Source organism: Neodiprion virginianus, chromosome 7 (genome assembly GCF_021901495.1).
Source record: "Neodiprion virginianus isolate iyNeoVirg1 chromosome 7, iyNeoVirg1.1, whole genome shotgun sequence".
NCBI lineage: Eukaryota > Metazoa > Arthropoda > Insecta > Hymenoptera > Diprionidae > Neodiprion > Neodiprion virginianus.
This window is the reverse complement of record NC_060883.1, coordinates 24915735-25023497: the sequence shown is the minus strand read 5'-3', so window position 1 is coordinate 25023497 and position 107763 is coordinate 24915735. Positions and strand designations below refer to the sequence as shown.

Below are 107763 nucleotides of genomic sequence, written 5' to 3'. Positions count from 1 at the left end.
TCGTTTCAAAAATTCCAACAGCAACGGGAAGCCGGGTACTCCGAATTGCTGATTAGACCATGGACCGTTAATTCATTCTTTCTAGTGAAAGCTATATGCTGCTCTCCGGCCAGGTATATTGTGGTTATTCTATACACTGCAAGGGGTTACGAGAGAATTGATGAAAAATGAAATCCAGCGAAATAATCGAATTCCAAGATCACGCGGATATTCACTAGCGTAATTTTCTTTGTAACAACGCACGTGCAGGCATAACGACGCAGTTGATGCGGGTTTGGTTCGAAATTCCTGGCATTGGTTATTTGATTTCGCACATATGCCGCGTCTGTGCCTATCGACTCACGCTCGTACTACGCGTACCTATGTAAAATATTGGCATTTCATACCTTTCCAGCGACACCTCTGGTCGCGCGATCCATGAGGTATTTAGGTACCAGGTATGTTAACCACCGGCATATGTATTCCTGATGTACTAGACGTGCACACAGAGGTGAATGCACGTATGTGTAGCGTATACGTTACGTCCGTGTGTATAATACCCACACGTAGGTACACCTACCTACATTTAAGCGGATTTAACTAGTCGCACCGGTGGTGGAACGGTCGGTCTTCACCAAAGACACGAGGATGTTTGCATAGCCGCGCCTACAGCGGGCAGCATCAGCTACAGGTGTGCACGTACACCGTTTTTTCCTCCTTGTATACAGGCGGCGATCGTTTGTGTGGTATCGACGGAACGGGGAGAAAAGCGACGCTCGTCTTCTTGTTTCTTAGCACCTCGATTGACAATTCTCATGCTCGCTCTCCGTGAACGTCTTCAAACCCGACCGGCGAGGATACACCTAGCCTTATTCGTTCTTCTATCAGCATTCGATAAACACGCCGACCCGAGTGTACCGTCTGTATGAAATTGCCAATGTTTTCGGCCGCTTGCGATTAGCGGAGTGAGAGAATGGGGGAGGGGAGTAATGGCGTTCATTAATAATACCCTGCATGGAGCGAAACGCTCCCTAATAAGAGCGACAACTAATATTACGTTGTTACGTTATGTGAAAAGAAATTGGCAATTGCAAGATTCAAAAACCATAGAAAGCATGAGGATTTAATGTAAAGTATGATTGAAGATTAACGTTTACAAAATAGCCAGGCAAACAATGGGGAGTGGAAACTAATTGAAATACTGCTGTAACAGTGATTGCAAGCAACTGAACATTGTGAGTAGACCGAAAGGTGAGTAGTATCGTTACGGTTCAGTGTGCACGAAAAGTTTCATAGGTATAGAAGTTGTAATTTGAATGAAAAATGAGACAGCTGTTTATAGGTGGCAATTCGGTGGATGACAGTGGGTATGAAAGAAACCATGCATGGGTTCGCATCTTACAGTGTCTGTAACTAATGTAGGTTCATGCGCGAACATAGGCGCATGGTTCGAGGATGTATATAGCGTACCCGTTGAAATGCGGCAGTGATCAAATGTTTAAGACGATAGAAGAGAAATTCAAACAGAGAAATTCGGTTGACAACATTTTACATACGGGCAATATCGGGGCTGAGTTCAGCGTTGGGTACAAGCAAGTGTAACTTGAGTAATGCGTGTCTCAATTATCGTGGCAACGGGTTACACGCATTAACAGTACGGGGTTCGGGTATGACGAGTAATGCGATTATCTGAGCGTGTTCAATACGCAATGCACCGAGAGCGTTATCCAGCCATACCCAATTCTACACAGCTGACCCCTTTGTGGCTGTCGTTGGATCGCCTGTGAACGGGGTTGGAGTATATTTCCAGATAAATTCCAAAGAAGCATCATAATTCCATGCTGCGGTTACTACGTCGTGCCTAAATGCTGTAGCAGGCTTTTCTATAACATCAACGGCCAGCCCACGTGGGGTTCGGAGAGGGTCGTGCCGCGAAGGTTTTCGAACCAGAGAACGGGTCGTAAAATATTGGAAGCACATAAAAAATTAGTGAGAAAAAAAGCATAGAGAAATTAAGAACCGAGGCTATACGGTGTGGGTGCACGTGTATCGGGTTGTTGTTACATACCTCCAATGTTCGGTGTGTGTGTGTATCGCATAAAGGAAACGAATGCAGGACAGACGGATACACGCGCATACATGTGTGTTAAGTTAATGTATAGGTTCCAACCGGGGATCTCAAAATGTTCATTTCAGGCTTAAGAAACTGCCGGCAGTCCCGTAATCTGAGATTTGAAAATCCCAAACCTATGGTAACTATCATGGAATCGTAATGCTGTAAATCAAAGCTCTAGCTTCCAAGGAACACAAATCTGCTATTTGTTCAATAAGTTCCTCATTCTCGTATTATAGTCGGATACCTGTGTATCGCAAGCCGCGTAGAAATTCACCAGTACGGGCACGCGAAAAAAATTTCCACAATAAGAGAGAATGTGTACCTACTCGGCTTGTCTGCGCATGAAACTTCGAGTCAGGCAGAGCCTTCGAACGGGCAGCGGCGTGAGGGACGGTTTTAGTTAACCTTCTGGGAAATGTCACTTTCAGTTTCACCTATACTCGCAACATAGAACTAAAATCTGACGAAGGCCAATCAAGACCCTCGTCGCAATTATACACGGTTTTCAAAGATAGTCATTGGACCTCGTAAATTATTTGAAGTGCATATATACCGTGACTATACTCAACATGGTAGGTAAATTTTAATGCATAAAAGTGCATACCCAGAGTAATGCGCATACCTTGACGCCCTGCGGTGAACGTTCGTATAAATTTTATGTATATAAGTGTCGTATAGAAAACAGCTAATTGATAAACTGGTCGTAAAAGACAGGTAAGTATTTTCTATTCGCGAATCGATTGGTAGGTATCTCGGTGTGTTGTAAGATTTTTAATTGCGGTCCACAACGCTTTGCCACACATATTTACATCCACGTCGTTCTATAATGCAGCAGGCAAGCAACGATATATCCACGTAGGTACGGACTTTTGCCATGACCAAATAGTACTTTTTTTCCAACGCATGACATAAAATGGTCATTTATTTTCTATTACCGCGAACAGATGTTACCTACTTGTTGTCGAAGGAGTTACCGCGGTGTAACATATTTTATATCGGCAGACGGGTGAGCTGGGTCAAACGAGCGTCAAGTAAGTGGAAAACGGCTTGAAAGGCTCATATTGAAAAGAGAGAAAAAGACTGAGTGCGGCTTAGGAAAGGAAGTATCGGAAAGTTGATTAATCCATGATAATCTAGGAACATTTGGAGCATCACGCTTTTGCAGACACAAGTACGGAGGCTGTGAAGCATATTATAGGTGTATGCACTGGAGCACTAAGGGGGCTCTCCGGGACTCCGCAGGCAACGGTTTTCGACTAATTTGGCAACAACTTTGCTATTTAAGCGGTCGCACGGAGACGAAGTGACAAAATCACATTGTCGAGGCGATCCATTATTGTGTAAATTGAGATGAGCAGATTGGCTGGTACGGTCGAACGGCTCAACAATGAACTCTCGGTTCAAACTACCCTCCCGATCCCGCAACCCTCGCGGCGAAACAACACTCGCGCCTGCAGTCTTCCCTTTTTGCGGTGTGTCGCTCGTTAGCGGGCCGAATCAACCGGAAATACCAGCTTGACACTTCCGTATTCGAGGTGCGGAAGATGCTGTGGCTTGCGCGGCTCGGTAAGAAACAATCGGAGGTGCTCCTTCCGTCTCATCCCTCCAGATCCGACAATGAGAGATATTCTCCAGAGCGTCGCTTCCACGGTAGTGATTTTCATTTTAACACAGTGCCGTAACGGGTTCGGCGAGGGTCAAGGAGCTAATCGTGTACCTACTCGGCGCGTTTTCTCATCACATTCGGTACAGCTGCAATCAACAACACCCCCCATGTATGTGAAATGACGTCGTTTATTCACCGGTATAGAGAGCAAGGGGTGCATACGCCGTAGTCTTTCGAACCAATTGCTTATGTTTTCAAACGCACCGACAATGGCTCAGTGCGGCGACGATTATTGCAAAGTGAATCGAAGTACTTTCCGACGACCCGGATGAATAGCGGCTACCGCAAGTAATTTTCTTTACGATCACCAGCCTTGGGATTGCGAACAGAACGGTAAGCCGCGACGTTTTCTATCAGCATCCGTTTAGTTTCCATCCGCGTAGGTACGCGATACGCGATAGACCACAACGTAATTGCAGACAATGTTTTCGAAGAACTTGCGAGCTTCGGCTCAATCTTTTCCAACCATCAGTTGACCGGGCCTACAAGTCTACTCTACGAATCATTTTACTCGAACATACTACAACCCATGTGGCAGCCTGACGTGTTAACGCTGGACGATCGAATCTGACTTTGGGCGGGTACCTCGCCTTGTTTTAAATATCGTAACAGCTCTTTCGTTACCATTGTCAAATAATTTTCTCTAAAGCTGTAGGGCACATCGTGCAAAGTGGAGAACCGTTATTAAATTGGACACGGTGAAGTATATCGACGCCGATTCATTAATTACACCGATGAATAGGGAGGTGTCGTCGATCGGCATCAAGAATCGTAATTGTACAGTGCAAGATTAATGGTTATCCAGACTCCGGACACCAGACGTATCCTGTACAAGGCTGTGTATAGCTGCCGCGCAGATGTATATATGTGCAGTACCAAGCGTACAATCACATATTTTTGGTCGTATCAGATGAACGAACAAACATTATCTCGCTTATTCTACCTATTTGATAAGTAGCGCCAGAAATTATCTTGTGAAAGATTTAGGCCGATCAGGTCTCGTTAAAGTGATGTGCAGTAATTGCTTGGAGAGAATAATCCGCCGATTTATTATTAAGGCGGTTACGCACGAGTTTTCAGATTTGGTGAATGAAAAAATAATCTCTGACTACAGTCTCGAGAGCCAATCAAGGAGTTTGCAGAGAGAGAGATTCGAGAATAGGCAGTGTCTAAGGTATTCGATACAGATCGCTCGAGATAATAAGTGTACGTATCACGCCGTTGATGCGAATAACGTAAATGTCGCGTACAAGGTATAATAATGAAGATGTCTGGAAGACTTTTATTGCGACGAGCTGGCATAGGTAGATAAATGTATACATCGGTACTAAATAAACAGGGGCAGTGGTGGGTTCGGCAAAGGGGCAAAGCAATAGGCGAGTTCCCCGCACGATCCCATCCATCAATTATCGAAACAGGGTGAAATTCTATTCGCTCCGTAGCGAAATTAAACGAATTCCAGCTCGGTGTGTCAGGGATGAAAAAATCAACCTGCACGCCCGCTTTCCGCAGGCGGGCGTGAGTGGCAGGTTCGCTAATACATCCCTACCACCGAACCCTCTACGCTCCTACAGCCTCCGCGATATGGAAGCTGCTGGACACCTGCGCGCATGCTCGCGAAGCTTTCACACTGCACAAGGAGAAAACAAGTCGACTACATGTATATACGACGCCTGGAACGGTCAGAAACGAGGGCCAAGGGATTCCTCGGAAATAATTCCAACTTTGTCCGAGAAGGGATGATAGTTTTCCATCTTTCAATTCACTTGTAGTACGCTCGAGAATTGGTTCTCGCTCCCGGATGGGTATATGCTATTAATTTCTACGGCACACCGAAGGTAGGATTACGTTGATGCTCTCGTCGATATTTGTCAGTATTTTTCGTTGCGGCTATCTATATTAGTGAAAGACTGGTGACATGTCCATTTTATGAAAACAGGACGGCTCCCTCAACGAAATCTTTGATCCAATTTCTGTTTGATCGAGCCAGATGCGTCTACGGGCGCCGCCGTGTACGTCGGTTGTACAAACCTATTGACATCGGTCGGGATTTTTCTTGGCCATTACCGTCCAACGGTTGGTCGCAATCCCTGCGCTATCGACCGTAGCTGCAGGAAAAACCAGGCAGCGTAATACAGTTTTGTTTCAGAAATTCCTCCGCCATGTCTGAGCACTTGTTGCACGATGTTAACGATAAACTTGAATGCGCCATGTTTATGCCTGGCCACAGATACACGTGGTGGACCGACTTGGTTAGAATCGGGATTCAGTTGATTATTGTCGCACGCCATGCCCAATCGCCGGGGTTTTGAACTCTGCACATCTGTCGACGGTGCTATCGCTTCCGCGCATGCGCCCTGGTATAATTTTGCACGTAGGAGAGAGTATCGACCAGTTGAAAGCGTGAGATAAAGATGGAAAACGTATCGTACAGTCGAGTCTGCCGTTATTCGAGGCAACCACGATCGTTCATTTTCTGAAGCTATCCAAGTGCAGTTTCGTCACAAGGGTTTCCGAAAAATATCAACATTTTCAATTACAAGCTCATTCCAGGACTTTCCCTATGGAAGTTAGCCACACTCGAATAGACGAGCAAAGGTTAGCTGAAGCGATTTCCCTCGAAGTAACGTCGAAAACAGGGATATTCCTCACACGCGCGTCGTCAGCGTCGTTGTGTAGTTGTTGTCGTCGTAAATGATTCGCTGTGACCACACGAGTTCGCAATCTCACGAGTGGGTCAAGTGTACAGTACTGACAGTGATTATGGAAGTGGCCGACTCCCAAAAGAACTTGGCCTATTCTGTGAGTCGGTGAACTACATTCCTCTGCCACATAATTGTTCACCTGCATCGCAAGCGCCTATTCATTTCCCGCTCGTCGTTCTCGCAGTAGTATTGAGACGACGGTTTATAATATGGCTTGCATCAGCGAGCTGTCGCAATCCCAGGAATACCTGAGCTTTCGCAGTTCGATCCCTCTGAGAAAAATTGTTGTCGATTCGGACGGTACGAAGGTAAGTACCTGCGTGCGCATACGTTATACACGTACACACGTAAATGGGTGTGTTTATCCATGAATGAAACGGCCATACTTGCAGGATGTATTTTCGAACGTGCATTGAAATCATGACTCTTTTGAAACTATTTAATCATTAATGGCGGGTGTGTATCAAATCTTTTGCTTCAGCTTGACAAACAAGTGTTCCGACAATTAAGATATTTTGCTTTTTTCATATTTCAGGGATGGAAGGTCTACGATTCGGGGCCAAAAACTGTGAGATGTCCACTAATCTGTCTTCCCCCGGTCAGCGGAACTGCGGATATTTTCTTCAAGCAAATCATGGGATTGGCCGCCAAAGGATATCGCGTTATCGCTGTAAGTTTACAAACAATGAACAGAAAACCGATGACACGACGGACATAATATAATGTTTACGGTGTAACGAACATATTCATTCAATTCATTTCTGATGACAAATATTGCAGATAGATATTTAAAGGCAACTCGAAGATAACAGGTCGTCATCCTGTTTTGCGTTTTGTTGGCAATTTTGGAAGTTTTTTTTTTTTCGCTGTGAATATTCATTTGTCACGGATGCAGCAACATTGATATAATTCAAGGCTGAATATCTATTACAATAAATCTAATGAAAAAGCTCATCGTATTTTATTGTTACAAAAATATGACTGCCAGGCATATGATATAGGTATTCCATACAGAAATTGATAGTTTAGGAACGTTTCCCTCACCAGCGCAGAAAGGTCTTCACTGATATTCGAAACGTCACCTCAATCGCCTGAATGTAAGGACGCACACATCCATGCGTGTAAAATTATCGCGAAAACCAATCCAACGGCGATACGTACACATATGTTATTTATAATCCAACTCGCAATGTCAATCATTGCATATTACCACAATATTTCCAACGACTTCATCAGCCTATGGGAAAGAATCGGTATAACATTATTTATTTCTCTCATAGGCGGAACCACCGGTGTATTGGAACGTGAAAGAATGGTGCGAAGGTTTCAGAAAACTCCTCGATTACATGGAACTCGACAGAGTACATTTGTACGGAGCGTCTCTCGGTAAGCAGAATCGCGATTTTAAGTTCGATGGAATAGAGTCTGACCTCTTTGTATTTTTGTTCACGATAACGTCTTGGCGCCCAGCCCCAATTTCTTGTTATCTACTCGCTGTATTTTTTATCCAACCAGAGACTGCATGCATTCCTTTCATGTTACTTCCACCCATCTGTATACCAGCATATTATTATTGCCAGACAACTCGACTAATAAATACGAACCGGATCATAAACATATGACTACGAAATAATCATGCTGCCACAATACAGATTTTTGTTTTCATATCTAGGTGGTTTCCTCGCGCAAAAATTTGCAGAAGTCAATTCTCATTGCCCACGGGTCCAGTCCATGGTCCTGTGTAACACCTTCACGGACACATCTGTATTCAGCTATAACGATTCTGCTGCCGTGTAAGTTAGATATTGAATCGAAGTGCAGGTTCTACCTACAACGTGAAAGCAGATAATTACCAAGGTCATGTACGATTGTGCCTTTTCTGATACATTAAGCAATGACACGTCCCCCTGCCCGCCCGCGCCTTCAGGCATTGATGAAAATCTATATCAAAATAGCGCAATCCTTCAATCCGCCAATTGTATCTAACGCGTTTGGTTTTCCTTGCATTACAGATTTTGGATACTGCCTTCTCTAGTACTGAAGAAAATGGTGATGGGAAACTTCGCTGCTCAAAAGGCCGACCCAGAGATCGTTGACGCCATTGATTTCATGGTCGAACGGGTCCGTATGCTTTTATAGGCATCATTTTTAAAGAGTTGCATAGTTAATAGAAAAATATGTGCTTTTCAATCAAGTCGAGTACTTGAGAATAATTTCATGACAAGTGTTTTAATTGAGTGGCGGATGAGCGGTACAAGTGGTTCGGTAATAGTACTCTCTGTGTTTGAATCAGTGTTATAAAACCACTGACCCCCAGTTATAAGCAAACCACTGGAAAACAAAAACAGTGTCTGTACACTGAAAATCAGTGAAATATCAGTGAAAAGTCACTGAATCATCAGTGTAGGTATGTGCATTGAATTTTTCCCGCGATATACTTGTAACTGGGAATTGGCGGATTTTCACTGATTCAAATTTAGGGTGCACCGATTACTTATCCTTGAATTGATTCTTGCAGTTGGAAAGCTTGACCCAGCCGGAGTTGGCCTCTCGCCTAACAATGAACTGCGTCAGCTGCTACGTCCAGCCACAAAAAATATCACATCTCCCGATAACAATAATCGACGTATTCGACGAGTACGCGTTGTCGAACGTAGTCAGGGAAGAGACTTACAAATGTTATCCAAACGCTAAACTTGCCCACCTTAAGAGCGGAGGGAACTTTCCATACCTTAGCCGATCGCCAGAAGTCAATCTACACCTCCAAGTAAAGAAAAATAGCATTAGCGCTAATTTGAGATTTGATTCTTTACGTCTGTTTGACGATGGTACGATATTTGTCCACAGATCCATTTAAGACAATTCAACAATACCGAATACGATGCTGCGGAGAGATACGGGAAGGTCTAGATATTCGGAAATTGGGAAAACGATCAAAATATCACGGGAAGATGTCAAGACGACAGTGGAGAAGAATGATGCGCAGCCAAGTACCTACCGTTTTTCCGTACGACGACACTTGGAAGAAACATAACGTGATAATATGTCTTGATAAAGTTGACACATCAGATTATTGCTGTTTTTGATAATACGTTGCATAACGATGGCGAGATATGAGTTGGCCATTAATTGTAAGACTACGGCTGCCATGGTAAATCGTCACACGCAAGTTCACGAATATTATACCGCCGTATGCAGGCGTATGTACGTAAAGGTGGCGTGGCGTCGATAATTGGGAAAGTCAGAGGGAAACGTTTTGTTCTCGATAGAAGCTTAAACATTATTTATCACGCAAGATACATGTCGCGAGAGCAGAACTTGAAAGTTATTTGTTACGTGCAATATGTTTGAAATTATTTGTATTCACCGTATTATGCCAGTAAACGCATTTGGTATATCAGCTCTACTGTGAAAAAAAAAAATATATATATATATATATATATATATATATATATATATATTATATATTTCTTTATATATAAATGTATAATATACACATATAGTTTATCACTATAAAAATTATATTCTTAATACAATTGTTTTGATCGCGGATAAGACGAACAAATTTTATTCAATTGTCTTGCCATTAAAATTAATCGTCATTTGCGTCACATACCTGTCGATATGAGTTAGATGGAAACATCGATCGGTATGCATATTTGCTACGGTATAGTGATTCTGGACTTAAAACAAATTATTCACAAATTATTCGTGATACAAAAAAAAAAAAAAATTGGAAACTCGCGAGGGCGAACAGGCAGTAGGAAGAATTAGGTAAAGTTGACAAAAGTGTCGTATTACAAATGATAAATTGTTGCGAACGAAAATGTATACGAGAATATCGTATGTAAGCCGGCCTTATGTCAGATTGCAGCGTTGAATAACTCAATCTTTCAAAACTGGATTCCTGATGACGACATCGCTTCCTTCATTTTCAATCGATTCGTAAGCCCATTTTCTGTTTGACCTGGAAATGAGGTGACGAGCGTTTTTATGTCATAACAAAGAATTAAAATATCGCCGTGTCAGCCAATGTAATTTGCATTCAAGTGTATAGAGCCTTGCCTGCACTCGTGTCCACACTTGGTAGATTTGCATTTAGGACACGGGAAGTGACATCCAAGGCAACTGCGTTCCAAACAATCGCACAGATCTTCCCCAGTTTGGAAGAAAATCCCTTTTTCATCGTACAAAACGTGTTTCTTAGCTCCGGGATAGAGTCGACGGTTAAGCTTGCGTTTTTCCCGTTCGCTTCTCTCGGGGTCGAAGTATTTTAAAAAAGATTGGACACCGTTCTCCAGGGACAGCGCAGCCTTTTTAGCCGATCGAGTTCTCTGAAAAATGATAACAACAATAGTGTAAACAACAACTCGGCTCGGCCTTTTTTTACCGAAATACCACTAGTCGTTCAAGATCTGATCTATTTTTTCAATTGAAAAGTTTTTCGGAACACTGACTGGCACCATCGACGAACGGTGTTACGCAAGGATTTCATGCAGGTATGTATTGCGCGGTGTATTGTCAAGCTCACGTAATATTGATTAGGTACTCGATGTGCGCAGTAGAAGTGGACGGTGAAAAACATTTGCGAGGAAAAAATCGTCTGGACATTCGAAACGATTTATAATCGTATTATAAATAATAATATTGGAATAACCTCGTCCCAATCATCGAACAAACTAAGATTCTCCGTAGAACTTTCCGGATAATCGATGCATCGCTTGAATGCATGGTTGCATTTGGAGGATGTCTCGGTCATCTTCGTGTTTTTTTTTTTTTTTTTTTTTTATACCTCTACCGCGATAGAATACCGCCAACAGGCTAGTGCAACACAACGGGCCTGTCCGCCTTTCGGCCCGACATTCGACTCTGTTTTACAAGTACCAATAATCAATCCTATAATTTGTTAGAGCAGGCGATATACCACACCGTGCGAATGATCAACTGTCGCTCGGCGTAACCGCATTTTGTCAGCATCGACAATATACGTGAATCACGTGTTACGCTCGACGTAACCAACAGATAAGAGGCAAGCTCAGGCATGCTCACGGTGTCTCGTGGACGAGTACGCCTCGCATTCGATTGGCACAAGCGGACCGCCATATTTTTTCCAAGCCAAGATTACGCGCGCTTAGGATAGCGGATGTTCGATCAAGATTTTATGGTATATCCAATAATCTTTTGTCGGTACAGTTATATGTCTATCCGTTGGCCGTATTTATTCTCACTTCTGAAATGACAATTACGAGCCGAACAAATGGCAACTTATTACATCTCTATGTATTCGAAGCAGCAATTACTTCGTGGCTTTGGTCTAACTAATACGTAGATATAGTTCCGAGATGAATGTGAGATGACATTTCATTTCGTTCGACAGATAGGTATTCTTTTTCGGAAAAATAGGAATCTTAAATCCTCGTGTGATAAATTTCCCTACAACGTTGCACATTGCAAAAATTCACTATATTTATTCGGTTTGAAAACTGTTGGTAAAACAGTTGACGGATAAGTGCTAAACCAAATTGACGAGAATTTTCATACTTCTAACTCCAACGGTGTTACTATCAAAATATCCAATTATACTAGCATGCGAAATTCCAGAATAAAATAAGATGCTTGTGATCGAAAATGTGATCTTGGATATCAAATTACCTATAATTGTACGTAGACGGCAACGCAACTTTGATATCAAGATCAATATATGAAAACACGGGGTGAGTCCAAAGAAAATTTATTTATATTTTTAATAAGGCTGAAAACAAATCACGGCCCATTACATCCAGAAAATAGTTCTATTTGAATATAAACCTATGAGAAAGTTTTTTTGCTCAAGGCCATAAACTTATTGGTTTGAAGTAAATTTCGATTGAATTAAATAATCCTACTCGAAAGTTTCATATTGAAATAAAATCTTTTTGTTTGAAACAAGTAGAGAAGAACTTTTTCCGATTGCATGCACAGCAAATAAAATTAATTACATCCTACTGCCAAATTAGCTTGACATTAGATCTGTGAAGAAAAAAAAGGAAAAAAAAAGGAACATCAAAACTGGAATACAATAAACATCGATTGAAACTAAGGCGAAAGAACTTACTCTCTCCATGTATGCTGACATGGGCCGCTCATCAGTCATCTTTGTTCAAGACACCGTTTGCCGTGGTGATGTAAATAAGCTCAAGTGAAACGAACTATCTAGCTGATAAAAACGACAGGGGACACAATTTTCGAGATTTTTCCAAGCTGACGATCACGTCTGTCAAGCCGTACAGCGACAGTGGCGACTTCTGTGCTCCGTACACCACGGCAATCGCTGCGTGCAGCTTCTGGCGACACGGAATTTCTAGGTTATGGATTGTCGATACGCGGTTTAGAGAGAAAACCTTTCAAAATAAAGGTGACACTACGACAGATTCAAAATTGCCGACTCCCTTGATACAATCTTTCCCTATCTACCCAAAACTCAAACCGATTTTTTTTTCAACATAACTCTCACGGAGAAGCTCATAAAAGGAGAGAGAACAAAGACTTGAACATTTGTGGTAAACTTCTTTCAAAATCTACAATTTACAAACATTCATGATACTTTCTACGTCGCGTTGAGATGATAGGTCATAAATTGTTCGAAACGGATCAATTCAAATTTTGTTTACATGCGAGGAACTTTACGCAGTGTTACTTTACGCCTAAGATGTTACTCCTTGCCTTTGAAATCCCAATGATCGTTGAGGTACAGCGTATCGTGCGAATCTCCCATCGAGTCCCACAGCGGTGAATATACAGATACCCAAAGGTATATACCAATCTATAGAAGCTGTGCGATGTAACGACGAACCATATCTCAGGCTATTCAGATACTGCTCTTCAAGTTGTAACGCTGAATTGGTCTACTCTTTTTGAAAGCATAGCCGAAGGACAGTACCTGAAGTTTCTCGATCCAAGCGTACCTACAAATATTCAGCACGAGCGACATCTCTCGCCCAATCCACCAACTGGCGCATTCGTCACGTGACGAGTTGAGACGGATTTCAGGTACCTATACAGAGCCTGGGACAAAGTAACGGATCTTGTTTGACAAGAGAAGAGAAAAACTTAACGAGTATCGGTGCATTATGCATTAGTATCATGACATTCGCAATATAAATCTTTATTCCCATATAGCTGCCAGCGAATACGTATCTGTTTGAAGTGAAAGTGATACTCGCATGGAAATCAATTACTTTGCTTACTTCACATATTCTTCTTCAGCAGCCTCTTGGCTTCTGATTTCTTCTCTTTTGACAAAGATGTTGTCTTAAGCTTATCATGTAAAATCATACACGGTCATGGACTTGACACTTGTTTCGTGGATTTATGATTATTCACCGATTTATTCTAATAGGGTAATGACGTCTTGTAGTACTTTGAACGCGTCGAATGAATTGCGACATAACTGTTTCAGCTATTTCAAGATCATAGTCATTATGTAAGCGTAGTAGCTTTAAAAAATATATACCAGACTATACAAAGCACTCTTTCGGTTCTACTTTCGTTCTACCCATAACACGTTGACATATTCAGCTCATCATTTGATTCTACACAGGCAGTCACAAAAATTGAACATTATTAAAATGCATTTTCCTATAAATAGGACTAGGATAACTTAATATTTGTTTACAAGCACAATCATAAAGTAAAATTGAGGATTTTGCAAAAATTTAGCTGCACATCTGCTATGTTACATTAGTCGTAATTTGAGCGTATTTTGATGACAGCGACGTAAAACTGAACACGGAAATCAATGCCACGTGGCTTCGCTATTGAACAACCGTAAACAAATAACTACATGTACGCGCAGGCTTCTACTTCGCGGTAATCACTCTCGAAAAATCATTTTCTCCAATAGACAATATGGGTGCGAACATGTTCCCGAAATAGAAAAAATTATTTAATACTTGATGAAACGACGGCCAGAATGATAATTAATATACGCGGTTACGTATAAGTAAGCAATTCACAAATTTAGCGACTTTTTTTTTAGTTGCTTGGATTTTATATTATTATTTTCCTACTCTCAACTGGCCCATTAGCTCAGTTGGTTAGAGCGTCGTGCTAATAACGCGAAGGTCGCGGGTTCGATCCCCTCATGGGCCAATTATTTTTTCTTTCGTAAATCCTTCGCGCGATCATGGGCGCAGCCAAGACATTTGGAGATCAAATGTTTGAAAAGATAAAAATAAGAATGCAAATACGATTCGGCGACTGCAAAACGATCCACGCACAAATGCTCCTTGCAGGTATAACAGTCTTTGTGCAAGTGAACCTGCTGCTTAACCGAGTAGGTCTAGGCATTTGATTAGAGTCAATTTCAAGTGAATATCTCTCTGCGCGACGACCAGACAAAGGTGGATAAGTCGCTCTAACGAAGTACAGTTCTCACGCAATTTCAAATAACTATTGTGGGCCAGAATTGTTTACTGTGTAGTCAGCTGTCCGTTAGGCACGACAAACATCGGTAAACCACGATATCTCTATACCTATCCTAGTATAGGTATATTATACGTTGTACGTATGCATATCTCGTGAATAAGTGTGCGGTTAGATTGTGCCAAAGTACGACTAGAAAACTATTGAAATGGAAACGGGACTCGTTCGTTGTGTTTACATTCTTATCAATTATTGTACGACTTAGATCTTTGCGTAGCGATATGCTCCAAGTTAACGCGGTGCAGGACCGGTTTTACCGTCTTGCCACTGTAAATTTTACTCCCATCGCGAACAAGAAGCAATGGTCGTACCGTCTCACCTCCATCACCTACACGAGCACGTGCGGAGGTATAACCAACTTCCGTCGAAGGGCAACATTGAAAATACTCATACAAATGGTATGGTTAACTAATGAGCTGAGTTCGCGCCAAAAATATTTTACAGTATCGCGTCTTGTGATAACATCTTTCAGCGGTCCGACGGTATTGGTTCAGAAATCAGACAACTTACAGTAGTAACGACTGAACTCCGGGTCTAGAGGCAACGTCGAGGTATTCCGAAACTTTCCATCGAAATCGGGCCGGCTCGATGGCCCCGCAACGGACGAAGAGAGGTTACCCGAGCCACAGAATGGAAACTGTACGTCTGGCCCTAGGTCAGAAAACGATTATAAAATTGAAAACTTTCCGTTTCGTCAACTTCAGATCGTCCTATGCCCGTATATTATTGTCGTTGAGAGTAACACGGCTGCATATAGTTTGCGGGATTTTGGTCTCAGATTGGTCTCTTGAGATTTGAGCGCTACGCCAAACTTTCCGAACGTCCAAATCAGCGGAACCCTACCCGCTGCGACGGCACGTGAGGCCATTCGTAAAATTTCCACCGCTCTACCGACTCGATACGCAACGGTCAATTGATCGAGACACTTGAACTTGGTTCAATTCAGAAGACGAACGAACGGTATACATTTACTAATTGTATAGGTGATCAAGGCGTCGCCGTTACACTCGAGACGTATTTCGTCTATAATGCAGCTATGTGAATATGTGTATGCAATTTCAAGCATCCCTACAGCTATACCTACGTCTATTTAAACGAGAGATAAGATATTGGTCCCAGGAGCAACTCTGTCGACTGTCGGCTAGACGCATGCGGTTGGCCCTCCGGTTTTAACAGTCCGGAGCTATTTAACGCCATGCACCTACGATAGGATATTAAGGGGGGTCGGATTATTCAAATTTCACATCATCATTCAGAGCTTTTCGACGATGAATTTTGAATTACGAACGATGCGAGGGATCAGGAGAACAAACGCGTCGCGCCACATCTTCACCCTGGCAGAGGGCCATCTTTTATGCATTTGCCAGGTGGTTAATTATAATTCAAAGTGTACAACGTGCTTAATGACTGTCGCTTGATCCCCGTGTTTCGATTATTATCACACCCGGATCAACACATTCAACCGGCCGTCTTAAGCTGTGGTCTAAGCTTCTCGTTATTGGCCGGAAAAGTGGGCGTTTTGAAACACCTGCATCTAGGTGAGCAGGCATCACATACCTATGTGCAGTCGCACGTGAGCATGTATGTACATAGGTATGGACAGGTTTCTCCCGAAATATGACAGCGTGCAGATACCATTGTATGTGTACATAATCGTCCCCCTGCCGCCTGGTGAGCAGGTATCGATCTGCGCGTGGAAACGCGCAGTTTCTCACTATGAAAAGTGAGCACTGCGAGTGCACCGCTCCCCATTGGCTGGAGACAAGTGGCGGAAACGGCTGATTGGCCGCGCCATCGATATAAGCAAGGGTATGCCGTAAGATCGGCTCAGTAGTGTTGTTATTCACCCACTGTCAACTTGGTGAGTAAAAATCGCCGGGGAATATTTTCCTCCGAGTGCTAAACGCGTTTTATCTAGATTAGATTTATCTCGGGTACGAGATGTGGCAAGATACACAGCTTACTCTATACTTATATATGGCATCGCAAATATTTTTCCACCGATCGGAATAGTTTCAACGTTTTTCATTAATTTTTCAGCATCTGCATAAACCAGGTTAATCGTACTTCATTTAAAGTGAATTTCGTGCATATAACCGTTTGTTGGTATTGTCAATCCGCGAATCTATTTAAAAATCGGAGAACTGTCACTGCAACGTGACACTCTAGAATAGTACTGTGGATTTACTAATATATACGAAGTGTGGGACGATCGTTGCAGTCGGCTCTGCTGTGGTAATCTGATTTATGTAATGCGGCAAATAATTTTCGAACGAATTCAGCGAATTTTCATGTGACCAACATCTTCTCCGTTGGTCGGGCAAATATTGAAAAATGTATCTCTGCGTGGCGCGCGAGCATCTCGAGTCTTCTTATTTTCTTTTCCGTATTGCGCGTAGGTGGCTAGGACATAAGGCTAGGGTATGCAGCTGTATATAGGTATGAGCGGTATCGATTTGTTTCGGTTAAATTTCAATGATTCAGGACCGCGGTGCAAACACAATTTTACACAAAGGCAAGCAGAAATTATTCAAACTACTGATATATAGACTTTCATAGAATAGCTTTCTGTAAGGTTGGGTGAACTTTCGAATACCGAGGTCGAAGATTATGTAAAACCGCACCGCTGCGAAGTTCCGTTACGTGTGGTTACCTATATACATCTAACTCGCTAGTCAAACAATGCAAACTAACATGGAAAATGCCTTCCGCGACACCTTGTATACCTGCCTTAGATATCTAACGAAACGTATACACGCGTGCATGTACGATGCCAAAGGCGATAAATGATAGCTATTTAACCTTCGTCGCGCGAATGAAACGTGTGACAAAGAAATATCCAATCGCTTGGAAAGAAGGGGTATGAAATACGTCCCAACCGATGCGGGATAGCGCTACACGATGCTTTTTGTTGAAATGTAAAGTTATTTGCTAATGCGTATTTTACATGGTACAAATTTTTACCTGCGACACTAGTTATTACAATCGAACAAACTCTGTGCACTGCGCTTACTTTCTTTTAAATTGTATAAATTTAAAGAAATATTCTCAAAGTATAATAACAACGATAATAATCATGATCTGTCATTGGTTTTTTTCTCTGTACTGTTCAAGGATCACGCGATGCCGTTACGTAGACGGAAATAAATTTCGGGTCGAATGTGCGTCATAAATGACGAGTGTATCATAAATAATTAATATATTATTTCGATTTCCATCTCGTGTTTTTGCCTGGTTATGAAAGGATTTTACCGGTTTGTCGCGCAAATTCTTCTCTATTTCACGAATTTTCTCACGCTGCACCTAATTGATACACGTGCTACACTCTAATTGCAAGTATACAGCCTCGACTCTCAAATCAATCGAAGGTAGAGAAATGATATATGCCACGGCAACAAAATTTGGGGCCAATCGTGAGTGTACAAGATTTGTGGATCAATCTGGGGGAAAGATTGATACAGACCTGCGCAAATGATAGCTTTATAAAATTAAGTGAATATAGGTACGAAAGTAAGTCGAAGAGAAAACTTAACTTTCAGCGTAGTGCAAGCGTACAGTTTTTATCTGATGCGAGTCGTATTTCCCGTTCGAAATGTCAATATCGCATTACCCTCATTTTCTAGCAAATTTATGCAAACGGCAGTTATAGATATCGGCGTGTCCTAATGAAATACGGGCTTCTCACCGTGCAGAACAAGGGTGACTCGTAAGACTCTACGGTAAGTGCATCCGTAGTTCTGTACACACCTCGCAGAGTTTTCTGAGGTACCCTGTTTTTATTAGGATACCCCGTTATTTGTTACATATTATCAAATAAAACCTTCCTCGTGCGCATTAAACGCTACAACATGTCTATAATATCGATTACAACTTGTCGAACAACGTCAATGAACTGCAAAGACTCACAACGGCCCGCCTGACCCTGCTCCTACATCTACAGGTCTCGACGTTATCGGTTAATTCGAAACACCCCGTATGTACGAACGAAAACGATCGGTGACTCCCGAGGCGTTGTGTAAGATGACGCAGTAACAAATCCGGCGAGATTCAAAGTGCGCGGACTAGTAAACAAAGGCAGGAAATGGACTTGAGCAAATCACAATATGTGCAACGGCTCGACAGTAATTTATGCTTTTCATTATTTCTCTGTGAAGTATCTATACTCACAATCGGAGTAACAAATACCAACGGGCGGCTGTAAATATCCTGAATGTCACTGCATAACTTGCACCGATCTAGATCATTACACACAAGTGAACTTACTACATGTTTTTATAAATGGAAACGAGTACATGTCTCACGTGTCCTATTACCCTCGGCTTATACGATCTACCGCATATTACGCTGCTATTTTGAAGCCCTCTATCATTGTCGTCACGTTGTTTCTATATAAGTGCGTATATAATAGGTATATCTCCGGCCCGATTGTGACGGAGCATGCACAGTTTATTGGCCCATATCCAACTGCACACGAAGTTATTTAAAATCTAACCTCATGCCGTTGCTTGAAAATGTCGTCTGAGCTTTCTCGTCATTATCTATTTCCAGTAATTTGTTGCGGGTTCGCTTGATTATATTAGATCGACAAGCAATATCCTCTACTAACTATAATTCATAAAGGCAACTGTTATCGTTCAAGCCTCGAATCTGTGTGATAATTTACTTCAATCTTCCAAATTGCAGGAGAATAGTATGTACAAAGAACTCGACGACAGGGAAGTGAAGCACGATTGCCCGAGGACAGAGGGGCTGCACGCATATCCGGACCACTTCAGGGAATTTGAGCCGAAGAATTTCTAACTCGAGGAAAGGAAGAAGGAGAGTGCGAAGGAATACACATTAATGGGAATCTGAAGAGTTGGTCCCGCGGGCGGACTTGTAAATAGTGTAAATAAAATTTAACCTAACTTTTAACTAATCGTCGAGGTGGATCAACGTTGAAGTAGTCGACCTTATCACTCCGACTTCTCTGTACGTGGTACAATTCGAAAGGCAAAAGTATCAAGGGCAATACCGATCACAAACGATCCAATCTCAACAGTAACAAACGTCTATAATAAATACGAAGAATATGAAACCAGACGCGCAAAATGACATGTCTCTGGGCATGAAACTACTTACGGCAGGAACCGCAGCCTGCGTGGCGGACTTGGCTACTTTTCCACTGGACACGACGAAAGTCAGGATGCAGGTTACTATCGACAGATTTTTCACAACTTCACGCTAGCTGTTTCATATATATCCATGCTGTGACCAATACCGATTGTTACTTCTAGATCGCAGGAGAAGGACGAGCCTTGTTACTGGCATCGACCGAAGGATCCGTCCTTGCCGTAAGAGCCGCACAGCCAGGATTGTTGCAGACGATGGGTAACATCGTAAGAACCGAAGGAGCAAGGTACGGCTTTACGACAGCTACAAACTTTCAAACCTAATTTTATGTTTCTCCGATAGTCCTGTTGCGACATAGCGTCACCTAGTTTATTTACTACCTCTGTACTTCACGCTATGACGTCAGGACGATACTGGACATTCTCATTTACCTGTCTGACGCGCCAATTATGAGAGAACCTACAGTTTTTTTTTTTTACACAGACGGGTCACACGGACAATCAAATGACAGTTTATCAGTTTGGTAACCTTTCCGTCGGCATTAATTCAACAAATTCAACTTGAATGATTAATTAATTTGTTTACTTGTTTGACGTTTTTTTTAACAAGTATAACTGCGTGTCGAGTTACGGAACGGAAATTAAACGACAGACGGCTCTTAGTGGTAAAGTAGAAATGAAAAAAAAAAAAAAAAATTAAAGTTTTTTTGCAGTGCCATTTCTTGCCACATTCTGCAAACGATTATTCAACTTCAATTTCTTACAATTAAGTAAAAACGGTTTGACGCAACAGAAAATTTGATTGGCAAAGCTGCGCCGGAGTGTCTGCAACTCGTTAAACGCAGAAGATAGTAGAGGCAACGTATCGTCTCCTTTAAGGGGACACTCACAATCAGTTGCCCCTAGTTAGACATTCATTAGTAGGTACTTTAATGTTGTTAAGTTGCCTCGAACAATCAACCGTAGGTATGCACCCATGTTCTGCATAATGAATAAATGAATAAAAAATGAAAGCTAGATCTCGGCGTAACGGTTATGATGATAATCTGAATTAATGATTTATGAATTGCACGCCGGATGGAATCGATAGTAGAGTTGATAAACATTGTGAAGTATTGGCGGCATGTGAAGGGCAACCGCACGAGGTGCGAATTGTTAGAGTTTAGAGCGTCAGTTTGAGCGAGGGTGGTTGCAGGAGCCTGTACGGAGGTCTTTCCGCCGGTCTACAGCGACAGATGTGTTTTGCAAGTGTTCGATTGGGCCTCTACGACACCGTCAAGTCTTTCTACGCTGGAATCATCGACGGTACTTCAAAAAAAAACACACTCACATAATTGATTACGTAACTAACGCATCATATCAGCGCGCATACTAACCTTATGAGTTTATGTTGATAAACGATACAGCTGTATCATACCTACGGCAAAGTGACGAGCGAATAAAATTTCGAGAATAAGTTGTTGTCAAACGTCCGGTACGAAATTGCAGGGGAATGACGGAAGAGTTGTTGATCTGTAAAGTTGCTCTGCTACAGAACCCACTTGCTGACAATGAAATCGTCGTTCAGCGACCGATCGATCGCTCAAAATCATTTCACCACGCTCTTCCGTCGTTCCGAGTTTGAATTGGTCTTGTAGTAACCGCGGCGTATCTGCTCCCTTTGTGCATTCTTACAAGCGTCACCTCACGATCCACAAAGGTGTTCTGAAACTTTTTGCCCTGCGCAATACGATCCGTTTGTCTAGGATATCGGCCGCTCTTGGGCACGATTGCGAAAAGCCAAAAATAACACCAGCATCCGAGGGGAGCACCTCTCTGGAATGTGCGGCGATCGCTGTTGCCTTCTTACCGCCACCGTATTAATATTTCAAGTACGGCAATGTGTAAAACTAGATTCACGATGCAACGTACGGGATTGCAAGAAGGGTAGAGAGAGGCAGATCAGTGAAACGTAGAAGTTCACCAGCTACGTGCTGGTTTTTTCATTTCAAAATCCCGAGTGATGTGCAGAACTCTAAGCCAAACCGAACTGCTGACAGTTGAAAGAAAAAAAAAAAGATAAAAAAATCAACAAGCTCTCGTTGGAACTTGACAAGACTCATTTTTCAAATCCTCAGCTTCGTTTCATTGAAATAGTTCAACAAGTGTAACGTAAAATTTCTTTCACTTTCAACAGGTAAGAAGGCCGGACGGAGCGATTCCCTAAACATAGGGACTCGCGTCGCGGCTGGCATCACCACTGGAGCACTGGCGGTACTTTTTGCGCAGCCAACCGACGTTGTCAAGGTCCGACTTCAAGCCGGAAATCTGGGATCAAATACTGGGCAAGTTCGATACACGTCGACGCTGCAAGCCTACAGGAGCATCGCGCTGAAAGAAGGAACACGAGGCCTGTGGAAAGGTGCGAGGCTATCGGAATTTCGTTTCTCGCCGGCATTCGATTTCTTACAGCGAGAAGCTAACAACGATAATCATTTCACTTATCTTTGGCTCTCTCATTATTAACAGGAACACTTCCGAACATGTCGCGGAACGCCATCGTCAACGTTGCCGAGATCGTATGCTACGACGTTATCAAGGATGTGATCATACACTCTGGGATCCTCAGAGACGGGATACCCTGTCATTTGACAGCGGCTATGGCAGCTGGTCTCTGCACCACCTTGGCAGCGAGCCCCGTGGACGTCGTCAAAACGCGGTACATGAACAGCGCTCCTGGTGAATACAAGGGAGCCCTCGACGCAGCGGTTCGAATGTTCACGCAGGAGGGCCCCATGGCCTTCTACAAGGGCTTCGTACCGAGTTTCGCCCGTCTTGTGTCGTGGAACATTGTTCTTTGGGTCACATACGAGCAGATCAAAATCAAAGTCAATAACATACGGGACAGCGTTTGAAACGAATGCGCACGAAACATTAGCAGTTGTTTTTTTTAATTTTTCTTTCTTCGTCTATTTTGTGTTCAAGGCTGTAGGAAATTATCAAGGCGACTTGTCTTCTTTCGAATATCACGTATACTGTATGACCAGTTTGATAATAACTGGAAAAATGTACCTTTATTATACATACATACATATGGTAAACGGTAGGTAGGGAGCGGTGGTGTAAAAGTGATCGCTCGACAAATACTCAATTATAGTTTAGTTTAATCCACCGATGTTGAGGAAAGATCCTCAAGACTTATTTTTCCTCAGACTTCAACAACGTTGAAACACAGCAGCCCGTGGTTACTATCAGTTATAATTATCGATGTATTATTTGGATTTATCCTGATAAACGAAATCGCATGTATTGAAGTCTGATTTTTCGATAATATATACACTACATCAGTTGATGACAAGTACTTGAGACCGACACGTGCGATTAAAGACTGGCATAAGTTCATTATAAATTGAGTCAAAGTAAAAGTTGCGAGACTATCAATTGTAATTATTAGTTACCGGTAACTCGTATTGCCTTGAAGGTATTCAGAGTCAGTTCACCCCTAGTATGGTTTATAAATAATTCTTTCTTGCATATGTAAAAAAAATACCGGCATGAAATTTTCCTCTTTTTGAAATATTTTTAATTCGATAAAAATTAAGGTTGTCTATAATTATTTATACACATTAGATTTTAGAATACCTAGAAACCAAATTGAAACTCGATTACAGTATCATGTCCAACATTTATGATATATATACCCTATGTGTACAGCCAGTTAAAAATACAATCGTGTTATGGATAAAACACGCACAAGAAACAAAATTGGACTCGTACATAAGTACACACAGTTTTTCCCCTTCGTCTTGTACTATACCGTTCCCATAGATATGCGATATCTACTGGAACATACGAGGATTTGGAAGATTGTTTTCCGGAAGACGGTGGAGCAACCCTCGCTCGTCGACACCATTCACTCCGCACACGTGCAACGTCGATAGCACTTTCTGCATCAATGATTCGTCATTCGGATGACTGCTTTTCACTAGATTCGTTGCTGCTAATTTGTTTTTTTTTTTTTTTTTTTTTTTTTTTACACCATCCAATAAAATTTTGATGTGAGAAATTATAGGAACAACAGAATGACAGCTGGTAAATTCCAGCGAATGATTAGATGCGGGTGCGGGTTGCGAACCTAATCGTCCAACTCGGACTCGTCCGAAGGACAACTTGATGAGATTTCGTCTACCATGCCACTTTCTTCGTCTGCACCACCTACTTCTACGGTAAGCCTGGAAAATACAATGTCATAGTTTGTATTTTGATAACGAGACGAATTTAGAGAAGTCCGTTAAGTTAGCACAGCCACTTTCAAAATATTGATTTTTTTTCGTTCGAAATTTAGTTGCTTGTCATATGCCTTTTTCTTTTGCTCTATTCACGATTTGTTTGCTCAACTACTTCAGTCGAAATTTGTGGTGCTGCTAACTATCGAAAAAGTTGTTTATTAAATATTATTAGTATTATTAATTTTGTATTGTAAGATTAATAATGTGCAAAAAAATCTATAACAGCGAGTTTTTAGTGGGTATTATACTGCTACTATCTGAAAAAATATACATCATTCTACCGGGCAATCTCGACGAATTGCACACCCCCGAAATCTGACTCTTTGTTATTTAGAAGAAGTGCAATTCGTTTTGATTGCCTGGTATGATGATCTGTATTTTTTTTTTCGGACAGCAGCACTGTAATACCCACTAAAACCTCGCAGTTACAGATTTTTGTAAGCATTATTACTCTTACAGTAAAATACATACTGAGAAAAAAGTGTTTGCCATGTTATTTCCATGAGATACATCGATCGCAAAGCGGACTATCTTATTGTTAGAATTGATGTGAAAAGCTCAAATTGACAGGGAATTTCTTTGCATGTATTTGAAAGCGTTTGAGCCCCTGGGAGGATGCAAATTCTAAAACAACCCTATTAAAGACCATCCTAATGCACATATAATTGACACATACTTGCTCACGTATTTAATTTGTAAATTCCGTTATTATGTTAATAATATAGGAAACTAATTTGATGGCTTAAACGGAACTTTCAAACAGGTGCGATTCCTAACATCAATATCACTACTACAGCATTATTAAAACAAAATAAAATGTCTCCGTAATGCCTTCTTCGACTACAGACAAAATAGCCCGTTCTTTCCGGATCTCATGAGATGGGAAGCTTTTTACACACTTCGCAAAGTAAATAATTTTTCAGTATTTCGCGGAGTAGTCCCTTTATTTTACATTCTCCCAAATAACCTCATCCTTCAGCCAGTAGTAGATATCGAATTGTCACTTCAAGAAATCGTGAAAATGTAACTTCCTACTCCTGCAAATCCTACGATTAAAAATTGTAAGGTGACAGTGAAGAAGGTAACGGAAACTCTAACGGAAACAGCGTTCCGGAAGTTACGATCGCGGAATTGAACAAGACATAGCAGCGATTGCCCGTGTAGGAGTCATTGCTGTAGTAGATGCTGATCATTCATCAATCTGTTACGTATTCAGCCTTCAATTTGACCTTCGCATAACGGGATTAAGAACGAAAATTCGAACAGAGTAAGACAATTCCACAAATTACAAAATACGCAAGTGAAATGATAATGTTGCTGCTACATTTTATCTTTGCGTTGGTTAATACGTTGTTAGGAAGCGAGACGCGCATCGTTTTGATGCCAAAGATTCAAGCGTTAGGTAACGAGGCAGCGCAGTGGCGAAAATGAAAAATGAAACAAAGTTCTTGCCTTGAGTTTCGTTCAATTGAAACGACATTTTTTTCGGCCTAAGAAATTCCGAAAATATGGTGCTTAGCTTGTTTATCCTGAATGCATTTCTGCAGCCTCTTTGACTCTTTCAGAATGCACTTAAGAGGACAACAGGACTCCATTCCCAATCTGCGTTCAAGTAAATATTAGAGTCGGCGTGATTATAAATAAGAAAAAATAAATGGGAAATTTCCAGCAAAATATACTGTCAAACAAAATAATGTTTGTCACCGGTTACGATCAGCACTCGTTCCGGTTTGAATTGATCCCCGCACCATTCGTCTCTCAAAATGCACGTTAGCTGATTTTAATATTCTTGTTTCACTTCTAGTTTAAACACAAACACTCATTCGTCAATGAGAGCAGAGAATTTTTTCATTCTTGGGACACTCACTTGTCAACGGTCCATTCGTCACCGCCGTCTTTCATCATCGACAAGGCCTGACAAAAATCTTGTCCGATATCTCGGAGATGTTCGGTATCGAGATGAAAACCAGCCAGGGAACCCTGGTCGCAACCGCAAAAGCTGCTCTCCATGGTGTAGCTTCTACAAATCGTGTATAAGTATAACAAAAATCGTAAGAAGAGAGCTCGAAAAATTATTCGGCGTAAGCGTGTCTTCGCATCGCTATGATACGAGTACATGTACATATATATCCGACCTAGCAACGCCTAATTGACGCCACACCGTAACTCTGGCAGTGGATTCCTTGCTTCTCTCAACTTTGAAGGAGCACAGAGGCAGAGCAAAGGCCGGTGATATCTTCTGCATCAAATGCGGCAGCATCTGCGGAACGATAAACGACATCGGTAAGATAAGGCTTAATTTTCAACGCTGCATCGACCTTACCAAATACTGCACAGGCTGGTCGGGCTTGGCTCTGTCAGCCGCGCTCCACGAGCCGGACCGACTACAGCCGAATAAGAATACGTTTTTCCGACGGGAATGTCCGTGATAATCAACGAATACGTGGGGTGGTTTCTGAAGGACTCTGGTGCAGTATTCCATCAGACCTTTGGTGTGGAATATGACAGGGTGTAGAATTTTGTTTGGATTGCTCCATCGTCTGTTCAAGTCTTCGGTTGTCAAGCCGTAACGATTGCTGAAAAAATGAAAACAAGGATCGACGCTGCGACGTATTTATCGTACCACGGTCGTGTCGAGAAGAAAAATACGTCTGCCGCGCATGCTATGTCTGATCTTTCACCCACGCTACAGGGTTAGAATGCGAACCATGGCGACAAGGAGCCTACGTTGCAGGAATCAGCGAGGCGACTAACGGCATGGGATTTTAATAGTCAGTATGGAATTGCGGGGGTTCATCGGTTGTTACAAATCATCAGAGACGCCGTTTGTCGACGTCTGATCAGTTGCGTCGTTTAAGGATTCATGTGTAGTTGCAAGGATATTTCCGGCGGCCGGAAATCGACCCGCAGGAAGTGACAAGTCCGCGTCGCGCATACCAATACTAGGATAGAATATTGTGCTGACGTTTGCTAGGCATGGCTTAGGTTACGTGGTAGCCTTACGCAAGTTTGAATCTCTTTTTAATCGATTCTACGACCGTTCGGAAACGATACGCGACCCGTGCGGAAAGAAAATAGGATACGGTTCTCAAACAGCCTGGTCTTACGAATTGAACAAATACGTATATGTTAGAGGAGACGAAGAAAGTAATCGAAAATTTTATCTACCAGAGTGCGAAGAAATGTCATAATAACTAAATTCGACGATAAGTTCACGCGGTGTTGAGGCGCCTTTGAGAAACTATACAGCTGCCGAATTTTTCGGGAATGTGTTTTTCACTCTAAGATCGGAGCGTTCTCTTTTTGTTCAGCGGTCAGTTGGTATAATTGATCTAAAAATCGACCGTTAGCGATTGCCACACGAAGTATAGACGTCCGTCCATCCTTCAGAGTTCATTGTCTTTGATCGAATAATGCGCCGCGAGCGACAAAGTCCCGTTATCTTCGGAATGCTCGAAGGTTATTTCCTCTCCTGTCAAACTTGTAAGCAGCCATCAATTAACTCGGTCGAGGCACGAAACGCGCAATCAGGAATAGCCGAGCATTAAATTTGCCGGGATGATCTGGGGCTGTTTTCTTTCATTTCAATATGTTAAATTCAGTCTAAATACGCCTACCGTCGGGCGCATCTGTTTAGCGGTAATTGTAAAGAATCGGCGACCGATCACGCGTACGAATAAGTGACAGCCATACCTATAAGGCGAAACGTTGTCTCGACCATTACGCCGTGAGCGCGGGGACATTCAAAGACATACAATCGCTCCCGATTTCCACTGGTTCACTTTGATTTGCGTATTGCGGTGAAATATTTTTGTCGATAATAACGATTGGCATTTGTAATTCGGCGATTAGCGAATTGGTAGGTAAATTCGTCATGGCGAGGCAGCGGCCCTTTCGCGTCGACGTCGGCTCGTCCGTGCCGCGCGCCCCAATGTCAATGACTCGGTTGGCAGGAGCCTTGACCGGCAAGACGTCTCCTGCCCGTTCCGACCGAGAAATCGTCTAGAGAGGCTCGTAGAGTGCGCGAGGACTCGCTTCGTTCGTTGCTCGCTTAAATATCTCCGTGCATCGGCGGCGTTGCGCCCGGTGCTGGTCGATATATTTTGTGAAAGTCCCGCGTCATCCGTCATCCATGGCTTGGCGGGCCCACCTTTGGTTGTCGAAACCGTCCACCTTCCGGCACCGCCATCCTTCCGGACAAATACCCCCGAGTCGAACGGGGAACCTGCGCGGGAACCCAAACCCCTAATTCTCGTCGAAGGCAGCGGGAAAAGAGACCCGCGGGTGTGTGAGATTCGAAGAGTTACGCTCGTGGAGCTTTTGACGAGCGTAAAGACTGGCGGAGCACACGCCTGGCCAAACACTGCCGAATACCGGCGAACGGTATTGACTGGACAAAAATCAACGAATCGCACCCAAGCGGGACGAAAGAATTCACTCTACTTCCCCCAACGGGCATATAATTATTCAACCATTAGAACTGATTTGACTTTTTGTTTTCTTCCAGATTCTAGACACCGGCGGATGAGAGTTCGAATGACGAATTAGCCGCTTCGAGCGTCAGGATGCCCACAGTGATGAGCTGTTGGATGCAATAACAGCAACCTAACTCGAGTTAATTTGTTTCTACTTTCAACTATACGTAATCAGATTCTACATGCATTTAAAAAGACGTAAATCGAGTCTTATAATGATTCGCAACTTATTTTTGTAAAATATTTTCCGTGCGCATGCGCGCTGAGACTCCTGCACGATGTACGTGCGACGCTGCACGTTGTCGAACCGTCAGGCATTGTTCTCTCGTGAACTTATACTCGTGAAGAATTAATACTAGTCGAAAAATAGACGTAAAGGACATTGAAGAGATACGAATTTGGTTTTGGAAAGGGGTTGGATTTGTTACGTATTATTTTAAGAGAGTTTGAGTAAACGAACCAATTAGTTGTTACAGGGCAGGGTCTAGGAATTTCAAAAAAAGTGAACGTGTTTGTCGAGTGGCCCTGCGTAAATATTCTTTGAATAATGGACTTGACTCTTTATTGCTACTTCTAACGATTTAACTAATTCGTATGGTGAGAACAATGACTTTAAGGCCCTCATTGTAACGGAACAAGATAGAACTCGTTGATCAAAGCCAGAAGTTATCAAATATTTCATTGGAACGCCTATAATTCCCTTATAATTGATACTTCATTCGTGTTTTTTGAATCAGAACTTAACTCGAGGTAGGTGGTTTTTACACCAAAAGGCTCATATTGACTTGATATTCAATTTTTGAGTAAGCGTTACTACATATCCCATTATCCACGCATTTCGAGTCCAGTAAACGAACGATAATGGGGAACGAATGATGTGTACTTTACACAGGAGAGGGAACAAGGAAAACGAAAAGAATAAGGAAATCGACCAATGCTCGAATGCGAAGACATCGTTCATTTTAGGCTTCGTAGTGTAAATTTACACTACTCTCAGATCTCAATGTTCGTTTCCCCTCGCAACGATTTTGGGATAACATTCTCCCCGCCCGCCTATTTTTTACGAGGTCCGTTCAAGCTCAACTGTTGAGACGAGACTCACTCCTTCAGAACTTTTGCACCGTCGACCGACACGTTTTTTTCTTTTTTTTTTTTTTTTTTTTTTTACAAAGCTTACTTGCCTCACGGTGGAAACGAATATTGGACGGAATGAAGCATAGTCAAGATATTATTGCTTGTTTCGAGAAAATTTCAGGCACTCGGGTACAACGGATAGCTAATTTTCACCATGGGTGGATTAAAAGTCGACAGAGTGTAAAATAAGACGGAAAAAGATCGAAGAAATGAAATGCCGGCGTTATTACAAACAGCGCAACTCTTCGAGTTTGTTATTCCAGCAGCATTTTCCGTTAACCACTGACTAATTTCGTCATTGTCACGGTTAGTTGGGATTCCACCCGCAACTTTTACGTACACGTATGCATTATTACAGTACATGCATCCATATAGGTAGGCATTTCTGTTGGACGTTATTCTTTTGTTCTTTGGCCTGATGCTGCCAGCAAGAAAGGGACCGAGAGTGAAGTAAGAGGGAAAATGCGTCGTCAAAAGAGAAAAAAAGAAAAGCAAGAGCAACAAAAAATGAAGGATGAAAGTAAAAACTATTGAGACAGAAGGGTTGCCAAAGGGACCAAAGGTTTCGTGGCAAAGTTTGTCCATTTCAGGTTGGTTATGTAGGGGTCTGGCTATTCCAGGGTCGCAGTTTAGGACTCTGCATGCACACAAACATGTGGCTCGACACACGCACACTACCAAGAACAATGTGCTACACTACCGAGAAGCTATAATCCAGTACGAAGACTCGGGGAGTCGAGCGGAGCTGAGCTGATCTGAGGCCGGCGTAAGTATTCTGTGAAAAAGGTTACGAAGAAGGGGGAAGAGTGGAACACAAAGATCGAGCAGCAAAACATAAAACTATCCTATATATAGAACCGATGCAAACTCGTAGAAACTTTTAACGACTCCTTAATTAACCATGCGAAACAAGTTCATGCAATGTAGAATGCCGAGGGAAGAAACTCTAATTGTAAAAATCCTCAGAACCGTCTCAGCATGACGCTGGACAAAGGCTCACGTAACTCATCCTTGGAGTATAATCGAACGACTCTTGGTTTTTGCGTCTAATTCTCATCTACGTCAGCGGACTATCGACCCTTGCGTTAAGAAATCTACCAACCGGAGCATACAGGTAGTCGAAGGGGTTGAACAATCTTTTCAATGTACGAATATCTCGCGGTTTCACGCACACGCGGATCATTATCTTATGCCACGTTTACAGGCTGTGTAGGTACGTATGACGGCTTGTTGATAAAATGAAACGCGGCGGTCAGTCGAGTTGACACGGCGGCTTTGCCGCGTGTACGTGAGTATAGACACCGAAAGTTTCCCCTTCGCGTGTTATTAACACGTGACAGTGATTTAAAGCGAAAGGGGTACGTCGGGCCCCATTTGCTCAGCGGGATATCACGAACGATCTGGTTTTGATAGTCGTATTAGCCGAGTGTAAGGAGGCAAGTATCTAAATATATCTGTGAAGCGGCATGTGCATAACGCGCCACTCGAGTCCTTAATTGAGGTGGTGTGAGGGGGGATTCTTCTTCGCGTGCCTGCGCAGGAGAGACTCTCACGGAGCTAAGAGGCTCGGAAAGGTGAAGGATACGTTCCCAACTACTTCGAGAGGGGTTCGCATGTTTGAAAATATTGTTCGCACGTCATGTCGATGGATACTCATCGCGGGCGAAGCATGTAAAATTTTGCAACTAATGTTTATACGCAGCTTGTCGACGTTATCTCATTAACCTGACGATGATTGTAGCGAGCGTTCGCCGAATCAAGGTAGAAGATTGGAAATGATCCAAAGAGGAAACTAGAGGCTGAAGCAACAGACGATATGAAAAAACTGGATCAAGTAAGATCTAGGAAAACCGGCTCCGGTATTGGGTGGTAGAAGGTAACCGTTATCGTTATCTTTTACTTTATGTTTTCTCATCGGTTCTGATAATTAACGGTAAACGCCCTGCGACAAATGTAATGGACCTACGCTATAAATTCGCAGAGTGAAGGCTCTGGGACGAGCGGAGAAAATGAATGAAACGTCGTAGAAAAGAGCAGAGCTGGGCGACTTTCAACGTCGTACGTCCAAGGGTCGTGTTCGCACTCCGCGAGTAGGCTGCAGGCTCGATGAGAAACCTTGAAATGAGGATCACTGCGTGTCCTAGGTTGATCTCGGGGCCCAGCGTATACCAAGGAAAGGTCGAGTCGAGGAGTCGCCGTCTTTCCAACCTTCGGCTAAGGCCAAGAGCTCGGGAATACGCCTTACCGAGGCTCCCGTGAGCAGCGCAGGAGTATCAGAAGCAGCAGGAGCGGGCAGCCTGAAATAGACCTGGTCAAGAATCGAACCCCCTCGCGGATTTTTTCTTTCTTTTTGCTCCTCTATTTTGCAAAAACAAAGTACTCACGGCGGCACGGCCCGATGCTCGGGAGCTCGCCGTGTGCTGAGAAGCTGCTTCTCTAGCGGGCGCCCGCTTTTCTCTTCTCTTCTCTTCTCTTCTCATCTCCTCTTCTCTCCTCTCCTCACCTCACCTTACCAAACCTCACTTCTCCTCTCCTCTCCTCTCCTCTCCTCTCCTCTCCTCTCCTCTCCTCTCCTCTCCTCTCCTCTCCTCTCCGCTACTCTCCTCTCCGCTACTCTCCTCTGCTCTCCTCATTCCCGCGGCTCGCCTGCCTCTTCCCCTCGCTATTCGCGTACACACCCGCTGCCCTCTGGACCCCTTCGGCCTACACGTCAACCGCGGAGTCCCCGCTATATCCGAGATCAAGCGAGCGTCTGCACGAGGCTTCTCCCGATATCGTGCAGGGTCTCCGCCGCAGCGTGTTAAGGAATGCGTGGCGTGGTGTACCTTCTTCACCGTCAGCCCGGCGGCGCTCGACGAAACCAGTCGTCGAGTCACGACGACGAGGATGAAATTTTCACCCAGAGTAGATGTAACGAGCTCCTCGGCTCGGTACCAACAACGAGACAAGAGAATCGCTGCGGTCCCGTCGTCCGAGTCTTTTTCGGAACGATGATCGGAGCCCGAAGAGCGGAGGAGATGTTGGAAAACGCGCCCGTCATCCGCGACGAGGTAATTTCACGGTAAAAGCTACCCCGGGAGGCCCGCAGCGCTTACAGCTCTAGGAAAGAAATCGCGACCGCTTCACCGGCATCAATTTATTCAGGCGACTTTGACGCCCCGAGAGGGTGAAACGCCACCGCGATCCGATCCCTCGTGATAATTTACCGCCCCGCTGCTAACGGTGGCGTTCACGTCGTGACACGGTTCCACCGTCGTTTCGATGGCAAAATAACGGCCCTGAAAAACACCGGGGCGAATCCACCCAGCTCTCTTCCTCGGCCGGAGGAATTGACCATCTTCTAGCCGACTCGGCGTTGCTTCGTGAATCATCATCGGCGGCGGGTGACCCCCACCACCCTTCCTCGACGGACGTCGAGCGTGGCGGCCGAGCCGACGGAGGACTCTTAAGAGGACCGTCGACGCAGCGCTACGCCAGTTCGACAACGCGACCCTGACACCAACGTCCCTCGAATTTTACCTCGGGAACTATACCGGAAGTCGTATTAAACATATAACCACGATGAAGATCGCCCTCTTCCTAATCATCGCCGCGGCTGCTTGCACTTCGGGTGAGTACCGATAATCAATTACTCTTCAATTTTTCCCACTTATTTCCAGTAATCACTTATTGTATCGGTCTGAGAGATACGACGGGAAGTCTTGTAATATACGATAATTTACTCTTCTTAAATCAATTTTTTCATAACATTTCTACGATCAAGCCCGTTGAAACTTTGCTGGTACTCATTGAATGCATAACGCGACAAAAAATTATCGCTCACTTCTGGTTCGTGCCGATTGCTTAATTTTGCTACTGTTTCGAACATTTTTATACTCTCAGCTCGTAAAATTAATGAATTTCTTGAATCGATTAAAATAACCAAAAAATTGCATCATCTGTAGATTTGCTACCGTTGCTTCTTATTTTTATTGCCAGAAGAAACTAAAGAAACAGAAATGAACGTAGAAAAAGACGGCGCCTGTACCTAGATGGGTGCATATATTCAAATCCTATTTATGCAGAAAGATTTACGTCAATTCGAAATTAATATCTGGTTCGGAAGCTACGGCGGATGAGTAGAATACGCTAGTTGAACGTACAATTAAGCAGCGATCGTATTGAAACGGTCAGGAAATACGTGCTTACAAGCAATCGGGTTGAATTGGTTATACGATTTCTCAATGTTCCGCGGCTTGCCTACTTGTGCACAACTGGGTGTTGACGACCACGCGGTCCGTCGATTGCAAAGAGCCGAACGCGATTCTAAGCACCCGCCGAGCGATGATGAAAGCTTACCAAATTTTCCAAGTCCAACTGGATTCCAGCTCGACAAAATTTAAAACCAAAATGCGAACCGCAGAGTTCAAAGTTGAAGAGACAAAGTAAGAAAAAAGTACAACGGCGGTTCCCACGTACCCTCGTTCAATTTCTTGCGCGCCTACCACGACGTATACGTTGGCTCAAGGTCATCAGGTCATTTACCACCTGCTCTACCTGTTCCACGATCTACACGCTTGGGAACTTGTTCGCATTTCTAGACCAGAGTAACACTTCCCCCGAGGGCACGAAGTTTCGACTCGCGCTCGGCAAACGCTTCGACTTACCCTCTTTTTGTGTTTGTACATTTACTTTTTGTCCTGCCGCTTTACCTCGGGGTACTTTTTTTCTTCTAGCAACTTACCGGGTATATACGAAATACGGGCACAATAATCCCTGCCCGGTTGCATAAACTAAATTTGTGCCTTGATCCGTGGATAAGAATTTTGTTCAATGCAGACGGACGTATTGTACATGTATAATTTCAGTGTACAGCGGAATCGCCGGGAATGGTGAGGTAGCTACTCGAAGGCAACACCTTTACCCGGGAAATTTCCCTGCCTGCACTTGTTTACACATCAAACTTGGGTCAAGAAACTGTGAATAAACGGTCGGTTGTGAACTATAACGTATCATTCGACGACATTTAATTTCAATTACACAGTTGTTGTTATTTTTTTTTTTCTCTCTCTCTTACATCGACGCGATAAGGAGAATTTCTTATTTCGAAATATCGTCGATGTGAATACAGTAGTCCCCTAATGAACGTATCATTTGTAAGTACCGCTGTGAAAAATGTTCCCCAGCTGCGCTGCTCGACTGGAGATAGAACGAATTGGAGTCAATGAAACATCAACGAGCGCGTTATTGCCAGGCGTATAACCTGCAACTCCGACGACAAGTTCAATGGAACAATTAAGTGTCGTGTCTACGTGTATACCGTATACCGACGAGTAGGAAAGGAAAAGTTTTGCTGGTGTAGAAGCGAGGAGAAGTGTACGCGATGCATTTATAAATCTATCTGAAAATAATGAGTTACACAAGGTAGGCCAGGCACGATTAACGATTACGAAGTTGTACGTAACGGTTATAAAGCTCGATCTGAATTAGGAAGTGTGATGGAAATGATGGCACCCGTAACGCGCGTGGCGTTGACGCGTTCATGTCGACGGTTGATCGATGAACGCAGGTTACTCAGATACAGTTATAAAGAGACTAATATCAATTTTTATAACGGACTGTAAGAATTCAACGCGGACACATTGTACAAGTGTCCGCTCGCTCTGTCTGCAGCAGTTCAATTCAACTCGTTGAATGAAAATCTGGTTGAAATTGAGTGAAGTTTTCTGCCGACTGACCGCAGCCGTAATTCCGGATACCGATAGCATCGAACGAATGCCTACGATTTTCATGTATTGATTGCAACCCTGCGTAGTTGAATACCCCTTCAAATTTCTAATTACGGGTTAGGTAAGGATGAATTTTTCTTCTGGTGATTCCCCGTGTACGCATACCACGCACGTCGAAGATGACGGTTCGAAACGACAGCTTTGGTAGCCAGGCAGCAGCTATAGCCTGGGATCGTTTCAAGCAAACACGTGCGCGTTGTGTGTGCACGGCGCAACCGTCATTCACACCCGTAGCAATGAATGCGGCGTGAATATATTAAGAAAATATGCTGTAGGAAACTAAAAGGGACGAGCGGTATACACGTACAATGGGAACTGGCGACAATTTCAGTTTCACGGAATTACTATTCCCGGAAAGATCTCTTTTCACCTTTCTTTATTAACCAACGTCAAGTCAAACGAGTAGGTACCGATCGACTCGGACAATTGATTCCTCGCTATTGTTCAATTTTGAAAAATTATTATTTCATTTGTTTTTTTTTTTTTTTTTTTGTGTTTTTTATCGTTTCAGCGCAAAGGATCACGACCATTCAACTCGATGGAGTGCAGTATTACGTGTCGAGAATGAACCCGTACAGTCTTGAACTGAACTACTTCTTGGCTTATCAGTACTGCCGGTCGTTGGGGCTTCAGTTGATTTCTTTTGAAACAAAAGAGAAGGCGGACACAATGACGCAGTACTTGCAAAACGCCGGTTACACCAAATTTGATTTCTGGACATCGGGCAACAAGCTCGGAACCGACATGATGCTGTGGATGAGCACCGGCCTGCCCTTCAATTCGACCTTTGATTACATGCGAAAACTTCCGGGACGCAGCGAGACCTACGTGCCTCGAGGAACAGAGCCTCAAAGAATAGCGAGGGAAAGGTAAGATAAAAACGCACGCGAGCAAACGCTTTTTTCCTCTGAAAGAGAAAAGCACTTGTTTTGTGAACGAACAAAGTCCAAGAGATAGTTGTAAAATAATTTGAGGAAAAAAACTTGTCTCAAATGTTTAGCGGTGAGAACGGAAGTGCCGATTTGTGCGTCGTTATGAAGGCGCCGACGTTGGAATGGGTAACCGAGGACTGCACCCTCTTCAAGGATTTCATATGCGAACAAACGAGATGCTACTACTACAACTACGGCAGCATTCCAGTCTCGGCGACACAGGGGTAAGAGGTGAGACATGTATTTAGATACGCAAAAACAACCTCTCACGTAGAGAAACGCGGCCGATCTCTTTAGCGCAACCTGAAAGGGAGTCAACCAGCAAGAATGCCATGTAATCTGCAACTATCTACTTGCCAACTTTCATTAAGTCAACCCCTCAGAATTAGTTGAACATATTCGTAATACGATTTCTTTCTACGGTGATACTGTGGTGATATGTGCACGCAAGGGTAGTTTAACACGCGGGTTGAAGCTCTGATTGTACTAATAAATGAAAGCTTTGAGTGATTAGCGACCGGACGAGAATCGAATCAACGATTTGCACCTGTTTCGTATTGCAGAAATCGCCGGCCGTACACGACGACCACAACTGCCGCGCCAGCAGCCGTGGAAGATAAAATCGAAGACAAAGCAATCACGGAGGAAAACGCTTCAACATCGGACACTGAATCAGAAGAGAAGGTGTCCGAAGATCCTATCGTTAATAGACTGGTAACGGCTGTTCCCGCTTCCGCTTCCACGTCCGACTTCGACCCCAACACCGAGACCTCGGAGACAATTTCGAAAAGCGACATCGTCGAGGATCAGGGGGAGGAGGATGATGAGGATATGGCCAGCGCCGAGAAACACACCGGGCCTGACCACATCCCAGATATCGCCAGCTTGTTCGCTACTAGAAAAGACCCTGCATTCGACGGCCTCGAAACCCGTGAGGTCCGTCCGGCTTCGGCGCAGGCAGAAAACTCCGAGGACTACGAGGTCGCGGAAACCGAGCTGCCGAACAACGCGCTGGAGGACGCGCGCACCATCGGCCCCTACGACAACTCCCAGCAGGACTACGTCAACGATCAGCCGATCCAAGACGAGCCCGGTGCGCCCCTCAAACAGCTGGACGACGACTCGAGCACCATTTTGCCGGAAGCGGAACCAGGGTACAGGTACAATATCAAGGTACGCTCGAATGGCAAGGTACTAGACCCTCCGTCCAATTAATTGTATGCCTAGATTAAGACTTGAAAAAATTTGAATCGTCGACCGTTTTATTACATAGATTTTAAGTGCGAAGGAAGTCAAAGTGAAACGAACTAAAAATGTTCAAGGATTTTACTGGCAGTGTATACATTGTATCCGGGAAAGTGCTTATAATCCGTTTGTCATTTGTCTTTGGGTTTTCACTTATTACTATCGAAATGCTGTTGATTCGTAGGCGGATCCGGTTTGGAACGTAAGGTTCGCGATACTCGCAGATGCGATGACACATTTTATTTTCATTGTTTCCTTATTTCCGTACTTTTCCTAATTCAAGTTTGTTTTTCAACCTATTCTACTACCATCGCACATCCTCGTATGTGTCACACGATCGATAGTCACGGGAGGTGAACGAATGAATGAAAAATGAAAACGAAAGAACAGACAAACCGTATGAAATACATTAAATTCACCTGGGATCTACGGCATTGGAATCAAATCATTCTCAGCTATGGCGTAGTGACGAGTAATTATAATTACACTTACGGTAATTAGTTTTGGTGTTGGTCAACGGGTGCCTGAAACACTTGCGATTGTAACCGCTCTCACGTGTCGTTTATTCATCGATTGAGATACGTTTGCAAGGCGGAACGTTTCCAATCGCTTGAGAGAATATTTTCAAATATAGTTTTATATTATACGAGGAATCTCTGGTGAGAGGGCAGCCTCCGAGCCACACGCGCACAACTTTTACGTTTGCCCTTTCGCCGGAGATTCCCTGTACAAGTTTTCAAGCTTGATCGATGCGACAAAAACGTTTCTGTCATCCGAACGTATCAATTCATTGACACAGACAGTTCGATTAGTCAAAATTACCTTAGCCTCTAAGAAAACTCTTCTTAAATTGTATACGTTTATTCATAATTATACTGTACCTATAATGTTGCGAATGAGAATTTTGTATGACTGTAAATCAATAAAGGTATTACTACATTTTTATGAAACCTCAACAGATGATTGCCTAACCGTTTGTCGTCATGTTTTTCTCAATAAATTCCATTTCGCAGCGATGTTCAAATATATCGACTTATGGCAGTAAAACTTATTGCCGTAAAATTCATCAGATCCGCATCACGATAATGGCATTACGAACAGAAAGTAATTTTCGTTCGTCTTACGAATGTCATCATTCACAACACGGTGATATTTACCGCAAAAAAGAACCGAAGCAAGTGTTCGAAACATCTGCGTCGATTGGCTGAAGTTGGTTGCAGACTTACCAACCGTTGATAACACCCTCGCTATTCAACATCGGAACAACTTTAAACACGTAATCATCCCTCAAGCTGCTAGCGTAAGTTGAGCTGGCCAAAAGCGCTACGAGGGTACCGTGCATCACCCACGAGGCGTTGCTCTCACCCGGATGCACTCTCGACGTGAGGAATATGATTTTCCGGTTCTGAAAATCGATTCTAAATTAACCCTACTAGAAATTATCCCGTATTCGGTGCGTCGGATGGTCAGACTCGCCTGTATGGGATTACTCTTCGACTCCGGCGCGGTGATGGTTAACACGGGATTCTCGTTATCGTTCAGGGTATTACAGAGTGGCTCCGCGCGAAAATAAATACCCGACGGCGAGAGGTTCTTCGACCACTTCCAAATGTTGGCCATCATCTGGCTGTAGGTGTAAGGAAAATGGTAAGCCAGGTAGCAAACGTCGTAGGCGTGGGGGAAGGTGACGGTGAAGGACGTCGTCAAGTAGTTCTTCTCCTTGGTAGGCCTCTGATAGCAATTCCTGTAGTAGCAAATATCGGAACCGGTTCTTACCCACCCGGGCCTCCCAAGTTGCGCTTCTCTCACACTGAACAGTATTGGCTTCATTCCAAAATTGAACTGCGAATTAGCTTTCTCGCAATTTATTATATTGAAGGTGTACGGAGAGTTTCCCTCCATGTTCGAAACCTCGAAATAAAACCACTGATGCCTTGACCCGCTGTTCACATCCGGTGTCAATATGAGGTCGTATTCGCGAGGGCTTATCTGCAGTCATGAAAATAATTATAACTCGTCGGGTGTTTTTGTTACGAGAAACATGAGGGGAGCGGGGATAGGTTGAAGCAAGCCAACTCTGACGGTTGATTGTCGATACCGTCCAACGCCGACATATCTCACAAGCTGTATGAACCACCACCTCGCTCCACTCTGTTTCCAAAGATGGCGTAACTAATATTCACCTGCACAGCTTTTCTCAGATTTCCGCTTTCGAACCGCGACTCGAACTGCAACCGCTTCGAGTCGCTGCTCCGCTTCCCGATTATTTTCTCATCCCAGTTACAGAGGAGACGCTGAGACGATCCCCGGTCCTCTTGCGACGAGAAGTTCGCAGCCAATTGATCGAGATCGTAGGCAGTTTCTTGCATCAATGCCGCCGGATGAAGTCCCCGATCGACGCACGTCAGCAGTTTCGATCTACACACCTTGCGATCCTTGTTGTTAAGCGGGGCCGCTTTGCCAAGACCCTCGCCTCCGACTAAATCTGGATAGGCAACTTTGACAAAGCTTATCACGCTCTTTACCGTGCTGGCTACCACGCAGTAGGCGTGTTGGTCTGTCATATGCGACGACAAGTCTGCAAATGTTCGCAAACCTTTGCCACTGGCGTGACCCTGGACATTGGCACCGGTCTTGCTAACTTTGGCAAAACCGTCGACGCACGTCGTTTTAGATTTATCCAGTTTGTTTCTTGTGGATAATTGATTTTGAAGAGTGCCAAGTTCTCGAAAGAAACAGTTGTACCTACAACGGAACACGAATTTCGGCACCGGGCAAGTCGCATTTTTGTTCTATTATTTATTTACTTATTTATTTCATTGTTGTTCCCATCGTATTTGCCCTATTTTATAGTTCGTAATTTTATCGCTTACGCAAGAAGATCTTCCTCCGATCTTTGGAAATTTACGACCCCGGAGAAGAATTTATTTTCATCGATATCATTGCCGGTACGAAGGGTACTCTGTTTGGTTTGTGGAGAGTTATCACTTTCCTCATCGTCACACGAGTCCACGTCGCTGTATACCCTCCCAAGAGACGCCACGCTGTTAACCTGACTGTCAGCATCGCTTCCGCTTTCCGTACTGTTTGTCAGCCTCGCAGTTATTTCTGGTAAAATGAATCTATTGTCCACGGAAGAAAAAAATGCAAATTTCGATAAGAAAATGCGAGGTGAAGAATTTTTTCAATTCTCATCTACGACGACGAAAAAATGAAGAAGTAGCCGAGGCGTAAGATACGCATCGTTTGGCTCAGGATTACCTGACAGGTGACATTTCAGGCACCGGTAGTTCCTTCTTCTCGAGGCACTGATTTATTATGCCACAAACGCGTGACAATAGGCAATCGTAAGATTTCTCTTCGGGACAATTTGTGCAGAAGCTATAAAGAAGTCGTAGCCCACCGTTTGACTTTATTGCCTTCCTCCCCGACTCTAAATCAACACGAGCGAAAGGTGTAGATCAATCGACAAGTGGATACGAGAGACAAGTAACAGTGGAAAATTGTTCTTACTTATTACGCAGAGATGCTGCAGTGTGTTCAGACAGTAGTTGGAAATTTTCAGCCGAATTGGCCCATCGAACCTCTCCCACCTGTCGAAGAGCCGCATTAAAAGGTGGACCAAACCTATCTTGACGAACTTTGTACAGCAGAGTTCTGAAAAATTTATTGAAGCCTGTGGGTGAAAATCGAACAAGCATCGACACAATTTGATAGTCGAGATCACGATATTTTGCTACATCATTCACGTACTGCTGACCGTAAAATATTTGAAACACTCTAGCAATGTTCTCAGTTTTAAATGAGGAGAGTAGCCGACGCAGACAAACGTTTTCTCCAAAGTAGGGACGATCCCATCTTTCACCAATATCTGAAGGGAAAATGCTGAAAGTAACAGAAAGACGTTTGGTAGATTTGATCGTCTTGCTACGTCACCCGAGAAAAATGTATTATTTTAATCGGGAGCAAATCATCTCAAACTTACAGTTCTTAGCCAGACTTTTGATCATCAGTAATAAAGGGAACAGAGTTCGGCTGTTGTTGTAGTTTACTTTCAACAACGAGTGAAACATTTTCGTCGAATTGAGCATCTTCACTTTTGTCGAGAATTTTTGATCTTTTTGAGCAACCTAAATAACGACAGACGCAATCACAAGTCTTTTCGTGACGACACAAACTCGTGATACGCTGCTTGAAAGCTTTAATACCTGTCCTAGTATCCGCAGAAGCTCCTGTACGAGAACCTCGGTCATTATCGTCTCTCTGTGTTGCAGGGCGTTCAGTAAGCGTATCAGAACTTGGGTACCACCCAAGTTTATCAGCTGGGAAATAGCCAACCTGCTGTTATTCCCTGAAACACAGGTAGGCAGAAACGCGTTAGACTCAACACCTGTCAAAATCCGCTACGTTGATTTATCAGCAGCAGTTGCGTTTCCCTTACTTATTGCACTACGATTCTTCGACCCGCTCGACTTGGCCTTTCCGATTCTCGGGGATATACATTCGTGGAGAATACCAGCGACGCTGCAGTTTGCCACGTTGTCCTTGCAGCTCTGGAAAAATAACGAGAGGAACGGGGGAAGGCTCTTGAAACAAGACTAAAATCATAAATGACTCGCTCTCTTCCTTCGCGCCTTCGCCATAGGCAAGCTAAACGACGCGCACGTTGCACCGTCATCGTGTAACGTTGAAGCGATTTTTAGAATTTTGTCGAAATTAAATGGACGGATATTTGAGATAGGTACTTGGAAGATTGGTAAGTTTGGCATCAATTTTGTATCCCCGGGGATCTCCTCCGACTATCGGATAACGTAAAACTTCTATTATTGGCCGCGGACACGTGTCGCATGTCGTGCATACCGCTGCTGACAAACTGCTGCATGAAACTGTACCCATACCACTGTACCGGTTTTTATCGAACGCACGTTTGTTTGGCGGGCGGCAATGGTCTCCAAGGTTTTCACCAGCCTAGGATGTACAGAATTAACCCTAGAACGGTAACGTTATTTTTTTTTTCTCTTATCCATTCCGGTAAAGGGGGGTGAAAAAACGCCCCAATCTTTTAAATTTCATCTCTAGGGTGCATTATATCGTTAAGGTCCTGTAGGATCTCATTTTCTTTGTTTTTTAATAAAGAATCACAGGGGCCAAAAAATTTTTTTGCGAAAGTTCTTCTAGGGTCAAGTAATATCCATTTCCGCGGAAACAACTTTCCCAGAGACGCACCGCGCCGATATAATCTAATTTTTACTAGGTACATATGTTACCTCATATTATCCGTCACAAGAAACATTCCGACGTCTGTTACTGACGACGCAAACTGTGTGATTTCCTTTTTTTTGGAATGTAAGAGATCGAAATTGGATCAGAATTATTATAAACAATTCCAAAGTGTAAAATTGAATATTTTCAAAATTCTAGCAAGGGTTTTTCTCATATAAAAAAAGAAAAATGAAGCTCCTCACTATTTGTCCCCTTCCCCACATAAAGTGAAACAGTACTTTTTCAACGTTTGGATAGCTGCAAGTGGCGGCAATTGTTTTTTTTTTTTTTTTTTTTTTTTTATGATAGAGAGATTAATCAAATTATAGAATTAAGAATATTTAATAATAGGTGAAATTTTATACCGTCGGAGTATTTTGTAAATATCATTCTATTTGGTTGATTTCTCAATTTTTTCTGGATATTTTTCTTTTATTCTCTCTCTCTCTTATGATCGCTTCGATTCAAAACTGCGAGAAATAATTGGCATCTGCCACGAATTGCAAATTTCATAAATTTCACCTCAAACTGCATGGGGAAAATTGTCTAGAAGTATAAGTACCTTTCTCGTAGTTGAAAGCTCAAATGAAATCAATCTTTGCCAAAAGCATATGCGAGAGCCATTTATTTTTAGACGGAGAGAGTTCAGTGCGCTCTTGTATATATATATCTCTACCCACGCACGAGACTCCAATACCCAAGACAAATTATTCTATGGTGTAGTTTGAGTCTGTTCAGGTAGGGGTTTGGGAAAATTGATATCGAAAGTGATGTTCTCAGTCCAGAGACGAGAATCGATATATTTTCAGAGTGAACTGTTTCTAGTGCACCGATCTAACTCTAGTTCGCTGACCGATGATATTATAACGCGAGAGGCTTGAATCGACGAACGGTTTTTGCGTCTGGCCTCAATATCACAGCGCCGAACGTTGGTAGGTATACGTATCCGAACGTATTTGAAATTATCGTTTTATGGCCCTTAGACGACGCGACGGTATCTAAATTGTATTTTTATGGCGATAGATTGTTGCTGGGAATGTCGCCTACAAACTGTGCAACCTGTTTGGTATTTCCAAGGGTATTGCACCGTTTGAAATTTTATTAAAAAAAAAAAGGAAAACGTCAATTTATAGAAAATGTATGTTACCTCCAAAATCTTCACAAGTATCTCGATTGTGTTGGAATTTTTTCGCCACAGTTTTTCCAAGGTTCGTTCTCTGGTACGGCGCTCTGTGGATGTTTTTTACAAACAATGGATCATCGCAAACTAAGACAGACTTAACATTGTTGCCAAAATTTGGCGAGTATTGAGAAGTTTTTTTACCGGTGATAAAAATACCTAGCTCCCTCAAAAAAGTCGGTCAGTAAAAGACAAATTGGTAATCAACGATTTCAGGTTAGAGTGAAGCAAATCTAGGTCAAAGCATCGACGCACGGAATATAGTATATCATGCGCGGGTAGTACAGGTCACGTGGTGACAGGTAATCGAACTTCTCCGACACTTTGGAAATCAAAATGATCTATTTTCAACACTGGTTAATTCAATTGAAACCAATATTGCACGAATGTCTAACAACGAAACTGCGGCCAAAACCCCATCATCGTCTAATATCTTCCCAGATAATGCAAATAAGGCAGGGATTTTTTTTTTTTTTCTCTCAGCAAGGTTTTCGTACACGTGCGGAAATAGTGAGATTAATTTCTAATTACGACAGCGAGTACGAACGCTTGTTCGCAAATTGTGCAAAATACCGTGTACAAGAGGTATAAATTTAATATGAAATTGCTACTTGGCAACAACCAATTTTAGCAACAACCTGACACACTGCCAGACTCATGGATTTCTGGATTTTTGCCAGGATATAATCCGTCGTGATTACAAAATAGTTGCGTAACAACAAAAACATGGGAGTTTCTCTGACGAGGACTGATTTTTAAAAATAATTTCAGATTTCCCGATAGGAGTGATCATTTGGAGGAAAAAAGTGGCCCATTTCACCGACTTGTCGTTGAGCCAAGGAGAAGATCAGTGACAGACAACGAATCCATTACACATATATCCAATTGGCGTGAATGAAAAAAAAAAAAAAAAAATAATAATAATAAACAAAATGATGAAAAGGAAGAAAACGAGATGAATTGGAATTGGCTGCGGAAGAGGAAATGAAAAACTTTCTAGTGCCGCACTACATCTAATTTCTGGCATCAGTTTGGTGCGCTTTAAGAAGTCGGGTCGGTAGGCAACGAGATAAGGAAGGCATGCTTAAAACTTTTCTTTGGCACGCTATGCGGCAGTAACAACGAATTGAACAAATCTTTGTAGCTTATTACCACCGCAGCGAGTCAAGGTTCATGAGAATTGGTAATTAATTCAGCCCCGCGTCTAACAGATCGTGCAAACGTCTTTATATGCTAGATTCAAAATCACTCGAGACGAATTTTGTATCTCTTTTGAAAAGAGAAATCTCACCCCAGTGAAATAATGTGAATCGTAACCATCGTAAACAACGGTGCAGACGGACGCTAATTTCTTTTTAAAAATGTTAATTTATACCCGAAGATGTGAGTTGTGCGTGTAACTTGGCAGCCACCGATCGAACAGTTTCCGTACTTTCCTGCGGCTTGAACGCACAAATTCTTAATTTTTCTATAAGCGCATCGTTTACAGCTTCGTCCATCGCCTTGTTGCTGGCTGTCATCGTGCTAGAAAAAGAGAAACGTGGTCATTCTCGGTATACTTGTGAATTGACGCTATAAATTGAGACGAGATTTCCACCCAACAAAAAATCTTGACAAACTCTGAGCCAGGCGAACAAGTAATAATAATTTTTCATCCAAGTTTACTAGGCAAAGCGGATCGTACCACTAGAGAAGCATTAATGGCTATACGCAGAATAAACATCAATGAAAGGTCCTTGGCTATTTGCCAAAATTGACCTCATCGTTTTAATATAAAGGTACGTGAATTGACGTGACGTGCATCACCTACGAATCGCGGCAAACTATTCCCCATAAGCGTAATGATTATGAGATATTCTGTGATCATCGTGACTGTTAGAGTAAAATTGTTCATCTGGGTCGATTCTACTCAAACTTTGACCACCAAGACGATGTATAAAAATTTGACTCGAAATAATCATGGGCTTTGTAAAATAAATCGAAATAAAAACCAGCAAGGCTCCTAATGACAAATGCACTCCCGACCTTAAGGTTTATTTCATTATATTAAATTAATTTGATCCTTCAATCGGATATTTACTCATCTTCGGGTTCTTCGGCGTCTTCGAGAAACTCCACGAACTCCATGGGCTGTTGATTTTCTTTAATCTCCGCAGGCCCTTTGCCGCAAGTTTCCTTCATTTCACATCCGAGTCACTCAACTAAACCGCAATATTTTCGAGCAATTTCACGTACTTGTAAAATATCGTTGACCGAGTACAATGAACTTATCTTGACGCGTATCGGCCAATTGTTCAACAGACAGGAATACGTCGAACAGACAATAAAGTGGCTAGTCGGACTGACTTCTTTCACGGAAAGTTCGCATTTCTCAACGATCTAGTTTATACATCGTCTAAGAATACATTCGGGAGAACCACCTTGCGAAAGGCAAACAGTCCGGTGGCATAAAAGAAGACAAGAGACGTACGGTTGGTGATTCTAATGGTACTGCTAACCGATCACAGTAAAAAATCTGGAAGTAGTCGATTGAATTAAAAAGAGTTTGCTTGTTGTGGGTAAATGCGACGTTAAAAGAGTACCGATGATACGGAAGTGCATACGTATCGCAGTGCCATTATTATCGTCATTATTTTGACTTTCTATCTATTCCGTGCTTCGATTACGTCGAGTCCGATAAGCCAATAAAACGGCAACGCGGATGTTTTTATCCGGGAGGTAAGCGAGCAAGGGAATCACACGGCGACCTCGCGCCTCCTCGGTCAGAGGCGGTTTGACGTTTTGTGCTGCCAAAACTATGTTTAAATCCCAACTGCACACGCGACCGGCGGTGTGCCTATTATTAGAACGCGTCTTTCGAAAAATTATCACTTTCCCGAGCAACATGTGCATTCATAAGTACGCAAAGAATGTAGTTCGTCTGTCGTCCGTGAATAACGCAACGCGGATTAACCGTGACGAAGTACAAAGTCATTCGGAATTTCATTGATGATTAAAAAAAAAAAGAAAAGCTGTGAATGCCGTACTGTAAAGAAAATCAGCGATCAAACATCGATGTCTAATAATTCGAATAACGCTATATCTGATATTATTAATAAGTTGGCACTGGCAGGCTTTTGGATTTAGGTAATTTGAGTTTGAGTACGCCGCGGTTGGATTACTCCGTATATCAACTCGAATAAATTCGGACTGTCGTGCATAATTATTTTTCACATCTCAACGACAGGTGGAAGTTTTTACGAAATATTTGGCAGGTGGACTATTTACTGTGGAAACGAAACTAATATGTCTGCATCACCACAACATCACTATTGACGCAACAAACATCAGTGCGTACTTAACGTTGAAGTATGGAAAAAAAACTTGTCGGAAGTATAGTTAACACTTTTGTTAGTACCCAAGTGTCCTCCTTCTGCTTCTCAGATCTCAAATAAATACAAACCGACTGAGAAGAATTACAAGCAAGATCTTAACGTTGCAAACAGTATTCGCAGAATGAATGATTATTCTGGTAATTTATTGTTTTGAATAATTGTTTCGTCTCTGCAGGAACGGTTCAACACGGTCCAAACACCAATTGTAAAGCGCATCAACGATCTTGCAATTTTATCCGCACTGATTCGCATAAACGAAAAATTCGATGATTATCACACACGTGTCGATAAGAATGTATAGGCTTGAAAATTCGTACAACAGTCGAATAAATTGCGAACTCGCAGACAAAGGGTACCTGCCACCTGGCACTTGTTGATGATCAACGCGCAGGGTGGATAAATTGACGCGAAGAAGAAGCGAACTTGGCCGAACATACCCGAAGGCAGTCGAGCGTCGAGTATTGATTGAAATTTAGCGGTTCTTTCAAACGAATAACAATTCTAGGTTCGTATTTTGTCTAAAAGCCGTGTCAATATTTGGAAATAAAACATTAAAAAAAACGTCCGAGTTTTTTTTTGTCCCCGATTTACAGAACTGGGAAATACTTTGACTGAAGATAGATTAATGGTCAGCCGTACCGCGGAGTGTCGAAAATTATTCAAAACGAGCGCATATGCTTAGGTTAATTCAACTCAAGTCGTGTACAAACTACTTTCACTCTACCTTGAGGAAAGCCACAGCTAGAGCCTGCGAACACAGGCAGAGATTCGCCAGCCACCCAATTTCGGCATCTAATTTAGACCATTATCGTTTGCATTACGTTGTTTACTCCTGGATAAGAATGTCAAGTTCTGTCATCAACTTCCAAAGATCGCCGTTGTATCGAGACTACGCTCAAACCACAGTGGCAAAATTTACAACCGAATCAGGTTCTAATAGGGTCGGGCTACAAACTCGACGTCTTGAACCAGTCATTCGAGTCCAGCTTAATTAATCGACGAAGAAAGCGTTTGAGCTCGTCAGCGGAATACGAGGTATGCGATTTCTCGAAGCGACATCATAACCAATAAAGATAGTATAGAATTGTAAATTTCACACCGAATCTAATAATGCAAACGACGCGAAGGTGCTATTATTAATCAATCACCAACCGAATCGATTCTGCCGAAAAGAACAACGATACGACTCATTCAGCACGATCCCTGAAGTACTTCGCTTCGTTCCGACTGTCACATGTCCACGCTGAGTTACCAGAACTGTCATGAATTCGCTTTATCGAAGGTAAATTCGAAGATCTGGAACGGAGCTGGCGAGAAGAACGAAGGAAGTATACTTCGAGTTATCATCACATGTTCGACGCATTACATTGACAACCATGGTCGTTACGAGTGATCGGATTAACTCTGAATGGAGAAATTTAGGTTGGAATAGTTTATCCTTCGACAGCCGAAATGAAACAAAGCTAGGTGACTTGTCACCTGTACGTAATGTTGGAAGTAGATTTCTGCAAGTCGTACCTACCAGCCACCTCCGAGGTATCTGCTAATGTTTATTATTTCTCGTTCGTTATCAATCCTGTATTTGATCTCTTCCGCTTCCAGCATCTCGATTCGTCTACAAAGCTTTTGCTTCATTCGCGTAATAGGAGGCTTTTGGTGATAGGAAGTAGGACGCGCGTCCCTTGACCTCGGCATTTTCACTGACCCGTCTCTGCTGTACTTTACAATCGGTACAAGTGTTGAAAATTATGAAACACGCGAGTTCACAGTCCGTTTCACGTGTTCAAGTACAACAAATGATTAATAAATTATTAGAATTTTATTTTATCATATTGCATTCTATTTTTGATAGAACCGAGTCAGAAAAAAAATACAGTAACGGGTAACATAAATATTGCCAACTACGATCTTCCACTTTAACAATAATATTATACGCGCACAGATATTTCGTTCGGCAACTTCCCGATTTCCGACGAAATTCACCAATCTTGGTAGGTCGATTAACGTCCCGTCAGGGCGGCAGTTCCGATTCCAGTGTTCCAATTCGACCGGAGGTTCGTTAAGCTGCACTTACGCGCGAGTCCCCTTCTGAAATGTTTAATCAGCCTGCGGCATGCAACCCAACACGCGTCCCGGTCTATGTGCCAAAGTAGAATGATGATTATTGCTATTGCCGAACAGCGGAAAGACGTACTGCCGGATATTGCCAAAAGTACGGTTATCGTTGTAGAAAAATCATCAACACTTGAGCAGATGCGACCTTCGTTATTACGTTTATAATTACTTTTCATGTACGTAAATGCAGTTCTATTTGTATCCGTATGAAATGTCGATAGGATAACCATACGATGCGTTCTTCACTGCAATAGCTTAAATAGAGTCAAAAAAAAAAAGTAGTCCGCTCCCACAAAGCCGCTGGTAATGGGCGACTACATAGGGGGAAAAAATGTGCACGATAAATACCGTGTCAATAAATCACAATAAATATTATTATGAAGCAAATGCAAATTCCATTCAAGCACCGGATCACGGCGAACCAGGATGAGTGCCGCACCCAATGCTCAAGATACTCTAATCAAAATATGATCTTTCTCCACTGCAAACCGGTTCGGATGAGTAATGAGCGTATACGCAAAATTTTTTAGTGTAGTATTTTAGAACCATGCTGGGTTCAGGGTAACTTGGAAACAAATTATCGGCGTTGATCATAGAATTGGAAGATGAATAGAAGAGAAAATAACGATCGAACTGTCTGACAAAATGTGTGAGAAAAATGTGTCAAATCAAGGGGTAAGTACATGCATACAGAGTGTCGAAGGTGAACGTGGTCTCTTACCAATCTCCATTGAGGGCGCCTTACGATAGATAGAAAACTCGCACGGTTGTTTACACTTCTTGTCTACTATTTTTGGTGCTACGAAAAAGTTAGTTTGAACAGAGTGTCACCCGGAATACAAAGCAGCCTCCCGTGATGAGCAGAAAAGTGGGGGATGGCGGACCCACCAACAATATATAAGCCCTCCCGCATTCTTAATTTCGAGTTAGTCTGATATAGTTACCGGTCCTTTAGACGAAAGCCGTCGCTATGAAGGTGAGTCAACTTTTCAGCTCTTGCACTCACAATTAGGTAATTTCTTTCTGTTGATAATCGGGGTAGCATAACCGACTAATCGCGCAACTTTGATCAGAATGTGGTTTCAAGTGATCCCTCGAATTGGCGACAGAGTTTTTCCTATTATAATCAGACAGATCTGTAAGACCAATTCTTCAGTATGCGTGTACATGTTATTATGTCCGTTCAATTTTCGTTACCCAATTCTTCAAGCTGTCAATTTTAGTGCTGCGTAGTGCGCTGAATTTATATCAGCTAAGAATTTCTAGGTGCACCTACCCACGTCGTTAACAATGCTACCTGATTACCTATCAAAATTGGCGATACGTTGACGCAGCCTACGAATCGCAAAGCAAAATGCCGTTACATTTTAACGTTAGACTTTTGACGACGGTCTTGGCTGGTGAATTTTCATCTCGCATTGTTTAATTTTTATATTTGTTTTCGAGAAGGTGGGGTCTTCAAACGTGATCATAAATGCGCTGCAGGTATATGTCGTTATACGGTCAGTTGAGTCACGTTATTTTGTCCACCATTACTCACAACGATCAGTGTAGAGAGACAATGAATAATGAATAATGGATTATTATGCGCAGACAACCGAGAGCATCCAGATTAAATTGTCCCGTAGCAGTAGAATATTCAGAGGCTTGCAAATAGAAACAAACGAACATACACTCGTATAACGTCAGATCATTCTCCGAAATAATAGGTGGATGAAATGAATTTTTGAAAATGTATAACATGTTATTTAAGATGAAGGAAAATGTATGGTAATATTTTCGTATCCTCGAGCAGGTGATTATCTTACTGACACTTATCGGATCATCCGCGACAGCCCTGGTTCCCGCAGGCCCTCTGCATTATCCGAATTTGATCTCGGCGCATCGTACAGAGTTTCCTACCCAACGTCTGGATGAGACTACGCTGGACGCCATCCCTTCTCAACAATACTTTCTTTATAACGTCCCTCAGGTAACGAATTCAAAGCACTGAACTGTCGAAATACTTGACACAACTTCGCGATCTCCATCACGTTACTCGATAACGGATTCGTTAATCGCCATTAATCTCCCGTTTGGGGTTGGAACATTTCGAAAGAAATATCACGGAACACAAACAGTTGGAAAGCAATAGGGTGATCCCGGTTGGTGTCGTGCATTTATTCGATCAACCGTCGACATTAACCTATATTAATTTACTGAAAAAACACACGCAAACATCCCCGCGTTGGTTTGTTATTTTCAGATTAACACAGCCGTCAGGACTGTACCAATGGCCGTATTTGCAAATGGTAGACCTACTATAGCACATGTTCCAACAATTTATAATTATTATGGAACGCCAGTCTACGATTTCCGATTTCCCTACTCCCCGGTAAGATTTCACACAGCATCGAACGATTTTTGTTGCATGCCGGTTTTATTCGCTAGTTGAAAGGAATGATAAGAGGGGCGAAAGATTAGTGAATAAATGAAATCAATCGTGATACTAACGTTACTTCACTTTACGTGTTTAGCTGTATCCGGCTGGGTCGAAACCATCAGTCCCGGAATATGTTCCAAAACCAGGAACACCTCGGCCGCCGATTAAACCTGTAGATTACGACGACAACGACGATGACGAAAACAATGACGGCGGTGGTATAGAGAAGTTGGACGAAAAAGTTGAACCGGGATACGATCCTCTCGGCGAAGCAGCCAGCGCGGCGAGTAGCGTGGAGGTCTCTGACGAAAATGACTCCGTTATCATAGAAGCCGAGTGAAAAACTTCACCTCAAATTTTCTTATCATATATTGTGTATGTACATTCATAGTCATACCCAAGCTTTGAATAAAACAATACATATCGGCAGCAAAAACGCCTAACCTGACACTATCTTTTGTTCAGTGGTGTACATTCCAAGCCGACGGTACGGGTTTTTAATGAGACGTGTCTTTGGTAGAATGAGACAAAATCTTTTATTTGAAGAGGTATAATAAAGAAGCTGGGGTCATAAGTGATCCAAAAATGCTCGAGCTGCGTTCGCAGTCGGTTGTAATATTAATTTGACCGTGAAACCTTCTGCCCTTATCGGGAACGCTAAGACAACTCAGAAGAAAAGAACACAGCTCGCGTCAATCAAGTGTCGTAGACCTAACATTGAATATATTATAGTTTCGATGCGGTTCAAAGGTCGGTTGGTAGCACGACAGATAGCGATATCGTCTCAGTTAATTCCATCTATCGGAGTGCCGCATGCCGTATAAAGTTCTCGCATTAGTTTTCAAGAGAGTGTCGTTTTAGAAGCACAGTGTTCGACAGGCGGTGCGGTTTGACACGTTCAAGATCAACGATTATTTCGGAATGTTGTCGGAAGATCCAGAAGGCGTGAAATTCCGCACGCCAGACTATCGCGGACTATACTTTTTCCTAATAATCATTTTCGCTTCAACTCTCTCCGGCGTATCTTCGAGAAGCGTCGTGACGGAGGGCGATAAAAGGGCTGACGATTTTTTCGCAAAATCTGTAAGTACAACCGTGAACGAGCCCAATCGAATTTGCGATAATGCTCTAAAAGAGAGGAAGTATACAAGAAACACCGGGACTGAGGCGGTGGGTTGCGACTTTAGACGTGCTTTCATGCTGACAATGAGACCCGAAGAGACGAGGTCCACGCCGGAGAAGCCAAATCATCTCTTAATCGCGAGATTCCGGAGAGAGGGCAAGGAAATGGTTACCCGGAACGTTTCGACGTCGAAAGATTACATGAGTAGCTACTACGCCCAGAGGAAGGCGATCATGGACAAGTTCAACTTGCAAAAAAATGAGATTACGAAGAGACGCGAGAGGGCGGAAAAGTTGATAGCCGAGGCGAAAAGAGCCAAGGAGGCGAAGGTGCAAGTTCATACGGAAAGAAATGACTTCACTCAAGATCGCGGTCGGGCCGAGGATACGCCCCGTCCCCCGGTTGTAGTCACGTATTCTCCCGACCTTGCTTCGACAGTTTTCCCGGTTCCGAATAGCGGTGCTGACCTGAGAGGTAAGGTGAATTTGGCCAATCGATATCACTCGACTATTCCTGATATAAATTTCAACGACACCCAAACAGCGACTCCGGAGAGCAAGGGATCTTTCACCGATCCAATCGAAGAGGGAACTCTGAAGAATTCAAGTGACTTCAATCTATATTTCGACGAAGATTCGTCACCAACAGTCGCGACACCTCGCCTTTTGGAAAATAATGATATCGATCTTATGGTATCGGAGAGAAATTCTCTGAAGCAAAAACGCGACAATGAAACTCTGATCGTCGACCTCGGAGCTCATCTCACAGCTTCGTCGAGAGGAAACGAGTCGACCTCCGAAGAGCTGGAGAGTATTTTTCAATGGGAAACACCGGCGACAGACAAGGCATTCACTCGACCTAACACCGTTGTTATTTCAGCCAATGGTCAGTCGGACAATTCGAGTCAGGCTTTGGCCTCCCAGGGTTCCATGGTCAAGGTAGAGACTTCCCCGGAGGTGCACGTGACAAAAAGTATAGAAAACGTCAAGACTGACACGATGGTGTACAGAAATTCTACCCACGAAATTGTCGCGATCAACGGTGCCGTGAGTTCCATCAAGAGGATAGACGATGTTCCAGCCACCGTTGACCAGGACATGAAAAATCGTAATATGACGGATTCTACGATGTCTGGAACGGCAGAAATCGGCGTGGGTATCGATTTTATTATCATGTTTTTACCTATGGCCGTTACGCACGCGACCTGAGCTTGAAGTGAAATCGAATCGGTAAGAAAATGAAATGGATGATTTTTCTGATTCTCAGGGCGCCAGGGAGTCGGAATGGTGCGAGGAATGCCCGCACGACTACAGATGGGGAGAATGCGAGGGAATTCTATTTTATCAGCATAACATATTCTTGAGAAACAGAGGACCTTCCGCAGTTGACGCTGTATTCGGAATGGACACAGAAGGCCCCGTGTACATAACCTGTGTCGAAGCCCTGCGTTATAATCAAACGAGGGGAATAGTCAGCCTACATTCCGGCGGTCCGGCTCATAATTTTGCTAAATTACGTGTCAGAGGATTTCATGGCGAAGGGTTTTCGTACATTATGAAAGTCTGGGGCGTAAGCAGTGAGAAATTTCACGAGAGCACCAGTTATCAGTGAAAATAGAAAATGAAAGTAATAATGATGATATCAATGAGGCGAACGAGAAAAGCTTGGTGTTGTATACATTTTGCAGAGGATTCAAAAAAATTAAGACACACTGACCTACGTCTATTCATTTATATAAAGACAGTCACAAGGTTGTAATATATACGTTAGTAATAATCTACGTATTCAGGCTCCTTAGTTCCTAACCTAACGATGTGCACTAAGGGCACACTCGTACCTTTCCATTGAAAAGTAATATGTGTAATGTAAACGTGCACATTGGGGTGGCCCTTATTTGGGGGTCGGGAGAATTTTCTTTAGGACGTCCCACAAATCTGTAAATCATTAAAAAAAATCTGTGTAAACTTTCAAGCCTCTACGTGAACTGGAACACGTACCTCTAAGCTTTGAAAGTTTTAAATGTAAAATACATGTAGTTTTTACAACAAGTTATTTCGTTTCGTATGACTTCGGTATAAATGAAGGACAGAGTTGTTTCTTGTGATGATAGAAACAAACCTTGAAAATTTCAATATTTTATCATAATTTTTTAATGAACTTCTTTTTACATATAAGCTTAATAGCATCACTTTTGTTAGGCTCATACGTAAGGGAACAAAAATTATAAAAATTTGATATTTTCACAGCTTGTTCCAATAATTATAAGCATTTATATACATATTCATTATAAGCAACAGCACTGCCAAGTTTCAAATCAGTGCCTCAATTTATTATGCAAAGTTATACGAGTCGAAATAGCTGGTTATAAAAACTACATGTATTTTACATTAAAAATTTTCGGAGCTTAGAGGCACCTTTTCCAATTGACGTAGAGGCTTGGAACTTTACACAGATTTTTTTATGAATGATTTGCAACAGATTTACGAGGCGTCCCAATGAAAATTTTTCCGACCCCCAAATAAGGACCACCCTAATGTACGTATATCGCCGTTTATTCTTATAATTCACTTATAATACGCCCCCACTTTTCGACATTACGACTTGTTCGAGGATGAGGTTGGCACCGGCGGCGGTGGTACGTCGGGAATCTTTTCCTCGGCTTCATTTTTCCCAAGGGCTTCAGGGCCGGCTACCGGTAACCGGGGCCTGAGCAGCTGCTGCCCCCGGTAGGCTCCCTGAGGGGAAAGTGCGGGGGCCAACGCTGGTGGCTGATAGTCGAAAATGTACGGACTCGGAGCGACGCGGGCGTTGAAACTGTTGTAGGAATAAAAGTACGGGTCGTAGTAGAGCGAATGATAATTCGGATAGAAACTGAGCGGGTGCTCGGCGCCCGCTTTCCTTTTCCGGGTCTCGTCTTCGGCTGATCCCAAGTTCCGCTCCGTCCCGGAACTACCGGTCCTCGTTTCGGCCCCGGCCGCGGCCTTCGACGGTGCACCCTCGTCGGGTCCAGCTCCGTTCGCCGGAAGTAATTCTTGGGGCAGCCGGCCCGCTTCCGGACCCGGATATTGTGGGGCAAACTGAGTGTAGTAGAATGGCGGCACGTAGCCGACGGCGGTCGTGTGAACGACCGGCTGAATCACTGGGAACGCCCTCGACGGCGAGAGATTTTGATTGCTCGTCACCAAGGCGTTGTATACCCTGGGGACACGGAGGAGTCCAGGTTCCGGATCGGCCAGGATTGTCGTTGCGCCCAGTAAGGTGAGTAGTAGTTTCATCTAGAGGACAGAATCGACAGATTCCGGATTTATTCACACGGCGAGTTTTTATCTCCATTGTACAGCAAGGGTTCGTTTAACCGTTCTGACTTCTCCTCGAAAACTAAACGAACAATCGATAAACTATATACCGCTCTAATCTGCTCGGCTGGATCTAGCTTTCACGAGCGCGGAGGACAGGAGTTGTGTATATGCCATGACTTTGAGAGGTTGCAAACACCGCGTGAAAATGATCTACCAATTAGTGGAGAAAAAAATTTACACTTGTAATAGTTTAGCTGGGTCATTAACGAGGTGCACAAGAAACACCTTCAACGCGCGAAAAGGCATAAAAACGGAACAGCAAAGATACGGGAAGCTGATAGGATCTTGTGTAAGAGAGATGAAAAAAGTTTATGAAAAAATGTGAATAAAAAATTGTCATTGCCGGAGCAAGGATATTATACCGCTGTCTAGTTGGACAATGCGATTGATTGGAAAAATTCAAACTGGTTTACACGTATCATTAATGGACCTCAATGTCAGGTGAATGTAGATCTTATCCCGAATGATACAGCTTTTCATAACTACAGCTAGATGCAAAGTTAATGGTTCGTGGCAACACCCACATAAACCCACACGCGTAGAATAAATTTAATTTTGCGAAAGAAATAAGTCCTAGCGTGAATATAAATCATCGTTAAATAATACAAGTATCTCTTAATCGCTGAAGCGAACCGTTAGTTGCAAACGGTTGTAATTTTCGTATCACCTTTGTACGTGCATTGAATTTTAATACAGCCTGCAGCTGTGTAACTATGTGGCAAGTTCTCTCTCTCTCTCTCTCTCTCTCTCTCTCTCTCTCTCTCTCTCTCTCTCTCTCTCTCTCTCTCTCTCTCTCTCTCTCTCTCTCTCTCTCTCTCTCTCTCTCTCTCTCTCTCTCTCTCCTTGTATTCTTGTCGAGAAAAATTCAGTCACGGACTTGGAGGCATTTCGCATGGTAGTCATGCACCGGTATGTTGGTAGAGTTTCAGAGTTACGCGCTCGTGTTTGAGAGAAATCGGGGGCTTTTGATTTTTAATAAAACTACGGAAAATAAACAATTGGTATCTGCAAAGGGCCACTTTGACGGAGAAAATAAAAAATTTTACCGGCTTCACTTTCGTTTCAACCCTGCAGGGGTGGTGAGGGGGGGAGAAAACAACGCGGGAAAATCGATTTAACTTTCAAAGCACCGCACAACAATACGCAGGAACAGCAGTAAAATGGTATTTCCCTTCTTCTGTCATTACAGATTTCCTACTTTCGTCGACACACGTAAAGGAATAGTCGGCAGACGAGCGTCCCAAGCTCGAGTGGCAGATATTTGAATCACAAACTGACTCACCTTCTCACTTTTTTATTCAGGCTGACGATCCGGTAGTGCAAAGTTGGTTAAATTGATCGGATATCACAACGTTCCGGCGGAGATCCAAGAGGCTGAGAACGCGCCGAGTAGCAAGAGAACTGCATGGCTCCCTACCATATATATGCCTCAAGAAACCCGCGATTCAAGTCCCACCGATCTCCCACTACTATACATACGCTCGGCCAACATATATACTTATACCTATGTATTCGTATGCATACGTATGGGCACCTTGTCCGCGAACCCGGCGAAAGTACCTTCGGAATACGTACAAAATATCCATGCGACTTTGTTCGCCTCGCTCTCTGTACTCCGATTCCTCCTCATCTTACATCAGTCTTCGCCTCGTACATCCACAATCTTATATAGATCTCATATCGCGAGCAACGTCGACTCGTAGAGAAAATAGTTACGTAGTGGGAAAATCCAGTTCGTTGTTTCGTCGACGCTCGAACTTATCGACGGAGATCTAAAAATTCGATAATTCGAAGCCTTTCACGCGTCTATTATTGGCGGAGTTTCTCATCAAGAGGCAAGCAGTTTCTTCCCGAAGTGCGAGGAGGCAGATTTGGAACCGTAAAACGGCCGGTACACCTTCGATACATCTCGAGACTTGATCTGCTGTTGGAAGATCGACTCGAGGCTGCGTATCGTTCGAATGGTCATCACCCGGTATGCGGGCATCACGGGTACTCTAGGCGTTGAGAAAACATTCCTGCTGCAGGGGTATGAAGAAGCTGCGGCTCCTGCTCCTTCAATTCGGTACACCGCCGGGGAAAATAGAGGAACGTAATCGTTGCGAATGGAGGATGTAAGATTTGAGAAAATTATGCACGATAAAGGTTGTAACGATATTCCTCCAACATCGTCTAATATACGACCAAATAATCTTTGACAAATATTTATTCAACTATCATCTGAAATTAATTATACTATCGATCATGCAAAAGGAAACGTACACGATCAAGGCACAAGAAAGCTGAAAATCCAGTCTCAGTTTAATTCGACATAAAGAAAATGCAAGTAGACAATTATCCGTAGTTATTGTGAATAAGATAGAATTAAAGCTAGACGAAGTCAGCGACTGCAAATACGGTGTCGGAGATGAGACGGTGTCCGGTTTACGGCGATCGGAATTCACTTTTCAACCAGTAGCATGCATCTGTTTACAACCGAATCTTTAATAGTAGAACACGGAAGAGACAGCGGTCACCTTGAATAATTGAATTTTAATACGGCTGAAGGCTAAAACTACATAGCAGTGGTCCCGTAAATTACCTATTCTCGCCTGTTATCAATCATCATATTATTAATATATTTCCGACGGCTTGCTTCCTGCATACGAAATCGAAACATTCGAAAAATTTCGCAAATACCGATTCGGAGATTCTGAATCTCTAAATGGCTCTTAAAATTCTGCTCTAATAATATCAGGCTAGTTGATATTCCATTCGGTAGCGGACGATGAGGTTAGCTTGGCCATCACGGCCTGTGGTATATGCGAGCGTGGTTCACTGTCCCCGAGTTACGGCCACGCGATGATACGTGAAAAATAATTTTACGACTCTTGGCGATCCGGTTCGGCCGGTTATAACGCGTTGAAAGAATTGACCGTAAATGCGAAGTGACAAAGCGAGAATCGATATTGAAAATCCGCATACAGAAGTATACAATTTATGGGTACAGATCTATTGATACATGTCATGCATCGTGCATACCAGGATATGACGCATACTCGAAAGATCCGAAAAAAATGCATTTACAAACCCGTTTTAAATCACTTCCGAGGTCGTCGTGAATCAATCGTAATCGTTTCCTGAGATATACTCAAAAAAAGATCGACCCCTTCCAAAGATGAAACAGGTAGTATTGTTGCTCGTTTGATCTTCAGTAAATGATTTATTTTACACAAATATATTTTCTTCGTTTTTTTTTTATCTTTAACTGGAGTTAGCAATATCTTACACGAATATTTACATAATCTGTGTACAAACGTTTAATATTAAGTGCAGTAATATCAAACCTATCTTGTATTACATGGATTATCGCGTACGATTCTATCTTGAATGCAGATCGAGTTAACGCCACTTTCTTCAACGTCCAGGGACAGCAGAGAGCAGAGTTTACTGCAGATTTCGTCAATCTATTGAAAAACTCAGTATGCGTATCTAGGAATCTGGTAGATACCTACACTGAAGGCTTGTTTCCATTCGGGATCGCTTATAGCTTCAGTGAAATGGTTATATCGGCTCCACGGGTATGTAACACATTCTTCTCAGCACAAGAATCGGTAAATTTGGCAAAAACAATACTACAAGTAAAACCAAAGGTGATAGTAATAACAAGACGCTAGCGTAAGCTAGTAGCCACCAAATTGGAGATATACCTATCACTGGCTCGAGCATTTTGATTGTCGTAGATATGTACTGTTTCGCTGCTTATTTTGATCCTTATTTATCCTACCACTCTTAATTCCTACCACTAATCTTCACCGTTGACGTTTAAAGGACTCCCTCCCCTCCCCCCTCCCCTGTTGCTCGGTGTCATTAAATGCGATATGATGCTCTGACGTCTCCGTTCAACTGGGCGACGACGTCTAAATTTTCACAGCCGTTTCTATGTATTTTACCGTTTATACAAGTTCCTCCGGTTCATTGTCCACTGAAATATTCTCCTATCCAATTTTAATCAATTCTGAAACAATTTACAACAAATTTTAATCATTTTGAATCTGCAGTAACAACATAATAATTACTTTAAATCGTTGTCGTAATTTTCAAGTGAGCTACCGCATTTTTCTCGTCTACCTACACGAGAATATGAAACTTGACTAAAATGTGAGTGGAAATAATGGGAGGTGCAGCTGGTTCGTCATACCTTACAAATTTCCTAAAATTATGAAGCATCGGAAGAACAACTCACTTGAAATACCACAGACACACACAGGTACCTACAATATTCGGAGTTGTTTTCACTTTTTTACGGCATATGCAATGTACGAGAACGAATAGAAGAGTATAAAAGACGTAATGGAAGTCGCTTCGGTGTTTCAAATAATTTCTGGCAAGAATCACAAGCTAAATGAAAGATATTCCAGCTTCCGCGTTATGCAAATTTCACAACTTGTGTTGAAATTAATAACGTGACGTCAATTTTACCGGGGTAAGACACACACTCGACAATGCAAAGTAGATGTTATTGCACCTGTTACGCTTGACATGAACTGGCTCGAATTGTTTGGGCCTCTCGCAAGTATAGAGTAATGCTGTTATTTTCGACGGGATACCTGTACGACGGAGAGATGAGTAAGCTGACAATCAGGTAGAGCACTGTATTTGATCAACTTTACAACAATCCCAAGTTAAATAATAGACCTATTACGGGTCGATTGCGCAAACGTTGGAAAAATTTCACTTTCTTTGCCGCAATCTCGTTAACTTGGCCGCATGCATTGTCGAGAGACAGTCAAGAGAGTTATGTACGTATATACGAACAAAGCGAATCGGAATTTACGGTTATCGAATAATGACACGAGGCGAGGGACGATTTCAAACTCAATTTCAAACTGCAGCATCAACGCCGAGTCAAACTGACACACTTTGAAATTACATCACGTTGAGAGTACAAGGCCACCAACTTCACTGACTTACTTTCAATAGCGATGAATTACAATCGTGCAGGTTATCCGACACTGCTAAACTTTTTCACGACCGAAGTGACGGCTGTGGTATGAATTTGTGAGATGAGCACAAAGTTGCGAGAGACTTTTGTGTTCAAAAAATGATTACGGATGACCTCCAAACCTGAATCAGTATTAGGTCTAGCGTTTCGTCAACATTTAAACTGATGTAATCGGCCCGAGATACATCCGCGCCATCAACTCGGCAAAAATAACAATACAGTGAAAAACACGCGAGGAAGATAGGAAGCCGCACGACCTTGGGGAATAAAAACCTGTTTGGCACAAGCGATCTACGCAGCGGCGAGTGAAACAAAAGCGAAGATTTGGAAAATTTCCCCGGCTGAATTACCCAGATTGCAGTAAAGCGTTCTAAAACAAACATTAGTTGCATTCAAGGATTACTGAAGAAAAGCTGCGATTATTCAAAACTTCGACACTCGAGAGCGGGTCAAAGCACGCACCTAACCCCAAGAAGCAAATCTGTTTCTATGACTTGATCGAAAATTTTCGTCTAACTACACGTAGAATCATAGTTGACACTAAAATGTTTTTTTTTATAATTATTCGCAATATTTTTAACCACGCATGCGGATATGACATTTGACAATGGGGTGAAGACGTTAGGTCGAAGGTGGAGATGAGTGAAGACTGAGAGGAAGAATAGAATTAGAAATAGGAGAAACGGATAAACCACGTGTACCTACCATAAATCGAATAAGTCAGCCGACTTTCAATCACCCGGGACTAGAACTGCGACCTGCGTCGTAGAACTGCGCAGGTGCCAGTTGCAGGAGCACCGGGCTTCAACTTCGTTCTGAGACTCGATTCACAAACTGCGCTTTCCCTTTCATTTAAACACGACTACCTAACGTTATCCACGAGTCACCACCTTAAATTTGTTCGTCATTGTGCGCAACACGTACAAAGCGCAAGACTGTGCGCGTGTGGTACATATATGTGCATTGAAATGCGTGAGAGCATTGGCAAATCTGCAAACTGGACGGCATTGACAAGAGATTTCTGCCTCGTGTTTAACCTTCTCCAACTTCTCTCCGGACGGTTTGCTTGTTCATTTATTTATTACTACAGAGTTTTAAAGAGTAGTAACAGAGGTTGAAAAATTTGTAGTATTGCAAACTGAGAGCTTTAGAGGTTTGACTTGCCAATTTGTAAATACGCGCATTGTTCCGATCGCGTTTGTTGATCAAGTTTCATTTGATTCGACTACTGGGTAGAAAATGATAACTTGCGAACATATTGCAAGCTCTTTTCGCAATTTCGTTTTACATTTTATTCTTCCTCCCCTTGCGCACGCGCTTGAGCGGAATACACGTATGCCTGTGCATATACGATATACGGGGAACTACGACAATGATGCGGCATAAGTGCAACGTACTTTAACAAAGACGACCTTCGCAATCCGCATGCAGAATTTTTCTCCCGCGTTGTTTTGCTTTCCTCTGCCTACCGACTTCTATCTCCTACCTACTATCTCCTCGACGTCTATTCTTTTCGTTGTGCTTTCATATACCGTGTGGTTCTAAGTGTCCAAGCTTATGGAAATAAATATCAAACCGGTCATTGCCTGTCACTGATGAAATTCTACGTTCGTAAAAGTTCTACGTAGTTTCTAACAATGCCATAGAAATTGCATGACGGATAAAGATTTATTAAAATAATATACCTAGATTTTTTTCGTCAGTTATATTATAACATTTAACAAATTCTTAGCTTCAAGTATAAAAGTTGAGAATAATCTTTGTACATTTGGACATACTATATAAACGCATTCAATCACAACTTTGTAGCGAAAAGTATGTATAAGAATGATTTACAATATTATATGATAAAGTAATCTTCCATTTTGTTAAGATACGCATTTGCAAAAGGAGCTCGAGTTTTCACAACTATTTCTCGAATTACCAGTCATCGTTTCTCACGAGAAAACATGCGATAATCATATCAATGTGTAAATATTATTTGATACGATATGTAATAATATTATAGGAATTACTATAAGAGACAGCGCTTGTCAAAATAGTACTCACACGGAAACTTGGTAGCTTTTTGAAATATACAATACTTAGATAACTTTGTTTAATGACCGAATCCTATGGAAGATATTTTGATTTCCTTTTTTGAAACAACGCCGTTAGTATCTGCGTAATTTACACCTTCTCGGTAAGCTCTGGTACCACTTTGAACAAATCTGCTACCAAGCCGTAATCAGCGACTTGGAAAATAGGAGCTTCCGGATCTTTATTTATCGCTACGATTGTTTTTGAATCTTTCATTCCCGCAAGATGCTGAATCGCTCCGGAGATACCCACGGCGACATAGAGGTCCTGTAAGTAAAACCGTTTTCATAGATTTGACGCCTCCCAAGTCTTATCGATTTCATACTAAATCAAACATTATCTATCGCTCAGCAATCTGGGATGGAGTATAATTTTTTCAAATTGGAATATTATCTCAACAGAACATCTGTGTAAGCTCACCGGCGCTACAATTTTCCCAGTCTGTCCAACTTGCAAGTCATTCGGTACAAATCCAGCATCAACTGCGGCACGAGAAGCACCAACGGCTGCGTTCATTTTATCGGCAAGCGTGTACAGAAGCTGGAAGTTTTCTCCGGATTTTAACCCACGCCCACCAGAGATGACAATTTTGGCAGAAGCGAGCGCTGGTCTGTCGGACTTTGTCAGTTCTTGCTTTACAAACTCGACCGAATTAGACTTATAATCACCCGCTGGTGCTGGCTCTAGCTTGGCGCTCCCTCCTTCTAGAGGCGCTGCCTCGAAAGAAGTCCCTCGAATAGAAACAACTTTGACGCTGTCCTTAGCTTTCACAGTTTGTATAGCATTGCCCGCATATATTGTTCTCACAAATGTGTCTGGCGATTTAACGCCGATTATATCACTCACCGGGGAAACATCTAGTTTGGCGGCTACCTAAAATTTATACAGTCAAACTTCAGTTATCGAACACCCTGACTGGATATTGTTCGTATCTGCAATTATTCATTATTTGTCTACCCACTCTTGGCAGCAAAGCCTTTCCAAATGCCGTAGCACCTGCGAGAATGTGGCTGAAGTTGAACTGTTTTTGGGTAGCTAATATCAGCGGTGTTATGGCTTCAGGGACGAATCCCTTGAAGGCGTCGTTCTCGGCAACCAAAACCTTAGCTACGCCGTTAGCTTTGGATACAGCCTCCGCTACTGGCCCGCACTTTGTGCCAGCAACCAAGACAGTGATATCCCCACCGATTTGCCTGGCTGCGGTTAATGCATTTTGGGTTATCGTCGACAGAGCCTCGTTATTATGCTCAGCAATTACCAAAGTCGATTGATATCTTTGCAAAAAACTGTTCAGCTGAAAGATGATAATTCACATAAAAGTTGGCCAACTCCTAGATTCTCAAACAACCAAACATTATTTCAACATATCAGGTAATTGAGTAAAGAGATACGGTTCGCTTATTACATCAATCTCGTGATGAGCAATCAAATTAACATAATAGAAAATTGTTATATAAGTATTGTAGTAAAGATAGGGGAAGCTAAAAATTTAATACAACCTACTTGAAATTGTGCACTGATCAATTATCAATTTTCATTGAAGTTTGGCTCACCTGAGTTTTGTGTCTGATCGTACGGGAACAGTTGACAAACATTTTGAAATTATTCCAACGGTTGACGAAAATAAGGTTTGCCAAATATGCCTCAGTTTGCAATACTTCTCACTCGACTGTTGTGCGTTGCAAGAAGTGGAGCACGGTGGCAAAGTTGATACGCAAGTCCAAAGTTTGGTTTATGTATGTACATAGACCGATATATGGTACATACGTACGGGATGACGATATTCTTACGGCTTACCGACGGGCTTCGGCCAGAGGTCTCTAGCTCTACTTTTTCCATCATGGCGGCAAAGAGTCGGTGAATAAAACTAGCTGTGAATCGCCAGCTGTATCTACTTAGTTACCCAATTCTAGCATATATTAATGTAATATTCGAACGCTGTTGTAATTACTGTGAAATCAGATTTAGCAAGATCAATCAACTGCAGGATATTGCGACGTCGGGAATGCCAGCGAAATAATAAAAAGTAAATCGTATACGTGTATAAGCATATGTACCTACTGTACATACGCAGATCATTTTTTCAATCAGCCATAGGCCACCTTGAACTTTCCTTACAAATCTTCAGCATCTTTAACGTGTTGTCACGTGCGATAATAAGTAATAATATCGATCTAAAATAAATAGGACATGACGCAAGTGCCGGTTGTGTATTTGACCAGGAAAGAAACAATATCTGCTTGCCATCGCCTTCATAGGTATTCGATAATATAAAAATGAATGATGACGCAATAATTAAGCACGCATGCGACTAATTAATAACGTGGAAATTTTTTAAGCCCACACTTGACCGACGAGCAGAACGCAGCAATTTACGGAAAGTGTAACAATTTTTGGGGGCACGGACACAATTACACCGGTAAAAAACATACGCATCTGCTTGAAGTACTATAATTATTACTATAGTTGTTCAATGCGTAATTAAAAAATTTCGATCCACAACTCATGTTTTTTTTCTTTTTTCAGTGGAGGTCACAGTGCGAGGTCCTGTGGATGAAAAAACTGGAATGGTAATGAATATTTCCGATTTGAAAATTTATATGAAAAATGTGTTGATGGATAAATTAGATCATAAAAATTTGGATAAAGATGTGCCGTATTTCAAGCACGTTGTTTCAACAACAGAGAATGTAGCTATTTTTGTCTTCGATGAATTGAAGAAAGAAATGCCCAAACCTGATTTATTGTATGAGGTAAAAATATATGAAACTGATAAAAATATTGTAATTTATAGAGGCGAATAATTATTGGAGCCAATCGATAAGAGTTCGTTTTATAAAGGGGCGCATATGCCTATGTGCATATGAAATAATATATTTTCGAGAACATTACAGTAATCACAGATCAACAATTTAAGTACGTTATTACTTAATCAATGATATTAAGAAATTTTTCCTATTATCTTGCGCAAAGTTCGATTTTGCATTTGCGTTCGCAAAGTACCACCTTTCCCACACGTTGACAAAAGCGTGCGGGAATGCAACTGAGCGAACGGGGATGTAGCTGAGCGTGCGGGAATGTATAAGAGTATACGAGCGATTCCAAGGTATATACGCGCGCGCCATCTCTGCGGCACTCTCTTAGCATTAACACGTGCGAGCGATACTTTGACGTTCGTTAAAATATACCGTTTCGTTTTGTAAATTGTCACGTTACGATAAATATTAATAATAATTGAAAATAATAAATAAATCAGATTTTTATTAATTTAATAAATTTATAATAGTTCTATAATTTGTTTTTTGTTTTGGGCGGGGGGTTCGCCCCCCCCCCCTCCCCCCCGTCCCAGCACCTCAACGCCGCCGTTCTATACGTTTCAATTATTCAAAATAATTGTACTGGTCGGACTCTGCGCAACTTAATAGGAAAAATAGTATACGTATTATTACATTCCGAATTTAGCATTACATCTATTTCGTATTCCAATTACTTGTTCGCACTTACGATTAGTGTTATACGTCATATAAGTATGCTACATGTAACAATTATACTGTATTATCATATAGCTTTACATATGTTGTATATTTTTGGTATATACTTCTATCACATGCTCGAATGCTCATAAAATGCTGTTTTCGAGTCTATTTACCTATAAATGCGTGTAAAATACAATTGCGCACATAAAATCTTTGTAATCCTCAACAATCAGTCGCAGGTATAAAAAATTTCCGACAGCAATTTCGCTGATTATTACATTTCTAAAAGCTCATTTCAAATTGATAAAGTAACTGCACCTTGCATTACACTCATCTAGAAAAACATGAGTTTATAAATTCATATTAAGTTTATCTTATCATCATCATCATCATTATTATTATTATTATTATTATTATTATTATTATTATTATTATTATTATTATTATTATTATTATTATTATTAGAAAGTAGTATTATTAAAATTGTTGTTATTATTATTATTATTATTATTATTATTATTATTTTAAGTAATCTCAGTCTCTATCTGTTGATGAATCGAAATTTGCTTCATATTAATAACGATCGGTATAAAAATTCACGTTTCAAAATATTGGTTAATTTTCAAGCCAGCACATATTTTATGGTAACTACTATATGCTACTAAATTTTGTCATCATATCATGTAAACGAATTTACATTTAACTTTACCAAATAACTGCTATTCGTGAATAAACATCAGGATTCACTCAATTGATGAATAATTGAAAAGATATTTGATATTCGACAAACTACAATGATGAAACTCGTGAGGATATTTTAGTAACATAACCGTGTCAAACATGTAGCATCTTTGCATACATTAACCAAGTGAAACTTATGGACTGAATTAACATATTTCAAATGACGACGATTAAACAACTCTAGCTGTTACTGAATTTCTTATAAAATAAATTTTAACAAGACAATTGAATACTGATAGTATCGGTCTATTAGAGTAATAGAAAGCAAGTTTTAAATAATATATCGTCGATTGATTGCATTATATATTGGTATTACTGTCTACCTTGATGTAACTTCTTATAGTGACATAAGGTATTCCCAATTCAAAATCATTCCTGGGCCAATATTTTAATATCGGAGATTGATGAGGTTTCTCTTCCGTCACAGAAAAGTAAGCAAACAATACAGCGGCTGTGTAACTTGCAATAAAAATAAACAAATGCCAGAGCGCATGAAGATAAGGAAAATTCAAGTTCAGCCAAGTATCACAGAATAATCGATCGTTGAGCCAACAGGTTACTGCCAAAATCCAAATAGCACCACATCGAACACCGAGACGATAAACTCTAACAGATTTCGTCCTGAAAAAATATACCCTTAGCATACTAAGAAAGATGCATGATAATCCATATTTAGAATAATGCTGGAGATGAGTTTAACCAGGGGAATTTGCCAACGAGAGCCACTCACAATCAATGAACTTTAACACAATTAGGTTGAGTAATTTATACAAAGCCCTCTCGAATAATTAAGACAGCCCTGCTTTACCAAAACCTTACAGTATAAGCCAACGCGAATAAGACATAATAATGGAGAGGTTTTTTACATTCATCACGAACTAAAGAATGTAAATTTGTAAATCTGTCATAGATTTCGCCCACGATTTGCATCTTTGTCGAGTCCTAATTCAACTATCAGAGACGAAATAATGTGAAGCCTCCGGAACAGTTGATTCAATTTCTCGCAACCATGCTTCTGTCTCAACTCAATCTGACTCAGAGGGATGACATAAGACAACTACTGACATAAATCAACTATTGTTATTAAAATATGTTGACGAGCAAAGTTTCCCAATAGTTTCTTAATGATACGCTATTTGAAAATATATTAATGTGATTAGGTTGACGATATGAGAAAGGTGTAATATGATAATAGGATATAAATTGAGAATTCACCTCTTCAATTCAATGACCATAAACCCAAAAGCAGGAATGCAGAGAGTCATTAGTGCGAATGCATTTACAAACGGATGTACAACGGCCAAACCTGTGGCGATTACCGTCGACAATATTGCAAATATTGAGAATTTCTTTCTATTATTTTTGAATACGTTAGGAAAATATCTCCTTGGAAAAAACATGCAGAATCCAGCCATGTATACCCATAATATTGCAAGTTCGTCCAACAGTTGCCCTAAAAGAAATATACGAAGGTGAGAATTTAAGAGACCCTCAACCCCGACGCAGCGTCTCATATAATGCATTTCTTAAAATATTCTGTGTTAACTGTACCTATGAGAGATAATGTTGCGTGAAAATATGCACTACTGGCGCCGACGATCATCAAGAGAAACCAGATGATATGAATTCCAGGATTGACGAATCTCCCGTAATCTCTAAAGAGATGCATCAGAACCGGAGGCAGCAGTAGAAACACCACATTGCTAAACTGCAAAATCATTATTACTAATGAGTAATGAGTTAATCAAGTTCCATCATGCGGAACAAAGGAGTTGGAGTATCTGAGTCAACAAGGCCGATACTATAGGTTGTATCACAATTAGAGAAAAAAGGAGATATTTCATTGTCCATTGTATATTGCCGAGACTTCGTTGCTATTCCCGACTATGGTAAAATAATTTTATAATTAATGGTGCGTGGAATAGAGGGTTTGACGTCAACTACTATTCTTACTCTTAACGAATGAATTAACAATTACTATATCAAAAACTCTTGGAATACTCTCAACTATGCGAACAAAGGAGTGTGGCATTTTAGGATTCCCATGTCGGGCGTGTGTAAGCACATGGTGTACATTTACATACTGTATTCATAAATTCAGCAATACTCGGAGATATGCTGTAGTTCCCTTCACACCAGTCTACCGGTGAGCTTCCAGGCTCAAAGGGTCTCCACATAGTGTTTAGTCTTTCTTCGGAAATAATACGGACAAAAGTTTGACAGTAACAAAATCAATTCGTGCAGGACATCGGTGAGTGACGACGTAGAACTGATACGAGTAAATGTTGCACTGTATGTCGACTAAATCCAGTTGTAAATGACCGCCAAAGAAATGACAGGCAATTGACAGATCGGATTTTAAAGACTTTTACTATAATCAAAATCAGTTACAAAAGCGTTTTTGTGTCGGGGCACTTAAACTTGACTTTGACGTTCCACTGCTACTAACTGCGCACGTTCTTTTGTTTTGATTTTTAACTTCCTCTTCTTTATCGCGGCTTAACGACGCAACTCACTGACCAGAGGGAACTAGCGGAGCGTTACGTTTGTTGTGCTGTACCGACTGCGCTGTGGTTCTTGGCTCATTCGCAAAGCCGACGCACGCCTATCCGTGTCGCAAGCTTCGGCCATGGATCATCCATGGATGCATCCACGGTCTTATATACAGGTCGGGAAACTCCATTGGAGGGGGTATGTCGCTTATTGAAGCAATTTTTGTGTTCACTAGTCGCCACTAGGTTCGTTGCGATCTTATCAACAGCTGCGGCGGGGCCGGGGGGTCCAGGCAAGACCGTGGCATTCGCATATATGTATATGGGTATTCGCTCACTCACGCTCACTCATCGTATTTATTGAGATTATTGTTATCCTGGTAACTAGACCGCAGCGACAACTGGTGGTGCCGCTAGAATCGAAAGTTGCACTCGCTAAGCGACACGAATAATCGTGGCTTCCAGCATAGGAGTTTCCAGACCTGTATACACATAAGACCGTGGATGCATCCATGGAGACTAGTAGAGTAAAGCATAAAGGAGTCCGATCTTCGTACATTTGATCCGGCATCAAAAATCCGTACAACAAGGCTTGCGCTGGCTGACGCTGAACGGCGCTGATATCGCAAAGATCCGACGAGTGGTGGGGAGACTAGACCCAAGGATATTCCCTTTTAGGTGAGGGGCAATTTCATTTCGATCACGATCGATGTTTATATACATATACATATACATATATATATATATATATATATATATATATATATATATATATATATATATATATATATATATATATATATATATATATATATATATATATATATATATATATATATATATATATATATATATATATATGTAGATATATATTATTACCAAGTAAATTTGCTTTTGATGAAATCTAAAACTACTAAACGACAAATTTTTGAGGACGGTTTTTTCTTATGCTCCCCAATAGAGATCGGATTCCCTTGGTTTTTCCGTAAGCATCATTACCGTGCTTGCATGAGTAACACCCGTATTCATAGTCCTTCCTTGAGGAACAAGGATTCCTTGTTCATGAAACGTGAAATGAGAATAAGGGATCCTTGTTCCTCAAGGAAGGACTATGAATACGGGTATAAGTCTCATGGTTGCTTCGCAGGACCACTAAATGCAAATGTAAAACGCGCGCGTGCTCAAAAGAAATACGCACATATGATTGAATTCACGCACGCGCGTACGCGGCCAATAACGTATCCATGTACGCACCGACCACAGATGAAGATATAGGCCGTGTTCGAAAATTGACTGACAGTACTGTCGGCAATCTTTTATCTCTTCTGCACTGCCGAGTTCATGGACAGCTCTGTCTCTGTCCTAGGGAATTTTTAGTACTGGCAGTCAATTTACGAACACGGCCATAGTTTACCGAACATGGACGTATATGATTCCTACGGCCATGTTACGGAACTATCACGCGGTATTCACGATAGATGTACCTTCAAGCAGGCGTTGACCGAAGATTGCCAAAAACCGTCATGAAGGAAAAGTAGAATATGAAGAAAGACAGTTAGCTAAATGGGGCCGTTCGAAGCTGGTACAACCAGACGGAGAACGGTGCACGGGGGCCTCGGTACAGTAATTTTCTACCGTTACCGACAAACCAACAATAATTGCTGTCCCATAAGGTAATCGAAGCGTTACGATAATCAAATTATGCAAATGTATCGTTACTACTTTGCTGATTAAATGTGGCTCTTCTAGTCACTTCCAGCATTTGATTTTATTCAAAACGTTTGAATGGTACGTATACTGTAATACTGCAGGTAGATACGTATGTACGTAAAATAGGAGAATCACGTGATAGAACACTGGGTTATACGTTCGTTCATACGTTCACTATTTTGTTTTGCTCTTGAGTTTAAAACATCATATCGTCATTATTTTCACCTTTCAGAACTTTGGGTATTGTGAAGAATTGATATCTGCAATTTAAGATGAGAACGGGGGAAAGCATCGCGATCGGGTTAGCAGATGACACCTTCGCTTTATTAATGGCTAAATATAATGCGCGCGTATGAAGGATCTCGTGTAATCTGGTGTCAGTAAAATTGGAAGTTCTTTGTTCATTTCCACTGTTTAATTCGACATCGTGGACTTTTATTTAATCAACCTTGCATCTACATCGTAGTACCATCATAGAAAAAAAACTTATTTTTCACATATTATACGGTTAATTTACCAAGCTTCTTACTGGATAACGCGTCAAAGAAATTCAACGTTAGGTTGGAGGTACCTACTGTATGGATTAGAATTTTGAGATGATAAAAATGTGATGTCTGATGCGTAGAAAATATAATCGAAAGAAAGAAGTCTCGGTGCAGAAACAAAAACATGAAATTATAATATTTTGCCAACTCAATATCTTCAGCGACGAATGAGAATTTGAAAAATACAAAAACATACATCATCCACTTATATATGAAAACGAAGTGAATGTGTAATAAACACACAAAGCTGAAAAGAAGACAATGATATACATTAAAAGCACAGTATTGGAGAAAATCAGGAAATATTAATAAATTTTTAGTTGAGTAAAGTAAATGAACTAATGAAAGAGAAAAAAAGAGAGAAAGCGGAAGAATCGGTAGCATGGCGGCCGGCGGTCCTCTTCGACGCGACGTCTTCAAGCTCAGCATCCGCCACCCCTCCGTACCCCACGTAGCACAGAGGCGAGCGAGAAGCATTTCGCTCATTCAAATGGTTCAAAGGTTGGCTCTTGCTGCTTAATTACCACTGTCTCAAGTGGGATGCGATTTTATTTATACGTAAGGAACTTTTAACGGTGCAGGGATTGCAATTTCGTTACAAGTTTGTTTGGCTCTGCCGACTATGATGAAGATATAAAGTTACTATCCAAATCTGTGGTATAAATAGTGCCAACTTTATAACCATTTGACGCTGTGGAATAAAAGTATCGCGTCCCCGCCTGCCTACCCCACGTCTTGATCCCCAGCCAGCGGAGCGAGTGTGATTACATACAACTTATGATAAACATGCACAACACACACTACAGTACACTCGAGCATACGACCCGCTTCTTATATACCTACGCGAAACCCTGCCTACCCCCACCTCTGTTCGGTATTCACCTACGTGGCACCTGATTATTTAGAAGAGCGACCGTCATTCAAATACAGGCAGGCATCGTAGATCACTCACACCGTGGTTCAAACTTACCGATTTCAACCTGTAGGGAAGGAACGGATTATTCACATCCTAATACTTGATTTTACTGTATTTCATACATGGAATAATTCTATTAAAAAAAAAAATATTACTGAATTTTATTTGGGTCAACAGAAGAGCAAAAATTTTTATTAAGGCAGCAAATACGACTGTCGAAATACGATATTATGGCTGATTGAGTGGACCCCAAAATCATATTTAGCAAATTGGTAGGAGTACAATAATGTGCAGAATCACTGTTACCGCCACGCTACCTGCGATAGAGAAAGAAGGGAGAAATGGATACATTACAACGGCTTTTTCTGCCAGCGCTGCTAATTATGCTCGAAGGGAGTTCTGGCAGGTAAACCGAGGAAATTAATAGCATGCGAAGCTCACCGGCCCTCTTCTTCTTTTGCTTGTTGACTTTACAGCACCTCACCAACGTCGTTTACAGCAGGACGGTCAGGAAAACACCGCGACCTTGGTTCAGACGGTTCAGTCGCACTGCTGCGCTTGTTACAGAAACCATGACAATATCCAACGCGCGGTCCCTCGGGAATACGCCAGCAGCAAAGGTGAGTCTACACTCGTCATGATATTACACTCCACATTTTGGTTTGGGTACCGCCATAATTCATAATCATATTTCTAACTCTCATATTCACAAACATTCGCAGGGATTTAATTACTCCATGTAATCACAGAAAGTTCACGAGATACGTATTTATTGAATTTTGTGTAGAAAATCTTACGGGAACTGTGAGCACAAGGTATAAGTAGAAGAGTACGTACAAGAACACGGTGTGGGGACTTGATCCTATCGATATCTCGTACATAGGTCTGTATGATACTACCAGGTATCACCTGTTTGAGAAGAAAATTGGAATGCCACAAATAACGTATTCAATTATTCATAAAATTATGGCAGTACCCTGGATTGTTGGTAAATTTGAATACAAAAAAAAATCACTGCACTGGACTGGAATGTATTGAATGACCACCTGGGTTCTTGACGTCTTTGGAAGAACAAGAAACAAAAAAAGACTTGTCTGCGAAATTTTACAAAGTAAATAATACACCGAAACTTTAAACAACATTCCGGGTTGTCGGTAAATTTATAGAGGAAAATAACACTGCACTAACAAAAAAATATTAGATATCCTCCTGGATAGCCGGCGACTTCCTGAAGCAAAAATTTGGACATGAATATCGAATACTCTCTTGAGTTGTCAGCGAAATTATTAAGAATGATTACGACACTAAAATATCAAATACCCTCCTGGGTCGTGTTTGATTCTTTAAACAAACCTCTACACTAAAATATTAAATACCCTTCCTCCTGGGTCGTGTTGGATTTTTTAAACAAACCTCTACACTAAAATATTAAATACCCTCCTGGGTCGTGTTGGATTTTTTAAGCAAACTTGTACACTAAAATATTAAATACCCTCCTGGGTCGTGTTGGATTTTTTAAGCAAACCTCTACACTAAAATATTAAATACCCTCCTGGGTCGTGTTGGATTCTTTAAACAAACCTCTACACTAAGATATTAAATACCCTCCTGGGTCGTGTTGGATTTTTTAAACAAACCTCTACACTAAGATATTAAATACCCTCCTGGGTCATGTTGGATTTTTTGAACAAACTTGTACACTAAAATATTAAATACCCTCCTGGGTCGTGTTGGATTTTTTAAGCAAACCTCTACACTAAAATATTAAATACCCTCCTGGGTCGTGTTGGATTCTTTAAACAAACCTCTACACTAAAATATTAAATACCCTCCTGGGTCGTGTTGGATTTTTTAAACAAACCTCCACACTAAAATATTAAATACCCTCCTGGGTCGTGTTTGATTCTTTAAACAAACCTCTAAACTAAAATATTAAATACCCTCCTGGGTCGTGTTGGATTTTTCAAGCAAACTTGTACACTAAAATATTAAATACCCTCCTGGGTCGTGTTGGATTTTTTAAACAAACCTCTACACTAAAATATTAAATACCCTCCTGGGTCGTGTTGGATTCTTTAAACAAACCTCTACACTAAAATATTAAATACCCTCCTGGGTCGTGTTGGATTTTTTAAACAAACTTGTACACTAAAATATTAAATACCCTCCTGGGTCGTGTTGGATTTTTTGAACAAACCTCTACACTAAGATATTAAATACCCTCCTGGGTCGTGTTGGATTTTTTAAACAAACCTCTACACTAAAATATTAAATACCCTCCTGGGTCGTGTTGGATTTTTCAAGCAAACTTGTACACTAAAATATTAAATACCCTCCTGGGTCGTGTTGGATTTTTTAAACAAACCTCTACACTAAAATATTAAATACCCTCCTGGGTCGTGTTGGATTTTTTAAACAAACTTGTACACTAAAATATTAAATACCCTCCTGGGTCGTGTTGGATTTTTTGAACAAACCTCTACACTAAGATATTAAATACCCTCCTGGGTCGTGTTGGATTTTTTAAACAAACCTCTACACTAAAATATTAAATACCCTCCTGGGTCGTGTTGGATTTTTTAAACAAACCTCTACACTAAAATATTAAATACCCTCCTGGGTCGTGTTGGATTCTTTAAACAAACCTCTACACTAAAATATTAAATACCCTCCTGGGTCGTGTTGGATTTTTTAAACAAACTTGTACACTAAAATATTAAATACCCTCCTGGGTCGTGTTGGATTTTTTGAACAAACCTCTACACTAAGATATTAAATACCCTCCTGGGTCGTGTTGGATTTTTTAAACAAACCTCTACACTAAAATATTAAATACCCTCCTGGGTCGTGTTGGATTTTTTAAACAAACCTCTACACTAAAATATTAAATACCCTCCTGGGTCGTGTTGGATTCTTTAAACAAACCTCTACACTAAGATATTAAATACCCTCCTGGGTCGTGTTGGATTTTTTAAACAAACCTCTACACTAAAATATTAAATACCCTCCTGGGTCGTGTTGGATTTTTTAAGCAAACCTCTACACTAAAATATTAAATACCCTCCTGGGTCGTGTTGGATTCTTTAAACAAACCTCTACACTAAAATATTAAATACCCTCCTGGGTCGTGTTGGATTTTTTAAACAAACCTCTACACTAAGATATTAAATACCCTCCTGGGTCGTGTTGGATTTTTTGAACAAACTTGTACACTAAAATATTAAATACCCTCCTGGGTCGTGTTGGATTTTTTAAACAAACCTCTACACTAAAATATTAAATACCCTCCTGGGTCGTGTTGGATTTTTTAAACAAACCTCTACACTAAAATATTAAATACCCTCCTGGGTCGTGTTGGATTTTTTAAACAAACCTCCACACTAAAATATTAAATACCCTCCTGGGTCGTGTTGGATTCTTTAAACAAACCTCTACACTAAAATATTAAATACCCTCCTGGGTCGTGTTGGATTTTTTAAACAAACCTCCACACTAAAATATTAAATACCCTCCTGGGTCGTGTTTGATTATTTAAACAAACCTCTACACTAAGATATTAAATACCCTCCTGGGTCATGTTGGATTTTTTGAACAAACTTGTACACTAAAATATTAAATACCCTCCTGGGTCGTGTTGGATTTTTTAAACAAACCTCTACACTAAAATATTAAATACCCTCCTGGGTCGTGTTGGATTTTTTAAACAAACCTCTACACTAAAATATTAAATACCCTCCTGGGTCGTGTTGGATTTTTTAAGCAAACTTGTACACTAAAATATTAAATACCCTCCTGGGTCGTGTTGGATTTTTTAAACAAACCTCTACACTAAGATATTAAATACCCTCCTGGGTCATGTTGGATTTTTTGAACAAACTTGTACACTAAAATATTAAATACCCTCCTGGGTCGTGTTGGATTTTTTAAGCAAACTTGTACACTAAAATATTAAATACCCTCCTGGGTCGTGTTGGATTTTTTAAACAAACCTCCACACTAAAATATTAAATACCCTCCTGGGTCGTGTTGGATTCTTTAAACAAACCTCTACACTAAAATATTAAATACCCTCCTGGGTCGTGTTGGATTTTTTAAACAAACCTCCACACTAAAATATTAAATACCCTCCTGGGTCGTGTTTGATTATTTAAACAAACCTCTACACTAAGATATTAAATACCCTCCTGGGTCATGTTGGATTTTTTGAACAAACTTGTACACTAAAATATTAAATACCCTCCTGGGTCGTGTTGGATTTTTTAAACAAACCTCTACACTAAAATATTAAATACCCTCCTGGGCTATCGGTATAATTTTAATACACAAATCTGCTCAAATTGTTAAATACCATCTTTTCCTAGATTGTGATGCATACGCGCGCGTCAGGTACATACGGTCTCCGGAACACAGATATAATATTGCAGGTTTACGTACCGACGCGATTATAATTTTCGCCGCTCGAATGCATTTCGCGCCGGTGACATTGCATGCAGGCAATGTTCATCATACACCCGGAGTTTCCTCGCGATCGGAATGCCGTCTAGGTACGCAGGACAATACGATGTACAATTACTAGTGCGGAGAACGTTCGCGCCGTGATCAAAGAATCTTATGCAGGCGAAAGAAGGTTAGGATCTGTGGTCCAAGCGTCTACGAAAGAAAACGGCGAGTACCAGCATGCGAGCGAATAAATCTGGCTATTTAAAAATTGTGCATACCTTCGCCTACAGCATTCTCGGCGTAGGTACGTACAATCACGTTTCGGAAAGTTACGATTGACAATAATTCGAACACATGCTCACAGCGATTGTTTCGAGAATCACACAAGTCTTCTCACCTTCTATCGCAGATTATAATCATAACAACAGCTACTCACAACGGCGGGACTCGTATTTAGCTTAAACCCAATGGGATAGAAGCTATTTTCTGCATTACATCCGTACTGCGTGGCAGGAAAACACCAGCAAATACGACTAATACCAAAGTGTTTTCACTCGCCAAGGTGGTGGGAGACTGTAACCGCCGTTGATGCATTTGTCGCAGATTCCCGCTATCGAAAAATCTTTGTCACGTCAAGGGATTCGGATTATAGTGTCGAAAAGTGGCAAGCAGGCAAGAATCGTTGCACACCGCGACGTCAATCCTTCCTCATGAAACGTCCCGGCACGGAAAACTTGCCATAATTACCGGGAGAAAAGTTTCTGTGATCGCCCGGCCCGCGAGAAAACGACCGTTACAAATAACAAAATGGCGGAATCACCCGATCGTCAACCGTCAACGCCGGATTTATACCTCCTCCCTCTGCCGCACTCCCGCGTACGGCGGAGCAATTGGTAATACTGCACAGCTGCACAACCGTTTATCATTGCCGTTGCAACTATCGGATAGATATTTCAACTTCTACTTAGGACACAGAGTGCGAATCTATTTACCTTAGAGAAATAAGAACGGGCATGCCGCGTTGAAACGTGAAGAGATTTTCGAAAAACAAAAGAAACCCCTGCTTCCTCCGTTGCTGTAACCATGCAGGAGCGAAGCGACTAATACAGTCGATGAAATTGAACGTAAGTAGCCACGCAATCCCGGTTTCGTCACGACGCGAAGCGAGGGCACGAGTCATGAAGAATCTGACAAGAGATTTGGAAAATCGAGCGAATATTCGGAAGAGCGCGAACCTGTTGCATTATTGCGGAGGGATATCGGGGCCGCGTTACACATTCACATGCGCCGCGGATGGTAGGGAACTACATGTGTGTGCGCGCCCGAACCTTCCCAAGTTCGCTACAATATTTGACATTGACTCTCGATTCGCGAGTTTTTACAATCATCCGGTGACCCGTGGCCATTATTTGAATAATCATTGAAATATCCTTTTTCACCTGTGAATTTGAACACGGAATTCTCGCTGAACTATGTACGTATATTTGTGTTTGGGGTAATTAGGATCGGTGTAACAGAATTTGAGCAGCCACTAGTAAGATTAGATTTCTTATTTTTTTTTTATACGCTCAAATTACTGATTACAAACTTAATTCAACTTGTGAACATGAAAAAATCGATACAGTTAATCACAGTTGTATTTCACGGTTAGACTAAATTCAAAACTACCTGATTAATAATGCTTCTTTCATGGTGCAACAAAATTGCAAACTTTCTGCTATCGTTTTCACAAAATTAAGGGCTGACACAAAATCAGAATTTTATTAACACGAATACTTTTTCAGTGTACAATTTTATCTGTCACCGCGTAGGTAATAAAATAACGTTGAATCTGAGTAATTAACACCAGGCACAAGCTCTTTCCCGGAATGGAAGGAATTACGCGAATGTTATACACATTTCGCCTATTAATCTGTTCTTGGGATTACGTAAAATTGTATCTCATTTTTCGTAAATTATTGCGAGTTCTAAGTAGGAATCTCGTTCGATAAATATTTAATTCTATCAATGGAGCCACCCAAGGAAAACACTGCCCATGACTTTCGAAATGCAACTGGTGTTTCGCAATGTTCTTCCTTATCGACTCCTATGGCGAATAACCATTGGGTTGATAAGGCAGCTCCCGCGTTATGACAAGCCTTGAACACGGCTGATAAACCCTCTTGCGGATAACATTGCGCGCGTTTGTTTATTACTGATTGTGAATCTTTTTCACAAGCAAGCATTAAATTTCTGTGAATCGTATATACCTAATAGTTCTCGATCAAATCATAGTCGTAATAATAATAATAATGAACGAAAAACAAACTATGAACGAATAAAATCTATCACTGTGCAAATATCAAATATGTGATATTATCCACCGCCGGTGGCTAGCTGTTTGCAACCATGTCAGATTTTCAAATTTCATCATACGACATACTCAACTCTGTAGGTGAGTTAATGTAGTATAGAATTGGTGCTCACGCATAAAATGAACCAATTGGTGAAGGAATCATTAGTCAAATTTGGATCGTATCACAATTTAGGTACACCCGAACTATGGATGGGGTAGAGCGTATCATAATTTACGATATTGGCAACGTATACCATACCGACTCGCAGAAGCTACCTCTCTGTGAATCGATACTCTCTATCCGTCTACAATACAATTTTCAACGTCTTTACTAGAGTATCTAATTTTGTTCATCCGTGTAACCGATGTAACAATAATATAATGGTGCCATAACAACATGAATACGGAATAAGGGAGGTAATAACTTGATCGTCACGTATCAAAATAAGTGCTATTGAATTGACCTCTCGATACAATAATTTTGCAGGTGACACATATTACGACATAACGAGAACGTTCGTGACAACATACCCTGGCGTTTTCAGGCTATAATATCAAATACTTTGATCACTGTGGGCTACCCTGTCCAATTTTTAATTCCTATTAGAAATTCGACCAACAATACTTTCACTGACCCGATCCTTTCTGCGCTTTATTTTCCAGAGATGCAGTGCAGCGCTTGACATTGTGAAAACAGTGATCCGTCTACGATTAGCTTTGGGATTCCTTGGGAGATCAAATCAAAGATCATATAACAAGATATATCGAGATCGACGTATGTGCGGACGCATTCTGGGAAAGATGATCCATACTCAGTGGTTCGATGAACTGTACGGAACACTATCCTGATCCGTTCCTAATTAGGATAACCATCAGGTACACAGCAAAAGTCAGGGGTTGTTGGTACGTAACTCATTTGATTCTTTTTCAAACATAGGATCTCAGGGTAAGAAAATTGGCAATCGTTCACTTTTCGATCGCGTCGCAAGTGAAGTACTCAAGCTGGAAGTGGTAAATGGACTCGTCTACTATAGCTGTCCGAATGAAGTTCATGCTCTACGATATCTACAGACCATTATAATTAGTCGCCTAGTTCGTAATTCTCAACAACCGTGATTTCCAGCAGGATGTATAATGTAAAGGGGTATTTCTAAGTTCCGGATATCTATAATGCGAGTACAAAAATTTCACTCAATTTTTCCCATCGGTGTGCTTTTTATTTTTCCTCCTTCTTTGCTGTCCTCATCTTTTTCCAACTCAAAAGTCGGTCGCGTCTCCGCCCGTAGCAGCTGACACCGAGATTCGCCCCCTGCTTACCTGCAGAGTTGCCCGGGTCTTGGGCAGAGTGTTGGTTGGGATGCAGTCAGCAGCTGGCGAAACGCCGGGTCAGAGGGTAATCCTATTGGCGGAGTGTAGCATCGCGACGCTTCACCGTCATTGGTTGCTCCTATGAAATGGGGCGTGGCACGATGAGACAACCAAGGTTGTGGCGACGCTCAACACCCCCGCAACCAGCGATCCCGTCCTGGCCAGAGCTCGAAGAGCCGGCATGGCGGCAGTCGCAGCCAAGCAGAGATTCTCCGCTTGTTTGTTAAATTTTCTCTCTCTCTCCCTCTCTGTGGCAAACTATCGACCACCAATTAAAATATGCATTTCTTGGTCTCGGGCAAAAACCGAATCAAATTTTTTTCTCCGTGCATACACGTATTGATTATTCTTTCAGGAGGTGATCTGTTTAAGGAACGGTGTGTGAGAGACTTTTATCAATAACATAGTTTTATCGCGCATCAGTTCTGCAGTTTATGGTCTCCTGAAACGAAATCATGGCCTCAAAATTCGGTGCCTTAAGGCGTCGTTTCGCGCAATAGCGTTGAATGGAACATAGTCGTCATAACGTATTACACAGGCCATCAAATCTCACGGCGCTAGAACGTAAACGCGTATGACGGTATTTTGGTTAGCAGCGTAGTTTCAATTGTACAGTGCTAAATATAATCCGTCGACCTCATTGAGAAGGAAGTAACAGATGGTTGCTTCAGCTTGCACGGTTATTACTCCTCTGCGGTATATAGATATAATACACAACACTTACTGCTCTTCCGCAAGTAGGTACCTATGGTCTTCAAGAAGTCGAATTACCTGCAACAACCCATTTGAAGATAGCTGATGAAAAAGCATCAGGTCACATGGTGCTAATCTTCTTAATTATTCTAGGAATAAATCCCAGTGTCTCCGACAAAGGGTATTACAAATACGTAACTACACTATAGGTATGTGATACGCGATGCATTCAATTATTCTAACAATAAGCTCAGATACAGTGTGCAGGAATTGGAAGGTAAGTTGCCATCTCGGTCCAATATGCGTATACGAAGTTTAACTTGGTATCCTCGGTCTTCTCAAGGCTTCAAAGCACCGACGGCATCAGTGAACGCGAAGCCTCATTCCGTGCTCTTCATCTTTCATTCTCCCTCCATCTTGGGCCCGATAACGTCCACCATCCTCCATGCTCCATCCTCCACACTCCACACTCCAAAGCTCTCCATCCACCGTTCCGCGTTCTCTGTTATCCCTTCTCCGTCTTCAATTCTCCGTCCTTTTATTTGCAGGCAACGATCAACAATTATTGCCGCGCTATAGCCGAGGAAGTGGAGGGAGGCTGTCCCTGGACCAAGCCCCAGCTCCCAGTCTAGTCCCCCAGAAGAGGGAACCGGCGAGAAGCGCAGGCGTCGAGACGCCCGCCGCCGCCACATCAAACGTAGCCGCTATAGGTTAAATCCTCGGATCCGTTTTTCTTGTTTTTCCCACAGTGGCACCTGATCCCGCCTTCAAAAGTAGACCCGGACCAATCCGCGGTACACGTCGCGTCGCCCGTTGCTTTCGCATCTCCTCCGTCAGCTACCACGCAGACGGTCAGTCGTCGGTTGTTATCAGATCAGGAAGACCCGGCCACGTCAGTCAATCGTCATCGTCATCGCTGTCAAATTTCAGCGTCAAGTTGAAGATCCGTATATTCTCCAGTGCCGGGAAAACTGTATTTTCGTTGAGTGTACACGCGAGTTCGTCTCCAAATCAGTGACACACACGTGCCGATATCAACAGTAAGTTCAGTTTAACAGTGCTTCGATCCAGATTTGATCTTTCGATGCCTCGATTCGACTGTGTTGACGTGGTCCGCTCTCTGATTTTCAATTTTAGAATACCATATCAGTAGGCACAGCGTCCATACAAGATATTTAATTGCCTTGAAATTATGCCACACTGATCGAGTCGTCGGGAATTCTTCTTAAATAATTCACAAAACAATTCTACATCTTTAGGTAAATTAATTTCTTACAGGAAATTCTTTTGTCTTTCACAATTTTCGTTACACGACCAGAAAACAGCACTGTCTATAGGTTATAGTTATTGGCTGCTCGTTGTTACGCACAATTATTACGTATTTATTTGCAGAAAAGTGCTTAGTCCAGGCGCCACGGCGTAATGAATGGAGCGACGGCCGTCGGTACCGCCGGAGATCATCTTGGCCAGTCGCAACAACTCCACCACGTTAGCAGTCCGGAACATCCACGAAGTCCGGGAAGTCCTTTAAGCCTAAGGCGAGGTTCGTCTATTTACAAAATACCTACCTATAACCTGAGTCTCGAACAATTCGTTTATTTGTACGGTGGGTTGGGTCGCTCCGACGGCAAGAGACGCGGAGTGTAACCTACCTGCGATCCAAATCTACAAGGGATCCATTAAATTGCTCTCAAGGTGGGCGAAACGATGCGTGAAAACTTAAATTTCCCGTAATAGCGTCTGATAATTAAATCGAGTACAGAATCGACGATTGAATTGGTATTAGGTTTCAATGTTATTGGATCGTCGTGGCGTATTATTTTTCAATATTTTTACAAGCTAGTCGCAGCGAAAGCTTACAATGCAAGTGCGGAGTGCAAAGCGAATATTCGTTGAAAATTGATTAAATCAGTAAGTATGGTCAATGATTTACAGTTATAAACAGCGTATGAATACTATGAATAATTTTGTGCCATGGTTCGAAGCTAGTTGGTAACTATTCACTGATTCATATTTGTGTATTACGAACACTGAGTATAATACGTAATATTAAACATATTATGTATATTACAAATATTTTACCAAGTGGTGGTTCCGAATAGCTGCACAACTGCGTACTTGAACGAATACTCGAATTACACATACGCACAGACACCTCGACAAAGATACAAGCGTCGAGCACAGAATTCATCGACAAGCAGCTGTGCAGTATAAGCGAATCCCGCGGCAAGAAACGGTCATGATCAAATTATAACTTATGCGTGTATTAGGTAGCCCAAGAATCGTTCACCTTAAGCCATCGAATGTCATCATTTTGTGTCAACATCAAATTTCGTGTCACATGCACGTATATACGTATATAAAGTACAATACAACGTTATTATACACATCCATATGTAACCCGTCTTTGATATTTGTACAAAAAGCAAAAGAGGGTATGAAAAAACGGCAATTCGTTACGCGGATGAATAGAGTCAAGAGAAATTAACAGGTGCGATTCACGTCGTATGCGGCCTTGGCTTTAATAACGAATCCGGAATGATTCTAAATCAGCGTCGGTCCACTCGCCAAGTCATTTAAATTCCCCTGACCTTATACCGTACTGCGCTGTACGAATCGAGGAGATGAAATCTTGGATCGAATGCAGACGATGCCATTGGAGTAATCGAATTCTCGTGATTCGACGAAAGGTTACGAGTGGCAGTACGCGCGGAGCTTGTCAAATACCAACCGCGTTGTACCGCATTCAATTTGTGCTTATCCTGTCTAGCTTCCGCAGTCTTATTCGGTGATCGTTATCGCAACGTTTATGTGGTGCTGATACGCGTGAATTAGCGCCACGAAACGATCCACTTGGATCCGCCGACCAGCGATCACTACCAGCTACCACTTGATCACTGTAACGGTGTGATTTCTAACCGATGAGTGGTTCGGTTCCATTAAGCACGCGCCTCGCTTTTTAACGAGTATGAAATGCAATTTTTTCCCTGGCGCCAAGCCAGAGACCCGACAATCTAGAACTCACATCTGGTTTAAGAGTAAGCGTTAAATTTCATTAGCATATCAATGGTGGTGGCTGCTGCGCCTCGAAAGTCCTCGGAGTCTGGGGGACGTCGGGACGCCACCTGCGACCCCCCCGAGTCTAAACTCCCGCATGGCTTTTGGCTACAAACAGGCAACTCCGTTCTCAATCGCATCTGACATGAAAATTCTGAAAAATCTTCAGTTTCAATTCGACGGAATTTCGGAGGAAGATCAGTCCCGGTACGCGGATTCCAGACGATTTCATATTTTGATACATGACGTCAAGATAGGTATGCGGAAAAGTAAAAAATGATTGCGAAAAATAGGTTTTACATTATCGCGGTATTTGACATTGATTGGTTCTTTGGGCTCAGTGTTCTGCAGAGTATAATTCCAGCGGAATTATAAACACCGCGGTGGGGAAAATTGGCGTAAAGTAAGTAGTAAAGGAGGTCTTGTGATTTTCTTCGTGCCCCTTAAACAACCGTATACAAAACACAATCCCATCAAATTGCGGAGTTAAATCAGCAGCGAGAATATAATAACTCCGGCAATAGTAGCTGCGAGCTGCACTCTCGGAATGATTGGAATAATTTTATCCTTGGGGTCGTGCCCCGACCGTGACGGTAGGGGAAAAATCTGTATAGTTATATCTACAATCTACATATTCATGGGAAGGAGCGTTACTTCGTACTTCTTGAGGTTTTTCCAAAACCCCATTTCCCGATGTAAATATTGTTTACCGAGAAAGAGAATGAAATTAGGTAGCGAGATATGCGGTTGTCTGAACGCAAAAGCTGCGTAAGCCCTTGGGATCAGAATAGATATGACAAAAAAAAAAAGATTCGCACACTTTTATAACGGCTGCAAATAATGCAGCGTACATCGTATTTTCCTTTGAGGCGATCGAATTTATAATTTTTTTTTTTTTTTTTTTATATCATGCATTTTTCCGTTATACCAGCAGCTTGTAGCCATTCCCATCTGTACACTTGTATAACCTGAAAATAAACAGGCATCCGTTTTTATTCCTCTCTGCAGCGTAGCTGGTACCCTGCATTTCACCACTTATATGTATAGCTACAGCTAGTATATAATATTAGGCAAAGTGCTACGATTGTAGGTGCGGGCGTTATATATTTATGTGTATTAAATAAATGCAATTAATTCTTATGCAATTGGCGAACAGGGGGTGTACAGGCCCCCCTCCCTCCTCCCCTTCTCGCCCCAGCAACATAGAATGGCACAGACTCCTTATAATGCAATCAACCGGGGGTTCACGAGGTCCTATACGCTCCTACTCTTCAATGGGGTTACTAACGTCGAGAACGTCGCTGAACGAGCACGAGAAAGAGATTTAGGGATTACCCGCCAAAGGGGGTGCGGCAGACTGATCGGGTCAGCGGAAATGAATTGCTTCGTAAGAGTGGTCTTAACTGATTAACTTGATTGACGGAGAAAAAAAAAACTACATGTATTATGCATGGGTATGAAAAATATGCCGATACGAGCATACGTATGATGTACGCGGTAATTCTTTGACCGTGAATTTCTGTACGTTGTATTTTAATCTACCCAGTTTTGGTATCCAGTGGATGTTTTAGCGTTCCCGTAACTTCAGTCGTGTGGCTACGTATATTTGAATCATAAAATTATTTACCTACGGCTTCCAATAAACAACAAACATGCTTGACATGCTGCGGTACCGAGGACAGAAGTCAAGCTGACATCCCGCCGGTGTTTCTAACATGACTTTACTATATACTTTGCGATAGTCGAGTTGAGTGTCTCTGCGTCGCGTAGTCTTCTCACAACAGGATCAGTTTATGCAACTGTTACCTCGTTTTTGAACTCGTTTAATAATAATAATAACAACAACAACAACATCAACAATAATAATAACAACAATAACAACAATGGCAGCAGGAATCGAAGGTCTTGAAGGCGGCGGCCTGTTTGTCTAACGCCGCGATGAACACACACTCGCATGTATAGTCGGAGTTATGCGATATGCATACAACCATCCAAACGTACATCTGACGGACCCGCGGCGGGTGAGGACTACATGTACGGGCACGTGTCTTGGGAGCAGACGTTCCGAATCTTGATACAATTACACGCAGTGTCGGGAGATTACGGAAAGCGACCGCTTGAAATTCCACCACGTTCCATGTCCGTAGGCGATAAACATATTGACCAATGTTCAGCGTGTTAACGTTTCAAGGAAGCACCCGGTATTTTCGTTACAGATTCGGGTGACAGTAGCGTTATTTCACCAGGACTTCCGGAGCGGTACAGTCCCCTCGGCGCTACCGGGTCAGCCTCGAGCCTGGACCCTTACGCATCACGGGGTGTCCAGGATTGTCCGCTGCCGCTTTGCCGAGGAATGCCATCGGAGTTTCCTCCCCCGAGATCACCGTACTTGACTGCTCTTGGGAACGGGCATCCTCACTTGATGGGCCAGGTACAGCAGCAGCCTCAGCACGGCGCCAAACCGCCCCGGACACTGGGCCTGATATGCGTCGTCTGCGGCGACACCAGCTCAGGGAAACACTACGGGATTCTCGCTTGCAACGGGTGCAGCGGTTTCTTCAAGAGGAGCGTGCGCCGCAAGTTGATTTACAGGTCAGAGAATTTTTCTACATGCAATTACAAGCGCGACAAACTACCTACAGCCAATAATTGTGAATCGCGTCGTCGAAGGTCGGGAACTCGATACCCTGAAATTTGGCACGACTTTGCAATCGCGTCCAAGATAGAATAACTACCTATAGGTCGAAGAACAATTTGTCCAGCTACCGCTTCAATTGAGTCCGCGTTACACGTACGTATACGTAGACGCGAGGAGCCATGTGGCTCGAGAGTCGAGCGGGATCATCCTAATGCCGGCAACAATGGTGCTCATCTCACGGTATCATATCGAATCCCCGTGCCAGCCGAGCCAACAACCCGTCCCTCGGGAGGCACCATCCGTCTCCATTGAATCCCTTTCAACCGTGAGTTCGATCGACGGGCCACGGTGGCGCACGCACGCATTCGACTGTGTGTCCTTAGCCTGGTAGGTACCTACGTATGCGTTGGCATAGGATTCAAGGTGCCGTGTAAGGCAGGCCAAAAGCAGCGCCAATGCTCTCGATATACGGAGGATCGTCGACCCTTCGCCCGAGTCCGTAGAAAATTAAGTCCGGTTTGAAAAATGAATATTTTCTCCACCGCGTCCTGAACGTGACCGGAAAACGAATACCAGAATGGGATCTCCTCCGGTAAATCTTACCTCACTTTCGTCAGATTTATACGGGATTCGAGTCAAGCTCATTTTCATTCACATTCCAAATCATTTATCAGTCAACCTCCCGGCTTCGACCATTGCCACCCGTTCACCCCTCGGGAACGAAACTCCATCGTCGTAGGTAGGTAGATATCCTCTGGAGACGAAGATGTACGCCATCTCGGACTCTTTTGTGTTGAATAAAAGTGTCAACGACACAATCATAAAGGCCAAAACAGATTCACATACACATTCACTCTCGCGTACAGACAACACACTTACACGGAACATATACACAAGGTATACAATGTTTACCTTCTTCTTGACACTTACGTCTTGTGTATGAAAAGTTAGTCGTTACAGAATAAACATACAAGACAGGCGTACAGAATTTCTCTCACTATATGTATAAACTGTTCTCTAATTTATTTAACCATTTCCTCTCCTAATAAAGTAATTCAGGCAACTGCAGATAATTTGCAACATTTTGCATCTGTGTCGTGCGCGACGGGGATTTTGCAGATTAAGCCGATACGCGTAATTCGCGGTGGATACCTATGACTCCTCTCGTTCATAGTCATATGGCGCATAGATGGTGAAGAGTACAAGTTAAGGCACGGTTCGTTGCCGCAATGGAGATTTAAGGACTGAAGAGCCTTCGCACAGATAACCAATTACCGGGACGGTTGAGGGTGACGGTGCCGGTCGACGCCGTTATATCCGAACGACAGATGCGTCCCGACGCGACGCGACGCGCGACGCTTATACCCCGCAATCGTTGGATTACCTACCAAACTATCTCCCGCCCCGCGCACAACCGAGCTTGGTATAATTGGTGCGCTTTGTTGCCTGTTCGGACCCGGTTTGTTGTCAATTTTCATCAAGATATTACACCTACCCTAAGCTCACACGGAAATTCCCGACTGTAAGACTTCGGCTTCCGGTAATAATCAAACACTTCGCATGGCTCATCCTAAATCTTTTCTTTCTCTAAAATTGATGATAATTCCCACGCGCTCCCGTAAATTTTTGAAAGCCAAACGAGGCATGGCCTCGATTTATAATACCGGCGATAAACGACGCGCGGGGCAATTAAACGGAAAAAAGCAAAGAAAGTCACGTGCAGTGGCAGTGGTTTAGTTTGGGCGGAGTAGCCGGAGCGAGGCTTGATGCAGCAAACAATAAGGCGGCACGCCTCGGCAAGATAGAATACAAGTTGTACATACATGTACGTGTAGCGGAGAATGGGCTGGAACGAAAACGGGACAGAGAGATGGGTAAATAAATGTATGATGTGGTTCTGAAGGGTAGGTGACAGTAGGTGAAGGGCGGGAGTCCCCGTCGGGGTGTGAACGCAAATCAATTTGTGGGCCCCATGCCAGCACGCCACGAGCCTTCCTACATCCCTCCTCATTTCTCCTATGTATCGGGACAAGATACTACCCTCGCGTGAATCACAGAGGTTCGCTACTTCGCGAATGACGTTAACTCAAATCGCCCTAATGAGGACACAAAAATTATCCAATCCATATATACGTTAATCGCCAAGTGATGCCTCGTGTTTGAAAAATCATTGAATAACGAATAAAAAATCTGGACAAGCTTCTTTCAACCTCATAGAATCCGGATCCATATATCCTTGCATGCTGCTGAAATTATATTGCAATGTGTCGAGTTGAACCCGTCGTACAACCTACATGTACTTACTCCGAGATTAAAAGCGGACGAAGGTAAGGACGTGAACGAGTACGTCGCAGCTCCCCCAGGGACAAAACTCGGGTCGCTTCGGCTCTCGCGAACACCCTGGGATAACGAGGTTAGCCCAACAACGAGAGTAATGAAATTTAACGCCAATTCTTCCGCACGAGCCACCGAGCGTCAGGACTACTCACATCCAGAGTGCAACGAATTTTCGAGCCTCGGCGGAACGTGGCACTTGAGATCTGCCAGGCTTCCTATCCGAATCGCTAGGCAGTATTAGCGTACCTACAACTTTTCATAATATACTCACGAACCGAACTGATCCCAGATCAACCTTTCAAAATAATTCGCATTTTCTCTCTCTCTTTCTTGTAGCTAAGTGTTGTAGCGACAGAAAACTAAAAAGTTTAGTTAATTTGCCCAGATTCGTTATGAACAGCATCGAGTTCAGTTTTGGGAAGCCCCTAAAATTTAGTATCTAGGTGAACTCGGATGAAAAATTTATCATACGCTGACAAAAATATCTGCATTCATTTATCCATAAGCATTACTAGTTTCTGGGAGCTATTTTTTTGTTTTAAGCGGAGATTTTAATGAAATTTGAAACATAATGTCGGAAAAAGCAGTGATAAGAGTTTCGTGCGTGTCGCGTCATGTATAACGAAGCCTGATGCAAAATCCAACAAATAGCTTCACAGAACCGCAAATTTATAAAATATAAAAACGTCTCTTATAGATTTCTTTTTATTGTTGCATTACAATATTTAAATTATACAACGAGTAATCTTTCCAATCAAAATAAGAATATACTCAAACAAACATGCATGTTTGTAAGCTAATAAATAACACTTTTAGTCACAAATTCGACGTCTAATTGTGAGAATGGGGAGAAAAGACGAAGGATTTAGGATTTTCTGGTGATGATCATCTTCGTCCCAATTTCCGGATGACAAAATTTAATTAGCGGCTTAGACTGGCTCGGTTGTTTTAATTCAAAATTAGGTCGAATTTGAACAATTGTTGGTGTTGAGTAAGATGCAGGGGACGACGGGGAAATTTATATCGGAATCGAGATTAATTATTACGCAAACATTGTTTTGACACATGGAGCGTGAGAGGCTTATCGTTAGAATTTGATTGATTATTCTGACTGAACTCAACAATGAGTGATATAACTGTAATAGTGAGCAAGCAACGTGCAGAAGCCTTCTTTCGCCTTGCAATGAGGATGAATCATTACGGAACTCGAACACTGTGAAGCCAGCCTAATAAGGAAACATAACGAATTGATGAATTTGTCTATTTCGATGCAGATGTCAAGCGAACACTGGAAGCTGCATTGTCGACAAAGCTCATAGAAATCAGTGCCAAGCCTGCCGTCTTAAGAAATGCATACAAATGGGGATGAACAAAGATGGTAAGTAATATTGCATGGATCTACGTTAGAATAATATTTAAGTAATTCCGAATCGGAAGATTGGACAAAATATCCTCGATTGCCGGTCTTAGCGGATGATCTTCCACAAGTCAGGTGCAGGCATTACTCCGAAATTCCTCTCCTCAAAATCAGATTGTCTCGATACCCGAGCGCGCGTTGTCTCTTTCATTTTTTTTTTCTTTTTTTCTTCCCCATTTCGGCAGCCCCGCATCTCCCCCTCGTCGTTCTTCACCCTTCGTTTCATTCCGCGCCATTCCTCTGCCGAATGGCGGTAACTTTTTTATAGCCGAAGTTGGATATCGGAGAAGAAATTGGATTCGGACCCCTCAAGTCTCGGGTAAGGAGGTGAATCGTTGGGTGAATTGGGAAATCGGGAAATCGGGCAAAGAGTAGAATTGGCCGCATGCCTCGGCTTTCGCTTTCTCACGAACCCTTGAACGACACTCGTTTCAGCAAAAAAGCGTTACAGCATAGATATCGCATCCATCAACCATTTCATATTTGCGTCTAGGTGCGACTTTACCAACGACTAACGAAGGCCGCAGTCTTCGACGTGCCTGCGTAACATCTCCGGTCGTGAAAGGTTTTCGTTCAACGATTTGGCCATTGGTTCTTTGGACTCGTTCGTTAGCCTGTGACGAATGCTGGAGCTATTAGCGAAGCGCAACAATTTAAGCACGACCGCGATTCAACCACCGCGGCAGTCAATACGTAGCGGACCTATGCAGAGCGTACATAGATATATTTCCTCACGCTTCGCCGTAGTCGTCGCCCTTAAGGCTGGCGAAAAATCCACTCGTTAGCGATGGTCGCGTGTCTCGTTGCCCGAAGGGTTAATTGGAGGAAACAAACTTGAGCTAGAAGCGCGACGGGGAGTCCTCGCAGCCGCAGGGTTGCCGCCTGGCCAGCTCATGCAAATCAGGAGCGTTTATCTCTCCTGCGGCGGAAGAGGAGACGCACAAAAAAGGGCGAGAGAAATTTAATGTGTCGAAAAACTGGCACAAAGGGCTGAAAGCAACGATGCTCACCACCGCTTTGCTCGGATGACATCAACTCGGTGGTTATTGCGCCGGTCGTGCAGTTTAGTTCGCGCAAACGACACCCTATATCGCGTACATCGCGTTAGAATGTTCGGAGCATACGTTATTAATTTAGGATTTGAAAAAAAAAACACAAATTACAGGGGTGATAATACTTTGGTAAAAGTTTCGTTCTCTCGGGAGATGTTTATTATAAATCGAGTATTAATCGTTGAACATCGTAACGTGTCATTTTTTCGTAACGGTAATATGGAAAGACACACACACACTGCATATTCGAAGAGCCACCACGTTGGATTATATCCATAAAATGATTATTAATCTCCTCAGCCGATAGGCTTGTGATATTGGCGGAGGGTTGAGGAAAGGCGAGCAGGGAATTACATAATATCGGATGGAAACAATGGATCTGATTCCGGATACACGAAGGCCTGTCATCGACAGAACCTCGATATCCGCGAAGCTGGGGCCGCAGGCTCCGTCAGTCGCCCCCCTCCTCCCAGCCCCCCGTCGGGTCAAGTTTTGTCTGGTTGCGGCTGTTCTCGGCATTTTGTTTCTTGCCGGTTACCCCTGGCGATAAAATTTGACATGGAAATATCCCAGAGACTCCATCCAATATTTATTTCGCGTCGATTGACTGACCCCGTAGAGAAAATCATCGAAATTTTCGCCCAATATTTGTACAGAATATGATAATATCTGTTATATACACGCCGATTATCACCACAGCCGTAATCGCATCTCTGTCATCTCTCTATTGCAGTAATTATTGGCAATAACGTCAGTAATACGCTTGTTGCAGCCGTGCAGAATGAAAGACAGCCACGGAACACAGCCACCATCAGACCTGAAGCTCTCGTCGAAATGGAACAGGATCGAGCGCTTCGAGAAGCTGCTGTGGCCGTTGGAGTGTTTGGGTGAGTCTGTTGCTGTTTCGTATTATACGCCTATCCACAAACCGGGGTCAGAGACTCTTAGCCATCTTAAAGCTACCGTCTAAACAGCGTGTATGAAGCCTAGAGATAGATAACCACGCTCCGATTGGTCAGGCACGCGATATACAAAGTCTAGATATTATAAGGTATGCAGGCTAGAGGTTGAGCCTCAGATCATCTTTGATCCTGATAGTGATATTATGCTCAACGTCGCGTGTGCCGTGGTCGCGGTCGAAGAGCTACTGCGACGGATCATTTTACGTGTTAGTCGTTAAAAATTACCTTTGAACGTCGTCGTGACGCTCGGGGTTAACGCGGCGAGTAACTCAACTGAAAGTAACGAAAACCCGATCTCCTCTAATGTAAAGTAAACTTGAAACGAGCCAGCCTAGCCCGAGTTATGGGCGGCGCTCCGATGTTTCTTTTGTCGTCCCTACAATGCGTCGATTCGTGAAAAACAACAGCATTTATTATTTGCTTAACAAAGAATCGGTAAAATGTTTGTAGAAACTGTTATACCTTAATGGTAACGTTTAGTCATTTTTTTTTTTTTTTTTTTCTTCAAATCCATACCGTATGGACTATCATAGTATATATTATATATTATACCGGTGGTTGTTAAAATTTTAAAGAAAAAAAAACCCTATCCTATATTCAATTTTCCACATACGTTTCACATTTGGCTAATTCTTGTCCTCCGTTGTTGTGATCCCGTTGGACCGCCACTTTGCCACATCAATTTTTCAAACCGTTCCCCTTGTGCCCTCTCACCGTTCGTGCCTCGACTCGAGGGTGTTAACCAACGTGAGAGCCGATCGTCGAAAGTGATCCGTCTCTTACTATCTGGGCAAATATCGCCCGCGCTCGTCGCCCAGGGGAATCGTAGAGTTTCGCATCTGCGAAGCGGCTCGTTTCGCGCAGGGGGGACATGAGATCGGGGCTGTCGCCAATGTTCTTCTCCAGGTGTATCGGAACGGATATCGGAGGAAGGGTGGAGCGAAGGTTAGCCTCTGACCTCGTTGTTTTTCTGTTTATCATCTCGGGACGCAAATTATCCGCTGGTCCGTGTGTCCTAGCTTCAGGGGAAACGTTGCGTGACAAGCTCTCGGACTTGGTCTTGCGGACCAGGTGAGCCAGATGCCGCTTTATCGTTTCCCGGTCGACCGATTCCTCGTCGGTATTCCTCTGCAGTGTGTTCGGATTTTTCGTCACGCTGTCCAGCATCTCGAGGAGGCGATCGAACGTCAAGCAGATCTCGTCCAACGACTGCTGGCTGATCAGAAGATAGCCGCGGGTCTCCTCTTCCTTCGTCTTCAGCGTCGCCTCCAGATCCGCGAGGTTTTCGTTCAGCGCTCTCAGCTTTGCCTCGGCTATTTCTCGTCGCAGCTTTTCCTCCGCTAGCAGCAGGTCGTTCCGCTTCGTTTCCTCGAATAGTTGCTCGTGTCGCGCCTTGGCCTCGATCAGTTGTCGAAATATCTCGTCAACCTGAGGGCTCGCTTCGTTTTTCACCATGTATTCCGTACGTTCCTCGACAAAGTTCTCGCCATCCCGGCCGCTTTCGGGATTTCCACCTCCCGCGTTCGAGGAACGACAGAGATCGGCGCGGAGGTCGAGGTGGAGTGAAGCTCGGGGATGCTCGGGGTTTTCCACAATCTTTAGCCGTTCGGTGTCCCCCGGCTTCGCCGGGCTCGGTGTACGATTATTACTCGGCTTGATTTCTATTCTCTGGCGGGCTACCGAGGACGCGGTCGATGCCCTCTTAGGAGCTGCCTGGCGACACGGACTTTTCGGCTGCCTGCTGACCGTGCGTCTCGACCTGGGGAGTGTCGTCTTTGCGGCGACACCTCGATCCGGATTGAGGTAACGCTGGGCGGTGGTCACCGACGCAGACTTACTATTTTGCGGCAAGCACATCCAGTGATATTCCGAAGAGGCGCCACCATTGTTGGCTTCGAGCTTATTGGAGATCTCCCACAAAATTTGCTCTCGAACAGCGTTTAATCGTAGGTCGACAACGGCCAGGGTCAGGTTGCTGTTCAGAAGGTCCAAGAATTGGCAGGCCGCGCTTTCGGTGATCCCGCAATTCTGCAAGTCGAGGGCCTTCAGCCAAAGACTGTCTCGTATAGCCTCGATTATTTCGCGAATCGCGAGGTCTCCCATCTGCGGATTTCCGTTTAGCGTCAGACGACGCAGCCCCGGCATCGCCTCCAAATTCGGCTCCCGATACCGCAGCGAGTCTTTCCAAGTGTCGTGGTAAAGTATCAGCTTTTGCCTGGAAAGCGCTGCCGCGAGAGTCGGTCCGCTCCGATGCGTCAGGTCGCACTGACCGAGGTTCAGGGACCTTATGCTCTGGACATCGGCGACGGTGCGGCATATCAGCTCGCAACTACCGTCGCCGATGCGGCACCTCTGCAGCGAGAAGTGCTTGAGGGTGTTCGTCGATGCCAGGCCGACGCAGAGAACGGCGAGGCAGTCGGGAGGCAGAGGAATGCCCTCGAGCTCGAGGCTGGTCAGCACTGGCGAATTCCTCACGCACTGACCCACGCTGTGAGACAACCATTCGAGCAAAAACCGCGTTAGAATAGCCGGCGCCTTCCCCGTCGCTCTTGCCTTGTTCTCCGTGTTGACCTCCTCCAGGGGCTTTCGGCACTGGTACCGGCTCCTCACGCTCACCGATTTTAGACTGTGATCGAGCGACAGGGAGTTCAAGAGTGGTCCCCAGTCTTCCATTTTTACACGGTCCGTTGTAAAGTCCAAACTGTGAGGCAGGGTAACGCTTATCACCGGAAGCGGCCGGAGCCGCTGCTGTTTGCAGAGGTCCATGTAGCAGGAAGCAAAGTTTTTGCTAGACGCTACCGTCATTTTGGTAGCAACGGGCCGCTTCCAAGGTGGTGGCTTCTTCCAGTACCCTGCGGTGCAGGTTTGAACTTCGTTAAGTTTCTCATACCCTCGCGAAAAATTCGAGAGAATTGAACCATGGAGGTTATTTCGATTTGACAGCTTACCTGAGTCACCTTTAACCCGAACTCGGTGGCGAGCGTGGACTTGCATCAACGGCAAACGTCGCGGATCTAAACGTAGAGACTTTCGTTTCGGAAATTTGAACGGCTTTTAGTTACATTTGGGAGAAAAAAAACGGTTGTACTATTTTCAGGTAGAATCGCAATGATTTATTGCGACGCGGAATATCAAATCACGTATATACATGCTAAGCAAACAAAATCACTGCTCCAGAAACAAACGAATCTTATACCTGGATTCTCGTACTCGTGAGTTGGTAGGATGTAATGTAGGTATTATGCCGATTGATTGGGGACGGTGGAAAATTGAATTAGGTATCGGTGCAGAATGCGTCATCCCGTCTCACCGTGCATACAGTATCGATCACGCCCCCGTGAGCCGGTATAACAAATTCTACTCCTCCTCCCTGGCATTACAACTTTGTGAGTAAAAAAAAGTTTCACCAATTCTTTCAGACCCCCGGTGTCACTGGCGATGGCCAGGTACACGGCACCCCTACCTCTGCCATCTATTGCGCCAACCCCGAATTCAACGAGTGCTTCGACGCCACCGCGCCAGGAAGCCGAAGACGGTGAGTTGAGCTTATCGCTTTTCGATCAGTTCCGATTCAAGTCTGATGCCTGATTATTCTCGTCTCCTAAAAGGCAACGGCTCGGAGGATAGTATCGACGTGACAAACGAGGAACCCGTCGTTCCACAGCGCAGCGGATGCGCTCAGCTACCGCCGGTGCTTCCCGCCCTCTATTCGCCGACGACGGTCGAGACCGTTTACGAAACGAGTGCCAGATTGCTCTTCATGGCCGTAAAGTGGGCCAAGAATCTTCCTTCTTTTGCCAGTCTACCATTCCGCGATCAAGTAATACTGCTCGAGGAGGCATGGTCGGAATTGTTCCTCTTAAACGCCGTCCAGTGGTGTTTGCCCCTGGAGTCGTCGCCGCTTTTCAGTGCCGCCGAACTTACCGCCCTGACGCTTTCACCGCCGCTCCAATCCCACCAGGGGTTGCATTACCCGGGTGTCGGGAAGTCCACCCAAGTCTCCGCGGACGTCAGACATCTGCATGACACCCTCCACAGATACAAAGCCATGATGGTAGACCCTGCGGAATTCGCCTGCATGAAAGCCATCGTTCTCTTTCGACCTGGTGAGACAATTTTTATCGTCAATCGGCTGATCGATGGTCGGCAGGCACGAGGAGTTTCGATATTAGTCCAGAGTCTTTTTACTTTGTCTTGCAGAAACCCGCGGCCTCAAGGACCCCAGTCAAATAGAGAATCTTCAAGATCAGGCTCAAGTTATGCTCGGGCAGCACGCGAGAGCTCAGCATCCGGGAAACCCGGCGCGCTTCGGAAGGCTCCTTCTTCTGCTGCCCCTTCTGCGAGTCGTTCCAGCGACGAGGGTTGAGCTGGTCTACTTCCACAAAACGATCGGTAACACTCCTATGGAGAAAGTTCTTTGCGACATGTATAAGAATTAGGCCGAACTTGGCTTGTTAAAGTGCAGAGTTTGGAACTTGCATTTTCTCCGTTATCTTTCGTCCACCTACTCCGGCTCTTTAACGATCGTCGATACATGTTCGACCAACAATCCCTGTTGACGAATTGGGGAAAGAGAGCAAACATTATGATCCTGGCCACGCCCGGGGTTTCGCGATTTCTACGAAAAATGACGCGAGTCCCAATTGAGTAATAGTGGTTTTCACGTGGCTGCACGAGTGCGATTCACTTCTGATATAACTAGCGAGTATGTTGTATGTATTATATAGGCTGATAAACATTTTCATCCGTAAATCGTTGTCAAACACGAAATGATGTACCTAATGCAAGAAAAACTTGAAGGTATAACGAAAACTGCAGGCATCTAATCTACAAGGAATTAAAAGTTAGCTATTCAAAATATTTATGTATTCATTTGTAAGTATTTATTCCTCATTATTATATCATTCATTATTTATTCGTGTAATATTATGCATATATTATATATAAAAATATTATATATAATATAGTATATATCACTGTGTATAATACACATATACATACATATATATATGTATAAAAATGATTCGTCGAAGTTTGTCAATATCGTTTTATTAATTACTTAAATGGTTCTGATGTTTCGATCGGCCACGTCCAAGCATCTTCAGGCAATAATTATTGTGAACAACACGTTACGCTCGTAGGATTGTCAATAATTATTGCTTGATGATGCTTGGACGTGGCCGATCGAAACATCAGAACCATTTAAGTAATTAATAAAAGGATATTCTACCATGACCAACTTCGACGAAACATTTTTAATATATATAACCACATTGGTCATGAATTTCAAACTTCTATATATGTATAAACATGTATTATACACACTCGTATATTACATGTATTTACACAGATTGTATCTACGTGCGGGGTGCCTATGCATAGGTATAGGGGTTAAGTATCATGACTTGAAGGCTGCATGTGTCAAGCCAAAGGTTAGGTCATAATTGACGGAATCACGGTGGCCCCGCACACTCCGTGTCGTGGTATTGTTATCGTAAAACTATATGCTATGTAGCTGGGGGTGAATATCGTGTTGCCCGGCGGTGTAATATTCTTTGTAATAAAAATACAGAATAACGGTGTATAATGGCATGTGAATTATACCTCAAATATGCAGTAACGTTGACCAGAATTTAATAAACGATCGTCGTGCAAGAACTGCCTGCTCGTAATTTCATTTTTTTAATTTTCTCACGAAGGAGGCATGATTCGCATGGACGCGCGTGGAAGTGGTATTACACTGGCATTATAAGGTGCGACCCATTAGCGTGTAGACGGGGGCTGCCCGAGGGTATATCCACCTCTAATGTCGCCTCAACTATGCACCGATTGTATATTTATCGCTATGTAATCCCTGGGACGTTTTGCCTCCGCCCTCGCTCTGCACGCCAAGGGGAGACCAGTGAAATTCCGTTCCCCTGGGTATAAGCAACGCGGCGTCGTATAAATTACAGTCTCGGCTGAGCGAGATTTAAAGGCTGCTTAACTTGTCAAAGTAGGAGGTTAAACAGTAGGTACATATTATACGTACACGCACGTATAGCACCAGATGCGTTCGTCTTTACAGGTACCAGTAAACGCACACTTGGTGTGGAAATTACGCTACGGGCACGGGAAACAAAGAGACATGAGTAATTTAAAAACTCGTACATTTTTTTTTTCTTTTTCTTCTTTTAAAAAGCAAGCGCCAAATTACATTTCTATCCCAGGAGCGCCACTTTGCAGATAGTCGATAGAACGATGGCTAAATGCTCTTTCAAAAACCACGCAAATTTCATCGTCATTTCATGATGACGGCTGTTGTCTTGACACGCCGACCGAAAGATTGCGCTCACACAGTAGGTATCGTCGTCAGAGGCACGTTTGGCGTCGGCGTGGCGTCGGGGCGGTTTAGGGGACACCGATGGGGTGGCGTCTGGGATATCGACTGGCGTCCACCAGGGCGGGGTTTCTGCATTTGCCGCCCCTGGCTTGCACCCGTTTCTCCACCGATTCCGCGAACAAAACGCCGCGCCGCCCCTTTCGTGCTGGCAGAATTTCAGAGCTGAAACTCCCGTGGAAGCGTGACCTAGCAATGGCGGCAGGACTTGTTGTATTTCCCATTCCCAATGTATATAATACACGTACGTGTGTACGTGGTATTTGGATATCTAAGGCATGTATACGCGTAACGTCTAACTGTGTGGGTACGTACCGTAGGTTTGCGGGACATGCCTTCCTGCCTTCCTTGCATCCTTCCATCCTTCCATCCTTACTTCCTTCCTTCCTCGCTACCTCTCTCCGTTCCCCCGGCGGCTGAAATTTTATCCCCTCCGTTCCGGATGGAAAATGGGAGTAAAAGCAGCACCGCCACCGACTGCCAGCCCTCAGACCCCCAGCCTCCATTTATTTTATTACATTATCATACCAAAGAGGCGCTCGATAAGGAGGGCTCTGACATGACGGTTCTCAACCTAAACTAGCTGAGCATTAGTTACCCTTGCAGTTTACCCCGGATTTCCGTCTCAGTCTTTTGCCGAGTTATCACTTACCCCGACTGGCCGTCGAAACTAAGTGCCAGGGTGGCTGACCCGCGGGCTGAAAATTCGAAAGAATGCCGCCTTTTGGCAATCATGCTTTTTCACGCTACAGCTGACTATTACAGGAGTTATACGGAATGGAAATAATCTCATTGCGTTTAAAGGATTCAAAAGGTGCGTTAAAGTGCTTTCGGTCCGGGCGACCATGCGAATACTGTTTGCTAACGGTAAAATCTATCCAGTTTTTGGAAACTTCTCTTGATTATCGGATTCTTGGTCGGAGACAAATTACCGAAGGCCCAAAAGTCGACTGGTCGAAAACCCGAAATTTTCGAGATACGAATTTTAAAATAACGAATGATCAGTGTACCGAAATTGGGATTCTCGATAAATCACCCGCTAGAACAAGTGGTTTCCCGAAATTTTATTCAACTGAACGCTCGTTTTATTCGAAAAAACATTTTCAGAACAATCGGCATTTCGGATAAACAATGCACAGAATGTGAAGGTATAGAAAAATGAAAGTTCCGAAATTCAAAATTGAGAGCGGCTGATACTTCAAGCAGCCTAAAAAGAAAAAAATTATTGGCCGAAAATCAAAGTTCAGAAGGAACAAAATCTCGATCCGCAAAATGCAGAAAGACCAGAATCTCGAACGGACGAAATACCGAATATCCTGAGAATTCGGAATTTGTCAAATTCACCAAGTCGATACTAGTTTTATCAAGATTATCTCATTATATCTTTGTCGTAAGAGAAAAAAAGAACGCAAAGGTATAGGCAACAGATCTTTAATAACATTTAAACGGTACATCTTTTTCAACGTGAGTTCAATTTATTAAATACATTATGACATTAAATCGTGTTCCACATTCACGTTCGCGCCCTCGCGTTTCTTTACAAGCGTAACACCATGTATCAGCTGCAATTGGTGATGTTGGAGAGAATGAAACGTATTTCCGACGTCTTCCAACCTTTCGGTATTTTGTCCATTTTGTCTCAGTGGGGTTCGACCCATCGCGTCTTTGGTCAGCAGTTATTGATAAATTCGGATTCGTAAGTTTTCGAAAAAAGCACGAGTCTGACATTTGAAAATTCGACTTTGTGACTGTTCGTTATATTTGCAATTAAATATTTTGGCCTTCGGGATCTTGCCGATTCCTAAAAAAAAGTCAGTATTAATTTATTTATACATTGTAGCGTTCTTGATTTTTATTATTCTACGAGACAAATTTTCGTATTTACGATCTTTCCATATGATTAACTGTCGGTAATTTGATTTTTGAGATTTTTTCACCCTATCCCCAATTCTCAAGTCATTCTGTGCAATTACATAATGTAGAGCAAACCTACGCTTTCCTAAATCGTACTCGTAAGTCGGACACAATGAATCGACCGCACCATCATCATCGGCTTGTGTCTGATTGCCGGAGTGACGTCCAAGATTTTCCGAAGCGTCACTGGAGCTTCCTCTTTATCATTCTGATTCACCACAAGCCGAGTTAACTCCGAGCTAATATCCAAAGAGTCACGTTTGCCTCTCGCAGTTTCACAGCTCCCTCGGCAGTATACGCAGAGCATCGTCAACCCTGCTTTCCTTCGCCGTCTTTCGGCTGGTTATTTCTTTCCTCCCCCTGCCCCCCCCCCCCCCTCACGCGCTCTCTCTCTCTCTCTCTCTCGCTCGCGTTCTTCCCTTCCCAACAGCTTTCTGTTCCGCGGGGGTAACCAACGGCGAGACCATCGCCGCCTATCACACTTCTTCATTTGGAATATCGACAAACAACAGACAGCGTTATACGCCCCTCGCAATCTCATCCCTCCGAGGAATCCTGAACCTCGTACTCGGAGAGAGTTCCGGAGAGTTGGAGGGGAAGATGGACTCGGCGGCGGTCAGGCCATCCACGGGTCACCCACCCTTTGGCTTTGCTACCCCTGGCACACCCCTTCCGAAAATCAATAGACGGAACGGGACGCTGTACAAGTCGCGCATGTACGCTTAGGAACGGGGCTGTAGGTGAACTTTAATTTGACGAACAAAAAAAAAACGAAATGACCATAATCAATGTGAAATTTGAAGAACAGTGATCAGAATATGTTTGTTTTTTCCTTCATTCCCGTTCACCAATATACCGCTCAGAATGTCAAATTTTCGTCACCGCGGTACTGCACCATGCTTGTATGGTAGTTGTATGGTAGCCGTGGATATTCGACGAACGACGGGTATTTATCAACGTAAACGTGTGGCCAGTTCATACATGCTTCAGTTTACCGTTGTGTGTACAAATATAGGTGCGTACCTAGTTCGGCAAACGGGTAGAGGGATAACAAAGAGCGGCGTGCATCCGACGAACGACGAGGGAGGATTTGGCTGGGTTAATCGGGCGAGTGCGGTTAATACGACCCGATAAACAATCAACTTTAATATCTCTTGACAGGGAATCGTTGCTTCGGTAGCGTGAGTTTGACCGTCTGTGAATCCGAACAATGATGGTTCGATTATTTTATAACCGTGTAGACGACTCGCCAATCCCTTCCAACGCGCGTCGTTCGATCTGTCCTGACGCTGAACAAATTATAATACGAACGCCTTGCTTGCGAACAATATCATACAACCTAAACACTGAAACTGATCGCTTTTATTCCTCTATCCTTGATGTATATATGTGTATACATACATACATATTTTGTATATATACATACAATATTGACGGCTGTCTGTATGATGTGCCGAGCTGTAATGTACAGGTATACAAAATATAAATTTTGGGTAGAGAAATCCTCACCAAGTCTAATTCAGTTTCGATGATTCACAGATATTTTATAATATGATTAATGGAAATATAACGATTCTGAATGTGATATTCAACACACCTAGAATTGTGGTCCATGTGCCGGCATAAGTATTCCGGGGTGAGTGTATACGACTAAAATAACCTTGTATAAAATAACGTGTAGTCGTACAAAATATCGATCTTCTTCTATGGTATTCAGATGGCGCATTGCATATATACGAACATTTTTTCAAATAAGAGGAGACATGTCTTATTGTTACTTATTGTTTTCAGGATGAAGGATCCGACTAATTTCATTGGATTTAATAGAGTGAGCAAAAATTGTCGGTGGCAAACGTTGTTGCTTTACAAAGGGAATTTCGTGCCTTTGAACCCGGCTTTATCGCGACTCTATCTGACTTCGAGAGAGGCGTAGCGAGGGGTGGTAAGATGATGAGAAATGGGGTGGACGGTCTTGTATTCAAAGGCTGCTTCTAAAAAGATTTCGCTGTTTCTTTGACGTCCGGATTTTATGCACCGATGATTTCGATAAAGATGGGCTTTGTTTAGTAGGGAGGAGGTGAGGTGAGTTTTACAGGTCTGGCAAAGAACGACGAATGTATTTAAAAGATTTACTCGTTTTTTCTCGGCCTCCTCGAACGATCGTCTCGAAACAGAAATCTGTTAGTGATTTTGTATTTAACCCTCAACTCTATACTGTATTACATGGAATAATTTTTAAAGAGTATGCGTCAAATCGGCACGTTCGGTTCGACGTGCTTGGGTGAAGAATTTCAACCATATCAATCGGTAGTTTGTGAAATAGTGATTAATTAGGTCTGTGATACCACAATCAGACGCATCAGTAAACGTTTTCGCGGAGAAATTGAAAAGAGTCTACGAATGCTTGGAGAATTGTTGGTATTGTAGATTACTCAGGAAGCTCGCAGAGACCCTTGACTGTGCGAAATCTATTTTCCTCGGTGAATTACGGGGATGTACGGTCTTGAGGATTGGTTTTGAGATTTTTCGAAACCGACCTAATGTCAAATAAAGAAATGTAGGGAAATAGACTTGCTTTTCTGTGTTAATTGTACCTTCCCTTCCAGACTAATTAAACTGGAAGAGGACCGAAGCAAGCATCTAGAACATCATAATCGGTCCGAGGAATGATAGAATACAACGGAACTGCAGAGAAATCTTTCGGGTTTTGTTTAGAACTTTGAATATTCTGCTCGCGGCCACATTGAACATGAAATCATTCAATCTCGCAAAATGACGTCGATATAGTGTACGAATGAATTTATTCGAGCATTATTCGAGATCCGTACTAATGGAGTTGAGAAAATAGTAACGATTTAACCTTGCTTGTTTATGGGCTGGAAACTTTTCGCTCCCGGATCGATTTAAATGACTCTCATTAGACTCATGGTGACCCAAGGAATTCATGTAATGCATTAAAAGTATCGTTTGATCAACAGGTAAGATATTACAAGGAAATGTGTTCATTTATCAGTTGTAACTGTTGATCCGCTGCGCGCGGCGACTCTGTACTGCGCACATTCGATTTCTCTCATCAGAATGACGTCAGTATACGACGCTGGAAAATTGATGGCAGCATTTTTCAACATCGAACAAGAGATTTCCGGAAGAATCCGATACAGTTGGCCTGACAAACATAATTATAATTAGTAGAGGATTATTATTATAATTGTTGTTATTACTTACCTAGTGGGAAAGCAGATGTTTATAATACCATTGCCTACACGATGCTCGACTCTACTCTTACTGCTAAAAGTTCTATGTATTGTTAACATAATTATTATCAATAAAGATTTATTATAAATATAATTGGTATGACGAATTCTTTGAAATAAAAAACTTCCGTCTCAGAATCGATTTTCACGGCCCTGTCTTACCAAACCTATTGAACCATGTAGAGTGTAGGACAAACAGGAAAATAAATTATGGAGATGTGACCACCAGCAGAGAAATACCAGGCTGTAACTGATTTGTTGCTCGCAGCGTCTTCGAACTGCGCTGAATCGATTTCTGTCGCACAATGACGTCGACACAGTCCGTCAAAGAATGTTTTCCAGCATATTCGAGAATCGTCAAACTATCGCCAGTAATCCGGATCAGCCTCATTTAATTTATGAGTGAAAAATCTTTTCTTGTGCGAACGATTCGGATAACGAAGTGAACTTCATCGTTATTCGGCTGTAACTTTTGATGCGTTGATCGCAGCGTATTGGGACTGCGCCCAACCGATTTCTCTCGCAAAATTACGTCGGAATAGTGCATGAAAGAATTTATTCCAGCACTTTTCAAAATCGCGGAAATTTTCGCCAGAAATGCAAAGGGGTTAGCCTTACTTTTTCTACATTTTTCGACCAAAAATTTTGGGTCTCCAATTCGATTTATTTGACATTTTCCTGACCAATTGGACCCTCAGAAACTCAGAAAACGCAGCGAAAAGAGCGTAGGACCAACAGGAGTGAAATGGCGAGCGAAAAAGCACCTGCTGAAAGATGTCGAAATCACAGGTTTTCGTTTTTTGGCTGTAACTTTTGATGCATTGATCGCAGCGTATTGGGACTGCGCCCAATCGATTTCTCTTGCACAATTACGTCGAAATAGTGCATGAATGAATTGATTCCAGCACTTTTCAAAATCGCGAAAATTTTCGCCAAAAATGCAAAGGGGTTAGCCTTATTTTTCCTTCATTTTTTGACCGAAAATTTTGAGCCTCCGATTCGATTTATTTGACCTTTTCCTGACCAATTGGACCCTCAGGAACTCAGAAAACGCAGCGAAAAGAGCGTAGGACCAACAGGAGAGAAATGGCGAGCGAAAAAGCACCTGCTGAAAAATGTCGAAATCACAGGTTCTCGTTTTTTGGCTGTAACTTTTGATGCGTTGATCGCAGCGTATTGGGACTGCGCCCATACGATTTCTCCTGCAAAATTACGTCCGAATAGCGCCGCAATTAATTTATTCCAGCACTTTTCGAAATCGTGAAATTTTTCACCAAAAATACAAAGGGGTAAGCCTTGCTGTTTTTTTGAGCGAAAAACTTTTAGTCTCCGATTCGATTTGTATGACCCTCTTCTGACCAATTGGAGCCCCAGGAACTCAGAAAACGCACCGAAAACAGCCTGGGATCAACAGGAAAGAAATTAGGACGGAAAAAGCACCTGCTGAAAAATGTCGAAATCACAGGTTTTCGTTTTTTGGCTGTAACTTTTGATGCGTTGATCGCAGCGTATTGGGACTGCGCCCAATCGATTTCTCCTGCAAGATTACGTCCGAATAGCGCCGCAATTAATTGATTCCAGCACTTTTCAAAATCGCGAAAATTTTCGCCAGAAATACAAAGGGGTAAGCCTTGCTGTTTTTTTGGGCGAAAAACTTTTAGTCTCCGATTCGATTTGTATGACCCTTTTCTGACGAATTGGACCCCCAGGAACTCAGAAAACGCAGCAAAACCAGCGTGGGATCAACAGGATAGAAATCACGAAGGAAAAAGCGCCTGCTGAAAAATGTCGAAATCACAGGTTCTCGTTTTTTGGCTGTAACTTTTGATGCGTTGATCGCAGCGTATTGAGACTGCGCCCAATCGATTTCTCTCGCCAAATTACGTCGAAATAGTGGGTGAAAGAATTTATTTCAGCTTTTTTCAAAATCGTGAAAATTTTCGCCAAAAATACAAAGGGGTAAGCCTTGCTGTTTTTTTGGGCGAAAAACTTTCAGTCTCCGATTCGATTTGTATGACCCTTTTCTGACCAATTGGAGCCCCAGGAACTCAGAAAACGCAGCGAAAACAGCCTGGGATCAACAGGAGAGAAATTAGGACGGAAAAAGCACCTGCTGAAAAATGTTGAAATCACAGGTTCTCGTTTTTTGGCTGTAACTTTTGATGCGTTGATCGCAGCGTATTGGGACTGCGCCCAATCGATTTCTCCTGCAAGATTACGTCCGAATAGCGCCGCAATTAATTTATTCCAGCACTTTTCAAAATCGCGAAAATTTTC

At 42.7% G+C, this 107763-nt stretch overlaps 11 protein-coding genes, 1 long non-coding RNA gene and 1 other non-coding gene across 33 annotated transcripts; 7 read left to right on the top strand and 6 right to left on the bottom strand.

Annotated features, from left to right (window-relative positions):
* The first annotated feature begins 6079 nt into the window (after nt 1–6079).
* LOC124309245 (maspardin-like) lies at nt 6080–10183 on the top strand. Its single transcript, XM_046772690.1, has 7 exons — nt 6080–6774; nt 7002–7136; nt 7747–7852; nt 8139–8259; nt 8479–8587; nt 8985–9233; nt 9314–10183. Exons 1-7 carry the CDS (start codon nt 6676–6678, stop codon nt 9374–9376), a joined length of 882 nt encoding a protein of 293 aa, XP_046628646.1. The 5' UTR covers nt 6080–6675; the 3' UTR covers nt 9377–10183.
* LOC124309247 (uncharacterized) lies at nt 6997–9047 on the bottom strand. The gene is made up of 4 exons (XR_006909207.1): nt 8954–9047; nt 7897–8294; nt 7511–7703; nt 6997–7134 (listed from the first exon to the last, which is right to left on the bottom strand). It is a non-coding gene; the product is annotated as an uncharacterized LOC124309247 (long non-coding RNA).
* Nucleotides 9994–12785, bottom strand: LOC124309246 (ARL14 effector protein-like). Of its 5 annotated transcripts, none has more exons than XM_046772695.1 (3): nt 12561–12785; nt 10532–10800; nt 9994–10433 (listed from the first exon to the last, which is right to left on the bottom strand). In XM_046772695.1, exons 1-3 carry the CDS (start codon nt 12597–12599, stop codon nt 10352–10354), a joined length of 390 nt encoding a protein of 129 aa, XP_046628651.1. In that variant the 5' UTR covers nt 12600–12785; the 3' UTR covers nt 9994–10351. The 5 variants fall into 5 exon arrangements, with proteins under 5 accessions (XP_046628651.1, XP_046628648.1, XP_046628649.1 ...); XM_046772692.1 differs by lacking the exon at nt 12561–12785 and adding an exon at nt 11396–11525; XM_046772693.1 differs by lacking the exon at nt 12561–12785 and adding an exon at nt 11124–11389.
* LOC124309244 (mitochondrial uncoupling protein 2-like) lies at nt 10850–23333 on the top strand. 3 transcript variants are annotated; one of them, XM_046772689.1, is made up of 6 exons: nt 10850–10965; nt 19613–20120; nt 20206–20327; nt 21236–21345; nt 22217–22441; nt 22549–23333. In XM_046772689.1, exons 2-6 carry the CDS (start codon nt 20001–20003, stop codon nt 22932–22934), a joined length of 963 nt encoding a protein of 320 aa, XP_046628645.1. In that variant the 5' UTR covers nt 10850–10965; nt 19613–20000; the 3' UTR covers nt 22935–23333. The 3 variants fall into 3 exon arrangements, with proteins under 3 accessions (XP_046628645.1, XP_046628643.1, XP_046628644.1); XM_046772687.1 differs by lacking the exon at nt 10850–10965 and adding an exon at nt 16643–16790; XM_046772688.1 differs by lacking the exon at nt 10850–10965 and adding an exon at nt 18625–18648.
* Nucleotides 14523–14596, top strand: Trnai-aau (transfer RNA isoleucine (anticodon AAU)). Its single transcript has one exon. It is a non-coding gene; the product is annotated as a tRNA-Ile (tRNA).
* A 21-nt stretch (nt 23334–23354) lies between the features above and the next one.
* LOC124309241 (cytosolic carboxypeptidase 1-like) lies at nt 23355–47230 on the bottom strand. Of its 6 annotated transcripts, none has more exons than XM_046772680.1 (18): nt 46385–47230; nt 45680–45828; nt 44272–44354; nt 42304–42415; nt 42071–42213; nt 41848–41992; nt 41616–41747; nt 41376–41519; nt 41124–41295; nt 40736–40984; nt 40046–40607; nt 39339–39851; nt 39089–39267; nt 26632–26884; nt 26444–26568; nt 26176–26328; nt 25761–25910; nt 23355–24251 (listed from the first exon to the last, which is right to left on the bottom strand). In XM_046772680.1, the coding sequence occupies exons 1-17, from the start codon at nt 46483–46485 to the stop codon at nt 25799–25801; spliced, it is 3327 nt and encodes a 1108-aa protein (XP_046628636.1). In that variant the 5' UTR covers nt 46486–47230; the 3' UTR covers nt 23355–24251; nt 25761–25798. The 6 variants fall into 6 exon arrangements, 5 of the variants coding, with proteins under 5 accessions (XP_046628636.1, XP_046628638.1, XP_046628637.1 ...); XM_046772682.1 differs by having other exon boundaries at nt 45680–45825; nt 46389–47230; XM_046772681.1 differs by lacking the exon at nt 25761–25910.
* Nucleotides 33370–38808, top strand: LOC124309242 (C-type lectin 37Da). Of its 2 annotated transcripts, none has more exons than XM_046772685.1 (4): nt 33370–33527; nt 36197–36554; nt 36686–36841; nt 37181–38808. In XM_046772685.1, the coding sequence occupies exons 1-4, from the start codon at nt 33479–33481 to the stop codon at nt 37830–37832; spliced, it is 1215 nt and encodes a 404-aa protein (XP_046628641.1). In that variant the 5' UTR covers nt 33370–33478; the 3' UTR covers nt 37833–38808. The 2 variants fall into 2 exon arrangements, with proteins under 2 accessions (XP_046628641.1, XP_046628642.1); XM_046772686.1 differs by having other exon boundaries at nt 36686–36848; nt 37181–37244.
* A 3428-nt stretch (nt 47231–50658) lies between the features above and the next one.
* Nucleotides 50659–55053, top strand: LOC124309530 (uncharacterized). Of its 3 annotated transcripts, XM_046773209.1 has the most exons (6): nt 50659–50769; nt 51589–51765; nt 52039–52167; nt 52310–53812; nt 53882–54489; nt 54605–55053. In XM_046773209.1, the coding sequence occupies exons 4-6, from the start codon at nt 53137–53139 to the stop codon at nt 54947–54949; spliced, it is 1629 nt and encodes a 542-aa protein (XP_046629165.1). In that variant the 5' UTR covers nt 50659–50769; nt 51589–51765; nt 52039–52167; nt 52310–53136; the 3' UTR covers nt 54950–55053. The 3 variants fall into 3 exon arrangements, with proteins under 3 accessions (XP_046629165.1, XP_046629164.1, XP_046629166.1); XM_046773208.1 differs by having other exon boundaries at nt 52310–54489; XM_046773210.1 differs by having other exon boundaries at nt 52310–54493; nt 54605–54700.
* A 2-nt stretch (nt 55054–55055) lies between these two features.
* Nucleotides 55056–58225, bottom strand: LOC124309534 (uncharacterized). 2 transcript variants are annotated; one of them, XM_046773216.1, is made up of 2 exons: nt 57980–58225; nt 55056–56613 (listed from the first exon to the last, which is right to left on the bottom strand). In XM_046773216.1, exon 2 carries the CDS (start codon nt 56611–56613, stop codon nt 55933–55935), a length of 681 nt encoding a protein of 226 aa, XP_046629172.1. In that variant the 5' UTR covers nt 57980–58225; the 3' UTR covers nt 55056–55932. The 2 variants fall into 2 exon arrangements, with proteins under 2 accessions (XP_046629172.1, XP_046629173.1); XM_046773217.1 differs by lacking the exon at nt 57980–58225 and adding an exon at nt 57744–57762.
* Nucleotides 58226–59937: 1712 nt separating this feature from the next.
* Nucleotides 59938–65453, bottom strand: LOC124309532 (electron transfer flavoprotein subunit alpha, mitochondrial). Of its 2 annotated transcripts, XM_046773212.1 has the most exons (5): nt 65314–65453; nt 64722–65054; nt 64181–64633; nt 62387–64027; nt 59938–60694 (listed from the first exon to the last, which is right to left on the bottom strand). In XM_046773212.1, exons 1-4 carry the CDS (start codon nt 65353–65355, stop codon nt 63851–63853), a joined length of 1005 nt encoding a protein of 334 aa, XP_046629168.1. In that variant the 5' UTR covers nt 65356–65453; the 3' UTR covers nt 59938–60694; nt 62387–63850. The 2 variants fall into 2 exon arrangements, with proteins under 2 accessions (XP_046629168.1, XP_046629169.1); XM_046773213.1 differs by lacking the exon at nt 62387–64027.
* On the top strand, nt 62660–69166 carry LOC124309535 (6-pyruvoyl tetrahydrobiopterin synthase). 5 transcript variants are annotated; one of them, XM_046773221.1, is made up of 4 exons: nt 62660–62741; nt 65948–66018; nt 66100–66179; nt 66287–67086. In XM_046773221.1, the coding sequence occupies exons 2-4, from the start codon at nt 65951–65953 to the stop codon at nt 66562–66564; spliced, it is 426 nt and encodes a 141-aa protein (XP_046629177.1). In that variant the 5' UTR covers nt 62660–62741; nt 65948–65950; the 3' UTR covers nt 66565–67086. The 5 variants fall into 5 exon arrangements, with proteins under 5 accessions (XP_046629177.1, XP_046629175.1, XP_046629176.1 ...); XM_046773219.1 differs by lacking the exon at nt 62660–62741 and adding an exon at nt 65645–65786; XM_046773220.1 differs by lacking the exon at nt 62660–62741 and adding an exon at nt 65659–65799.
* On the bottom strand, nt 68035–70589 carry LOC124309533 (alkaline ceramidase). Its single transcript, XM_046773215.1, has 4 exons — nt 70062–70589; nt 69529–69685; nt 69193–69430; nt 68035–68598 (listed from the first exon to the last, which is right to left on the bottom strand). Exons 1-4 carry the CDS (start codon nt 70152–70154, stop codon nt 68277–68279), a joined length of 810 nt encoding a protein of 269 aa, XP_046629171.1. The 5' UTR covers nt 70155–70589; the 3' UTR covers nt 68035–68276.
* Nucleotides 70590–73668: 3079 nt separating this feature from the next.
* On the top strand, nt 73669–98843 carry LOC124309531 (photoreceptor-specific nuclear receptor-like). The gene is made up of 11 exons (XM_046773211.1): nt 73669–74046; nt 74117–74260; nt 81079–81318; nt 83025–83516; nt 83869–84019; nt 87750–88125; nt 91783–91886; nt 93750–93864; nt 97359–97474; nt 97548–98045; nt 98140–98843. Exons 5-11 carry the CDS (start codon nt 83899–83901, stop codon nt 98376–98378), a joined length of 1569 nt encoding a protein of 522 aa, XP_046629167.1. The 5' UTR covers nt 73669–74046; nt 74117–74260; nt 81079–81318; nt 83025–83516; nt 83869–83898; the 3' UTR covers nt 98379–98843.
* The last annotated feature ends 8920 nt before the right edge of the window (nt 98844–107763 follow it).

Coding starts and splice junctions, on each gene's coding strand:
- LOC124309245 (XM_046772690.1), top strand. CDS start 6,676: ATGGCTTGCATCAGCGAGCTGTCGCAATCCCAGGAATACCTGAGCTTT. Junction 7,137..7,746: donor AAGGATATCGCGTTATCGCT/GTAAGTTTACAA, acceptor TTTCTCTCATAG/GCGGAACCACCGGTGTATTG. Junction 9,234..9,313: donor AAGTCAATCTACACCTCCAA/GTAAAGAAAAAT, acceptor ATTTGTCCACAG/ATCCATTTAAGACAATTCAA.
- LOC124309246 (XM_046772692.1), bottom strand. CDS start 11,509: ATGCCTGAGCTTGCCTCTTATCTGTTGGTTACGTCGAGCGTAACACGT. Junction 10,801..11,395: donor GACAGTTGATCATTCGCACG/GTGTGGTATATC, acceptor ATCATTTTTCAG/AGAACTCGATCGGCTAAAAA. Junction 10,434..10,531: donor AAGTGTGGACACGAGTGCAG/GCAAGGCTCTAT, acceptor CCTCATTTCCAG/GTCAAACAGAAAATGGGCTT.
- LOC124309244 (XM_046772689.1), top strand. CDS start 20,001: ATGAAACCAGACGCGCAAAATGACATGTCTCTGGGCATGAAACTACTT. Junction 20,328..21,235: donor GTAAGAACCGAAGGAGCAAG/GTACGGCTTTAC, acceptor GGGTGGTTGCAG/GAGCCTGTACGGAGGTCTTT. Junction 21,346..22,216: donor CTACGCTGGAATCATCGACG/GTACTTCAAAAA, acceptor CACTTTCAACAG/GTAAGAAGGCCGGACGGAGC.
- LOC124309242 (XM_046772685.1), top strand. CDS start 33,479: ATGAAGATCGCCCTCTTCCTAATCATCGCCGCGGCTGCTTGCACTTCG. Junction 33,528..36,196: donor CGCGGCTGCTTGCACTTCGG/GTGAGTACCGAT, acceptor TTATCGTTTCAG/CGCAAAGGATCACGACCATT. Junction 36,842..37,180: donor CCAGTCTCGGCGACACAGGG/GTAAGAGGTGAG, acceptor TTCGTATTGCAG/AAATCGCCGGCCGTACACGA.
- LOC124309241 (XM_046772680.1), bottom strand. CDS start 46,485: ATGAAGGAAACTTGCGGCAAAGGGCCTGCGGAGATTAAAGAAAATCAA. Junction 42,214..42,303: donor GAAGAATCGTAGTGCAATAA/GTAAGGGAAACG, acceptor CCTGTGTTTCAG/GGAATAACAGCAGGTTGGCT. Junction 40,985..41,123: donor CCTGAAATGTCACCTGTCAG/GTAATCCTGAGC, acceptor CGTGGACAATAG/ATTCATTTTACCAGAAATAA.
- LOC124309530 (XM_046773208.1), top strand. CDS start 53,137: ATGTTGTCGGAAGATCCAGAAGGCGTGAAATTCCGCACGCCAGACTAT. Junction 54,490..54,604: donor CTGGAACGGCAGAAATCGGC/GTGGGTATCGAT, acceptor TCTGATTCTCAG/GGCGCCAGGGAGTCGGAATG.
- LOC124309534 (XM_046773216.1), bottom strand. CDS start 56,613: ATGAAACTACTACTCACCTTACTGGGCGCAACGACAATCCTGGCCGAT.
- LOC124309532 (XM_046773212.1), bottom strand. CDS start 65,355: ATGTTTGTCAACTGTTCCCGTACGATCAGACACAAAACTCAG. Junction 64,634..64,721: donor GAAAGGCTTTGCTGCCAAGA/GTGGGTAGACAA, acceptor TATAAATTTTAG/GTAGCCGCCAAACTAGATGT. Junction 64,028..64,180: donor CTGGGAAAATTGTAGCGCCG/GTGAGCTTACAC, acceptor TTTTACTTACAG/GACCTCTATGTCGCCGTGGG.
- LOC124309535 (XM_046773221.1), top strand. CDS start 65,951: ATGACGCAAGTGCCGGTTGTGTATTTGACCAGGAAAGAAACAATATCT. Junction 66,019..66,099: donor GCTTGCCATCGCCTTCATAG/GTATTCGATAAT, acceptor AAATTTTTTAAG/CCCACACTTGACCGACGAGC. Junction 66,180..66,286: donor GCACGGACACAATTACACCG/GTAAAAAACATA, acceptor TTCTTTTTTCAG/TGGAGGTCACAGTGCGAGGT.
- LOC124309533 (XM_046773215.1), bottom strand. CDS start 70,154: ATGTGGAGACCCTTTGAGCCTGGAAGCTCACCGGTAGACTGGTGTGAA. Junction 69,686..70,061: donor TTGCTGAATTTATGAATACA/GTATGTAAATGT, acceptor ATGATTTTGCAG/TTTAGCAATGTGGTGTTTCT. Junction 69,431..69,528: donor CGCAACATTATCTCTCATAG/GTACAGTTAACA, acceptor TATTTCTTTTAG/GGCAACTGTTGGACGAACTT.
- LOC124309531 (XM_046773211.1), top strand. CDS start 83,899: ATGAATGGAGCGACGGCCGTCGGTACCGCCGGAGATCATCTTGGCCAG. Junction 84,020..87,749: donor TCCTTTAAGCCTAAGGCGAG/GTTCGTCTATTT, acceptor TTTTCGTTACAG/ATTCGGGTGACAGTAGCGTT. Junction 97,475..97,547: donor GCGCCAGGAAGCCGAAGACG/GTGAGTTGAGCT, acceptor GTCTCCTAAAAG/GCAACGGCTCGGAGGATAGT.